General features: G+C 38.6%; 1 protein-coding gene, 1 long non-coding RNA gene and 1 pseudogene across 5 annotated transcripts; 1 reads left to right on the top strand and 2 right to left on the bottom strand.

The window, feature by feature from the left end:
* Positions 1-7,587: 7,587 nt before the first annotated feature.
* Positions 7,588-8,236, bottom strand: LOC118905286 (annotated as a pseudogene).
* Positions 8,237-12,693: 4,457 nt separating this feature from the next.
* SERAC1 (serine active site containing 1) lies at positions 12,694-93,369 on the bottom strand. 4 transcript variants are annotated; one of them, XM_036871948.1, is made up of 17 exons: positions 93,257-93,369; positions 56,373-56,471; positions 53,815-53,851; positions 51,095-51,231; positions 48,630-48,719; positions 47,257-47,388; positions 45,398-45,519; positions 44,265-44,393; positions 34,282-34,395; positions 32,284-32,446; positions 23,225-23,375; positions 21,774-21,915; positions 20,648-20,742; positions 19,312-19,409; positions 17,935-18,117; positions 16,629-16,772; positions 12,694-14,930 (listed from the first exon to the last, which is right to left on the bottom strand). In XM_036871948.1, exons 2-17 carry the CDS (start codon positions 56,461-56,463, stop codon positions 14,794-14,796), a joined length of 1,965 nt encoding a protein of 654 aa, XP_036727843.1. In that variant the 5' UTR covers positions 56,464-56,471; positions 93,257-93,369; the 3' UTR covers positions 12,694-14,793. The 4 variants fall into 4 exon arrangements, with proteins under 4 accessions (XP_036727843.1, XP_036727842.1, XP_036727845.1 ...); XM_036871947.1 differs by having other exon boundaries at positions 12,880-14,930; positions 56,373-56,464; positions 93,257-93,362; XM_036871950.1 differs by having other exon boundaries at positions 12,880-14,930; positions 56,377-56,471; positions 93,257-93,360.
* Positions 93,370-93,453: 84 nt separating this feature from the next.
* Positions 93,454-115,258, top strand: LOC118905516. Its single transcript, XR_005022242.1, has 3 exons — positions 93,454-93,521; positions 94,374-94,446; positions 112,780-115,258. It is a non-coding gene; the product is annotated as an uncharacterized LOC118905516 (long non-coding RNA).
* The last annotated feature ends 5,793 nt before the right edge of the window (positions 115,259-121,051 follow it).

Here is a 121,051-nt window from a genome sequence, read left to right as displayed (position 1 = left end):
GCTGCTAGCAGGGACCACAGCCATAACATATATAATAACTTTATGCTATAATGTTGAGAGATGCTGGGATTCATTTTCTATAGGGTCTTATAGCAAACTTAGACTGCTGGGGTGGCTTGAGTACATTACTTCATAGAAGACTGGAGAAAGGAGTAAACAATCTTCCAGTTCTGTCTAGGTTTGTTCTTAGCTAATTAATAGACAAAATTCAGGTCATAAATGTTCTCTGATGCCTTTCAGGAATAAGAATATACTGACAATCTCCACATCGTAAAGATGCCGAGTCCTTCCTGACCAGTAAGGACTATACTGAATTCATTTAATCTGAGTGCCTGGGACTTGGATGGGGAAGAAGGAAACGGCTGGTTACAGTACCTTCCTTTCCCAAGGTCGTGGATTGAAACTCATTCTCATACAAGGCAAACTGTTTGCAGTTATATAATCAGCTCTATCTCCATGAGGTAGGAGAGTACAAATGAGAGAGTGATTAATTGTGAACAGAGGGCCAGGGGAGATTTGAGAGAAGAGGATTAAGAATATGACATGTAGCAAAGTGGATTTATGTACATGGACAGAATGAGCCGATGGGAAAGAATTTCAGGGCACCTTAAATGACAGTTTAGGATTTTATTTTTAGGATTTTTATCTGTTTATGTAGATAATAGAAGTAGTAGGTGGCAAAAATACCTAAATAAATCTGAGTGTTAGCATGCTTAAGACTACAGGCTTTGCCTGGGCTAACAGCAGTATTTCAGAGCACCTGGAACATCATTTATAAATGGTGTGAGGTAGGGGCTCCAACATCCTCCTCAATGATAGTTATACTATACCATTTATTAAATAACAAACCATTGCTCTCTCTTTCTTAATTGGGTTTCTCAAGGTGTTACCCAGGTTTTTTTTGACATTTTCAAATAACAACATTGGTATTTGTATATCCTTTCAATTGTTTATTTTTATTTTGTTATGTCGGTTTTTAAAACATTTTTCATTAACTTCAACTTATCTTTAATTTGCATCCTTTTCTACTTTTTGTTTAGTTTTGTTAGTTTCCTAATTTCTTAGTTAAAGCTAGCACTGGGTTTCATTATTTTTAGTCTTGCTTAACAATAAAGACATTTAAAGTTATATATTTTCCCCTGATTGTAACTTTAACTGCACCCTACACATATTAGCATGAAATAGTCTCATTTCCATTAATCTCTAGACTGTAATTTGCTTTTTCTCTTTGATTCAAGGGAGACTGTGCAATTTTCCAATAGTTAAGAGTTTGTTTGGCATTTTTAAATTGTTTCCTCCTAATTTTATTGGATTATGACCTGAGAATATGGCCTAGATAAACATCTACTTTTTAAAATTTATTGAGGTTTGCTCCATGGTCAAGTGCAGGATTGAGTTTTCTAGTGATTTCATCAATACAAAATAAAAATGTTTTTTAGTTGTAGGGTAAAAAAGTGTGTGGTGTGTGACATACAATGTGTTCGTTCCACTGTCCCCCAGTGGAACAGGTCTTTCTGGAAGGCACTTCTGTCAGGGGATGGGTGTAGGCTCTAGTTCTAACTCTAATACAGTGGCCTCCCATTGTTCTTAATGAGAATCCTTAGATTTTGTTGAATAAAAGGCTTCTCAATTTGTTGTAAGTCTTTTCATCAATCTCTAGACATTTTAATGATTGCCTTTGCTACCTTTGACTAGTTTAATAGATCTCTTTCTCTGGGGGAGAGGTTTCCTTAGCTGCTCACACTGCCATTACAGAGTCTGCTTCCTGGGCTCTCTGTTCTTGTGCCACTGGTCTACCTGTCAATCTCTGTGTCAATATCATGTTGTATTATTTCTTTGATATCTGGTAAAACAAGCCCTTCTATTCTTGATCCTTAGCATTTTCATATAAAAATTTTGGAATCAATTCATCAAGTCCTATTTAAAAACTAAAACCTATTGGAATTTTTTACTGGGACTTCATGAAATAGAATGGACACCTTTACAGTATTGACCCTTCAATCTAAGAACATGGTATATTTCTCCGCTTAAGTATTAATGTTTCTCAAAGTTTTTAACTTATAAAATTTTTCAAACATACATGAAATCAGAGTGAATAGTTTGAGCTCTCATATATCCATCACCAGGATTTAATAGTAATTTAACATTTTGCTATATTTGGTTTATTTTTTTCCTTTGCTGAAATTTTTTTAAAAATTCTGCTATCATATTTGACTCCTAAATACTTATCTCTAAATAACATTTTCTTTTATAACCTTAATACCATGGTTTTATCTAACAGTTAACAATAATTCTTACTTTAAAATTCATTTGCTATTTTTTGCTAGTATACTTAAATATAAAAGCTTTTTGTGTATTGACTGCATCAAACAACCTTGCTTTTATATAAACTGTCATAAAAATCTAACAATTAACTGTATTTCAATATACCATCAATTATGAGATACACATTTACATGCTATTCTTTTTTTAAATTAATTTTTATTGGAGTATAGTTTTTTTACAATGTTGTGTTAGTTTCTGCTGCATAGCAAAGTGAATGAGTTATACATATACATATATCCACTCTTTTTTTGGATTCTTTTCCCACATAGGTCTTAAGAAAGTGCTATGGTCTGAATGTTTGTTTCCTCCCAAAACTCATATGCTGAAAACTTAACTCCTAAAGATGATAGTATTAGGAGGTGGAGCCTTTGGGACATTCTAAGTCATGAGGATAGAACCCTAATGAGTAGGATTAGTGTTCTTATAAAAGAGACCCCATGAGATCCCTCACCCCTTTCACCATGTGAGGACACAGTGAGAAGGTCCCAGCTGTGAAACAGGAAGAGGGCCCTCACCAGAACGTGACAATGCTGCTGTCTTGTTGTTGGACCTCCAGCCTCCAGAACTGTGAGAAATAAATGTTTATTGTTTATAAGCCACCCAATCTGTGGTGTTTTGTTATAGCAGCCTGGACAGACTAAGCCAGAAGGCTTCCAACTTAATTATGACTCATCTATTGTGAGATGTAGCCCACCCACAGAGATGTTAAATGTATTTAATGTGTCTTTAAATTGATAAAATATGGGGTATGTGGATTCTTTGGATTTTCTTTGTAGACAGTTACCTGCAAATAATGAGTTTTGTTTCTTCCTTTCCCATCCTTGTAACTTTTATGTCTTTTTCTCGCCTTACAGAGCTGGCTAGGACATTTAGTACAACATTAAATAAAAACATTGGTAATAGGTGTTCTTGTGTTACTCTTCTTCTCTAAGGGAAAATGTTAATATTTTTGCCAGTAAGTATGATGTTTATTGTTTTTTGTTCTTTAGACACCCTTTATTATATTAAGGAAGTTCTCTTTCTGGATTACTAAATTTATCTTTTTCATGAATGGTGGTTAAATTTTATCAAAGACATTTTCTACGTGTACTGAAATGATTGATTTTTTTTCTCCTTTTGTTTGTTAATATGGCGAATTACACTGATCAGTTCTCCAATGCTAAACAACCTTGCATTCTTGGTATAAATCCAACTTGGAAAGATTATCTTTTAAAATATTGCTGCACTTAGTTTGTCAATATTTTTGTTAGGATTTTTGCAACTATGTTATTAAGTGAGATTGGCCTGTAACTTTCTCTTTTTTGTGCTGACTTTGTATGGTTTAGGTATCAAAGTTACACTAACCTCAAGAGTTGGGCAGTACACTCTTTTCTATTAACTGAAAGAATATGATAACATTGAAATTATTTCCTCCTTAAATTTTTGGTAGTGTTCACCAGGAAAGTAAACTGTGTCTGTAGTTTTTATTTTGAACCTCTTGGTGCCCTCATGCTTCAGATGGTCTCTTATAAACAGCATATAATTGAGTGTTGTTTTCTTATCTAGCCTGGCATATTTATCTTCTAACTAGGGTATTTAGTCCGTTACATTTAATGTAATAATTGCTATATTTGGGCTTAAATTTAACATCCAATCTTACGCTTTCTCTTCTTACTATCTGTTTCTTGTTTCTTTTCCCGTCTTTTCATGGCTTCATTTGAATTTTTATCATTCCTCTTTTTGTCCTCTCCTAATTTGGAAGTCATTATACCCTATTTTTGTTGGTTACATTTTTATTGGTTATTTTAGAAATTACAACATGTATTATTAACATTATACTTTCAGAATTTAATCATTATTTTTACCTTCCTCCTGGATAATGTGATGACTTTGGAAAACTTTAACTCCATTTATACCATCCCAACTGTAGTTACTGTGTACTTTAATTTTACATATTTTAACACCTACTCAAGACATTATTATTGTTTTATACAATCAGTGTTCATTTATTTTATCCAAATAGTTGCCTCTTTTTTCACTCTACATTTCTTGAATCTCAGCACCTCTGGCTAGATCATTCATTTACCTTCTACCTGAAGTACATCCCTTAACATTTCCATTAATGAAGGTCTGCTGGTGGTACAGTTTTAATTTATATAAAATATCTATTTTATCTTAATATTTTAAATGACTTACTATTTTTACTGAATGTATTATTCTAGGGTGGGAGTGGTTTTTGGCAATATTGCAGGTGTCTTCTAGCTTCCATTGACTGATGACTTCTCAACAGTAGCAATCTTAACTGTTATTCCTTTACACTTTTTTTACTCTACTTTTAAGGTTTTCCTCGTGTTGGCTTTTCTGCAGTTTCACTATGCTGTGTATAGATGTGAATTTATTTTTATTTGCTCTGCTTTGAATTAGTTGAACTTTTTGAATATGTGGATTGGTGCCTTTCATCAGTTCTGGAAACTTTTCAACCATTCTCTCTTCAAATATTGCCTCTGGGACATGCTTTTTCTCTTCTCCTTTTGGTACTCAAATGAAACATAGAATTTGTTATCGTCTTACTTGCCAATATCCTTAGTCTTCTGTATTTTCCATCTTTTTTGTCTGGGTGCTGTGTTCTGGATAAATTTTTCTGACCTCTCTTCCAGTTCACTAATTATCTTTGGATGTAGCTAATCTAATTTCAGCCTTCTTTTGAGAAGCTATTTTTGGCACTTTCTAAAATCTAAGTCACTGAATATTTTCTTATTTCTGAAGATATTTCAACCTTGTATTCTTTTTTTTTGTTGTTTTTTTATTTTTATAAATTTATTTATTTATTTATTTATTTTTGGCTGTGTTGGGTCTTCGTTGCTGCGCGCGGGCTTTCTCTAGTTGCAGCGAGCAGGGGCTGTTCTTCGTTGTGGTGCGCAGGCTTCTCATTGCGGTGGCTTCTCTTGTTGCGGAGCACAGGCTCTAGGCGCACGGGCTTCAGTAGCTGTGGCTCACGGACTCTAGAAAACAGGCTCAGTAGTTGTGGCGCACGGGCTTAGTTGCTCTGCGGCATGTGGGATCTTCCCAGACCAGGGCTGGAACCCCTATCCCCTGCATTGGCAGGCGGATTCTTAACCACTGTGCCACCAGGGAAGTCCCTTTTTGTCAGTTTTTAAAGTTAACGTTTGTAACTTTCTGTGACTATGTTGCAATGCACATGCATAGATTTTAAAATAAAACCTGGGTTTAACCTTAACTTTCACTAGCTTTGAGACTTTGGGCCAGTTTTATGAATTTTTTTTTAATGCTTGGTTTTCCTATCTCTAAAATATGGCTAATAAATCTACCTTGTATTCTTATATAAAGCAACACTTGGTGCATAAGTACTCAAAATGTGTTCACTGAATTACAGTTCTATTTTATCACTAGAATGAGGAACCAATTAGGAGGGTATTACAGTCCAGGCCAAATGTGAAAATCTGAACTGGAGTCTGGGCAGTAGAAATGGAAAAGGATTCTGAGACCTTTGGAGTAGAGTGGACAGCATTTGGTAATTAATCATATGTGGGGAGAAGTCAAAACTACTGAAAAAGGTCCTACTTGAATGAAATGTAATGAATTACCTGAAATAGAAACAGGAGAAATGGACTTGAGGGAGAATAAACAGAATAAAATTCTTAGAAGCTTTCACTGTGCTAAATTTTTTTAATTAAAATTTTAAAAATTTAGCTTCATTGAGGTATATAAAACTAAGACATTTAAAGTGTACATTGTGATGATTTGATATACGTATATATTGTGGAAGAATACTTCCCACTAGTTAACTAACACATCAATCACCTCACACATTTTTTCTTTTCTTTAACTTTTTTGATAAGAACATTTAAGTTTTATACTCCACTAATTTCAATTATACAATAGAATATAGTGTTATCAACAATAGCCACCATTTCACCATGTTTTACATTAGATCCTCAGACCTTATTCAACTTTAAAGTTTTGTACCCTTTTATGAACCTCTCCCCATTTCCCATCCCGCCCCTCACCCAGGCCCTGGCAACCACTCTTTCTGTTTCTATGTGTTTGACTTTTTTTTTTTTTCCCCAGATTCCACATATAAGTGATAATATGCAGTATTTGTCATGCTCTGTCTGGCTTATTTCACTTAGCACAATGCTCTCAAGGTCCAACCATGTTGCAAATGGCAGGGTTTCCTTCTTTCTCATGGCTGAATAATATTCCACTGTATGTATATACTACACCTTCTTTATCCCTTCATCCATTGATGGACACTTAGGTTCCATACCTTGGCTATTGTGAATAATGTAGCAGTGAACATGGGAGTGCAGATATCTGTTCAATATCCTGTTTGCATTTCCTTTGGATATATGCCCAGAAGTGGAATTGCTGAATCGTATGGTAGTTCTTTTTTAATTTTTTGAGGAACCTCCATACTGTTTTCCATAGCGGCTGCAACAATTTACATTCCCACCAACAGTGTGCAGGGTTCCCTTTTCTCTACATCCTTACCAACACTTGATATCCTTTGTCTTTTTGATGATTACCATTCTAACAGATGTATTGGGGTATCTCATTGTGGTTTTGATTTGCATTTGCTTGATGATTAGTGATGTTAAGCACTTTTTCATGTACCTGTTGGCCACTGTATATCTTGTTTGGAAAAATATTCAGTTCCTCTGCCCATTTTTAAATCATATTGTTTGATTTTTGCTATTGAGTTGAATGAGTTCTTTATATTTTTAAAATATTAACCCCTTATCAAATATAAGATTTGCAATTATTTTCTCCCATTCTGTAGGTTGCCTTTTCATTTTGTTGATGGTTCCTTTTGCTGTGCAGAAGCTTTTTAGTTTGATGTAGTCCTACTTGCTTATTTTTGTTTTTGTTGCCTTTGTTTTTACGGTCAAATCTAAAAAATCATTGCCAAGACTGGTGTCAAGGGGCTTACCTTTGTTCCCTTCTAGGAGTTTTATGGTTTCCAGTCTTAAGTTCAAGTCTTTAATCCATTTTTAGTTGATTTTTATGTATGGTGTAAGATAGTGGTCTAGTTTTATTCTTTTGCATGTGGCTGTCCCGTTTTCCCAACCATCCTTTTCCCACTGTGTATTCTTGGCTCCTTTGTCATAAATTAATTGACCATATGTGCATGAGTTTGTTTCTGTGCTCTATATTCTGTTCCATTGATCTATTGTCTGTTTTTATGCCAAACCACCGTGTTTTGATTACTATAGCTTTGAAATGTAGTTTGAAATCAGGAAGAGTGATGCCTCCAGCTTTTTCTTTTTCAAAATTGCTATGGCTATTCAGGGTCTTTTGTGGTTCCATACAATTTTTTTCTGATGTCTGATCTTATTTGTTACTCTTAGAACATTGCATTTTTGACTGGACTCAAGACTTAGAGGTCAAAACTCTCAGAGACATCAGCCTCCATCTCTTGGCAATCTGTTCCTGGCGTTTTGCTTTGGCTTCCTTCACTCTCTTGGCCAAAGGCATAGCATATTCTGCAGCCTCTTCCTTATTTTCCTTAGTACACTGTTTCCTCAGAGCAATACACCAATGTGTGTGTTGCACAACATGTGGAGTAACAAGACACTGAATCTTGGGTGCTTTGGTCCCAGGTTTCTCACCTTCTTTGTTTAAGGGCTTTCTCTCAACATATGGGCAAACGCTATCGTCTTTAGAGAGACTGAAAAGTTTCTGGATTCCACCAACTCTTTTGGGCCCCAGGTGACAAGGCACAGTAGTATTAATGAGTCCAGCAATATCCTTCTCCCCATTTGTTGATGATGACCAAATTGAGAACACTCAGATTGACAACTGCAGTGCAACCCTGTACAGATCTGTGCTTTCTTTCTCCAGTCCTCCTTGATCTGTAATAGGGATGCCTCTTACTTAGTAGCAGGCAGACATGGCCATGGGTCAATGTATGACGGGGTTACATCCTGATAAATCCATCGTGAATTAAAAATATTGTAATTTGAAAATGCATTTAAAACACGTAACCTGCTGAAAATCATAGCTTAGCCTAGCCTACCTTATATGTGCTCACAACACCTACATTAGCCTACAGTTGGGCAAAATCATCTAACACAAAGCCTATGTTATAATAAAGTGTTGAATATCTCATGTAATTTATGGAATACTGGAAGTGAAAAACAGAATGATTGTATGGGTACAGAACGGTTTTAAGTGTATCAGTTGTTTACCCTAGTGATCATGTGGCTGATAAGAGAGTATCGTACCATATATTGGTAGCCCAGGAAAAGATCAAATTTTGAAGTACGGTTTCTACTGAACGCACACCACTTTTGCACCATCATAAAATCAAAAAATCATTAAGTTGAACCATTGTAAGTTGGGGACCATCTATATTTACATTTACTAGTGAGATTTATGCTTTCATATGTTTTCCTGTTACTAAATAGTGTCCTTTCATTTCAGCATGAAGAAGTCCCTTTAACATTCCTTGTAAGTCTGGTCTGGTAGTGATGAACTCCTTCAGCTTTTGCTTGTCTGAAAAACTCCATCCCTTCTTCCGCTCTGAAGAACAGTTTTGCCAGGTAGAGTATTCTTGGTTTCTTTCAGCACTTGTAATATATTGTGTCACTCCTCTCTGGCCTGCAAAAGTTCTGCAAAATATCTGCTGGTAGTCTTATGGGGTCCTCTTGTACGTAACAAGTTGTTTTTCTCTTGCTGCTTTTAAGATTCTCTCCTTGTTTTGACCGCTTAATTATAATGTGTCTCAGTGTGGGGCTCTTTTTTTTTTTTTTGGCCCTGCCGTGCGGCTTGTGGGATCTTAGTTCCCTGACCAGGGATCGAACCTGTGCCCCATGCAGTGGCAGCATGGAGTCTTAACCACTAGACTGCCAGGGAATTCCCTGGGGCTTTGTTTTTTTGTTCTTCTAAAAATTTTTATTGGAGTATAGTTGATTTACAATGTTGTGTTAGTTTCCAGTGTACAGCAAAGTTTGTGGGGCTCTTTGAATTCATCTTATTTGGAACCCTTTGGGATTCCTGCTAAGGAAAGATTTTTACCCTTTATTTCTTTGAATAAGCTTTCTGACCCTTTTTTCTCTCTTCTCCTTCTGGAACCTCTATAATGCAAGTATCAAGTCTGCTTGATGGTATCCCATAGGTCCCTTAAGCTGTCTTCACTCTTTTTCATTCTTTTTTTTTTTTTTTTTTGTCCTCTGGATGCATTCCACTGCCCTTTTTTTGTGTTTGCTGATCCTTTCTTCCCCATGATCTGGTCTGCCATTGAACCCCTCTATTACATTTTTTAGTTCAGTATTCTTCAGCTCTGTGATTTCTGATTGATTCTTTCTTATATTTTCTATGTTTTGGCTGAAATTCTCACATTATTCATGCATTACTCTCCTGACCATGGTGAGCATCTTTATGACCATTATTTGGAACTTATTTATCTCCATTTCATTAAGGTCTGTTTTTGGAGTTTCATCTTATTCTTTTGTTTGCAACATATTCCTCTGTTTCTTCATTTTCCTTGACTCTCTGGGTTGTCTTCTGTGCATTAGATAAAATAGCCACCTCTCCCAGTCTTTTTGTTTTGTGGGGGGGGTCTTCATTACATGCAGGCTTTCTCTAGTTGTGGTGAGTGGGGGCTACTCCTCGTTGCAGTGCATGGGCTTCTCATCGCACTGGCTTCTCTTGTTGTGGAGCACGGGCTCTAGGCGTGCAGGCTTCAGTAGTTGCAGCATATGGGCTTCAGTAGTTGCAGCATGTGGGCTCTAGGGCGCATGGGCTTCAGTAGTTGTGGCACACGGGCCCTAGAGCATGTGGGCTTCAGTAGTTGTGGCACGCGGGCTCTAGGGCGCGGGCTCAGTAGTTGCGGCACACAGGCCCAGTAGTTGTGGCACGTGGGCCCTAGAGCACGCAGGCTCTAGGGTGTGTGGGCTCAGTAGTTGTGGCACATGGGCTCAGTAGTTTTGGCTTGCAGGCTCTAGAGCGCAGGCTCAGTAATTGTGGTGCACGGGCTTAGTTGCTCTGCAGTATGTGGGATCTTCCCAGACCAGGGATTGAACCCGTGTCCCCTGCGCTGGCAGGCGGATTCTTAACCACTCTGCCACCTGGGAAGTCCCCAGTCTTGGCAGAGTGGTCTCGTGTAGGAGATGAACCTAGGATTCAGCCCATCAAACTCTTGGTTACCTCTCAAACTCTGTGACTGTCTGAACCGCCTTCTTTGTTTTTAGTGGCTCCCGGGAGTTGAGGTTCTGCTAAGACCTCTCAGTGTTCCAAAGGGAACATTCTCAGTCAGTACCTAGATGCAGGCTGACTGGAAACTGGACCCTCAGGCAGCAGCTTTTCAAGTATACAAATAGACCCTTTCCCGGGAAAGACTGGAAGATGGGTGTTTCTGTCTGCTCCCTCTGTGCTGAGCAATAGGGGGATGGAACTGTTTCTTTGTACAGTCCTGTGGGATCCACAAACACAAGGCTTGCTGGCCATCAGAGGCAAGTAATCAAGAGGTGCACTCCCTGGGTAACAGCCACCAAAAGCCAGGGCACCAGAGATGTGTCGAAGCTCCTTCCAGGAAGACACCAGCAACCTCGAGTGGGCAAGAGGGAGAACGCAGAGACAGAACCACCAGCCTCCCTGGTCTCCAGGGAAGATCACAGTCATCCTCTAGATGTGTGCTAGATTAGAAGCCTGACCCTCAGGCTGCAGCTTTTAAGGTAAGCAAATGGGCATCTTTCAGGAAAAGGCTGGGAGATGGGCATTTCTGTCTGCTGCCCTTGTGCTGAGCCCCGGCGGGAGAGCCACTGTGAGTCCTTGCAAGCCCGCTTAGAACTGTTTCTTTCTGTGCTATGGTCTTGTGGGTGCAAGCCCTGTTGGCTGTCAAAGCTAGGTGTTTTGGGGGGTCCATCCTTCAGGTGGAAGACTTGAAAGTTGGGGCACTGGATGTTGGGCCCAAACCCTTCACTCCTCAGACAGAAGCTGGGAGCTGTGTGTTCCCTTCTGATTGTATCTCACTGTGCCAAGGGTGAGATTTATGGTGACAGTATTGTCTCAGTCTTTCTTATCCATTTCAACATGGGCATTTTCTCGTTCACCCAGTGTGTAAGAGTTGCTCAGCTAGTTTCTGAACTTCTCTCTGAGGGAACTGTTCCGTGTGTAGCTGTAGATTTGGTGTCTGTGGAGCAGGCGAGTTCAGGAGCCTCCTATGTCACCATCCTGGTCCACAACTCGCAAAAATGTTTTCATCTGGTAATCCCAGATGTCAAAATATTCTAAAACCTATCTATCTAGATGTATACATACCCAAAGCTTTTTATGCTCAGAGATTACATTCATATCCAGCACTCTCTAATGATCCTAGGAATCAGTGCGTATCCAGCTTTCATTATAAATTAGCTTTAACAATCCTGAAATAGTTTGGACTAAATTAAAAATCAAAGGTTCTAGTAAGCTTAGTGTTTCCAAACTTTGGAACCAGGTGTTGACTTGCATGACACTGTTTCTAAACTCCAAGGCCAAGCTAAAAGCGGATTAAGAACTGGAATTTTTACAAGAATGGCCTTTTCTAAATTTGGAAACTTCTTGGATATTAAGCTGCCTTTTTATATCTTCTGCTTTATTAAGGCAATTTATAATTATACAATAAATTTCTAATAGATTTTAAGTGATTAGCTTTGGGGAGTGTTCAACATCTAATATAAGGGCAGAATTAGTTGTACTGAGTACATTAAAATGCATTTATTGAACATGTTTAAATTTTTTTCATGGACATAATTTTTATACCAAATGTCAATAAAAGCCAAACCATACATTAACATATTTAATATTACAAAGAGATGAAAATTCAGGAGGGTATGCCTAAAAGTCAAATTTTAGGAATTAGAAATAATTTGAGGGGCACTGTAAATTATGAGCCAAGCTCAAAAGAGATAACGCACGTCACTCTGTGACTGTGCTGTCTTTCTCAACAACAGGAAACCAGTGCTGGCATCCACTACCCTGGGCGCCCCGACCTGAGCAGAGGGCCACGTCCTCCACCATATTATGCCTGTTGCTGTGACCTTGGGTGAATGGTTGAGATGGAGTCAAGAAGGGCATCGTGATGCTCCGTTTGTAGTCTGACTCTCTCTGTGGTGACATTTAAACACTGGAGTAAAGGGGGGACTCGGTGCCCTCAACTTTTAGGATTGACAACGTAATCAGAAAGAAGTAAAGGGCTTATAGATAAGGATAATTAATTTTTCATCTGAATTTTATTTACAGCTTGCTCTCAGTAGTCTGCTAACACCTGTATTCTGTTTATTTCCTTCCTGGATAGATCATTTAAAGAGACTTTTCCCATGAGGGGAAAGGTAATAGGAAGCTTCATTTGAAATTTTTTCCAGAAAGGATATTTAAACAAGGCTGATTGAACTAGGAGAACCATTTTATTGATGGTCTAAGTTTAAAACTATTTCAAATGTATATGTTTTCATACTTTGTGTTCTTAGAGTTTTTCAGGTGATGATTATTTTTAAAACATTATTGACTTAATCTTACAGGACTGATGAAGTGAATCTGTATACATCATATCCATTTCATAAACAGAATGAACAGAAATGGTAAGTGACTTGCCTGAAAAGCTATAGTCATTCAGAAGTACACTGGATCTCTCTCCCAGACCTTATTTTTAAAGCACAGCTATAATGGCTATATTGAGATTTTACGAAGTGGGGTTTCATTTCATTACTCTAAGTTAATGAACAGATGTTCCAGCCATGGTTCATGGAAAACAGAAAAAGAAAACAAACCAAACCTATCTACCCGCCCCCCACACGTGATCCCATTAAGCTAGAGTTTATTGTTGATAGCTAACTAGCATACTCTATGGCTACGTAACAAAACAGGTAGTTAAGTCACTTGTTAGGTTTTTGCATAATTAAACAATTAGATGTTGTTAAGGTTCACTGATGCCCCCAGTTTACCTTCAGATGCTGTACTCGTTTTAGCTTTGACTATCCCATTCTACAAATGTCCATCATTTTCAAAATGGTAGACATTAAGCTTAACATGACCCAGCAATTCCACTCCTAGTATATACCCAAGAGAATGGAAAACATGTCCACACAAAAACTTGTACATGAATGTTAACAGCAGCATTATTCATAACAGCCCCAACATTGAAAGAACCTAAATGTCCCTCAACTGATGAATGGATAAACAAATGTGGTACATCCATACAATGGAATATTATTTGGCCATAAAAAGGAACGAAGTCTTACTACATGTACACGTGCTACACCATGGATGAACCTTCAAAACATTATGCTAAGAGAAAGAAGCCAGACAGACACAGAAGGCCACGTATTGTAATTTTTTAAAAACTTGTCATTTATATGAAATGTCCATAATAGGCAAATCCATAGAGACAGAAAGAAGATCAGTGTTTACCAGGGGCTGGGGGAGAGGAGAGGAGGAGTGATTGCTAATGGGTGTGGGGTTATCTGGAGGGATGATGAAATGTTCCGAAATTAGATAGTGGTGATGGTTGCACAACTCTGTAAACACACTGAAAATCAATGAGCTGTGCATTTAAAAGGGTGAATTTTATGGTATGTGAATTATATCTCAATAATGCTGTTATTTTAAAAAAAAGTCATCAGTATGATTTCCTATTTCTCACATACTGGAGACCAATTAATACCATTTCCTAATGAGCAAGAAATAATGGTATACTTTATTTAGCTATAAAGAATCTGAGAATCTTGATATTAAGTATTGCTAATATATATATAATGGCTTAGAATAGTTTTATTTCACACTCTGATCAATAATGGATTTATTATTCTTATCTGGGAAAAATTAAAAGTTTAGGTAGCTACAGTCTGGAAAGAATTATTATAGGCTAGAAATTTTTTAAAAAGAGAAATATTTGTTCTCAGCAACATGAAAATAAAAACTTACAAGGAAATGACCCATGGATGACAAGGCGTGTAACAAAGCTAACATGTTACACAAAGGTTTACACTGACAAGTTTTAAAAACTTACAGCACATGGAAACCCTGACCCAAAACAGAGTCTTTATGTTCAAGTTCATTCTCCCTCCGTTTTAGGTACCCTCCAACAGGCATTTCTGTGGTAAACTGGTGATGGCTCTCCCTGCAGAAGCCATCACTGCTGCTCCCGGCATGAGCCAGGGACAGTCACAGATGACAGAAGTCACAGATCACATCCTTTAGCCACAGCAGCTTGCTCCCTATCAATCAATCAATCACCAGGGGCAACATTGCAAAACATAAACTGGCACATATGGAAGTTTTTTAAATCGGAAGAATCCAGTCTAGCCCTTCTTTCTTTGATTGCCACTAATGGGTTTGTGTTTTACAGAACAATATTCTGTTGCCTGCAACATACTCCAGGCCACATTAATGCCATAATGACTACATTTGCATGATTGCGTACAGCTTAAAAAGAGAGAACACCACGTTTCTTGCACTGTATTCATGTGTGAAAACAGAAGAAGACAATTGTCAATTTTCCAGGTCTTTGGCTAAAGTGTCACAGATGAATTGTAAGGTACGTTGGTACAAAAAAGCATCCTTTTTCTTTGGCTTACAAATGTTCAAATGGTTAACGTCCACAGGAATTAGATCTCCAATGCCTAGATCTGAAGAAAACAAAAATGTCAATAAAATTTAGGTAAAATATAAGCTGCCCCCTGTCAACAGTGAAAGAGGCCAAATGGGTAGCTGTAAATGTTGATTTGGTTATGATAGAGAACCTCTTTTAAGAGATAAAGGAACTTAAAGTTTGACTGTAACTAAACTGCATTTGACTAATCACGTGAGAATGGAGTCTCAGTAGGTGTAATTATAATTTTATGCTTTTCTCATAAAGTGTGTGTGTGTGCTGCCTACTTCCTAATTCAATAGTGAACAGAGCCTGAGCACTGTCACCTTCAAAACGTTTACACACTGCAGGTTATTACTAAGTTATTCCACACTTCTCTGAACCACTTCTATTTCTAGAGCTAATATTAGAAACTTGATAATGAGCTCCCATGCCCTGATGAAACGAATGGGAACGTCTCACATGGAATCCCTTCTATACCCAACCCTCCATGCTCACTCTACCAGGGAAGGAGATGATGTGGTGCTTGAGAGATCTGGTTGAGTTTTTGATCTTTCAGCCTAACTAAGTCCACCTAGATGGAAGTGACAGGAGGTACTAGTGAGGCCAGCCAGGTGAGGAAGTGCACCTGGTGGTTATGAAGGAAGACAGGCCACCTGGTGACACAGAAGAAGGGGTGGACAGAATTATGACAAGGCTATGTCACTATCAGCAGCTGGTCCACAATACTAATTTTGCTTTAAGCTCCCAAAGTCATCTTTAAAAAAAGAAAACTGGCCACTGTTCTTTGAACTCTTCAGGTTCTTCAACTACCAAACAGCAATTCCTCACCCTATGGCATATTGCTTTAAGGTAAAGTCTCTTCACGTTCCACTATAGGATATCAAGCCTTTTTCATTTTATATAGATAATAAATAATGAAGTAGGACAAAACTTTTGTTATGCAGACAGAAGAGCCATCTGGCAGGCGCTCCAGATACGCACCCTGCCTGGCTGCCAGGAGCGCTCAGTAATGGCAGAGTGCTCCCAGGACAGCACCTGACCCAGCCCCTGAAGTGATCAGAAAAGAGTCTGACAAGCAAACTAAAGAGTTAGCCAGGTGAGGGGAAAGCATTTCAGGGAGTGAAATGTATGGGCTATTTACTGTGCTCAGAGTAACACAGGAGGCTATAAGGAGAACTGAGATTTGGGCCCTGCCCTCAAAGAGCCTACAGTAGACTACAGTGCTCTACAGTAGCAGGTGCTGGTCATGTCCCTCAGTCCCAGGATTAGGAAGAGACTGAACTTGAACACTAGTTTTTTCCTTCAGAATCTTTGTTGCTTGAATATCCCCCATGTATCTTCCAGTTATTTACTAAGCTTCCACACCTGTAGCTGATTCTTTAAGGTTCCTGCAGGCAGCTACCAATCTGTTAAATGAAATGCTCCTTTTAATCTAGCTGATGATAGAAAAGCTCTGTATTCTTACCTTAATGCAGCAGATTTCACTGTTGAGAGCTAACGCAGAGTTAGCCAATTAACCTTTGCTGTCTAATCAGTTAAATAAGAGGAGGGAAGGGGAATGCCAAGGTTAAACGTTTGCAGAGAAGTTTTAATCTATGGCTTAAAAGGATAACAGAATCTAAATCTTCATAGAACTGTCTCCTAAAACTGAGAAACTGGATATAAAGGTTGACGTTTATGATTACCACCAACCAGAAAACTAAGGACAAACAAGTTTCAAAAGAGTGAATACCTGCTGATTCCAGGGGCACCACGTGGAGTTTAATCATGCTACCAATGTAGGTTGGTAGTGTTTCTACAAAACTCAGCACCTGGAAGTTTTTATCTTTTGCAAACTCCAGAAAGTCATCCTGTAGTGTTTTAAGTGCAGGAGAATCTGTAAAATTATAGAGAGCGAGATTGTAACAAGTTCTGTTTATCTAGTTCATAATAAAATGCATCAACCTTCCAAATCTAGAGAGGAAATTAGGGTTCTGATTCAAGACGGTGGCTTGTTTATTTTCTCTTCTTCCTAAGAAGCCATTAAGATGAGAGAAAAGGGCTAAAACCAATCTAGAACTTAGAGGCCAGTGTCAGCGGGAGAGTTTTCTCACACTGCTGGCTGACCAGAAGCAGTACCCAGGGCAGTTTGGCGTGTGGGACGGAGGGGTCCCTGGTGTGCCGGCTGGCACTTCCACATCCACTCTGAAGCACAGCCTCCCATCAACAGAGCCTGTCTATAATCGCAGAGCACCCATCCCCTTCCTGTCCCCCATCCTCAAGTATCAAAGGGCGACCAAGAAGCACCAGGTCTTAGAGGAAAGCCTACCACCTAAGAGAGACAGACCAGGTGAGCAAACAGAAAACCTGGGCACAGAAGACACTTTTTTTTAAAAAACCCTCTAATTAGTATCTTTAGAATGATTTCAAAAGAAAATGGATCACAGAACAAGAAAGAGCTTGTGGAAGATAAAATGTGACTGCAACAAAATCAAATTCAACAAAAGGTTTGAAGATAAAGTCCAATTACTTTCCATAAAGCAGAACAAAGAACATATGAGCAAAAAGCCAATGGTATGCTAAAGCTCAAGCCAGAGGTACCAAAATTCTGATTAACAGGTGTTCCAGAGAAAGAGAAGATGCTTATTAACCCCAAACAAATATAGTGCCTTATAATTAATATGAATATCTTTAAAGCTCGTGTATATTTTAAGTTGATGATTTTCCAAACTTGTGGAAAAGAGCAGTTCTTTGGTAATTTGGAATAACACAATGCAAAACATTATGTAACTTTTAAAATTTTAACTATTTAAGATAGTGTTAAAATTATTGTTATATTTCTTAAGCAGATAATGGCTTAAGAACAAAAAGGGAACGTATCAAAGAAAAATTAACCCCAAACTAAAAAGTTTCCATGATAGTCTAAACACAATTGATGTACAAATAGTAAAATGAGGTAATACAGTCAAGTTAAAACTGTTAGTCAAAACTGTTTTCCTCCTTCTCCTTTATAACTGGTGTTAATACAATGCCAATTCCCTTTTGAAAAAAAGTATTACCCTTGCTGAGTTCTTTGACTTCCAAAGAGGGAAAGAGAAGATAGCGAATATTAACAGAGTATTCAGCCAGGTGGGATCCATGATGAGGGACGCTATAAAAAATTATTCCTCTGGTATTGTTTATAATAGTACTCATTTCTGGCTTCTTAGAGGCTTCCAACAGCATCTTTTTGACAAGAAGACCTAGCCATAGAGAAGAAAAACAATGCATAAGCTATTTTCCTTCCCTTTTTAAAAAAAAAAAAAAAGGCAAACAAGAAATACAGAAAAAGAGATGCTTTCTTTAAAAAAGTTTAAACAGTAATTCTCTGTAGTCCAACAAACAGGGCCTTAAAATATTAACACTTAGTAATGCTCCCAATCCTCTAAAATATATAGCACAAGACTACGAACAGGTGAGACTCTAGACACTCATTTGTAAAGCCGATGTTACAGCACAGCACGCACCCTCCCAGAGAGGAGAGGCAGGCACTGCAGGTTGGGTGTGCGTCAGTGAAGTGCGCACGCAGCACCCAGCCTCCCCACCTCCCCACGGCAGCCCGCTAACGACCACTCCATTAGGACGGCACTAATATTTAAAAAACACATAGTCTCACATATCCAATGGGGAGAAAACAAAGCTGCTGTGGGAAAATGCACCTAGGAAGGCACCTTCTTTTCTGTCCCCCAACCTGGGCTTGGAGCTGATAGGGAAACACAAAGGTAACATGGATGGTAACAGTTGGTCTCTGAGGATACAAAGGGCTACCTCCACGTTTCTCTCAGCAAAAAGCCCAGACTCAAGAGTCAGCAGTCCTGAGCATTTTATCAGATAAACTAGGCCAAGGGCTGCTGAAAGGCCCTCTGCAAGGTGGATGGTGAACATTTAGCACTGGACTGGGAGTGGGTTGGGAGAAGCAGGGGTTGTGGCTTAGCAAGCAAGCCCTGGGACCAAAGAGGGGACACCTGTGATCACACCGCCACTTCTGCAGGCTTGGGCGAGGGGTAAGCAGGCATGCAGGGAGCTGGGGCTGTGGGCACAGGAGCAGTGACGGACTCTGCGGTGGTTGGAGAAACAGGAAGAAATGGGGGGCCCTGGGGACCAGCCAGGAATGCTGAGAGATATTTATAAGTTGGGCTTACATACGCCATGGACAGCTTCTGATATTTACTCGTTATCATGCTTAGGGCTTAATGAAAGCATTAAGTTGTCAAACTCATTTTCTTTTTATATGGTTTTTTACTAGTTGTCTCCTCCTAGAAAAACAAATAGCATGGAAGGAGCCATAGCCAAAAACATTAATTTAGGGGGGAAAAGGGCTACCATTAAATAAAACAGAGAGCTCGCATGGCTGACAACCTCACAATGCTTGCTTGGCAACAATGAAACTTACTTACCTCCCATGCTGTGTGATACCCAAATCACTGGCCTATCCCCAACACCAGCAGCTCTGAGCTTCCTCAGAAGTTCGTTGCTCCTGAATGCGATGGACTTTCTGAACAAAATGAAAACAGCGGGTATGACAGGAGGCTATTGATTCCCCCTGCCCCAATTTTGCTATCCACTTTTTAAGGCAAGATCTTTTGTTGATTGGACCAATTCTACATGCTACATTCTGGAGTCAGGAATACCTCTATTCTCTCCCGTTGATTCCTGCAATTGCTCATTCCCCATTCCTAACTTAGTCACACTGGCATAGGTGGGAATATTTACGAAACAAGCATTGTTTAGGCATCTAATACGTATCGGGCAATTTTCACGGGTCAAACTTGGGCCTTACCCCATTGCCCCCACCACTTAGGGTGTGCGTCCCTCCTCATTAGGTGGCCTGACAAGACAAGGATCAGCGGAGACCATGCTGTCCTTGGCGAGTTCACCTGTGGAGTCAGCTGTCATTGCTGTTTAGTACTACTTGTATTTATGTTACAAACACTAAGCTTTCATCATTTTGGTTTGTTACTTAGAAACAGCACAAAGCTATTAGAATCAGACTTCAAATAAGTAATTTTCAAACTAAAAGGGAACTTTAAAGCTGTCTGGTCTGGTAGTTTTAAACTGTGTATCTGGAGAATCCTTTCTCTGAAATAAAGGTTTATGAGAGCTCCTCTGGGTGAAATGGGGAAGGAGCCCTGGGGTCTTGCCCGCTGACCCTCAGCACCATTCCTCTGGCACCTAGGTGGGGTCATTCATATATAACACTCAGTTTGATAACACAGATCAGACCAACTCCCTCCATTCGTAGACCAGACTTCCCAGACCAGTTTAATGACCTAAGATGGCTAGTGAGTCAAAGGCAGAATTGGCTACAGTCTAGGTCCTGAAGCCCAGAAATCGAGCGCTCTCTCCTGTATGTACAATTGGCACATACGATGTACAAGTGACATAAGGAGGCTACATTGCTCAGCGTCTCTCTTGGCTTCCTTTAGGTGGTATGCTTGTGAACACAAAAGCCAAAAGCCTCATGTTTACTTCCAGGAATTAAGGAAACTTTGCTCTCGAATCCATGGTCCTTACTATGAGAATAGTTTTATAAGTGAACCATGTTAGGAGCCCAACATTGACACTATATCTAAGCCTTATACAGTTTCATTATTTATAGCTAACTTCCTCTAGAAGGAAGAGAAAAAAGGTTAGGTTAGTTTTCCATAAGAAAATCCTGTCTGTGGCCTCAAAGATAAAACCCCCCTCCAACCCAGAGGCCCATTTGTGGCCTGGACCTTCCCCCTCTGTTACCTTTCCACAGGGCACCTTGCTCTCCAGTCGCTAAGGCTGGTGTCATACTCCACAGATATAATTCGGAGAGCGGGACAGTCTCTTGCTAACCACGACTACGTAAAATAAAAGGTACAAAAGGGAAGATATGAATTTCCACTGTTCCACTTATTTCCTAGCAATTGAAATTCGTAACTAAAGGACTCTTGTAATACTGACAACTAGTAAAAGACCACATTGGAGTAAAGTGTAAAGGTGACTAGAAAAATAACTCCAGCATTTTATCTTTTTATATCTCTGCTCATAAGGTGATACTGCATAAGGTCTAGGCAGGTTTCAAGAGAATATTCTCAATTTTAATCTGCCATAGCCAAAAGCAAGGCCTGTTTTTGGAGTCTAGATCAAACTGGCTTTTTGAAAGCGTTTAACAGGAAGCCGTGACCTCAGGAGAGACAGAAGAGTGTGGCGGAGGCTGGAGATGTGACCTGAGGACTCAGGTGCTAATTACAGTCACAGTTCTGTCTCTGTGGACCCGAGGTTTATCGTCGTCTCCGTATTTCAGTGTCACCAGAGAAAGAGCGCCAGCCACTCTCTGCTGACCAGCCCTTGTGCAGGCGGACAAGCAGCGGTGGGGCAAAGCCCCAGGAACTACTGATACATATTCACAGCGTCAGTGTTCACTGAGCTTCAGATAGATTTCATTCAATAAATTAATGCCAAAGTTTAGGCTCTTTAGAAGAAATAATGTCAAAGACATCCAAAGCAGAATTACTTCTTCAAAGTCTATTTTTATAATTATCAAAATCACAGAACTAGCCAGCTGTTATTAATATATTATTTATTGAATTATATATATATAGTTTTTGAATTATATTTTCATGGAGGTGAACTATTACTGGCCCTTGCCCTTTGCCCGTTTTTTACTTAACAGAATACTCTTTTAGAGTCATAGAATGTACCCTATATTATACAACACAGAGTGATAAGCCCAGTTGTTCATGTAACATATTATAAGTGTCCCTAAGGAAAAGAAAAACTGCATGGAAAAAAAATCCCGGTAAAAAGAGAAAAGTAAGCATGTCACCATGAGGACTCTAAAGGCCAGGGACCCAGCAGTGTGTCGGGACAGGGGTGGCCGCCTCCTTACCTTGGGCCAACATGTTGTATACTTGCTTTCATCCTCCGAAACCTTTTCGGTTAAATTCTCATCACTGTCCTGCTGGCGCCACGTTTTGAACGCTGCTCCCATAAGGCCGTGAATAAACAGGACATCTGCTTTAATGGGCTGACTAACAGGGGAGAGGGTTTTTAAAAGAAGCAGAAAAAATGCATTATTACTTTGATAAGAATCTACACAGCACTCTCTTTGGATGGTGCTTATTTTAGCAGGTTTATATGACATAAAATAAACTTAATTAAGGCAAGCTTTATAAGCACAAGTGTGCTGAGGAGCCCTAAAGGAGTTCTGCAAAGACATACATGCAGTGTGCTCACTGCTCTCTCTGTAAGGATGGAAACACAGCTAGGCAGGCAGACCAACCAGAATCAACTGTAATGCGCTTAATGACCAATGAAGTGACAGACGTCATAGATCACCCTCCAAAGAGTTCCATGAAAATACTACACAAATCAATAGAAGTATTTAAGAAATTAAATCATATGCTAGTGTAGTTTTGAACTCAGTATGTATGAAAAAGATTGTTTTTATCAAGGAAAATGATGTTTATCAGAAACAGAGCAAATGAGATTTTAAAGTAACATATTCTTTCTTTGTATATGACGTTTAAAAAATTTGCAATAGTATATTATTTGTAAGCTATTTATAATACACAGCCAATTATGTAACACATATAAAATACATTACCATATTATTTTATTTACAAATTAGAATTAACCAGGAAATCTATTTTTCAAGTTAAAAAAAAGTTCTTGCTATTTTCTGAGGTATTAAAGTGCCTGACAAAAATCTAAGAAATGTGTAATTTTTTCATTGTGGTCCTTTCTATATTTATTGTCTTAGCAATGATACAACTGGAAATAGTGACCAGAAATAACCTTAAGAAAACAAACAAAAAAAGAAATAACCTTAAGAAGGAGTATGAGTCAAATTTATTACAACTTATTCCTTCCAATACATGCTTTTATAATCTCGCCTAACCTTTCTCTAGTCCCTTGAGTTCTAGGCCCAGGCTGATTTGGTTGCCTGAATATAATAATGTCCTAGCTCCTTCTCATCTAGATCAACCTCTACAACCCTAATCAGTTAATAACTTAGATTTATATGAAAAATGTAATGAAACAAAGAAGAAATATGCATTACAGAGTTTATGTGAGACACGTTATAAAAGGTGAATGCAGCCTTCCTGAAGGTAAGCCGCTGGTATAAAATAACCCTGGTAATTTAGCTAGTTCCACACTTTCATGACAGCTTGCAATTCTTCTGAGGTTATTAGGGGCAAACTGTTTCAGTAAATTAGGTATTTGACTTATTTGTAAGGTATTTAACTTATCTAAATTATGCAGAAAGAAGTTAGAATATTAAGCCCTCGAAGCATTACGTCCCCACAGGGACAAAGCGGCTCTACCCTGCCTTCTTACCTTGTGCGGTACTGGGGGTGCAGCACGTACACGCCGTCCTGGTACTTATCTTGCACAGTCTCTCGGTCTAGATTAGCCAGGGTTCTGGCGGCATGTGAGGCCTCCATAATGTCGTGGGACTTTATTGCTTCTACCAGTATGGAAACCCAGCCTGGAGAAAAGAACATATTCCCTAAACACCAGCACTAATCCGTCTCAGACTGTTGAGAGGTTTCAGGCTGAAAATGATGGGAGGAAGGCAAACCTCAGCATCTGTCTACGAGAAAAAGCCCGACCACCACAATTACATTCTTCCCTAAGGCCCTCTGGGTCCCACAACACTGCCATGATGTCCCCAGCCAGGTACTCCTTAGGGATCTCAACGAAGGTTAAGAGCCATTTTCTTTATTTAGAAAATCTAACAAAAGTTGTAATTACTAGGGATGAGGCCACAAATGGTAAGAAAATGTCATATTTTGCTTTAGCAAAAATTATTAAACTCAGTGAGTTAACACTAGTTATTTCATTCTGATTGGCAGTCATATTAGCAGCCCTTAATACACATGATTAAGTTGTTTCTTAATAACTAGTTTGACAGACAAAAATCTTATAAAACCTGAGGTTCAGGAAGGAAAAACTTTTTTAAATTGAAGTATAGTTGATTTACAATGTTGTGTTAATTTCTGCGGTACAGCAAAATGACTCAGTTATACCTACATATACATTCTTTTTAATATTCTTTTCCATTATGGTTTATCTCAGGATATTGGGTATAATTCCCTGTGCTATACAGTAGGACCTTGTTGTTTATCCATTCTATATGTAACAGTTTGGAAAAACTATTTCTTAAAGGGGGACAAAGAAATACTTTGTGCAGTACAATTTCATTTATTTTTTACGTTTTTGTTGTTTAAAACAATGTATTGCTTTATGAACATAAATATGTAGGCAAAGTTTATGCGTGCGCGTGCGTGCACACACACACACAAACCCACAAAGATCTACAAAGAGGCACCAAACTATTAAATAGTCACTGCCTCTTAGGAGGGAGTTGGGGTTGGGGAGGGCTCTGTATAAAGGTGGGTTTGATTTTTTGCTGTATCTGTGTTCTCCGAAGTATTTACAATGAGAGTCTATTCATGTATTATTTAATTTAAAATAAAACAAAATATGGGCTTTGAGGTCAGAGAGACTTGGGCTCAAATTTCTGTCCCTTGCTTACTTGCTATGGAAACTCAGTCAAGTTACGTGGCTCATTTGACCTGAAGGAAGGCTCTAATAAGTTAATCTACATAAAAACTGCCATTTCCAAGCGCAGCAGGTGCTCAATAGAGAGCAGCTTGTCCTCGTGTCATCCTCCCACTTTCTGTGGCAAAAGTGTTGAGAATCACTGTGATGATAGGAGGCCATTATTTAATAATCCAAAAGAAATTTCAGACCCAATAATTCTTTAACAATATTCTAATTTGTAATATTAGAAAATCCCTCTTAAAAATCTGTTATAGAATGCTTTATAATAATTAATGTTTTAAAATTCTACCTATAGAGATATACAAGTATGTTATTGGTATGTACAAAAATATGGCTTTATTTTTAATGGAGTCACAAGAAAGGAAACAGAAGAGAAAGCATGGCACAAGCCATTTCTACAGTATTTTTTAGTTGGCAAAGTATTTTTACAATGCCTGAGATGCTTCACCTAATGCTCCTTGGAAAACTTGTGTCTTTCTTAAATATTTACTGTTTTTTAATTACATAACTTCTGAATACATTTTAATTGTAAAAATAAACGAACAAAAATAGCATTTAATAATGAACATCCCACTTTAGCACTCCCATCATTTCCCAATTCCCACTTATATCCTCAGAAGTAATCAAAGTTAAAAGTCTGGTGGACACCCTTCCAAACCTTTTTAAAAGTTCAGTTACATACCTATAATTTATACATATACACTATAGCTCCATATGCTTTTTTTTTTTTTTTTTTTGCCTAAATGGAATTATATTATTCCTACTGGCCTGTGACTTGATTTTATACTTCAGCCATGTACACAGACCAGTTACCAATAATGAAATTGAATCAGTAATAAAAAAAAACTCCCAACAAACAAAAGTCCAGGACCAGATGGCTTCACAAGTGAATTCTACCAAACATTCAGAGAAGCATTAACACCTATCCTGCTCAATCTGTTCCAAAAAATTGCAGAGGAAGGAACGCTTCTGAACTCACGCAAAAAGGCCAGCATCACCCTGATACCAAAACCAGACAAAGATATCACAAAAAAATAAAATTACAGACCAATATCACTGATGAACATAGAAGCAAAAATTCTCAACAAAATATTAGTAAGCTGAATTTGATGATACATTAAAAGGATCATACACCATGTATCAAGTGTGATTTATCCCAGAGATGCAAAGATGGTTCAGTATCTTCAAATCTATCAGTGTGATACACCACATTAACAAACTGAAGAATGAAAACAAGATGATCATCCCAAAAGATGGAGCAAAAGCTTTTGACAGAATCAACATCCAGGGGACTTCCCTGGTGGTGCAGTGGTTAAGGATCCACCTGCCAGTGCAGGGGACATGGGTTCGATCCCTGGTCCAGGAAGATCCCACATGCTGCAGAGCAACTAAGCCCATGTGCCACAACTATGGAGCCTGTGCTCTAGAGCCCACAAGCCACAACTACAGAAGCCCACATGCCTAGAGTCTGTGCTCCGCAACAAGAGAAGCACCACAATGAGAAGCCCATGTGCAACAAGACCCAACGCAGCCAAAAATAAATAAAATAAATAAATTATTTAAAAAAATAAAAATAATTCAACATCCATTTATGATAAAAACTCCAAAAAATGGGTATAGAGGGAACATACCTCAACATAATAAAGGCCATATATGACAAGTCCACATCTAACATACTCAATGGTGAAAAGCTGAAAGCATTTCCTCTAAGATTAGGAACAAGACAAGGATTCCTACTCTCTCCACTTTTATTCAACATAGTTTTGGAAGTCCTAGTCACACCAATCAGATAAGAAAAAGAAATAAAAGGAATTCATATTGGAAAGGAAGAAATAAAACTGTCACTGTTTGCAGATGACTTGATACTTTATACATAAAAAAATCCTAAGGTGCCACCAAAAAAACTACAAGAGTTCAACAATGAATTCAATAAAGCTGCAGGATATGAAATTAATATACAAAAATCTGTTGCATTCTATACACTAACAATGAACTGTCAGAGAAATTAAGGATTTACCACTTACCACTTACCATTTACCACTGCATCAAAAAGTATAAAATACCTAGAAATAAACCTACCTAAGGAGGTAAAATACCTGTACTTGGAAAACTATATATAAGACACTGATGAAAGAAACTGAAGATGACACACACAGATGGAAAGCTACACCGTGTTCAGGGACTGGAAGAATTCATATTGTTTAAATGACCATACTACCCAAGGCAATCTACACATTCAATCCAATCCCTATCAAAATACCAATGGCATTTTTCACAGAACTAGATCAAATAATTTAAAAATTTGTATTGAAACACAGAAGACCCTGCATAGCCAAAACAATCTTGAGAAACATAAACAGAGCTGGAGGAGCCATGCTCCCTGACTTCAGACTCTACTACAAAGCTACATTAATCAAAACAGTATGGTACTGGCACAAAAAGAGACATACAGATCAATGGAACAGAATAGAGAGCCCAGAAATAAACCCACACAATTATGGTCAATTAATCTATGACAAAGGAGGCAAGAATATTCAATGGAGAAAAGACAGTCTCTTCAATAAGTGGTGCTGGGAAACTGGACAGCTACATGTAAAAGGATGAAATTAGAACATTTTCTTACACCATATACAAAAATAAACTCAAAATGGATTAAAGACCTAAATGTAAGACTTGAAACCATAAGACCTCTAGAAGAAAACACAGGTGGAATACTCTTTGACATAAATCATAGCAATATTTTTTTTGGACCTGTCCCCTAAGGCAAAGGAAACAAAAGCAAAAAAAACAAACAGGACCTAATTAAACTTAAAAGCTTTTGCACAGCAAAGGAAACCATCAGCAAAACGAAAAGACAACCTACTGAATGGGAGAAAGTATTTGCAAATGATATGACCCATAAGGGGTTAATATCCAAAATATATAAACAGCTCATACAACTCAACATCAAAAAAAACAAAACAACCTGATTAAAAAATGGGCAGAAGACATACAGATAGCCAACAGGTACATGAAGCAATGCTCAACATTGGGACATGCAAATCAAAACCACAATGAGATTATCACTCCACACCTGTCAGAATGGCTACCATCAAAAAGAACACAGCTAACAAATACTGGCAGGGATGTGGAGAAAAGGGAACGCTTCTAAATTGTTGGTGGGAACGTAAATTGGTGCAGCCACTGTGAAAAACAGTATGGAGGTTCCTCAGAAACTACAAACAGAATTACCATATGACCCCACAATTCCATTCCTGGGTATATATCCAAATAAAACTAAAATACTAATTTGAAAAGATAAATGCACCCCAATGTTCATAGAAGCACTGTTTACAATAGCCAAGATATGGAAGCAACCTAAGTGTCCATCAGTAGATGACTGGGTAAAGAAGATATAGTGTGTGTGTGTGTATATATATATATATATATATATATATATATATATATGTATATATATATACACACACAATGGAGTACTACTCAGCCATAAAAAGAACAAAATTTTGCCATTTGCAACAACATGGATGGACTTGGAGGGTATTATGCTTAGTGAAATTAGACAACAGAAAGACAAACACTGTATGATACAACAGAAAGACAAACACTGTATGATATCACTTATATGTGGCATCTAAAAAATAAACTAGCAAATGTAACAAAAAAGAAAGAGACTTACGGATACAGAGAACAAACTAGCAGTTACCAGTAGAGAGAGGGAAGGGGGGGAGGGGCAAGATAGGGGTAAGGAATTAAGAGGTACAAATTACTATGTACAAAATAAATAAGCTACAAGGATATATTGTACAGTGCAGGGAATAGAGCTGATATTTTACAATAACTATAAAGGAAGTATTATCTTTAAAAATTGTGAATTAGTATGTTGTATATCTGAAACTTATGTAACATTGTACATCAGCTACACCTCAATTAAAAAATACATTTAAAAAAGAAAGGTAAAGCACAAAGAAAATTTTTGGAAAGACATGGACAGAGTCTCAATGACCTGTGGAACAGAATCAAGAGATTTAATATACATAATTGAAGTCCCAAGAGGAAAGAAGAGAGAAAAAGGGACAAAAAAAGAATATCTAAAGATAGACAAGCTGGAAAGTTTCCAAATTTGATCAAAAACATCAACTCACAGATTCAGTCAGCTCAGTAGACCCCAAGCAAGATAAATATAAAAATAGACTAGGCACTTCATAGTCAAACTGCTGACAATCTAAAAAGAAGACAGGAAAAAAGATACATTTCATATAAGAGAAGAAAAGTGGGCATAAGAAGAGACTTCTCATCAGACAACACACACACACACACACACACACACACACACACACACACACAGAGCATGGGGACAGAAACCTGCTCGTGGTGTCTTGGAAACATGCCCCCAAATTGCTGCTTTGTTATCAATAAAAGGTTGATGTTCGGCTTGGGTCAAAGAAAAAGAAGAGAGAGAGAGAGAATGGAATGATATTTTTTAAGTTCTGACAGAAAAAAATAACACACTGTTAACAAAGTACTCTTTATCCATGGAAAATAACCTTTCCCTGGATAATAAAATAAAGGCAAAGTCAAGACATTTTCAGAAAATGAAAGGTGACAGAATTTGTTGCCAGCAGATCCACGTCTTTAGGTTGAAGTGAAATGATATCAGATGCAAATTTAGATAGAAATGAAGGAAGAGCGCTGTATATTATAAACATGTAAATAAAAAGTTTTCTTATATTCTTTAAATATCACTTGACTGTTAAAACAAAAATAACAACAATATATTGTGAGGTCTATAACATGTGTGGTCTATAACATATTATGGTCTATAATTATGACAATACCACAAAGGATGGCAGAGGGTATAAACTGAATTATACTGTTGTGAGACTCTCACGTTATATACAAAATGGTATAATATGAATTTAAGATAGACTACATGTAAAGGAGAAAAAAAGAAACAAAAACCAGAGAGGGGACAAATTTCAAGAGCAAGACAACAGATACAACCAAACAATATCAATAATTACATTAGAGGTAAAGAGACAAAACACTTCAATTAAAAGGGATTATCAAGCTGAACTTTTTAAAAAAGATGCAAGTATGTGCTGTCTTAGAGATGTACTTATTTTTAGTCACAGAAAAATGAAAGCAAAAGAAGGGAAAAAGACAAAAGATATGCAATGCAAACAGCAAGCATAAAAAAAAAGCTAGTGTGGCTATTTTAATACCTGACAAAGCAGACTTGAAGAAAAGGAGTATTACCAGTGATAGAGACAATACTTAATAATACAAAAAGAACAATTCCCCAGGAAGAAAAATCTGATAGAACTAAAGGGAGAAACAAATTCACAATCACAGCTGAAGAATTTAACATGTCTCAGTAATTCATAAAACTAGACAAAACTTGGTAAAGATCTGGAGAAGATTTGAATAATACGATCAACCAACTTGGTTTAACTGTAATGTATAAAACACTTCATCCAACAACTACAGAATATTCCTTCGTTTCAAGTGCACACAGAACATCCACCAAGATAGACCATAAAATGGGCCATCAAATAAGTGTCAAATCTCCAAAAACTAAAATCTTACAGGGTGTGTTCTTTGAATGCATGGAACATTAAACTAGAAATCAAAGACATACGATATCTAGAAAGCCATTAATAGTTGTAAGTTACGCAGCACACTTTTAAGTAACCCATGAGACAAAGAAGAAATCATAAGGGAAATTAGAAGATATTTCAAACTGAATAATGATGAAAATACAATATATCCAAAATTTGAGGGATGCATCTAAAGCAGGTTAGAGGAAATTTACAGCTCTAAATACCTATATTAGAAAATAACTGTAGGGCTTCCCTGGTGGCGCAGTGATTGTCTGCCTGCCAATGCAGGGGACATGGGTTCGAGCCCTGGTCTGGGAAGATCCCACATGCCGCGGAGCAACTGGGCCCGTGAGCCACAACTACTGAGCCTGCGCATCTGGAGCTCCACAACAAGAGAGGCCGCGATAGTGAGAGGCCTGCGCACCACGATGAAGAGTGGCCCCCACTTGCCACAACTAGATAAAGCCCTCACACAGAAACAAAGACCCAACACAGCCATAAATAAATAAATAAATAAATTTAAAAATGGTCCACATCAAAAAAAAAAAAATCTTTAAAGAGGTGATGGGTCTAAACCCCTTCTAAATCCCTTCTCAAATATGAGCTAGCCTTAGTGACTAAATTTTAATCAATAAATTATGGCAAAACCTACTTCCAGTGCTTGATCATAAAGGGCAAAAGAGCTTATACCTGTCTCTCTCTTGGAACATCTGCCCTTGGAACCCAGCCATCAGGCTTTAAGGAAGCCCAAGGCGAGTGTTGAAAGAAGCCAATGCCCCCAGCCCCGGCTGAGCTCCCAGCTGAGAACCAGTACCAATTTGCAAGCCATGTACGCAAGCAATCTTCAAAATGTATCCTCCATCACACAGCTGAGCTGCCCAGCTGATGCTGCATATAGCACATAAAGGCCCTCCCTACTGAATCTTGCCCCACTTTCAGATTCATGAACAAAATACATGACTACTGTTTTAACCAGTGAGTTTTAGGGTGGTCTGTTACACAGCAATAGATTAACTGAAACAAGAAAAAAGGTTAAAATCAAGTGATCGAAGTTTCTACCTTAATAATCTATAAAAAAAGAGGAACATTAAACCAATACAGTAAGTGGTCCTTTATAGAAAAGTCTGCTGATCCCAGAATCAGATTTCAGCAAGTTAAAAACTTCTGCTGATCAAGACACTCTTAAATGTAAATTAAAAAAAAAACAAAAAACAGAGAGCGATACAAGAAAAAAATGTAAATTCATCGTTTCTAATAAATATTGTTGAACATATACATGTATATGTGCACATAGGTATGTATATTTATTTGTGTATATGTGTACATATATTTGTATATATCACCCTGCTTTTTCCACTGAGCCCAGAAGCAAAGACACCCCAGGAGCAATAAGCACATCTAGACAGTACCCAGATCTTGGTCTCTAAAAATCATTCTCTACTAAAAGGAAATAGGATTCTTTGAAGAAATGAGCCTAGAACATCTTGTTAAACTGGAAAGTAAGGAATGCCTCCCAAAATGATGTGGGCATATCAAAGGACACAGGAGCCAGTCTGCCGGGCTCCTACTAACCAAAGCTGAGACAATCTGGCATCAAATTATTAAGTACAGTAATAAGTTGTAAACGATTAAAAAACAGGAAACCATGTGCCCATACTGATAGGGAGGGAGGGAGAGAGAAGGAAAGGAGGGAGGAGAGGGAAGAAAGGAAGGAAAGAGAGAAGGAAGGAGTGAGAGGGAAGAGCTCTTGCTTACAGTAGAATGCCAAATGCTGAAAAGTAAACGAGGAAGGGATGCTGCAGCTGGAAAATCATCACTGTGCAACCATCATGATAAAGACTGGATCAGGCAGGAATTTTCATCTAAAGTACTCCCCACAGGTGGTTTATTAGTTGCAAGGGGGAAAATCAATTATACAGTGGACTTCTTTTTAGTCTTACTATGCCTCTTGGTTAACCAGATCATATAAAAGATAATATAAACAATTAGATGGTCATCATGGCAAAAACTGCTGTCCTGTGACAGTCCACACACTGATTATCTTAGGTGTGGACTATCCACGTCTCAAGCAATTCCTTGCCCTTCTAAAATGACATGCTCTAAGGACCCAAAACTAACCCTAAGCAAAGTCTTAAGCCTACTGAAAAATTAGCGTAGCATGAATGAGGGGTGGAGGTGGGAGAAGAACAAAGGACTGGATCCAAAATACTCAGTATGTAAAGTTGTTACCTGAGCGAACTATAGTAGAATGAAGATGTTCATTCAAAGCCATATTTCCAAGGATACGCATTATATTTCTCTGTACGTTAGGACAGTCCTTGTGAAGTTGGTACAGCTTCTGCAGTAGTTGTAAGCCTCCATTTGCTTCAATTTTATCACAATGTGTGGGAATCTAGCACAATAAATTAATGAAAGCTCACTTTATGTTGCACAAATTCACTAACCAGGTGACACAGCATGCTGGTGGGCAGCCAGGTGGCTCCTGCTCAAGGAAGAGACCCAGAGAGACCCCCCCAAAACTCTCAGCTCAGCTCAAATAAATAAGCAAACCCCTATCTGTGTGGGAAGTGCTTTAAAATCACTGAAAAATTAAGGCCACTAGGACTTGTGACATTTTTATTCTTAAAGTTATTCTGCTTAGTTCTTGGTTGGATGTAACCACAATGTCGTTATTACAGAATTGGTTCAATTTATACTGATACTTTGATTGGCTTGAAACTACCTTAAAAGGTTCTCTACCCTTGAGAAATGTGCCACCTGATAACAGGAAATAATCCCCCTGTGTAAGTGGCAGATTTTGCTTCTGCCTACAAGAACTCCCAGATAGAGATAAGCAACATCTGTGGACCTACACACTACCCCACACAAGCCCACAGCTATGGGGCTCTCCTAAAATTCAAGAGTTGGAATTTTTTTTTAAAGAGGAAGATCAAGTAAAAATTAAAAAGAAAGAAAGAGGGATGTGAATTTTTAATGGAGAAAAGATAAAAGAAAGCCAAAGGAAATATATACATTAAGGTAAGGTGACATAACTGACCAACAAGCCATTACAGTCTGCCAAGGTCACCAGCACAGGCTTGCCTCTCCCCAGAACTTAGTTTTATCACTTATGTGACATCATGTCATGTATATGCAATGATTTTCACTCTCTAAATTTTTATTAAATTTTACCACATTTTATATGCATTTTAAAAGTATGCCTTTTAGACATATATCAAGTGAGATATGTAATATGTTGAGAAGTTTCTGGAAAGGTAACTATTACATTCCATGCACTTGGACATTCTACTGCAGATGCACCTATTGTTTCAGAAATCAGTCATAAGTCACAAAAAATCAAGCTTACTTTCCCACATTCCCTTTTTAGTGTGTTACCACACTAATGACTCTGCTTTGTGCTCGATTCCTAAATTCCACCCGTGGGAACTGAGATGACCAGAAAGCACCATGTTTTTGTGCCATGTCTAATGGTTCCCAATTAAACTGGAGCGTTTAGAACCTCTAGGATGGTGTTTCTCATGATGTGGGATCAACCAACTACATCGGCCTCACCAGGGATGCCTGTTACAAATGCAAACTCCTGGACTCCACCTCACATCTACTAAATTACAATTGCTAGAGGTGAGCAGGAATGTGTATTTTTAACATGCTTCCTGGATGATTTTTATGCACTAATGTTTGAGCACCACAAAGTTTGTTGCTTTTTTCTTTTTAAAATCAAACTATGATCATGTTAGAAAAGTTGTCATAATGCCAAAAAAATTTTTAAATCATTGACATATGTATGCTATGGTTAAAAATCAAGACTACGGTCAAGTAAATACTTTCTCCAAGTATTTACTTTTTTTCTATCTTAACACATCTTTCACAGATATTTTACTGGAAATTAACTCCCTGGTAATATTATTTGTAAAAATTATCTGAGAAAGGTAATGCAAGACAGCATAACACAAAGGTAAATGCCATATTTAGACAACAGGTTGCTTTATGTGCAATCAAGATTAAATCCATTTTTAGAAATACTTAGCAAAAGTGAAATTCATGTATTGGTGCTAAATCATGATTATCAATTCTGACAATTGAGAAAAAAGCAGAACTTTAAAAACAAGCGAAAAGCTTTTTTTTCTTTTATAAAAAATGAGAATTACTTCCCTTGAATGAACCAACATGTATAATTTTTTCAATGTGATCATAAAAAGTAAACCATATTTTGAAAATGTAAATTACCTCAGAATGTTTTACTAAAGCTTCCAAACAGAACATTTCCACTGTAGCAGAAGGAACTTCTCCAAAACTTTCAGCATAAGGAAGTCCATTTCCTCCAAAACACCATAAACCACCCTGAAAGTGAGATAATTAAAATTCTTAGTGAAAAAAGTGTCTAATATTTTCTTTTTGACAAAAAAAAAAATCTCTGTACTATATACAGTATTAGAAAGAACTAATATGTAAGACTCAAAATATTCTGGAAACTTACAGGGAACTTTCATTATGCAAACTGTTGCTAGACTAGAAAACATATGGAATTATTCTTAGAAGAGAGCAATCTTTGAGATTTTCTCAATTCTTTCCTCTGTGTCCTCTTATCTGAAAGTACAGAGACTAACACATAAATCTTTACCCAGTAAGAAAAGCCCAGAGCTGAACAAATAATGTTCTAGTGTCAGATTATGCCAGTTGAGTCTACTTAAAAATCTATCAATCAAAATAAGAGAAAAGGCACTACTGGAAAAATTTAGAATAAAGACAGTGATAACAATGATCAGAGAGCTTTTAATTAAAAAAAAAAAGGGGGGGGGGGGAATTCCCTGGTGGTCCAGTGGTTAGGACTCGGTGCTTTTGCTGCCATGGCTTGGGTTCAGTCCCCGGTCGGGTTCAGTCCCTGGCCGCGCGGTGCGGCCAGAAAAACAAGAGAGAGAGTTTTAATTCTTCTTAAATTGAAATTCAAGTTCACATGGAAGAATAAACAGAAGAGTTAGGAAAATTATGAAACAGAAGAGCAGTGGGGACTAGTCTTAATAGATATTAAAATATATTATAAGAATAAATGGGGAAAAGAAAATTTCAACTGTTACCACAGATCAGTAACATGCAATAATCTCCTACAAATCAGTGAGAAAATACCAACAAGGCTATGGAAAAATGAGCAACAGTCATAAACAGTTCTTAGGAAAAGAAATATAATGCCTCTAAAATAGATAAGAAAGGATATTTCACGTCTATCAGACAGGTGGGGAAATAGACATTCTCATCACGCTGCTGCTGGTAATATGAAACGGGCTACTTCTGTGGAGGACAATTTAGCGACAGCTGTCAAAATTACAAGTGCCCATGCCCTTCAACAATTTATCCTACAGGACACTCACACACTGGCAAAGTGATACAGGTACAAGTTTGTTCATTGCAGCTTTGTTTGTAAGAACAAAAGATTGAAGCTCCCTAATGTCCTTCAATAGGGGGTTGGTTAAATAAAGGATGGTACAATTATACAATGGAATGCTATGTGAGTCTCTTCATATATTGATATACATCAGTCTCTAAGATAAACCCTTAGGTGAGAAAAAGGAGCAGAAGAATGTGTACCATATGCTACCATTTGTGTAAAAAAGTGTGTTAACTACATGTGTATATTGGGGTGGGGAGATACAAGGAAGATTTATTACTGTATCTTCTTTTGAAGGGCTTTGTATTTGAACTAGGGGTCTTAATCGTGTGCACACAGACCACCTGCTGGCAAAAGAGGACAACTACAAGGTAGTGTCTTTCAAAAATGTATATATAAAGCCCAGTGTTTCCTGTAGGAAATACAGTCCATAAGTTTCTGCATTCTGAGTTAATTTATAGGATTCATGGTTCAGTAAACCTAGTAAATGTTCAAAATGTTTGGCCACTCTATAATTCTTATTCATGCTGTCTTCTCTGATGTAATAATCTTTTTTTCTGAGTTTAAACATGCTTGGATCTCAAAGATTCATGCTATTTAAATGGAGGATTGGGGGCTTCCCTGGTGGCGCAGCGGTTAAGAATCCGCCTGCCAATGCAGAGGACATGGGCTCGAGCCCTGGTCCAGGAAGATCCCACATGCCGCGGAGCAACTAAGCCCGTGGGCCACAAGTACTGAGCCTGCGCTCTAGAGCCCACGAGCCACAACTACTGAAACCTGCGCGCCTAGATCCTGTGCTCCTCAATAAAAGAAGCCACCGCACCGCCACGAAGAGTAGACCCTGCTCGCCACAACTAGAGAAAGCCCGCGTGCAGCAACAAAGACCCAATGCAGCAAAAATAAATAAATAAAATTTAAAAATAAACAAATAAAATAAATGGAGGCTTGGGAAGGAGTAACTCATTGACAGTCGTTGCCTCCTGCAGCAGAGACGAGGGTAGAGGGTGCACTGGTGGGCTGCGGGGGGTGGGAATGTTTCTTAAAAACCAACCACCACAACCTGCCCCCCCCAAACCCCTCTCCTCACATCACACCTTCAACTCATCTGACCTCTTTCCAACCTAAATGTTCCAAGGAAGAGAAAAACGATCCAGGATTTTCATTTTTCTTGGTCATTTTAAAAGTGGGATATAAGAGTGCAGTTCCAATTTTATCCTTGTTGGCAAAGCTTTAAGTTATTTATGAACTGGCAAATTGTGTGGCAGTAAGAAGCATAAGCAAAAAGGAATAAATAAAATGTATAAATTCATAGTGTGGTCATACAAAGTATTTTCTAACTCTTAACACAAAAGTAAATATGCATGGGTACTGCTTCTTTATCACTGGATTAAGATATACTGAAAAACAATTTCTTAGGGATCCAAGAAATCCATAGGAAGAGGTGGAGAGAGTGACAATGTTAAAAATAATAATAATGGGTAAGGCATAAAAATTAAAAGGAGACAATAATAATAAAAGCATAAAAGGAAATGTCAACTAATCAAGTTAGTAAAAGAACTTATATCCATATTATATATTAATTATAGGTGTATAACAAAGCTTTTTACGTATCATTTTCTTATTATGATACTCAGAGACACAACATTACTATGAGTTAACGTGGTATTTTTCAAATGCATTTCAACAGGTTTATACCAGCCAAATAATTTAATACATAATAGGTATTTTCTTACCATATAATCTACCTTCCAATTAAACATAACCCTTAGAGCTATCTCTATTTTTTCTTTGTGATACAAAAATGCTCTGATTCACAACAGAAATATGCCAGTTGTTATTTAAGTATATATAAGTTTGTGTACAGCTGGCTCTTTTAGCAATGTCATGATTCATCCATTCATTATTCAATAAATATTTATTGAGAGCATGTTGTGTCTGAGGTACTGTACTTGGTACTGGGGAGATTATAAGAGAAATCAGAAGAAGAAAGAGAAAAACAGAAGAGAAAAACAGAAATAAGCAAGCAAATAAATATATAAAATAATTACAGAATGGGAAAAGTGTTATGAAGGGCAATAAATGCAATAAACATTTGAGATAAAGAGGAAGGAGCTAACAAGCAGAGATCTGAAGGACAAGAAGGAGGCAGCCATGTGACAAGCTGGTGGCAAAGCAGTCCAGGCAGAGGGAACACAAGTAGATACACAATGAGCAAGTTTAAGGAATGGAAAGAAAGGGCCAGTGTGGCTGGAGCACAGTGTGCATGAGGGAGGGAGGGGAGGGGAGGGGAGGGTCAGAAAGGTGGTAAAGAAACAGAGTCAGGCAAGCTGACGCTGAGGCCTGCTAAGAGATGCAACGTCTGAAAATAATTATCTATTCTCCTACAAACACTTAGAAATGAGCTGGGTTTGCTTTGTCTCTGTTACTTACACTTGATGAGCAGATTTACCCATAACCAAAGTCGGAAGGAGGGAAGGTACAGGGAGTTCGCAGATGACAATGATGGGTTCATCCCAACAGAAGGAATCCTTGATCTGCGCAGCTGTACATCATGAGGAACTTGCAGGACCTTGGAAGCCTGTCCTTCCCTCTGAAAGCAAGCTGCATAGTCTCCTGTTTTGTGTAAGCATCTCTGTAGGTTTCCAAATCCTCTGGCATTAAAGAAATCTCCCATCCTTAAACCCCATCTATTGGCATCTTCCTCTCAATCACAACCCATTGCTATACTTATGCAGATGGATGTTAGAAGTGTCTTGATGCAAGGACTTCAGACCTTAATGGCTTAGCTGATTTCAGAGAGACTTTGGGAAATTACAAGGGAAGATGTAATACTAGAAATGCAAGCTTTTAGCTGGATTGTCCTTAGCCAAGACCACAAAAGCTTTATGATGGGAAATCATTTCAATGCACCATACCCACTGTTCTCTTTACTCCAGGCAGTTTGCCACATTAGATCAAAAAGAAATCACAATCTAAAATGTCTAAACTTCTGCATCCCTGGTTGCATCCTTAGGCTCTAGGTCACATTCACCTGAGGTCCTCTAACAGATGTTGAAAATGGAGACAAGCTGACTGATGGGGAGTGTCCAGATGGTAACAAAAACCAAAACAAGACTGAAACCCGGATCCTGACATCAAAGGAGGAGCGATCTTGATAGTAATATCTGGGATAGTAGAAGACCAAGGACCACCCCAGCCTGTCCCCTGGCCTCCCACCAGAACTGCAGTCAACAAATTCCCAGGCAGATCTTGGAGAGCTACCAAGGCTTTAGATGTGGGAGTAGGTGACAGATGTGGGAGAAGGGCTTTCACTCTCACTGACCCAGTTCTCCCAATGAACAGAAAGAATAAAAGGAGGGAAAGCAAATCATTGCCAGGGTTGGTGGGGAGCAGGGAGGACGGGGAATTCTGATACTGCTTCTAGTTGTGGTTGTGGGTCCCTTTGTTTTAATATGTGTGAGAGCTAATCTCTGTGTTTCTTCATAAAAAGTTAAAACCTTAGAGCTCTGCAACTTGTGCAAACTAACTGGGCGTAAATGACGTTCATTCTAAAGCATGAGTTTGTAACCCAGGTCATCCTTAAGGGTCTGGGTAGATAGAATTCAGGGGAGAGAGGATGTAAGCTTGGCTGGGAAAAAATTACATCTTTATTTTCCTAACACTTAACTAAAATTTTTCATTGTATTCAATTATAAACATAGACAATAAACCACAGTAACAGCAGCAGTCTGTGTGACTCTCAACAACAGAAAGCGCAGCTATTTCCCCACCACGTATCACTTGCTACAGCTACCTGAAAAGAACGTTATGCTCATCGTTCCTTTGCACGCCAACTGCACGTTCTCACACTGGTGACCTAAAATCGACACTGCATCTAACTCTCAAAAGGTTCAGGGTGGAAACAGCAAATGTGTGTAAATAGACATATAAAAATATATCTATAGAAAGAGGGAGAGTAAATGGGGAATGATAAAACAAGTGGGATAAAATATGAATCACTGGCAAATCTAGTGAAATGTATTATTGTTGCAACTCTTTAAGTTTGAAATTGAAGTACATATATTATGTTACAAATTTTTTATTTTGATAACAGTATTTCAATATAATTGGTTTCCCATGTAATGCTATGAACTGTATTTTATGCATCTAGAAATGAGTTCATAGACTTTACCAAATCACCAAAGGGATGCACCTTTGGGCGTACAGAGGTTAAGAAGCCCTGCTCTAAACCCGATCATAACTGTAGGCTATCTGCTAAAGCCCAGAGGAGGCTCTTCACGTGAGCAGTTTCGTACAGAAGCAGCTCACCCCACCTGAAGGGAGCCTGGGGATCATCACGGGACAGGTCTGTCATAAACTGACCAGATCACTAAAAACCAGATGCATGCTCCTCCCACTCCTTCATCCCCAACTTACTGGCATATAAAAAAATCCAGAGCCTGACTAAACTGGGGAGGGGGTGGGGAAATAAGAGGAACTACGATGGAGTTGCTTACTGTTCTGATGAGATGGGACCTCAGAACTGAAATTAAATATTTATTTCAATATTAAACTAACTAAAGATGTGCTCCTTCTTTAAACTGCAGGCTGAGGCCATGACTTCTGGGCAGAAAAGAAGTGGCATAGTGTATTCAACCACTCTCCTCTTCACTTAGCAAAAGGTAAGGAAACACTGTAGAAGGTGACAGAACACTATAAAAGGCAGAGGGATGGTAACTGAATAGTAATGAGCAGAACATCTTCTGTGCTGAAAATGAGGAACATCAGGCCAGGTTCCAGGAGCTCTGGCACGGGAGCGAGGAGAGAAGTGAGTGACGGCAGTGGGAGAGGGCAGTGGGTGGGACGCCTTGCAGGAGCAGCTGGCGCTCGTTGTAGGGCAGGAGCATCACGAAAAGCCGGGGACATCTTACTCTCAGAAGACAAAGGTGCTCTCACAGCCACCTTGGGGATGGAATTTAAAAGGATAATGAGGTCAGCCTAAGGAACAGGTTCTGGTGGCCCGGCAGTGGCGCTCTGAGCATCAAGAGGAAAGCAATGACTACGCTTCACTGGAGTGACTCCAAGACGTGGTCGAAAGGAGAAATTATAAAAAGTACACTAGAGAAGTCATATCTACTGATATGTCCCTAATTTCTCATAAAAACAGGTGAGGAAAAGACAAATCATTCTGTTGACTGAAAAAAATGAACAACATGAGATTTGTGAGTTAAGTTTTATTTGGGGCAAAATGAGGACTACAGCCCAGGGAGACAGCGTCTCAGACAGCTCGGAGGAACTGCTCCGAAGAGGTCGGGGGAAAGGTCAGTATTACGTACGATTTTAGAGAAGGGGGGACGTGCTGTCAAGCACACGTTTTGGCCGAGGCTTGCTGCTCGTCACGAGGAGCAGCTGTCACCACTAACGATTTCAGCGCTTCTCTAGATATGAGGAGATGCAAGAACTTGGGCTCATAAGATCTTCTCCTGAAAATGTCTAACTCTCTGAAGGCCTGTCCTGCCAGTTTTTCCCAGAGCACCGAGCACCTCATTCCCGGTCTCCGCCCTGAACTCCTTTCAGGGGGCGTTGATGGTCAGCGGCTGCAGTGACCAGTGACTTCATCCTTGTAGAGCCAGAGGGCGAGCGACAGTTTTTAGTTGGCGATTCACTTGGTAAAAGAATATAAAATACTATGATTTGTTTTACTGATAAAATACTTTCTCCTCAATGAGTTGATTAGTTATTACAGTAACAGTGATTATGATTTGTTTTGATTTCTCTTAGAGATGTAAGAGATATTTTACGAAGACACAAGTCTCGCTGAAATGACACCACAAGAACAGTGGCACTCAGTAACCGCGGTCGGGCGGGCCGGGGTGGGAGTCTGCTTAGCACGCTGCGCCTAGGACGCTGCTCTGAGTCACGCAGCAGCCCTCTGCCATGTGCGGGTAGCTGTCTGCCGGGTAGTCACATCTAGTCAATGGGAGTAAGAGATGTGGGGAGAGAACACCAACACCTCCATCAGAAGGGGCGCCTTTTCCCGTCTGAAGGCAGCCTTATTCCAAAGGAGTGGAGCTTCCCCGTGGAGCACTCTGAGCTCTGAGGACACCGCAGACACCGTGCCCTCCTCACCTAATGCATGGTTTCCTTCAGTTTTCAGACTCCTTGCCACCAAACAAAGTTTACACTCTGTAACTGTGCCTAGTGGCACCTTCCTCTCAATCTTCTCACCACCCCCAGGGGCAGGCACACCAGTAAACAAGGGCCAGTCCATGCCTGGATCACAAAAAGTAAAGGGCTCAGATTTAACATGTAATGGGAAGCCATTTGGAGGGCTTCAAGCAGGAGTATGACTGGATCTAACTTGTGTTTTTAAAAACATCCCTCTGGCTGCTGTGAGGACACATAACTGGAGAGGTAAATTGGAGGCTAGAGGTTGATGTGGTGTCTGTAGCTCACAGAGGTGATGGAGACACGATAAGGAAGCTTTCTGGATCCAGCAAGATGGTGAACTTGGCTTCCAGTTGTGGACAAAGAACGTAGCCTGCCATTACAGAAAACAAACAATGGCGCCCACCATCAAGCCTTCAGCCACGGCAGCACCCCCACCCGCTGTGTGCCTGAGGGGAATTCAGGAGGAGGGAAATGTGAAACATTCTGTGCTCGATACTGGCCCTAGATAGTTAAGGTACATACCTAAGGAATAATTTCAGAGAGCCCAGATTCTTGCATCTTCCCCTACATAAAATCATTAACTTGAGATGTGTGTTCTTTGTGATTAGCAGTCATCTATGATGTTCAACTACGTGGCTTTTTTTTCCAACAAAAACTCAGTATTTCTGGCTCCTCCCTTACCTCTTTGGAGCAGTTCCTCAGAGTTATATGAGACGCTGTTTCCTGGGCTACAGTCCTAAGTAAGGTGCCCCGAATAAAACTTAACTCACAACTTTAGGTTGTGTGTTTTTCTTTAGTTGGCATGGTGAACACCTCCCATGACAAACATGTTTAATAAAATATAACAAAAGCTATTTTAAAACAAAGTCAAGCTCAGGGACTTCCCTGGTGATCCAGTGGTAAAGAATCCACCTTACAATGCAGGGGACGCGGGTTCGATCCCTGGTCAGGGAACTAAGATCCCACATGTTGCGGTGCAACTAAGCCCACGTGCCACAACTACTGAGCTCATGTGCCTCAACTAGAGCCTACATGCCATAACTACAGAGCCCATGCGCCCTGGAGCCTACATGCCACAACTAGAGAAGAGAAAACCCGCACGCCACGACTAGAGAAGAAGCCCACGCACCTCAATGAGAGATCCTGCATGCCTCAACGAAGATCCCGCATGCCGCAACTAAGACCCGATGCAGCCAAAAATAAATAAAACAATAAATAAATCTTTAAAAAAATAAAATAAAATAAAACAAAGTCAAGCTCTAAAGAAAATAAAAATAAATAAAGGGAAACCCTTGGGTGCTAGAATTGAAAACAGAACATTCAGCAGAAGCGATAAACACATAGCTGATGATATAAAATTCCTGCAGGCATCTCAGGATGGGCTTTTAACACTTGTTCAGTGCAGAAGATGTGGTTTTGAGTCTCACATTCTATGGGAGCTAGATTTGAGATCCCTATATAAAGGCAGAACCTTGGAAAGATTGCCTCCTTGTCTATAAGAGAGTCTAGAAAAACTCTGCCCAGCAGCCCATGAAAGCAACAAGAAGCCTGTTTCTGCTTGGGGCTTTGAGTGAGAAATCACAATTCTAGGACTCTGCCATCCATAGATATATCTGAATGTATACTACCTATGTGCTACAGAAATTCCAAACTAAGGAATCAACATAAAAAACTAGTCCCTAACAGTGAACTCCTAGGGTATCCAAAAGAAGCAAACACAAAAACTGCTCTGTAGAGATAAATTTAGAATCTGAGGTGCTTGGGACTCCCATAGAAAACAATCAATCTGGCTGAAGATAAGCTCACAGTAAAAATGATTAACACATGTTAATCTACAATATAACATAAGGGGGAGTCTGTGCCACCACAAACAGGAATTAACCCCCAATAAACTGAAATAATAAAAGACTGTGAAAGAGACTCTAAAATTATTTTTAAGTGAAAGGAAGAAGAGAAAGCAAGATGAAAGAACAGGACACTACGAAGAAATGATGGTGGCCAGGAGTAAGTGGCTACAGTGAAGGTGGTGAGACAAAGGGATTCAAGGTATACTTGAAGGAACAGCTCACAGTAACTGCTGATTAGGTGAACCTGGAAGAAAGGAATCAAGAATTCCTAGGCTTTAGCTTAAGCAACTAGGTGGGTGCTCTGCCCTCTACCGAAATGAAAAAGACTAGAGGAGGAAGAGCTTTGCAGAGGGTGGGTGAGTTTGGCATGTAAAGTTGGGTTGCCTATTACACATCCAAGTAGAGACGTCAAGAAGGAGGTTGAATATTCAAATCTAGAGCTCAGATGAGAACACAGGGCTAGAGATATTGAATTTAGGCATCACCAACATAGAGGTAATATTTTAAAGCCTTGCCAGTTACTATTCATTCTTCAAGATGCAACTTCAGAGTACTTCCTATGAAGCCTTTTTAAAATGGTCTTTTAAACAGAGTGATGGGCTCTTGGAGTAACCTGTATCTCTCTTACACACTCTGTGACTTTGTTTATTTACCTGTCTCCCCATTATCCTAAACACCTAGCCCATTGTGTGACACACAACCAGGAATCAGTATGTTTATTCAGTTCATGGATGAATGCCTATTCTGAAGTTCTAAGTGCGAGCCCCTGGCACAATATCTTGGAAAAGTGGGCACTCAAAAATATTTACTGAATGAATAAATTAGCTAACCTTCTGAGCAGCTAGACTTTGACTGCTTTCACTCAGAGCCAAAGATGTAAAATACTGGATACACTCATCTAGGTCTGTTTGAGGTAAAGAAGCCAGCAACTGTCTGAGCTCTTCTTCAATGGAAGAATCCTGAAATAAAGGAAAAGAAATTCTTCATAATTAAACTCAACAATTGAGTATAACAAAAAGTACCCAAAGAATCAAAGCCAAAACAAAACAGGGGAGGTAAATCAGTGCTTTTAGTCTTGAAAACAGTCACCACCCTGGTAAGTAGAGAATCATTTAATGTTGAATTCTATACTTTAATGTCTGCTAACTCAATCTGAAAGACCTATTGCAAAGCATAGCTCAAGATGTTCACCTCATAGGCTACTTCACATCTTGAGTCAAAATGAATTATTACATTCTTTCTAACTAAAGCTGGCTTCTTAATATGCAGAACTTGTTCCTATCTGATTTTTTTCTAATAACTAATATCTAGAATAATTTGTTTTTCTATTTTTCAAAGACGGATTGCAAGTTTTCAGATTTTCATTTTCTAGAAAAGTCTGAGAAAAGTGCTCAAGGAACATGCTCTAATATCTATATTAGTAGTTAACAGTTAATATCCATGTATATTAGTACATTAATATCTATATGTAGTAGTTCTCCAGAGACTGTTTTGCACCCCAGGAAATATTCAGCAATATCTGAGACATTTTTGGGTGTTACAACACGGGGGTGCTACTGTCATCCAATGAGTAGATGCCAGGGATGCTACTACAGTGTACAGAACAGCTTCCAACAACAAAGAATTATTTGGCCCAAAATGTCAGTAGTGTTGAGGTCGAGAAAAACTGTTCTATAGCAACCTTAGAACAAAGGACCAATTTATGGATGCTGATATGCTAAGAAGCCACCCTCTGGTGTATAGAGACTCCCAACTCCACATAGGGGAAAATAATTTAGGAGAAACAGCACCTCCTGTGGAATCAAGAAATCTTGGAATGGAAACTACAATTGCAGGTTTACACCCTAGTTTACCTGCTTGTGACAAGTAGCCAACAAACTTCTTTTTGAATGGTTACTTTGCACCCAAAGTGAAGATGATATATTAAACATTTTTTACTCACTGGATTATTTTATTTACTTACTTCTTTTAAAGATGGTAAAGGAGGTGGGCGGAGAAAGAAGCGAAGATCACTATCTTTGCTTCGTGCCAGACCAATAAGAGTTCTCAGATCACAGGCTTGAGCAATTATCCTATACTGGTAATCTATTGTAAAAGTATATTGCGAGCACCCAAATTAGCTTATGGTTGTTTCAAAGGTTAAATGACCAACTTAACTTTTAAACTACAAGTTTGTAATTCAAAATTTCCCAAGTTTTTTTTAACTGCAACTGCATTTACAATACCAGTAAGCTAAATATCCAACATTTCCATGACTGATCTCATAATTCTCAACATATATCTAGATATATCACAATCAAACCAACCTTTTTGAAAAAAATAAACCTCAAACGTGAAAACTGATAGGTCAGAACCAATTTAACTTGTCCTTAAAAAAAAAAAATTCCATCATCCAAAAGCTATTTGATCACTACTCAAAAAAGGTGAGCTCCGTTTAAATCTGTCGTCCCCTGGTACCTATATGGTGCTTTGGCATTCCATGAAGCCCATGAATAATCTGAGGTTCCAGACAGTAGTACCTTGTTTTAGCCTTCATGATTTCACCATTCTATTCTTTGTGTATTGCTATAGACTGCATGTTTGTGTCCCTCCCAAATTCATGTGTTGAAACCTAATCCCCAATGTCACGGTATTTGGAGGTAGCACCTTTGTGAGGTGATTAGGTCAAGATGGTGGAGCCCTTATGACTGGGATTAGTGCTCTTATAGAAGAGACCCCAGAGAGCTCCCTCAATCCTCACCAGACACAGAATCTGCCAGCACCCTGATCTTACATTTCCCAACTTCCAGAAAACCATGAGAAATAAATTTCTGTTGTTTATCAGCTACCCGGTCTAAGGTATTTTGTTATAGCATCCCAAATGGACTAAGGACATGTATCAAAAAAAACTGCGGCCACTGAAGGAGACATTTTTTAATAATAGCACTATATAACTTGGGTGAGTTCGTCAGAATCAAGTGGGGAAGTTTTAAAAAATCTACATGCCAGGGCTCCAACTTTGACTTTTCTGATACAGTAGAAGTCTGAAATGGAGTCCTGGAAGGCAGATTTTGAAACAGATTTTTATTCTAAGTCTCCACTCGTTTAAATAAGCTTACTTTTACATTACAAATTATTATAAATTATTATAGCCACCACTCAATCAAACTAATTAACTTGTATGAAGACAGAGACCTTATTCTGAGACTAAATTTTTCTTTGAAAACATTATTCTTTTTTGTTTACCCATTTTTACAAGATGACTCTACTAACAAAGTATACTTTAGTCCCTGTACTCAGAGCAGATCTGATCTCTTGCTCATGTACTTTTACTGCAGAACTTGTGATTTTAAATACAACTAAATATTTAAAATCTTCCTTTAAAAACAAATATACACATGCAAATTAGGCACATTTGACCAAGTATTAGTATTAAAGCCAAATAGACTGTCAAAGTGAATGCAAATATAACTTTGATGCAGCCAGCAATTAAAATATATTTTATTAAATAGGAACCAAAAAAAACACAGACACATTAGGCCGTAACTATCAGAATCAAGAGTTTCTCCAATCAAGTAAAAGTTCATTCTGGTAGAAGGTTATACAAATATATCTACCTCAGTTTTGAGGGTGTTCTTACCAAACACAATATGACTACCAGGCCAGCAGGTTTTACACTTTCTCTATCACTGGAGTTTCTTTTAAGTTTTTTTGAAAATATTTTTTACATATATTAATATTTCCTGAATTATTTTCCTTCCTTAATATCTCCTTCCCTTCTCTTTTACATCAGAAATGAAGAGCTAGCTGACGGTGTGCCATGTGTTCAGATGGTTTCATTACCATGCCAGTGATGGGTCTCTGACATTTCCTGCACAGCCTGCAGTCGTGCTGCTCTGTCATCGGACTTACTCTTCCTCAGGAGCAACCACACAGCACATTCGTGATCTTCTATGTCAATTGTACTAAAGGTGTCTTCGTTAAAAAAAAAAAAAAAAAGACAATGTGAACAGTTAAAACAACATTTTCATCCTCACATTTAAGACAGTAATTTATAAATATTTGAAATCTACAATAGGAAAGTTATATCCATCTCCAGGTGTTGATAATGACTGATAGGTTTGTTCTCAGTTCCGTCATATTATTTTGTTTTATTTGTTACGTATATTATGTATGTGCTTTTGTTTTATATATTATGTTGCTTTCACTATGAGATTTTTTTTTTGGCTCCTCTTCCGTAAAAAACTTTTTATTATGAGAAATATGAAGCATATGGGATAGATTAAAAGAATAATACATTGACATCCACATGCTTACCACAACTAGATTTAATAAATGTTATTATTTTGCCATATTTGCTTAATCTATATGGATGTGTGTGTATTTTTTTTTTTTTTTTGCCACGCTGCACGGCTTGTGGGATCTTAGTTACCCAACCAGAGATCGAACCCGGGCCCTCAGCAGTGAAAGCATGAAGTCCTAACCACTGGACTGCCAGTGAATTCCCCAGGATGTGTGTGTATTTTTTTCTGAACTATGTGAAAGAAAGGTGCAGAAATAATGACATTCCACCCTTTCACAGTTCAACATGCATCTCCTAAGAATAAGCCTGCATTCTCCTATATAATCACAATGCCATTTTAACACCCAAGAATACTAACAAAAATCTTCCAAATCATCTAAAATTCAGTCCAACTCCATATTCAAATTTTTCCAATTGTCCTCAAAATATCTTTAGAGCTGGTTTTTTAAAAAACAGGATCTGATTAAGTCTCTTTAGTATCTTAATTCTAGAAAGTTTTCCCACCTTTTTTTTTTCATGATGCCAACTTTTTAAAGAGATCAGGTCAGCTCTTTTATAGCCAGCTTCACAATGCAGATTTGCCTGATTGTGAAATCTACATTTTTGATGCAATATTCTCATTATGAGAAAGCATGGGAGTGATTTTCTAACAAATTTTGAATTTTGAAATATTCATCAAGAGAGTCTCAATATTTATTTACAACTATCTAACAACAATGCATCCATAAAGATAGAAGGAAGAAAACAGTCCAAGGCATCAAGCCCTTAAATATAGCCCAAGAGAATAATGTTCCTCAATTTTCCATAGCTATAATAAATGTTAGTATAAGAAATGGGAAAAAAATCTCAGGTTGATCATTGAATGACTTTCAGATTACTGATAAGGAGTCTCAGTTAAATATGTGACACTTACCAGCAAATGGACCCTGTAATATCCTGGCTGATGTTGCCAATACTTTTCTTACTGCTTTGTGAAGCTCTTTTCTTGCCTGGTAGGTGATTCCTAAAATGATTACAAATTTAAATAAAACCAAGTAGGTACTCTTAATGCTATGCTCCAATACTTCAAAGAAAAAAATGTATAAACTAAACCCCAATTTCTTCAAAAAGAAAATATAAAACAGCATCTTTCTCTTTTTACTGTCACTATTTAAAGCAACTAAAACCATTATGGGAACACAGATGGGAACACAGAACTCTAGATCCCAAAAAAACCACTGCTTTCCTAGTCAGGGAAAAAGTAAAAACAAAACAAAAGCAAAAACACTAACTAAAACTTACAAAAATCCTCATATACAACATAGGATTAACTACATTCAGGAAAATGTCACTTAAAAATACCACTCTCAAAGTGAAATTCAGAGATACCTTACTAATGAGATTAAGCTCTACTATATAGGTAAATTATATGCTATGAAAATTATCTGTGTAATTGAAATTGTAACACACCATAAAAGCACGCTGAACTACGGAAGGTGAAATAACAATAAACACAAACAGGAGAGAGTGGTGATACACATAGCTGCAGACAGGGGGCAGCAGAGCGTGCCCACTCAGGGAATGTGAAGTGCTCACAGGCATGGTCATTCTGGCTGACACTGTAGAACAGGCAGCGGTAAATCTAGTGTGATGACTCACCAAGCTACCCATATCCTGATGAAAAGATACTCCTCTGCCCTAAAATTTCATGTTCACCAAGCAATCGTCTGACTACTAATTGGGTTTCCATGTGACCAAAATATGGAGAAGGGGAGTGTTCTGACTAGTAAAGACAGGTTTTCCAGCCTTAACGACAGATTTTTTCCCTCTGTAAATAAGTTGGTGTTCATACTTCTGAATCCATCTCATGAGTTTAGTGTGCATGAATAAATGCCTTAGAGCAAAAACACCTCTGAGCTCAGTGACAAAATCATGTTTTTATGCTTGCTAAACTGAGGACCAGCTTCCGAACTGACAGTCCTCATGAAGGTGCGGAGCTCCAAGTTCAGACTAGAAAAGCTGGCTAGTCTTCATCTGACTTAGTTATAGGAGAGCTACAAATCTGGGCTAAAAATGAAAGTCCAAAATTTGATCTTCAGTTCTTTAGGAACTTGGTTCTCATAGGGTTTGGTGATTCGTAGAGTTAGCTGAACCTATTTTATTAATATTGTGCTTTAAATACTCATTTTTTATTTTTTATAGTTTTTTTCTTCCAGTTTTCCTGAAATACAATTGACATACAGCTCTGTATAACTTTAAGGTAAACAGCATAATGATTTGACTTACAAACATCATGAAATGATTACCACAACAAGTTTAGTGAACATCTATCATCTCATATGGATACAAAATCAAAGAAAAAGAAAAAAAATGTTTTCCTTGTAATGAGAACTTCTTAGGATTCACTCTCTTAACAACTTTCATATATAACATACAGCAGTGTTAATTACATTTACATTTACATTTATTAATGTTATACATGACATCCCTGGTACTTATTTACCTTATAACTGCAAGTTTGTACATTTTGACCACCTTCATCCAATTCCCCTTCCCCCACATGCCCCATCTCTGGTAACCACAAACCCGATCTCTGTTTCTATGAGTTTGTTTGTTTTTGAAGTATAATGACCTACAACACTGTGTTAGCTCCTGGTATACAACACAGTGATTCCATATTTCTATACATTTCAAAACGATCACCACGCTCAGTCCAGTTATTATGTTACCACACAAAGGTATTGCATAATTATGGACCACATTCCCCATACTTCATACCCATAACTCATTTATTTTGTAAACAGAAGTCTGTACCTCTTAATCACCCTCACCTATTTCTCTCCTCCCCTCACCCCCACCCCTCTGGCAACCACCTGTTTGTTCTCTGTAGAAACGATTCTGTTTCTGTTTTGTTTATTCATGTTTATTCATGTTTTATTTTTAGATTTCACACATAAGTGAAATAATACAGCATTTGTCTTTCTCTGACTTATTTCACTTAGCATAATATCCTCTGGGTTTTCACTTAGCATAATATCCTCTGGCTGCAAATGGCAAGGTTTCATTCCTTTTTATGGCTGAGTAATATTCCATTGTATATATGTACCACATCCTCTTTATCCATTCATCTACTGATGGGCACTTAGGTTGCTTTCATATCTTAACTACTGTAAATAATGCTGCAGTGAATAGAGGGGTGCATAATCTTTTAGAATTTTCTTTGGATAAATACGCAGGAGTGGCATTACTGGTTCTATTGTAGTTCTATTTTTAATTTTTTAAGGAATCTCAATACTGTTTTCCATAGTGTTTGTACCAATTTACATTCCTACTCATTTTTAAATTCAATAAGTAGCTTCCATTTTTCACGAAAATGGGATTACTTTACCATAAACTTACCGTGATTTTCTCTTTTATCTAAAGAAACTGTGTGCACATATATATATGACTTCATTTTTTCTCTTTCTACCACTTGAGTATCTAATGTCAAAGACTTCTTCAAGGCCAGAACTTCATATGTAATAAATAAAGAACCTCTTAAAAAGAAACAAAAAATTCATCATAAATATATGATCTAAATATAACACAGGAGCCACTCTTTTTTATTAAGCTTTTTGTAGAACTTTTTCTTTCTTTTTTATTGGGAAATATAACGTATATACAGTAATGTGCATATAACATACATTATACATATATACGTATAAATGTATACACACATTTCAGCTTACAAATAATAATATATAGCTGCAATACCATACCCAGGCAAAAAAACCCAAAATATTAACAGTACCCAGAAGCCCACAGTGCATCCCTCTCTGATTCTAACCCACTCTCTCATCTCTATAGCTAACTATTATTCTGGGTCTTATTATAGTAATATCCTTGCTGTTCTTTATAGTTCACCACCTAAACATGAACCTTTAAACAACGGGGCTTAGTTTTGTCTGTCTGTGAACTTCACAGGAATGGAATCACACTGTATGTATTCTTTAGTTCACCTTCTGTTTGTGAGATGCATCCATGTTGTTACATGTATCTGGAGTTCATGCATTTATATTTTCATATGGTATGTGATTCATCCATTGTATAGCTATACTACAACTTATTTATCCGTTCTACCACAGATGGGCAATTTAGGGAATTTCTATCGATAGTCTGAGTCTATTACAAATAATACTGTTACACATTGTATACATCTACACTGTATGCATGTGTATATGTTCCTCTAGGATACATATCTAGAAGTAAAATTACAGACTTTCTGAAAGTATATATATTGTTCAACTTTACTAGGTAATGCAAAACTGGTTTTTTTTTAAAGATTAGCCAATTTGTACTCCTTATTACCAGCATATGAAAATTTCTCCTCTCCTAAGAGTTATACCTAAAATCAAATATTAAAAGTGAAATACAGGGGATGCAGTGGTGTCGCAGTGGTTAAGAATCTGTCTGCCAATGCAGGGGACATGGGTTCGAACCCTGGTCTGGGAAAATCCCACATACTGCGGGGCAAGTAAGCCCGTGTGCCACAACTACTGAGCCTGTGCTCTAGAGCCCACGAGCCACAGCTACTGAAGGCCGTGTGCCTAGAGCCCGTGCTCCACAACAGGAGAAGTCATCGCAATAAGAAGCCCCACGCACGGCAAGGAAGAGTAGCCCCCGTTCGCCGCAACTAGAGAAAGCCTGTGCGCAGCAAAGAAGACCCAACGCAGCCAAAAATAAATATATAAATTTATTTTTTTTAAAAAGTGAAATACAGGGAATTCCTGTATTACTGCAGTGTAATTCCGTGCAGTGGTTAAGACCCCGCACTTTCACTGCCAAGGGCCTGGGTTCAACCCTGTTTGGGGAATTAAAATCCTGTTAGCTGCATGATGCAGCCAAAAAAAAAAAAAAAAAAGAAAACTGGAAATAAAAAAAGTGAAATACAATGTTGTGTATCCTAAAATGAAGGATTTTTCCCCTAATCAGATTGACCTACACTAAATCCAGACACAAAGGCTGCACTCTGTCTGGATTCACAACTTAGAAACAACAGTTTTATGAAGTCTTTTTCTGAGCTTCCCACGCTAAAGCAAAAGCAAGTAAGACAGAAAGGCCAGACACTGGCCAGTACCAGAAGAATAGAGAGAAAGCTCTCAAGAATCATCACCTCTCCTGGGGAATCTATCTGAGCAGCCAAAAAGAACAAATCTATTCAGTATTTTTATCATGCTTTCCATGAAAAACAAAATTCTTTACCAGAAATTGTGATTAATTTTCACTATATTCCTGAATATAACTGTGATATAAACAAAGAAATTGCATTATAGAAAATAATATACATTTATCTTTTGCCTGGAATGAGTCAAAGGAAAAAATCATCTAAATATGTTTTGTCTTACAATGTCATGGAGAAATGTACGTATTTGGATAAAATGCCAAATATATCTCCTTTATCATTTTAGCATCTAAGAGTTGATTTTATATTTATACTAATGAGAAAGAATATTATTAACAAAAACACTAGAACAGTATTAGACATAAACTTTACATATATATCCCCCGCCACCCCCCCCCCAAAAAAAAGGAAAGAAAAGAGAATGAAAAATAACGATTTTGGGGAAGATAGTCACTCCATTCACTAAGCAGGTGCCTCTGAAACAGCCTGAGACGAGAGTGTTAATCTATTGGTTTTCTCAGTCAACCTCAACTTCCTTTCATAAGAGCTTTATGGTGACCTAAAGGGTGTTCAAAAGTAATTCTGACTATAGTTGATTTTTACCTTCTTCACCCTCTTTATAACCTAACACAAGATGTGATTTTAGGTGTGTGAAAGCTAATTAGTGAGTGCCTGCTCTGTACATGCCAAGTGCTTCCCTCAGAGAAACAGTGCCAGGTGGGTAGAATCCCCATCGTACACCTCGATCCAAGAGAAAACACTCCTCAGGAGTTAGAGTAACTGGATCAAGACAACACTGAAGTGGTAGAACCAGTGATTAACCAGTGATGAATCCACATGTTTACAGATTCCAAAATCTATACCCTTTCACTGCCCCATGCTACCTGTAAATCACTTCCACTGAGATTTCAAACAGTAGTATCATAAAGCCAGTTAATATTTCACAGTTGACACTTACCCTAAAATAAGTGATCCAGTAAACTTTATTATATTTCCTTCAAAAAGAAAGGGAAAAAAAAAGTCAATGTGATGAATATCAATTGGAAAAATTGATATTTTTCCATTAATATAATCATTTACTATCAACACATGGCTTCCTATTCCCAGATACAAAAAATGAACCAATAAGCACTGAGTCCAAAATATAATCTATATTTCATACTAATTCTCCCCTTCCTCCACCTCTTCTTACTCTGCCATCCTCCGCACTAAATCAGTAAGAAACTCTCGTTTTGCTGCACTACTGATACTGCCAGGCCTAAAGTGCTTTCACTGAATGCAATGTCCAGGGAGCTAACTGTCCTGAATTTTTTTAGTTCACAACCAGTTAATTTTAAATAAAGGAATGGGAAGAATTTTCCATATCACTACCTAAGACTATATTAAGGGATTATGTTTGTGAAGTGGGACACAAAATGATTCTTCCCAAAGAAATTATGTTATAATTGGTGGTTAAGTGCCATATATAGGTAGTCCCATTTAAAACATAGGTTAGGGACTTCCCTGGTGGTCCAGTGGTTAAGACTTCTCCTTCCAATGCAGGGGGTGTGGGTTTGATCCCTGTTCGGGGAGTTAAGATCCCACATGCCTCGCAGCCAAAAAATCAAAACATAAAACAGAAGCAATACTATAACAAATTCAATAAAGACTTTAAAAATGGTCCACATCAAAAAAATCTTTAAAAAAAATATAGGTTACATCCTACAAGTTTATTTATAAATTTTTTGTTTGGAACTTGGAAAACATTTTTTTTAATATTAAAAAAAAAATGTGCTAGTGGCAGACACAGCTAGCTGCCTATTCAATACAACATAAGCCCCTTAATTCTTACTAACACAACCTGATTACTATCTAAAGATACTCAAATTTCTTTACTACCTAAAGATATTCAAAGATACCTGATTACTACCTAAAGACTCCTCTGCAGCTAGGGCTGGCTGTGCAACACAGCCATAGCCAATATATATATACACATATATATATAGATGTAATACATCTATATAAACATATAGATATAGATGGAAGTCTATAGGGAGAGATCCCTCCCCAAATAAAAAGACAAAGCCTCATAACATGGCTTTTGGTCTTTCTGCCTTCTTGATGTCCTGGGATTCAGCAACAACTTGTGACCATGAGGACAATAAGATAATAGAGCAGGAAGACGAGAGAATTGCTAAACTGTGGTTCCTGCCCTAAACTGTCTCCATCTTGACTTCCTGTTATGTAAGAAAAATGAAAACCTTACTAATTTAAGCCATTATAGTCTAGTTTCTGTTATATGTACTGAACACAATGTTAACTAATATATTACCCATGATGGTGAGGGACTGCAGGCAGCCCATGAATATCTATGTAACCTATAATTTGTTGGATGTATAGAGGTAGGTAGCCCTTTGTTCAGACCTTCAACTTATGCTGCCAAGAACACATTTCTCCTCCCTACTGAGGGATAAGGAACTTTCCTCCATCAACTTCCCTATGCATCAGCCAAGGGAGATGGAAATTCCTCCCAAACTCTAGGACCCAGTGGTTCCATAACAGGAAAGAGGACAGTTCCAGAAAATCTGCAGGGGTTAGATCGAAAGTTGTGACACACAGAGCTTCTTGACTGTGCAACCCCTCTGGGACCTTTTTCATCCCAAGATGGCTTCCTGGACTTCCCTGGGAGCAGCCAGTTTATTCCCTCTTATACTGCTGCCATCTGTTTCTTCTTACTAGGATGTTTCTTTTTCACTAAGCCCTGGAAACAGAATACAGACTCACAGTCTTTTCTCGTACCCCAAAGTGTATTTACTACTCTTGAGTGTGTTTTGCTAGAAATGATGAGAGAAGAAAAGCTCCCTTCTCTGTCCCACTCCTCTTTTTATTTTTAAAATACAAAATCACAGAATTTTCTAGATGAAAAGGGTCTATCCTAAAAACTGATCTTTCTTAACGATCAAAAGGAAGCTCCATGAGGACAGAGACTTCATCTTATTCAATATTGTATCCTCAGGGCCTAGTAATAGTACCTGGCACATAGTAGAATGAATGAAAGATGGCCTAGGCCAATATTCTCATTTTACAAATAAAGATTAGTAATAAGTAATGTAAATAAAGATTTACAAATAAAGACAGTAGATTAGTGCTAGATCCTAAGTTCCTGTAGGGCAAGCAAAACATCTTCCTGGTTCACCACTGAATTCGCAGAACCTAATACATGTGCCTGGCACCATGTTTTACAGAAGCTTAATGAAGCTTAATAAATGGCTGCTGAATAAGAATGCAGTGACACTTGAGTTTAAAAGAATGAGTATGAATCTGACCGGAAACATAGGGCAGGGAGAAGATTCCCAAGAAAAAGGAGTATGCATGGCTCTGAGCGTACAAATTTGGGGTGAACCTTTAGTACAGAAAAGACAAACAACTTTGAGATTTATCATGGATTAAATAAGTTTTTGTGGACAACCCTGGAAACTTAACCACAATTCTATCACTGTTTCTACAAGAAGATATTGTTGTTTAAACTGTACTCACTGACATCTCTCCAGTGTGTGGTGCTTTTTGGCGGAGGAGTTGAGGTTCCCATTCTTCTGCAACAGATGATGCAATAAGCAGCCAGGGACATTCTGTGTGCTTAGAACAATTATAACACATTTAATTTAGCATGTAATTAAAAACATTTCTCTTAACTATAAGAACATGTCATAATCACAGTAGACTGCCCACAGAGTTAGATTTTTCAAGACCTGGAAAAAAAGTTTTCAATTAAAGAAAAAAATTTCTCCCTTAAAATTTTAAAGCAGACTTATTAGAATAGTATTTTGCTAGTACCTCGATGATTATTCTTCAAACTGTGTCCAACTGTGAACAATGATTAGTAGGAAAAAGGAAAAGAGATTATTAATCAGAATATCAATATAGGAATCAAAAAAATTTTAATGCCTTCTAAAAATATATATATGCATATAGATAGATATATTTATCTTTAGTGACTGAAGTCCCTACAGAAATGAAAAGCAGCTCTGAATGGAAGATATACTTAGGACCCATAGAAGTGTTTAGCTTTTCTCCAACGCCTTCAAGATGGTACCCAACATTGTTTAAAATCTTTGAAATTTAATCGTTACTTGTTGGCATCCTGTCAAAGGAGATGTTGCCCAACTATTTAATCACTATCCTTTTGCTCAACTATTTCATCAACTGAGTAAAGATGGTCTAAATATGATGCGATGGTTTCTAGAACAACTCAGTATTCTAGAATCGTAGATTGTCTTTGGATGAGACGTTTCTTTCTTCTTTTTTCTTTTGCAATAAGAGAAAAGAAAGAAGATGCCTTGAGGAACTCATGTGAGAAATGGTCTTTGGTTTAATACATTAAAAACTTCTGGCAGCTTTACAGGGATTAAGGGGAAAACTGCTTGGTGTACATGTGTAAGAAAATCTGTTAGCAATAACACAAAATAAAAAGCTTAAACATTTTTTCTTGTAATTCTAGTACCTCAATTGATGACTAAGCAAACTAGTTTAGGCAACAGATAAACTTGTAAAGGTCACTGTTTTAAAGGTCATTGTATCTTATTTTCTCTCTGTTTAAAGGGTTGCTGCTACTTCTCTATGAGATACAGGATAATGGTAAAAATAATACAAAGACAGCAACAAAGTAGATGCTTATAAAACCAAGGCAGAATGCAATGTAAACTAAGAGTTTATGTATAGATTTTCATTTTACTTACTACATGAAAACTTTTGACTAAAACAAAAATGCAGAGCAAAAATCTACTGCTTCCTTCAATCCCGACACCTACTATGAAAGTGGTCAACTATAAAACATTATACGAATACTGTTTACCATTACTTCTCTGGCCTAAAAACCTTCACGGTATTAACTTAAACAAACCACCCGCCAGCAGGTTCCCCTCCCACCAAGTCCTGGATATGAATGAGTACAGTGGAAATACACTTCCTCATCTTATTTCCCTCTAGATTTCCTCAAATGACATCACTGGCTCTTTCAGCTTTTTCCAGAATAAACTAACTCTAACTCTCTTTCAACTCTCTCAGCGTCTTGACTATCTCCAGTTCACTGCTCTCCAGCCTCAACAAACCATCCATCCTTGCTTTCTGGGGGTGAGCATCCGTCCCATGGTTGTACTTCCTTCCCCACCCAGCCTCGACTCTGGGGTGCATCACTTCAACCTCTCTCTCTCTACCTGCTTCCTCAACATACCAGAGCCCTCCTCCTTCTACTATCCTGCAGCCCCAACCTGAAACATGTGTTTTCTCTGTTCTTACACTTGGACAGCCAAAATTGGGGGCAGGGGGACAAAAGGCAAATTGCGAGCCTGCTCTCAGAATGACTTTTGCTGTCCCTAATCAGTTCTCTTCTCATCCCCATGATGACTGCTCTAAACATCCACATACTCTGCCAAGCGTCCTACCCTACCTGCATCCTTTTCAAATGATCTTGTCTCTTATTTCACTCAGAAAATTAAGACTCTGAACTCCCTCAACTTCTGCCCCCATACCTACAAGCAGGGACTGATCCAGGTATTGAAGGAATCAACATTTATTCAAATAGTGGGGGAAGGGGAGGTTCCTTTAAAAAAAAAACCCACAAAACCACAAATATCAAATTAGGTACTAAAATGAAAGTGATTTAGAATGAGGAAAGATATCACAATAAATTACTAGAGTCTTAGAAATTTTGATACCTTTCTTCTGGGATTTCATTAGCTAATTTGTCAGTAATGCTTACATAGAAATACTCCAGGATTACACTCTGGTGTTCCTCCCTCCCTAAGACATTACAACTCCTAGTAACTCCTAGCACTCACAGGGGCCCATGCAAGTAAGGCACCCTCAAGCCTAACCTTTCTAATATCACAGGAAATCTACCCTGGCCGACTTTCATATCTTTATCTGCATCGCCTTTTCCAGATTCCAAATGGATTTTTATCTGCACTGTTCTTTCCTATTTCTGAGGAAAAGGTCTCATCCCTTTCTCGAAGGGAAATGTACCATCTATGTTCTACATATCATTTTTTCCCCTTCCATGTGGACCTTGACTCATTATCTATCTTTCTCTTCTTAATCTTCACACACTCCCTCCTCTCTATCAGCCCTTTCTACTCCTCCCCACTAAATACTGGATGTCCAATTTCTCCCATCAAAACACAAAAACAAACAATTGGAAAAAAAAAAGTAAACACTCGGTCTACCCAAGTGCCCTCCAGCTACTGCCACTTCTCTCACCTCCCTTTCCTAAGATTCTTTCCCCAGTGTGTCTTCCTCCAGCCCTGAAACAGCCCTCCCCAAGGTCACCAGTGACATCTTTGCTGCTAAATCCACTTTTCAGTCACCATCTTACTGTCTTTGTCTAAAGCATTTGACTACTCCCTCCTTGTCTCCTCTAGCTACTATGACACCTGGTTTTCTAGTTTGATTCCCCTATTACTGGCTGTTCCATCCCATTACTCATTCAACAAACAGTTATTCAGTTATTGAGCACCTACCACCTGTCAGGGATGGAAACCTGAGATGTGAATAAAGCAACACAACTCCCTGCTCTTACTGAGTTTACAGTTGTCTCTGCTGCCTCCACCCAGCCCTTAAATATTAGTGTTTCAGTGGGTTCCACCTGTGCTCTTCTTTTTTCCTCATGTTATATTCTCGTGCTAAGTAATTTCAGTGTTTTCATCACAAAGCTTTACCTGTAAGCTTTTGATTCCCAAGTCTCTATAACTAATTCAAGTCTCTCTGCTAAGCACATATATTCAACTGCCTAATGCACATTTGCACCTGGAAGCACCACAAACACCTAAAACCCAGGATGTCTAAAGTCAAATCATCATACTCTAGAAATCAAATATACCAAGACCATTTATTACTAAACCAGTTTCCCCATTGATCAGAAATGACTTTTCCCTACACCAAGGTCTAATCTACCTAGGGTCCATTTCTGGAGAATTTTGTTCCGCTAACACATTTGTCTAACCCTGCATCAATAATATAACGCCTTTCTTAATTCTTATACCTTTAAAATAAGCCTTGATAGGTTCTAGAGTGAGTACCCCTGCCCCCATTCTTTTCAGGATTACCTTAGCTATTGGCGATTTTTTTTTTGGGGCAATCTTTTACATTTTTTGCTTTTTTAAATTTTTAAATTTTATTTTACTTATTTTTTTATACAGCAGGTTCTCATTACTTATCCATTTTATACATATTAGTGTATATATGTCAATCCCAATCTCCCAATTCATCACACCACCACCACCACCACCCCCGCTGCTTTGCCCCTTGGTGTCCATACGTTTGTTCTCTGCAACTGTGTCTCAATTTCTGCCCTGCAAACCGGTTCATCTGTACCATTTTTCTAGGTTCTACATATATGCATTAATGTACGATAGTTGTTTTTCTCTTTCTGACTTACTTCACTCTGTATGACAGTCTCTAGATTCATCCACGACTCTACAAATGACCCAATTTCGTTCCTTTTTATGGTTGAGTACTATTCCACTGTATATATGTACCACATCTTCTTTACCCATTCGTCTGTCGATGGGCATTTAGGTTGCTTCCATGACCTGGTTATTGTAAATAGTGCTGCAATGAACATCAGGGTACATGTGTCTTTTTGAATTATGGTTTTCTCAGGGTATATGCCCAGTAGTGGGATTGCTGGGTCATATGGTAATTCTATTTTTAGTTTTTTAAGGAACCTCCATACTGTTCTCCATAGTGGCTGTATCCATTTACAGTCCCACCAACAGTGCAAGAGGGTTCCCTTTTCTCCACACTGTCTCCAGCATTTATTGTGTGTAGATTTTCTGATGATGGCCATTCTAACTGGTGTGAGGTGATACCTCACTGAAGTTTTGATTTGCATTTCTCTAATAATTACTGATGTTGAGCAGCTTTTCATCTGCTTCTTGGCCATCTGTATGTCTTCTTTGGAGAAAAGTCTATTTACATCTTCTGCCCATTTTCTGATTGGGTTGTTTGTTTTTTTTAATATTGAGCTGCATGAGTTGTTTATATATTTTGGAGATTAATCCTTTGTCCATTGATTCATTTGCAAATATTTTCTCCCATTCTGAGGGTTCTCTTTTCGTCTTGTTTGTAGTTTCCTTTGCTTTGCAAAAGCTTTTAAGTTTCATTAGGTCCCATTTGTTTATTTTTGTTTTTATTTCCATTACTCTAGGAGGTGGATCAAGAAAGATCCACCTGTGATTTATGTCAAAGAGTGTTCTTCCTATGTTTTCCTCTAAGAATTTTATAGTGTCTGGTCTTAACATTTAGGTCTTTAATCCATTTTGAGTGTATTTTTGTGTATGGTGTTAGGGAGAGTTCTAATTTCAATCTTTTACATGTAGCTGTCCAGTTTTCCCAGCACCACTTATTGAAGAGACTGTCTTTTCTCCATTGTATATCCTTGCCTTCTTTGTCATAGATTAGTTGACCATAGGTGTGTGGGTTCACTTCTGGGCTTTCTATCCTGTTCCATTGATCTATATTTCTGTTTTTGTGCCAGTACCATATTGTCTTGATTACTGTAGCTTTGTAGTATAGTCTGAAGTCAGGGAGTCTGATTCCTCCAGCTCCGTTTTTTTCCCTCAAGACTGCTTTGGCTATTCGGGGTCTTTTGTGTCTCCATACAAATTTTAAGATTTTTTGTTCTAGTTCTGGAAAAAATGCCATTGGTAATTTGATAGGGATTGCATTGAATCTCTAGATTGCTGTGGGTAGTATAGTCATTTTCACAGTATTGATTCTTCCAATCCAAGAACATGGAATACCTCTCCATCTGTTTGTATCATCTTTAATTTCTTTCATCAGTGTCTTATAGTTCTCTGCGTACAAGTCTTTTGTCTCTCTAGGTAGGTTTATTCTTTTTGTTGCAATGGTAAATAGAAGTGTTTCCTTAATTTCTCTTTCAGATTTTCCATCATCAGTGTATAGGAATACAAGAGATTTCTGTGCATTAATTTTGTATCCCGCAACTTTACGAAATTCACTGATTAGCTCTAGTAGTTTTCTGGTGGCATCTTTAGGATTCTCTATGTGTAGTATCATGTCATCTGCAAAGAGTGACAGCTTTACTTCTTCTTTTCCAATTTGTATTCCTTTAATTTCTTTTTCTTCTCTGACTGCTGTGGCTAGGACTTCCAAAACTACGTTGAATAATAGTGGTGAGAGTGGACATCCTTGTCTCGTTCCTGATCTGAGAGGAAATGCTTTCAGTTTTTCACCATTGAGAATGATGTTTGCTGTGGGTTTGTCATATATGGCCTTTATTATGTTGAGGTAGGTTCCCTCTATGCCCACTTTCTGGAGAGTTTTTATCATAAATAGGTGTTGAATTTTGTCAAAAGCTTTTTCTGCATCTATTGAGATGATCATATGGTTTTTATTCTTCAATTTGTTAATATGGTGTATCACATTGATTGATTTGCATATACTGAAGAATCCTTGCATCCCTGGGATAAGTCCCACTTGATCATGGTGTCTGATCCTTTTAATGTGTTGTTGGATTCTGTTTGCTAGTATTTTGTTGAGGATTTTTGCATCCATATTCATCAGTGATATTGGTCTGTAATTTTCTGTTTTTGTAGTATCTTTGTCTGTTTTTGGTATCAGGGTGATGGTGGCCTCATAGAATGAGTTTGGGAGTGTTCCTTCCTCTGCAATTTTTGGAAGAGTTTGAGAAGGATGGGTGTTAACTCTTCTCTAAATGTTTGACAGAATTCACCTGTGAAGCCAACTGGTCCTGGACTTTTGTTTGTTGGAAGATTTTTAATCACAGTTTCAATTTCATTACTTGTGATTGGTCTGTTCATATTTTCTATTTCTTCCTGCTTCAGTCTTGGAAGGTTATACCTTTCTAAGAATTTGTCCATTTCTTCCAGTTTGTCCATTTTATTGGCATAGAGTTGCTTGTCGTCGTCTCTTAGGATGCTTTGTATTTCTGTGGTGTCTGTTGTAACTTCTCCTTTTTCATTTCTAATTTATTGATTTGAGTCCTCTCCCTATTTTTTTTGATGAGTCTGGGTAATGGTTTATCAACTTTGCTTATCTTCTCAAAGAACAAGCCTTTAGTTTTATTGATTTTTGGTATTGTTTTCTTTGCTTCTATTTCATTTATTTCTGCTCTGATTTTTATGATTTCTTTCCTTCTGCTAACTTCGGGTTTTGATTGTTCTTTTTTCTCTAGTTCCTTTAGGTGAAAGATTAGATTGTTTATTTGAGATTTTACTTGTTTCTTGAGGTAGGCTTGTATTGCTATAAACTTCCCTCTTACAACTGCTTTTGTTGCATCCCATAGGTTTTGGATCATCGTGTTTTCATTGTCATTTGTCTCTAGGTATTTTTTGATTTCCTTTTTGATTTCTTCAGTGATCTCTTGGTTATTTAGTAACGTATTGTTTAGCCTCCATGTGTTTGTGTTTTTTACATTTTTTTCCCTGTAATTGATTTCTAATCTCATAGCACTGTGGTCAGAAAAGATGCTTGATATGATTTCAATTTTCTTAAATTCAATGAGGCTTGATTTGTGACCCAAGATGTGATCTATCCTGGAGAATGTTCCATGTGCACTTGAGAAGAAAGTGTAATCTGCTGTTTTGGGATGGAATGTCCTATGAATATCAACTAAATCTATCTCGTCTATTATGTCATATAAAGCTTGTGTTTCCCTATTAATTTTCTGTTTGGATGATCTGTCCATTGGTGTAAGTGAGGTGTTAAAGTCCCCCACTATTATTGTGTTACTGTCGATTTCCTCTTTTATAGCTCTTAGCAGTTGCCTTATGAATTGAGGTGCTCCTGTTGGGTGCATATATATTTATAATTGTTGTATCTTCTTCATGGATTGATCCCTTGATCATTATGTAGTGTCCTTCCTTGCCTCTTGTAACATTCTTTACTTTAAAGTCTATTTTATCTGATATGTGTATTGCTACTCCAGCTTTCTTTTGATCTCCATTTGCAAGGAATATCTTTTTCCATCCCCTCACTTTCAGTCTGTATGTGTCCCTAGGTCTGAAGTGGGTCTCTTGTTGACAGCATATATAGGGTCTTGTTTGTGTATCCATTCAGCGAGCCTGTGTCTTTTGGTTGGAGCATTTAATCCACTCACGTTTAAGGTAATTATCGATATGTATGTTCCTATTACCATTTTCTTCATTGTTATGGGTTTGTTTTTGTAGGTCCTTTTCTTCTCTTGTGTTTCCTGCCTAGAGAAGTTCCTTTAGCATTTGTTGTAGAGCTGGTTTGGTGGTGCTGAATTCTCTTAGCTTTTGCTTGTCTGTAAAGCTTTTGATTTCTCCATCAAATCTGAATGATATCCTTGCTGGGTAGAGTAATCTTGGTTGTAGGTTCTTCCCTTTCATCACTTTAAATATGTCATGCCACTCCCTTCTGGTTTGTAGAGTTTCTGCTGAGAAATCAGCTGTTAACCTTATGGGAGTTCCCTTGTACGTTATTTGTTGGTTTTCCCTTGCTGCTTTCAGTAATTTTTCTTTGTCTTTAATTTTTGCCAATTTGATTACTATGTGTCTCGGCGTGTTTCTCTTTGGGTTTATCCTGTATGGGACTCTCTGCGCTTCCTGGACTTGGGTGGCTATTTCCTTTCCCATGTTAGGGAATTTTTCAACTATAATCTCTTCAATTATTTTCTCGGGTCCTTTCTCTCTTCTCCTTCTGCAACCCCTATAATACGAATGTTGTTGCATTTAATGTTGTCCCAGAGGTCTCTTAGGCTGTCTTCATTTCTTTTCATTGTTTTTTCTTTATTCTGTTCCGTGGCAGTGAATTCCACCATTCTGTCTTCCAGGTCACTTATCCATTCTTCTGCCTCAGTTATTCTGCTATTGATTCCATCTAGTGTAGTTTTCATTTCGGTTATTGTATTGTTCATCTCTGTTTGTTTTTTAATTCTTCTAGGTCTCTGTTAAACATTTCTTGCATCTTCTCAATATTTCCCTTCATTCTTTTTCCGAGGTCCTGGATCATCTTCACTATCATTATTCTGAATTCTTTTCCTGGAAGGTTGCCTATCTCCACTTCATTTAGTTGTTTTTCTGGGGTTTCATCTTGTTCCTTCATCTGGTACATAGCCCTCTGCCTTTTCATCTTGTCTATCTTTCTGTGAATGTGTTTTTTGTTCCACAGGCTGCAGGATTGTAGTTCTTCTTGCTTCTGCTGTTTGCCCTCGCTACTGGGTTTTTTATTGGATCTGAATTGAATTTACAGATTAATTTGGGGGGAACTGGTATCATGTGGAGTGCTTCCATTCATGAAAAGTGTATCTTCAATTCTTCTTTTAGATCTTTTGTAATTTTCTCCACAAAGGTCATGCATGGTTTGTCTTTGTTTCTTCCTTTCATGGAAAATTTCAAATGTATACAAATAGAGACAGAATAATAAACTCAGCCCCATCACTCAGCTTCAAAAATTATCAACACATGGTCAATCTTGTTTCATCTATACCTGCTCTATCCAATAGAACTTCTGCATAATAGACATTTCCTATATCTGCACCACTAGTGTGAAAATATGCTAATGTGACTGAGGAACTGAAATTTCAGTCTTTTAAATTTTAATTAATTTTAATTTAAATACCCACATGGCTAGTGGCTATGGTACTGAACAGTGAAATCTATACTGTAACCCACATGCACTTTCCACCACCATAACGCTCAATTATTTTGAAGTAAATCCATAATGTCATGTAATATATAACCTGTAAATACTGTAGAATGTTACTGATAGTTAAAAAAAAATTAACCATCATTATGTCCCCCTTGAAACAAATTCCTTAGTATCATCAAATATCCAACGAATGTTTCAATTATTTCATAAACTTTTGTTTCGCACTATTGGTCTGTTAGAATTAGGATCTAAACAAGGTCCACATATTGCATTTGGTTGCTAATGTGCCTCTTTTTTAGAGTCACTTATTTTTACTTTTATTTTTATTTTATTTATTTATTTATTTGTTTGTTTATGGCTGCATTGGGTCTTCGTTGCTGTGTGCGGGCTTTCTCTAGTTGCGGCGAGTGGGTTCTACTCTTCCTTGTGGTGCGTGGGCTTCTCACTGTGGTGGCTTCTCTTGTTGCGGAGTACGGACTCTAGGTGCGTGGGCTCAGTAGTTGTGGCTCATGGCTCCAGAACGCAGGCTCAGTAGCTGTGGTGCACGGGTTTAGTTGCTCTGCAGCATGCGGGATCTTGCCGGACCAGGGTTCGAACCCGTGTCCCCTGCATTAGCAGGCAGATTCTTAACCACTGTGCTACCAGGGAAGTCCCAGAGTCACTTATTTTTAAAATTACTAGTTTAGATTTTTTTTCTTGAATTAGTCTTGATAATATCTATTTTTCAAGAAAATGGGCATTTAAGTTTTCAAAATCATTAGCATAAAGCTGTTCATGCTATTCCTATGATCTTTCTATCCCAAAATTGCCTATCTTTTTTGTTCCTAGCATTATTTGTGCCTCTTCTTTTTTAATTTTGAGCAGTCTTCTAAAAGCTTATTAATAGAAAAAAATCATTTATTAATTTTTATCATCTACTGCTTTTGCTGAGCATCTCTATTTTATTTTGTTTTGTTTTCTATTTCTGCTCTTCACTATTTTCTTCTTTCTTTCTTTGGATTCACTCTGTCCTTTTTGCAACTTCTTCAGTAATACTTAACATATTATGAGCATTTCCTGCTGTTTCATAAATGCATTTAAGAGCATAAATTCCACTCTAAGTTTTGCTTTACTTCAATTTCACAAGTCCTGATATTTCCACTGTGATTTTCTCTAATCCATGGATTAGTTTGTTTTTAGTCTCTAAACATACAAAATTTCTAAAGATTATCTTTTTATTGTGCTATATGACATAGATTCTTTGGAATTATGGAGACTTGCTTTGTTACATAGTTGCAATCAGTATTTATAAACGTATCACATAAACTTACTCTTCGTTATGGGCAAAATTTAGTATATCCATTATATGAAGCTTGTTAACTGTGTTGTTAAAAAGGGATTCAACCCTACCCATTTGGAACCTGGAATGCGGCCGGTTAATAACCAAGTAAAGGTTTTGATTCCTGAAAGCTTAATGGAAGAAGTGCTTAGCTCTTTCCATCAGAACAACCACTATGGGAGGGATGCCACCCTATAATGGATACAAGATTTTATTCAAGGACCTATTATGTCCAGGACTGTTCAAAGGGTTATACAGAAGTACTCGACTTGTGTTAAAAATAACACCAGAAATAGGCCTCCTCCCCCTCATATGGAATTCAGGAGGAGGGGGTGGTGAGGGGGGCAGCCCAGGGAAAGACTGGCAGGTAGATTTCATGGTTATGCCCAAGACTAAAGGAAACTTTCGTTATCTACTGGTAATGGTAGACACTTTGACAGGCCGAGTGAAAGCACTCCTGTGTCAGAGAGAAAGGGCTTCTGGGGGAGTGAAGTCCTTACTTAAAGAAATAATTCCCAGGATTGGACTCCCCAGCTCAATTCAGAGTGACAACAGATGAGCTTTTGTTGCCAGTAGTACACAAGGGGTTTCAGAGCAACCTGGAATAAAATGCAATTTACATGCATCCTGGAGATCCCAGTCAACTGGGAAAATGGAGAAGAGGAATTATACTTTGAAAGGACTATAGACAAAATCTGTCAAAAAACTGATTTAACATGGGACAAAATATTGTCATTTGCACTGTTTAGAATCAGGGTGGCCCCTAGAAGCAGACTCCAATTGAGTCCTTATGAGATATTGTACGAGAGACCATTCCTCTATTCTGAGTTGCTAGGCAGACAAATTTCTTTTTTTTTTAAATGGTGAGTCTTTTTTTTTTTTTAATAGTTTTAAATTTATTTATTTATTATTTATTTATTTTTGGCTGTGTTGGGTCTTCGTTTCTGTGCGAGGGCTTTCTCTAGTTGCGGCGAGCGGGGGCCAGTCTTCATCGCGGTGCGCAAGCCTCTCACTATTGCGGCCTCTCTTGTTGCGGAGCACAGGCTCCAGATGCGCAGGCTCAGTAGTTGTGGCTCCCAGGCCTAGTTGCTCTGCGGCATGTGCGATCTTCCCAGACCAGGGCTCGAACCCGTGTCCCCTGCATTGGCAGGCAGATTCTCAACCACTGCGCCACCAGGGAAGCCCCAAATTTCCGATCAGAAGTAAAAGAATTAGATACTATAAGGTTATGTACAAACACTGGAATTAGTTTTGAATGCTATTCATAGATTTGCCAATAACAGGATTAAGTACCCTACAGATTTCCCCCTCTATCAGATAAAACCTGGGGAACAGGGAGCTTTGAAAAACCTGGAAAGAAGTACTCCCAGAAAACCAACCACAACCCCAGTGGATAGGGCCTTATCAGGTTTTGCTAGTAACTAACTCTTCTGTTAAACTTGAAGATGTTAAGCTTTGGATCCATTCCCAAGTGAAGGGGTGATCCCTCTTGCCCATCACCACAATAAAGGAGAAAACTGCTGCTGAAAGCCATTAACAGATCTTAAAGTCCTCTTTAGAAGAAACAGTAAGAAACAAAGGGGATGGCTCCTTACATTAAGGTAAGGACTGTAATTTTTCTGTTGCTGGAGGAAAGTCATATTATCTGTGTACCAAAACCCTGCCTTTGTTTGATCCTGGAGGCTAGCTGTGACTCCTTCTCAAGATAAAGTTACTTTACTCTTTCACTATAATTACACTACTCTGGAACTGAAGTACCCATTTCTTTCACACTCTCATTTAGACCTAGAAAATAATGGTAAAAATGCCAAGTACCACCTCTGGGAACAGGCCTATGTAAACACCCAGCAAAGCTTTTTGAGCATGCTGATCCAACTGGAAGCCAAAGTGGCATGTAAGCAATGGCCCACTATACTGGGGTGCAGAAAGCCAGAAAGCCAAGCTTTGGGAAACCTATGGCCCCACCCTGGGCTATGGGATATTTTGAGCAGTAACTGTGAGTTACACCACTGCACCTTGACGGCCTCAGGTCCCTGGATTAATAAAAAGGGGCTATATCAGGTAGTACAACTGGTAGGCAAAGGGGGCAGGAACATTTTCCAGAGACAGAACATACTGCCTATGGGAAGCCACTGGGCCCTGGTGAATAAAGAAGCTGTGCCCCACATTTGGACGCCAGTCTCCATGTTGAGCTGCACTTTGAAAAGCAACATTTGGTTCTGCCCTCAAACCCAGTGGGACTCAGAGACCACTCTGACTTGGCCTACAAGAAAGACCCCCATACAAGATAACATATGGTATATGGGAAAAGGAAAGTTCTGCTGAGAAAGAGTCAGTAATGAGACAGTCGTTATATCTGATGGGTATTGGAACAATAACGCCTTCAGTATGAATGACACAGGAATTTGGTGCAATTATGGTACAGTCAGGAAACTGTAATGTAAAAAAATAAATGTATGATAACACTGAGGTAGATGACTATATGTACTGGAACTGAAACTAACCCCTCGAGCCCCCACTCTACTGTGTAAGTTGAGGACAGCTGGCCTGAGGACAGATTGGAGGAAAAATCTGAACTAGTCCAGCAGGTCTTGCAAAAGAGTGCTAAAGAATTCCACTGAGTACAGATAATGGTAGACAAGGGAGGAAAGAGAATAGTGCAACTAACAAGAGACTATGCAAACATTGTTCAGGAATCATCAGTTGGTTTTCTTCTTTCCCAGTCCGTGGGAAATTTTTATTAAAGAGAAGGCTGCTCTCTTTCTGACAGTCATTCTCTCATTTTTCTTACAGAAGTGTTATTGTAAGAGAAGGATATAGCAAGCTAAGAAAAAGAAATTTTAATGTTAAGCCCTGGGGCATCACCTGGTCACCTCACCACCTACCAAACAGAAAATTGTGCACAAGCTGATCACATTCCCCAGGGCCACCTCCTTCACCTTGCCTTTAAAACCCCTTCCCTGGACTTCCCTCATAGCGCAGTGGTTAAGAATCTGCCTGCCAATGCAGGGGACACGGGTTCGAGCCCTGGTGCAGGAAGATCCCACATGCCATGGAGCAACTAAGCCTGTGCACCACAACTACTGGGCCCACGTGCCACAACTACTGAAGCCCACACGCCTAGAACCTGCACTCCACAATAAGAGAAGCCACTGCAATGAGAAGTCCACACATTACAATGAAGAGTAGCCCCCGCTCGCCGCAACTAGAGAAAGCCCATGCTCAGCAACAAAGACCCAACACAGCCAAAAATTAATTAATTAATTAATTAATTTAAAAAAAAAAAAAACCAAAAAACCTTCCCTGAAAGCCAGCACAGAGTTAGGGTCTTCTGACCATTAGTCGCCTGTACTACTTTCTTGGTACCTTGCAATAAATGTTGTACTTTCCTTCACCACAACCTGGGTCAGCAGACTAGGTTTGCTGTATGTGAGGCAAGTGGACCCAAGTTTGGTACAGTAACACACACTTAAACAGCACATACAAAGTCTCACGCCCTCTGGTACCCAGGGCAGAAGCAGTAATTTGAAGGGAGCCTGGGTAAGACCTACCTGCTGATCTTGGAGAATCTCCCACAGAGGCAGGAGAAATATAATATAATATAATAACCAGAAAATATAAACCAGCTTTACAAAAAATGTTAAAGTGACTTCTCTAAGCGACAAAGAAAATGCCACAACTAGAAACATTAAAAGTACAAAAGGAAAAAGCTCCTTGGTACAGACAAATATACAGTAAAGGTAGCAGATCATCCACACACAAAGCTATAGGAAGGTTAAAAAACAAAAGTAGTAAAATCATCTATATCCACAATAAGCAGTTAAGGGATACACAAAACAATTGGATGTAAAATATGATGTCAAAAACAGTAATCATAGGCACAGGGGCCTATGATTAAGCCCTGGGGCCTCAGCTGGTCACCTCACCACCTACCAAACAGAAAATTGTGCACAAGCTGATCACATTCCCCAGGGCCCCCTCCCTCACCTTGCCTTTAAAACCCCTTCCCTGAACTTCCCTGGTGGCGCAGTGGTTAAGAATCTGCCTGCCAATGCAGGGGACACGGGTTCGAGCCCTGCGCTTAATCATAGGCACATCTCTTGAAATGAAGAGATCAGCAACTTGAAACAATCACACATTATATATAGATTGTTATACATAAACCACATGATAACAACAAACCAAAAATCTGTGATACACACACAAAAAAAGAGAAAGGAATCCAAGCAACACACTAAAGACAGTCATCAAATAACAAGAAGAGAATAAGAAAGGAACAAAAAACAACTACAAAAAACAAGCTAAAAACAATTACCAAAACGGCAATAAAGACATACGTATCAATAATTACTTGAAATGTAAATGAACTAAGTGGTCCAATCAAAAGACACAGAGTGGATGAGTGGATTCAAAAACAAGACCTGTATATATGTTGCCTACAGGAGACACATGGCATATCTAAAGACATGCAAAGACTGAAAGTGAGGGGATAGAAAAAGGTATTCCATGCAAATGGAAAGAAAAGAAAGCCAGGGTAACAATATTTATATGAAACAAAATAGACTTTAAAACAAAGACTGTTACAGGAGACAAAGAAGGACATTACATAATGAATAAGGGAATCAATCCAAGAACATTTAACAATTATAAATATATATGCACCCAACATAGGAGCACTTACATACATAAAGCAAATATTAACAGACATAAAGGGAGAAATCAACAGTAACACAATAATAGTAGGGGACTTCAACATCCTACTTCCATCAATAAAGAGATCATCCAGACAGAAAATCAATAAGGAAATACTGGCCTTAAATGACACATTACACTAGATGGACTATATATACATATATAAAACATTCCATCCAAAAGCAGAAGAATGCACATTCTTTTCAAGTATACATGGAACATTCACCAGGATAGATCACATGCCAGGCCAGAAAACAAGCTTCAGTGAATTTTTAAAAAGATCAAGCATCTTTTCTGACCACAACTCTATGAGACTAGAAATCAACTACAAGGGACTTCCCTGGTGGTGCAGTGGTTAAGAATATGCCTGCCAATGCAGGGAACACGGGTTTAAGCCCTGGTCCGGGAACATCCCACATGCCACAGAGTAACTAAGCCCGTGCGCCACAACTACCGAGCCTGCACTCTAGAGTCCACACAAGCTACAACTACTGAAGCCCGCGCGCCTAGAGCCCATGCTCCACAACAAGAGAAGCCACTGGAATCAGAAGCCCGTTCACCTCAACGAAGAGCAGCCCCTGCTCGCCACAATTAGAAAAAGCCCACGCACCTCAATGAAAAGTAGCCCCCGCTCGCCACAGCTAGAAAAATCCCGTATGCAGCAACAAAGACCCAACACAGCCAAAAATAAATAACTAAATAAATTTATTAAAAGAAAAAACAATCAACTACAAGAAAAAAAACTGCATAAAACCTCCACAAATGTGTGGAGGCTAAACAGTATGCTACTAAACAACCAATGGATCACTGAAGGAATCAAAGAGGAAACCAGAAAAATACCTGGAGACCAATGAAAACAAAAATCCAATGATCCAAAATCCATGAGATGCAGAAAAAGCAATCCTAAGAGGGAAGTTTATAGCAATAAAAGATTACCACAGGAAACAAGAAAGAAATCAAATAAACAACCTAACCCTACACTTAAAGGAACTAGAAAAAGAAGAACAAACAAAACCCAAAATTAGTAGAAGGAAAGAAATCATAAAGATCACAGCAGATTTAAAATGAAATACAGACTAAGAAAACAATAGAAAAAGTCAATGAAACTAAGAGCTGGTTCTTAGAAAAGCTAAACAAAATCAGTAAACCTTCAGCTTGACTCATCAAGAAAAAAAGAGGGTCCAACTCAATAAAAACAGAAGTCAGATGCTACAACTGACACTGCAGAAATACAAAGGATCATAAGAGACTACTATGAACAACTATATGTCAATAAAGTGGACAACCTAGAAGAAACAGACAAATTCCTAGTAATGTACAATCTCCCAAGATTGAACCAGGAAGAAATAGAAAATATGGACAGACCAATTATCAGTAATGAAACTGAATCAGTAATTTAAAAAAAAAACTCTTAATGAACTAAAGTCCAGGACCAGATAGCTTCACAGGTGAATTCTACCAAACATTTAGAGAAGAGTTAACACCTACTCTTTCAAACTACTGCAAAAAACTGCAGAGGAAGGAATGTTTCCCAACTCATGCTACAAGGCCAGCATCACCCTAATACCAAAACCAAACAAAGATATCACAAAACAATAATGTTACAGACCAGTATCACCAATGAACATAGATGCAAAAATTCTCAACAAAATATTAGGAAACCGAATCCAACAGTACATTAAAAGGATCATACACCATGATCAAGTGGCATTTATCCCAGGGAGGCAAGGATTTTTCAATACCCACAAATCAATCAATGTGATACATCACATTAACAAACTGAAAAATAAAAACGATATGATCATCTCAATAGATGCAGAAAAAGCTTCTGACAAAATTCAACATCTATTTATGATTAAAAAAAAAAAACTCTCCAGAAAGTGGGTATAGAGGGAACATACCTCAACATAATAAAGGCCATATATGACAAGTCCATATCTAACATCACACCAATGGTGAAAAGCTGAAAGCATTTCCTCTAAGACCAGGAACAAGACAAGGATGCCTGCTCTCTCCACTTTTATTCAACATAGTTTTGGAAGTCCTAGCCACAGAAAACAGATAAGAAAAATAAATAAAGGGAACCGAAACTAAAGGGAAGAAGTAAAACTGTCACTGTTTACAGATAACATGACACTTCAGACATATAAATTCCTAAGATGCCTACTAGAGCTCATTAATGAATTCAATAAAGCTGCAGGATACAAACCTAATATACAGAAATCTGTTGCATTTCTATCCACTAACAATGAACTGTCAGAAAGAGATATTAAGGAAACAATCCCATTCACAATAGCATCAAAAAGAATTTAAAACCTAGGAATAAACCTAGGAGGTAAAAGACCTGTACTCGGAAAACTACAAGACACTAATGAAAGAAACATAAGATGACACAAACAGATGGAAAGATATACCATATTCATGGATTGGAAAAATTAATATTGTTAAAATGACCATACCACCCAAGGCAATCTACAAATTCAATCAAATCCCTATCAAAATCCCAATGGCATTTTTCACAGAACTAGATCAAATAATTTAAAAATTGTATGGAAACAAAAGACCCCAAATAGCCAAAACAATCTTGAGAAAGAAAAACAGAGATGGAGGAATCACATCCCTGACTTCAGACTATACTACAAAGCTACAGTAATCAAAGCAGTATGGTACTGGCACAAAAGAGACATATAGATCAACGGAACAGAATAGAGAGCCCAGAAATAAACCCACACACTTATGGTCAATTAATCTATGGCAAAAGAGGCAAGAATATATACAATGGGGAAAAGACAGTCTCTTCAATAATTGGCATTGGGAAAACTGGACAACTACATGTAAAAGAATGAAATTAGAACATTTTCTAACATCATATACAAAATAAACCCAAAATGGATTAAAGACCTAAATGGAAGACTTGAAACCATAAAACCCGTAGAAGAAAACACTGACGGAATACTCTTTGACATAAATTGTAGCAATATTTTTTTTTAATCTGTCCCCTAAGGCAAAGGAAACAAAAGCAAAAACAAACAATTGGGACCTGATTAAATATAAAAGCTTTCACACAGCAAAGGAAAACATCAACAAAATGAAAAGACAACCTACCGAATGGAAGAAAATATTTGCAAATAATATGACCTATAGGGGGTTAATATCCAAAATATATACACAGCTCATACAGCTCAACATTTTAAAACACCCAATTAAAGAATGCAGAAGACATGAATAGATGTTTCTTCCATAGGAGATACACAGATGGCCAACAGGCATGTAAAAAAATTCTCAACATCGCTAATTATGAGACAAATGTAAATAAAAACCACAATGAGATGGCACCTCACACCTGTCAGAATGGCTATCATAAAAAAAAACACAAACAATAAGTGCTGGCAAGGAAGTAGAGAAAAGGGAATCCTCATACACTGTTGATGAGAATGTAGATTGGTGCAGCTACTGTCGAAACAGTCAGGAGGTTGCTCAAAAACTAAAATAGGGGCTTCCCTGGTGGTGCAGTGGTTAAGACTCTGTGCTCCCAATACAGAGGGGCCAGGTTCGATCCCTGGTCAGGGGACTAGATCCCACATGCACGCCACAACTAAGAAGCCCACCTGCCACAACTAAGGAGCACACAGGCCGCACCTAAGGAGCCGGTAAGCAGCAACTAAGGAGCCTGCCTGCTGCAACTAAGACCTGGGGCAATCAAATAAATAAATATTTTTTTAAAAACCTAAAAACAGAACTAGCATACGATCCATCAATTACACTCCTGGGTATATATCCAAATAAAACTAAAATGCTAATTCAAAAAGATACATGCACCCCAATGTTCACAGCAGCATTGTTTACAATAGCCAAGATATGGAAGCAACCTAAGTGTCCATCAACAGATGAATGGATAAAGAAGATGTGGTATATATATATAATGGAATAATATTCAGCCTTAAGAAAGAATGAAATTTTGCCATTTGCAACAAAATGGATGGACCTGGAGGGTATTACGCTTAGTGAAATAAATCAGACACAAAAAGACAAATACTGCATGTTATCACTTGTATGTAGAATCTAAAAAATAAAACAAACTAGTGAATATAACAAAAAAGAGACTTACAGATATAGAGAATAAACCAGTGGTTACCAGTGGGTAGAGGGAATATGGAGAGACAAGATAGGGGTAGGGAATTAAGAGGTACAAACTACCACATATAAAATAAATAAGCTACAAGTATATACAGTGCAGCACAGGGATTATAGCCAATATTTTATAACTATAAGTGCAGTATCCTCTATAAAATTTTGAATCATTGAGACTGGTACAAGTTGGCAGAGTAGAAGGACGTGTGCCCACTCCCTCTTGCGAGAGCACCGAATCACAACTAACCGCTGAACAATCATGGACAGGAAGACACTGGAACGCAACAAAAAAGATACCGCACATCCACAGACAAAGGAGAAGCCACAGTGAGATGGTAGGAGGGGTGCAACCACAATAAAATCAAATCCCAAAACTGCTGGGTGGGTGACTCAAAAACTGGAGAACACTTATACCACAGAAGTCCACCCACTGAAATGAAGGTTCTGAGCCCCATGTCAGGCTTCCCAACCTGGGGGTCTGGCAACAGGAGGAGGAATTCCTAGAGAATCAGACTTTGAAGGCTAGCGGGATTTGACTGCAGGACTTCAACAGGACTGGGGAAACAGACTCCACTCTTGGAGGGCACACACAAAGTAGTGCGTGCATTGGGACCCAGGGGGAAGGAGCAGTGACCCCATAAGAGACTGAACCAGACCTACCTGCTAGTGCTGGAGGGTCTCCTGCAGAGGCAGGGGGTGGCTGTGGCTCACTGTGGGGACAAGGAAACTAGCAGCAGAAGTTCTGGGAAGTTGTCCTTGGCATGAGCCCTCCCAAAGTCTGCCATTAACCACATCAAAGAGCTGGGTAGGCTCCAGTGCTGGGTCGCCTCAGGCCAAACAACAAACAGGGAGGGAACCCAGCCCCACCCATCAGCCGACAAGCAGATTAAAGTTTTACTGAGCTCTGCCCACCAGAGCAACAACCAGCTCTAACCACCACCAGTCGCTCCCATCAGGAAACTGGCACAAGCCTCTTAGATAGCCTCATCCAACAGATGGCAAACAGCAGAAGCAGGAAGAACTACAATTCTGCAGCCTCTGGAAGGAAAACCACATTGACAGAAAGATAGACAAAATGAAAAGGCAAAGGACTTTATACCAAATGAAGGAACAAGATAAAACCCCAGAAAAACAACTAGATGAAGTAGAGATAAGCAACCTTCCAGAAAAAGAATTCAGAATAATGATACTGTAGATGATCCAGGACCTCGGAAAAAGAATGGAGGCAAAGATCAAGAAGATGCAAAAAATGTTTAACAAAGACCTAGAAGAATTAAAGAAAAAACACCTAGAAGAATTTAAGAACAGAGATGAACAATACAGTAATTGAAATGAAAAATACACTAGAAGAAATCAATAGCAGAATAACTGAGGCAAAAGAACGGATAAGTGACTGGGAAGACAGAATGGTGGAATTCACTGCCATGGAAAAGAATAAAGAAAAAAGAATGAAAAGAAATGAAGACAGCCTAAGAGACCTCTGGGACAACATTAAACGCAACAACATTCTCATTACAGGGGTCCCAGAAGGAGGAGAGAGAGAAAAAGGACCCAAGAAAATATTTGAAGAGATTATAGTTGAAAACTTCCCTTACATGGGAAAGGAAATAGCCACCCAAGTCCAGGAAGCGCAGAGAGTCCCAGGCAGGATAAACCCAAGGAGAAACATGCCAAGACACATAGTAATCAAACTGGCAAAAATTAAAAACAAAGCAAAATTATTGAAAGCAACAAGCAAAAAACGACAAATAACATACAAAGGAACTCCCATAAGGTTAACAGCTGATTTCTCAGCAGAAACTCTACAAGCCAGAAGGGAGTGGCATGATATATTTAAAGTGATGAAAGGGAAGAACCTACAACCAAGATTACTCTACCCAACAAGGAACTCATTCAGATTCAATGGAGAAATCAAAAGCTTTACAGACAAGCAAAAGCTAAGAGAATTCAGCACCACCAAACCAGCTCTACAACAAATGCTAAAGGAACTTCTCTAAGTGGGAAGCACAAGAGAAGAAAACGACCTACAAAAACAAATCCATAACAATTAAGAAAATGGTAATAGAAATATACGTATCGATAACTGCCTTAAACGTGAATGGATTAAATGCTCCAACCAAAAGACACAGTCTCACTGAATGGATACAAAAACAAGACCCATATATATGCAGTCTACAAGAGATCCACTTCAGACCCAGGGACACATACAGACTAAAAGTGAGGGGATGGAAAAAGATATTCCATGCAAATGGAAACCAAAAGAAAGCTGGAGTAGCAATATCAGATAAAATAAACCTTAAAATAAAGAATGTTACAAGAGACAAGAAAGGACACTACAAAACGATCAAGGGATCAATCTAAGAAGAAGATATAACAATTATAAATACTTATGCACCCAACATAGGAGCACCTCAATACATAAGGCAACTGCTAACACCTATGAAAGAGGAAATTGACAGTAACCCGATAACAGTGGGGGACTTTAACACCTCACTTACACCAATGCGCAGACCATCCAAACACAAGCTTTAAATGACACAACAGACGAGATAGATTTAATTGATATTTATAGGACATTCCATCCAAAAACAGCAGATTACACTTTCTTCTCAAATGCCCACGGAACATTCTCCAGGATAGATCACATCTTGGGTCACGAATCAAGCCTCAGTAAATTTAAGAAAATTGAAATCATATCAAGCATCTTTTCTGACCACAGCGCTATGAGATTAGAAATCAATTTCATGGGAAAAAACGTAAAAAACACAAACACATGGAGGCTAAACAATACGTTACTAAATAACCAAGAGATCACTGAAGAAATCAAAGAGGAAATCAAAAAATACCTACAGACAAATTACAATGAAAACACGACAATCCAAAACCTATGGGATGCAGCAAAAGCAGTTCTAAGAGGGAAGTTTATAGCAATACAAGCCTACCTCAAGAAACAAGTAAAATCTCAAATAAACAATCTAGCCTTACACCTAAAGGAACTAGAGAAAGAAGAACAAACAAAACCCAAAGTTAGCAGAAGGAAAGAAATCATAAAGATCAGAGCAGAAATAAATGAAATAGAAACAAAGAAAAGAATCGCAAAGATCAATAAAACTAAAAGCTGGTTCTTTGAGGAGATAAACAAAATTGACAAACCATTACCCAGAATCATCAAGAAAAAGAGGGAGAGGACTCAAATCAATAAAATTAGAAATAAAAAAGAAGAAGTTACAACAGACACCACAGAAATACAAAGCATCCTAAGAGATGACAACAAGCAACTCTATGCCAATAAAATGGACAAACTGGAAGAAATGGACAAATTCTTAGAAAGGTATAACCTTCCAAGACTGAAGCAGGAAGAAACAGAAAATATGAACAGACCAAACACAAGTAATGAAATTGAAACTGTGATTTAAAATCTTCCAACAAACAAAAGTCCAGGACCAGATGGCTTCACAGGTGAATTCTGTCAAACATTTAGAGAAGAGTTAACACCCATCCTTCTCAAACTCTTCCAAAAAATTGCAGAGGAAGGAATACTCCCAAACTCATTCTATGAGGCCACCATCACCCTGATACCAAAACCAGACAAAGATACTACAAAAACAGAAAATTACAGACCAATATCACTGATGAATATGGACGCAAAAAAGCTCAACAAAATACTAGCAAACAGAATCCAACAACACATTAAAAGGATTAGACACCATGATCAAGTGGGATTTATCCCAGGGATGCAAGGATTCTTCAATATACGCAAATCAATCAATGTGATACACCATATTAACAAATTGAAGAATAAAAACCATATGATCACCTCAATAGATGCAGAAAAAGCTTTTGACAAAATTCAACATCCATTAATGACAAAAACTCTCCAGAAAGTGGGCACAGAGGGAACCTACCTCAACATAATAAAGGCCATCTACAACAAACCCACAGCAAACATCATTCTCAGTGGTGAAAAACCAACCACTTCCTCTAAGGTCAGGAACAAGACAAGGATGTCCACTCTCACCACTATTATTCAACATAGTTTTGGCAGTCCTAGCCACGGCAATCAAAGAAGGAAAAGAAATTAAAGGAATACAAATTGGAAAAGAAGAATTAAAACTGTCACTGTTTGTAGATGACATGATACTACACATAGAGTATCCTAAAGATGCCACCAGAAATCTACTAGAGCTGAATTTCAATCAATGAATTTGGTAAAGCAGCAGGATACAAAATTAATGCACAGAAATCTCCTGCATTCCTACACACTAATGATGAAAAATCTGAAAGAGAAATTAAGGAAACACTCTCATTTACCATTGCAACAAAAAGAATAAAATACCTAGGAAGAAAAAAGACTTGTATGCAGAGAACTATAAGACACTGATGAAAGAAATTAAAGAGGATACAAACAGATGGAGAAATATTCCATGTTCTTGGATTGGAAGAATCAATACTGTGAAAATGACTATCCTACCCAAAGCAATCTACAGATTCAATGCAATCCCTATCATATTACCAATGGCATTTTTTACAGAACTAGAACAAAAAAATCTTAAAATTTGTATGGAGACACAAAAGACCCCAAATAGCCAAAGCGGTCTTGAGGGAAAAAAATGGAGCTGGAGGAATTAGACTCCCTGACTTCAGACTATACTACAAAGCTACAGTAATCGAGACAATATGGTACTGGCACAAAAACAGAAATATAGGTCAATGGAACAGGATACAAAGCCCAGAGATAAACCCACGCACTTATGGTAAAGTAATCTACGACAAAGGAGGCAAGGATATACAATGGAGAAAAGACAGTCTCTTCAATAAGTGGTGCTGGGAAAATTGGACAGCTACATGTAGAAGAATGAAATTAGAACACTCCCTAACACCATACACAAAAATACACTCAAAATGGATTAGAGACCTAAATGTAACACCGGAGACTATAAAACTCTTAGAGGAAAACATAGGAAGAACACTCTTTGACATAAATCACAGCAAGATCTTTCTTGATGCACCTCCTAGAGTAATGGAAATAAAAACAAAAATAAACAAATGGGACCTAATGAAACTTAAAAGCTTTGCAAAGCAAAGGAAACTACAAACAAGACAAAAAGACATCCCTCAGAATGGGAGAAAATATTTGCAAATGAATCAACAGACAAAGGATTAATCTCCAAAATATGTAAACAGTTCATGCCGCTCAATATTAGAAAAACAAAGAACCCAATCAAAAAATGGACAGAAAACCTAAATAGACACTTGTCCAAAGAAGACATACAGATGGCCAAGAAGCACATGAAAAGCTGCTCAACATCACTAATTATTAGAGAAATGCAAATCAAAACTACAATGAGGTATCACCTCACACCAGTTAGAATGGCCATCATCAGAAAATCCACACACAATAAATGCTGGAGAGGGTGTGGAGAAAAGGGAACCCTCTTGCACTGTTGGTGGGACTGTAAATGGATACAGCCACTATGGAGAACAGTATGGACGTTCCTTAAAAAACTAAAAATAGAATTACCATATGACCCAGCAATCCCACTACTGGGCATGTACCCAGAGAAAAGCATAGTTCAAAATGACACATGCAGCCTAATGTTCACTGCAGCACTATTTACAATAGCCAGGTCATGGAAGCAACCTAAATGGAAGCAACCTAAATGCCCATCGACAGACGAATGGGTAAAGAAGATGTGGTACATATATACAATAGAATAGTACTCAGCCATAAAAAGGAACGAAATTGGGTCATTTGTAGAGACATGGATGAATCTAGAGACTGTCATACAGAGTGAAGTAAGTCAGAAAGAGAAAAACAAATACCGTATATTAACGCATATATGTGGAACCTAGAAAAATGGTACAGATGAACCGGTTTGCAGGGCAGAAACAGAGACACAGATGTAGAGAACAAACATATGGACACCAAGGGGGGAAAGTGGTGGGGTTATGGTGGTGGTGTGATGAATTGGGAGATTGGGATTGACATATATAAACTAATATGTATAAAATGGATAACTAATAAGAACCTGCTGTATACAAAAATAAATAAAATAAAATTCAAAAAATTTTTTGAATCATGTTGTACACCTAAAACAAATATAGTATTCTAAATCAACTGTACCTCAAAAAAAATAAATTAATTAAATGTTTTACATTTCACTCTGTCCTAAAATATAGTTAGCTGGGTTTAGAATTCTAAATTAACAGTAGGTTTCCTTAAGCATGTTCATGCTACTTCTAGTGACATTTCATCTGATACTTATTGATGCTCATAAGAAATCTGTTGTAAGTCTACTTTTTGTTTCTTTGCAGGCAAAGTATAAAGAGGTTTATAATATTCTTTGTAGAACCACACTGCCTAGTTTCAAGTCCAGTTCCACCAACAACCTATATTAGTTGTGTCTTTTATGATGCTCTGACATCTCGGGGCCTTGAGGACCCAGGAGGTGACTGCCCCTTCCAGGGTTAGCTAAGTCTGAGAAACTGCAAAGAATTTTCCTTCTGAGCACACCTTTCACATGCAAACCAACCAATCCTTAGTCTCTACTCTGCAACGCCTCCTTTATTTATCATACACCATGCCAATATTCCCCTCACCCTGAATCAACCCAGGGCCAGGTATCAGACAACTAGGGACCTCCCCTACAGGCCAGAGGCTGCCAAAATTATTCAATCTATCCAACCCTAAACTTGTTCAGCTTGCCTATCCTGTCTTATCCATTCCTTCCCATGAAAATCACAACAAAGGCTCTGGCCCATGGTTTCCCTCTCACTCCTTCTACACCGAGGAACCCTAATGTTTCCCCATGTGGCTGTGCATGGCATGGCACATCCCCTCTTCTTGGAAACAACACTAAACTCTTCTTTCAAGGCAGCTGTCTTTGTGTCTGTCACCTTACCATCCATGATTAAAAAGAAATCCTGAGTACACTTTAAAACACAACTAGACATATGATTATGGGCTAACCTCTCTGTGTCTCACTTTCCTCATCTACAAAATGGCAGTAGTAATAGGACTACTTTAAAGGGTTACTATAAATATTATATGAGTTGATACATGTAAAGCACACAGAATAGTGCGTATTCCAAGTTAAGTGCTCAATAAATATTACTTATCATTATCATGATTATTTTATTTCATCCGCCAGTTTTAAGATCTTTTGTTTCTGATGTTCTTAAATGTCCCTATTTTATGTCTGTGTATGGGATTGTTTTTATACATACTGCTCAGGATTTGGTGTGCTCCATTCTATTTTTTCCTTCTGCTACTCCTATTAGATGTATGTTAGACTTTCTTACTCTATACCCCAAATATCAGCTTCTTCCATATTTTCTACCTTTTTCTGTCCCTGACATGCATTATGGATTGTTTCCTCAAATCTATCTTCCAATTCATCCTTTATTTAGCTGTATTTAGCTTGCCATTCAATCTATCTACTATTTCAATAACTTTCTTTTACTTCTAAAACTTCTATTTGGCTTACTTTCACACTTGCCTGCTCTTTTTACACACTATTCTGTTTCTGTCCTAAATTATGACAGATTGTAAAAATGGCCACAAGTTATTCCTTTTCCTATGTGAATGTTCCTTGCTAGTGCCTTCCCATACTATGGACTAGTCTTACCCCTGACTTTGGCCATAAGACAACAGAAACGTGATGCAGGCAGAGACTTGAGAAGCACTTGCACACTGAGGCTTCTGTCTTTGCTGCTCTTGGGAACTGTGTGACCACACCATGAAAAGATGCCCAGCTTACTCTGCTGAATGAAAAGAGAAATGCTGCTGAATATCCCCATTTGCCCAAACACCAGTACAAACTGACAGCCAGCACCAACTGACAGGCATATGAGGTAATCTCTAGCTAACCAGCCCCTAGCTGACCCTACAAAACCCATATTCAACCCTTAGACTTATAAGCAATAATAAAATGGTTGTTTTAGTAACTGAGCTTTGGAATAGTTTACAGTGCAGCAAAAAGCTAACTGATACATGTGGTTTCTAAACCTTCCTTTACACTTTAAACATACTTATTTTAAAGTTTCTCTGTTGGAACCACTATTTCTAATAATTAGGGCTGGCTATCCTTCACGGTGGTTTGTCTATATGCTTTGTAATCTTTGATTGAAAGCTCATCTTCAGTGGGTATATTTTCTGTGGGAGTCCTATGTGCTCTGGGCCAACTGTGCACACAGCAGTTTTAAACTTTCTTGGTCAAAGTATGACAGGTATTACAAATTTCTGGATTTCTCAACCTGGGTTCCCAGCACTATGAGGACAGTATGAATTCAAACCCCACAACCATAAGTGGTTTTAATCAGAGTTCCAATTTCCACTGTTTAATGCTCTTGGTAAAAGAAAGTTTTCATGCTGTTTCTATAGTCTAATGGAAAAAAATTTGCTAGTCCCTATTTCCTTGAAAGTGTACACCTTCAAGACAATCACCTTTAAGCTAGGCTGACTTTAACTCTGTTGCACATAAGGTCCAAGTAATTAAGGTCTCTTATCAGTTTCTGATAATCCTATAACTTGCTTCAAGCATTCCCTCAGTGCTACAACTTTTCCTGAGTTTCCTCTTCTCTTCCTTCTCACAATTCCAAGTTCTTTCACTGCATCCTAACTAAAAGTTTCATGTGTATGGAAGGAGCAGAGGATGCTGCCTGGAAGTAAAAGTAACTTCTTAAATCTGAGCACATTATTCCCCTGCTTCAAATCTTTCAATAATTCCCCATTGCCCACATCAGTGTTTCTTAATATACTGACCTCTAGAAAATCAGTGGCCCTAAGTTGTCTATCAAGAGTGCTACAGGTTTGCCTCTCAGTTTCAGAGGAAAAAGTGATAAATTTTTTTTTTATGGCTGCATTGGGTCTTCGCTGCTGTGCATGGGCTTTCTCTAGTTGCGGCGAGCGGGGGTTACTCTTTGTTGCAGTGTGCAGGTTCCTTATTGTGGTGGCTTCTCTTGTTGTGGAGCACGGGCTCTAGGCACACAGGCTTCAGTAGTTGCAGCACATGGGCTCAGCAGTTGCGGCACGCAGGCCCTAGAGCACGTGGGCTTTAGTAGTTGTGGCACATGGGCTCAGTAGTTGTGGCACACAGGCTCAGTAGTTGTGGCTCGCAGGCTCTAGAGTGCAGGCTCAGTAGTTGTGGCGCCTGGGCCTAGTTGCTCCGTGGCATGTGGGATCTTGCTGGACCAGGGATTGAACCCATGTCCCCTGCACTGGCAGGCAGATTCTCAACCACTGTGCCACCAGGGAAGTCCCTGATAAAAAAATTTTGTTCATAGACTTTTTTTTTCTATTTTTAAGGTGTTTTAGACATAGTAATATTAACCCTTTAAATGTACAGCTCTAAGGTTTTGATAAATGCCATCAAATCAAAATTTAAAAGTCTTATCAACCCAAACAATTCTGTCCCCTTTTGTAGTCAAATCTCTTCCACACCTAGTTCTGGAAACCACTGATCTGTTTTCTGTCACTATAGTTTTGCCTTTGCAAGGATGTCATATAAACGAAATCATACAGTATGTAGCCTATGAGTCTGGTTTCCTTCACTTAGCAAAAGGCAACTGAGAATCATCCGTGTTGTTGTATTAGTAATTCATTTTTTTTTATTGCTTAGTACCATTCCATTGTATGGATATACTAGTTTGTTTATACATTCCCCAGCTGAAGGATATTTGGCTTGTTTTCAGTTTCTGGTGATTATGAACAAAGTAGCTATAAACACTTGCATACAGATTTTTTTGTGTTAACATAAGTTTTCACTTGGGTAAAAACTTAGATGTGAGTCATAAGGTAAATGTATTTTAACTTTATAAGAAACTGCCAAACTTTTCCAAAATGGATATACCATTTTGTATTACCACCAGTCAATTATTAGAGATCCAGTTGTACTGCATCTTCATTCACACTTGACAGGGTCAGTCACTTTAATTTTATGCATTCTAATAGGTGTGTAGTAATATCTCATTACGGTTTTAACTTGCATTTCTTTTTTTTTTTTTTTGATGTGGACCATTTTTAAAGTCTTTACTGAATTTGTTACAATACTGTTATTTTATGTTTTTGGTTTTTCGGCCACGAGGCATGTGGGATCTTAGCTCCCCAACCAGGGACTGAACTTGTACCTCCTGCATCAGAAGGCAAAGTCCTAACCACTGGACCGCCAGGGACGTCCCACTTTCATTTTTTTAATGACCAGTGATGTTGAGCATCTTTTCATGGGTTTATCTGCCATCTCTATTTATTCTTTGGTGAAGAGTCTGTAAAAAAATGTTTGCCCTTTTTTTTTGGCTGCACCACGTGGAACGCGGGATCTTAGTTCCCCGACCAGGGATCAAACCCATGCCCTCTGCAGTGGAAGTGCAGAGTCTTAACCACTGGACCGCCAGGGAAGTCCCTGCCCATTTTTAATAAGGTTGTTTGTTTCCTTATCACTGAGTTTGGGGAGTACTTTATATATATTCTGGATAAAAGGTCTTTGTTAGACATATGATTTGTAAATATGTTCTTCCAGCCTACAGCTTGTCTTTTCATTCTCTTAAATGTGTTTGCAAAGAGCAAAAGTTCTCAATTTTGATGAAGTCAAATTAATCAACTTTTAACTTTATGGATCATGATTTTGGTGTGTCATAAAAGAAATCTTTCCTTAATCCAAGGTCACCAAGTTATTCTCCCATACTTTTCTCTAGGAAATTAACAGTTTTAGGTTTTACATTTAGGTTTATGATCCATTCTGAGTGGATTTTTGTATAGAGTGAAAGTTATAGATTAGGGTTCTTTTTTTTGCATATGCATATGCAATTGTTCTAGAATCATTTGTTGAAAGGACTGCTGTTTCCCCATTTAATTGCATTTGCATCTTTGCCAAAAATCAATTGACTGACCGTGTGTATACATGTCTATTTCTGCACTGTTTCACTGATCTATACGTTGACTCAACCTTTTTTCCAATGCCACATTCATCCTGATTACTGTATATTTACAGCAGACTTGAAATCAGGTACTGTGTATCTTTGAACTTTGTTTTTTTCAAAATTGTTTTTGCTACTCCAGTTTGCCCTTCCATATAAATTTAAGAATCAGCTTGTCTATTTCTACAAAAAAATTCTTCTGAAATTTCAATTGAGTCTTCCAATCCATTAATATGGATTATCTATTTGTTCAATCACCTATTATGTTTTTCACATGTTTGGTAATTTCCAGCATACAAATATTGCATATACTTTTTAAAGAGTTATACCAAAGTATTTTATGATTTTTAGTAAAATTATAAATAATTATTTGGTTTTTTTAAATTTCAATTTCCAGTTTTTCACTACTAGTATATAAAAACCACTGAGTTTTGTGTATTTCCTTGTATCCTGTGACCTTGCTAAGCTCACTTATTAATTTTGGGACCTTTATTTGTAGATTGTTTTGGATTTTTCTACATAGACAGTTATGTTGCCTGTGAATAGAGACAGTTCAATTTCTTCCTTTCCAATCGATATGCCTTCTATTTCTTTACCTTGCTTTACTTCACAGGCTAGAACCTACAGTACAATGCTGAATAAAAGTAGTGAGAGCAAATATCCTTGTATTGTTCCTGATCTTAGGAGAAAAGTATTCAGTCTTTCACCATTAAGGATGATGTTAGCTGTAGACTCTTTGTAGCTGTCCTTTTTCTCTTTGAGGACATTCCCTTCTATTCCATTCTATTCTGAATTTTGTCAGAAGCATTTTGTGCATTAATTAAGGTGAACATATGATGTTTCTGTAGTCTGTTAATATAATACATTTCCTCAATTAATATTCCCAGAATAAACCTCACTAAGTCACGATACAATATCCTTTTTAAATATTGTTTTGGATCTGCTAGTTGTTTTTTTTTTAAATTTTTGGCTACATTGGGTCTTCATTGCTGTGCACAGACTTCCTCTAGTTGCGGTGAGCAGGGGCTACTCTTCATGTGGTACGCTGTCTTCTCATTGTGGTGGCTTCTCTTGCTGTGGAGCATGGGCTCTAGGCACGCAGGCTTCATTAGTTGTGGCTTGCGGGCTCCAGAGCGCAGGCTCAGTAGCTGGGGAGCACAGGCTTAGTTGCTCCACGGCATGTGGGATCTTCCTGGACCAGGTCTCAAACCCATGTCCCCTGCATTGGCAGGCAGATTCTTAACCACTGAGCCACCAGGGAAGCCCCTGCTAGTATTCTGTTAATGTTTTTTGTGTCTATGTTCACGAGATACTAATCTCTAGTTTTCTTGTGATGTCTTTGGTTTTCACATCAAGGTATTGCTGGTCTCATAAAATAAGTAGGCAAGTGTTCCATCTTCTTTTATGTTCTGGAAGAGTTTATGTAGAACTGTATTCTTTCTTCCTTAAAAAGTTTTAAGTAGGATTCCCACATTATCTTTTTAAGGTCTTAGGGTCTAAAGTGACATGCTCTCTTTCATTCCTGAGTTTTGAGGATTTGTGTCTCTTTTTTTTTTTTCTCACCATTTTCTTTTTTTTTTTTTTATTGGGGTATAGTTGTTTTACAATTCTGTGTTAGTTTCTACTGTACAGCGAAGTGGAGTTCCCTGTGCTATACAGCAGGTTCTTATTAGTCATCTATTTTATACATATTAGTGTATATATATCAATCCCAGTATCTCCCAATTCATCCCACCACCTCCCCCACCCCTCTGCTTTCACCCCCTTGGTGTCCATACATTTGTTCTCTACATCCGTGTCTCTTTTTCTTTTTCAGCCAGTCTAGCTAGAGATTTCTCAATTTCATTGATATTTTCAAAGACACAGGTTTTAGTTTCATTGAGTTACTCTCCTGTTTTTCCATTATCAATTTCATTGCTTTGTGCTCTTAATAGTCTCTGCCTTGTGCTTATTTTGATTTGAAATAGCTCTTTTTTCTCAAGCTTCTTAAAATTGAAGCTTAGATCACTAATCTAAAATCTCCTCTTTGCTAATGTAAATATTTAATGCTAAAAATTTCCCTCTAAGCATTGATTTGACTGCATCCTTCACATTTTGATATGCTGTTTTTTTTCTTTCATTCAATTAAAAATATTTTCTAATTGCACTGTGACTTCCTCTTTGACCCATGGGATATTTAGAAGTATCTTACTTAATGTCCAAATATTTGGGAATTTCCAGGTATCTTTATTATTGATTTTTAGTTTAATTCCATTGTGGTTGGAGAACAGGCTTTGTATATTTTCAATTCTTTTAAATCGTGGCTTGCTTTATGACACAGAATATGGTCTCTCTTGATGAATATTCCATACTCACTTGAAAAGAATGTATATTCTGTTGTTGCTGGGTAGAGGGACCTACAAATGACTATTAGGTCAAGCTAGTTGATGGTGCTTTTCAGGTGTTTTCTTCCTTACTGATTTTATGTCAAGTCATTTTGTTGATTACTAACAGAGGAGTGTTGAAGGCAGGGGCCAGTCAATCACGAAAGTCCTTTTTAGCTAAATTAAGGAGTATGAAGCTTACCCTGAGTTATGGAAGCTGACGGGAGATTAACTTTAAGAAATAGAACAATGAGATTAAAAAATTTTCTTTAGAAAACTTGACAAGGTTGAAAATAGGTTGGAGAAGAGCTAAAGTAGAGATGCGGAGAACCAATAGGGAGGCTTTTAACAATAATCAAGGAGAAACATGTACTTGAATTAAGGCAGTAGCTCTGAGAACAATCAAGAAAAAACAGAGTTAAGGAGATAATAAGAGAAAAGAATCTGAAAAACAACTGGGTGAGAGATGGAGAGGAATGGGTAAAAGGGAAGAGGCAATTATGATTCTCAGTTTCTGGTTTGGATTACTGAGTATATAAGGGATAACATTTACCAAAATAGAAAAATACAAGAAGAGAAATGGATTTGAGGGAAAGGATGAATTCCCAATTTCAACATGCTGAGATGAAAGTTCTTGTAAAATATTCATGAAAGATGTCCATTAAGCTATGTGGGCTCGGCAGAGAGGTCTACACTATAGATATAGATTTATGTCATCAGCACATATTATTAATTGAAACCATAGTTTTGGATGAAGTTATTGAAGATCAGCATATAAACCAGTGTTTCTCTAAATGTCACCCTAAAATTATCTGCAGATTATTAAAATGCAGATTCCTAGACACCATTTTAGATTAAATTTATCTAAGTCTCATAGGCTGAAACCAAGGTGTTAGCTGGGCTGTGTCACTTATTGAAAGCTCTGAGGGAGACTGCACTTCCAGGCTCATTCAGGCTGCTGGCAGAATTCAGTTCTATGCAGCTGCAGGACTGAGGTCCTTGTTTCCTTGCTAGTTGTTGTCTGAGTGCCACCCTTCACTCTCAGAGCCCTCCCTCTAGTCTTTGCAGGTAGCCCCTTACATCTGAGAACCAACAACAGCTTATCCTTCTCACATTGCCACATCTCTGACTCTTCTGTTTTCCTCTTCCACTTTTAAGGGTCTGTGTGATTACATTAGGCTCTCCCAGAACATCTAAAATAATCTCCCTACCCTACAATCCTGTAACCTGAATTCCATCTGCAAAGTCCCCTTTTCCTTGTAATGTACCATATTCACAGGTTCCAGGGATTTGGGCATGGACATCTTTGGGGTGCCAGTATTCTGCCTACCACAAGCAGTCTGATACAAGTCCTTTTGTAGACATATATTTTCATTTCTCTTGGGTAAATATCTAGGAGTGGAATTGCTGGGTCATAGTGCAGATATATGTTTAACTCTATAAAACACTGGGCACACAGCTGAATAAAGACTACATCACCTATCTTTCCTTCTTGTTAGTGTGTCACTGACTAAGAACTGGTTAATGGGTTTTAAGTGGATGTGTCATAAGCAACACCTGAGAAGCGTCCTTAAAGAGAAAAGTATGTGCCTTTCATCAAGCTTCCCCCTTGCTATGAGCAGGTGGCATTTGGAATTAAAGCAGTCATCTCAACCATGAGGTAGCATGCTAAGGATGGCAGAACAGCAAGACAGAGGAGTCTGAATCCCTGATGATCACAGAGCTGCTGCCATACCATCTGTGGCCTGCCTACCTATAGAATCATATGCATATTTAAGCCATTATTATATTTTCTATGTAATGCAGCCAAATCCAATTCTAACACATCACGGTTTTAAATATCTATATGCGAGTGATCCCAAAGTTGTACCTCCAGCCACAATCTTTCCAGACTCATCTATCCAGCAGCTACTGGAACATTTCCACTTGGATGTAAAACAGGCCTTTCAAACTTAACTGTCCAAAACAGAATTCTTTATTTTTTCTCCCCAAACTCTTCCTCCTCTCATTCTCCTCATCAGCACCAAACAAATAGTAAATGGTTTTTTATAAATGGTGAATGCTCTACCTCAGAGCTCAAGCAAAAAACACATATGTTGTCCTTGATTCTTTGCTTTCGCCTCACCTCGTATCCAAACCATGCACAATTCTTGTTCTCTGCCATCAAAATATATCCCAAATCCAGCCATTTTTTTCCATCTTCACTGTTACTACTCTAGTGCAAGTCACCATCATCTCTCATTTGCAATAGCATCCTCAATGGTGTTTTTGTAGCTTAAAAAATCCTTCCCAGAGAGATGAAAAAGTTCTGGAGATAGGTAGTAGTAATGGTTGCATGATAACATGAATATCACTGAACTGTACACCTAAAAGTGGTTAAATTGGTAAATTTTATGTTACATGTATTTAACCCAAATAAAACAAACAAAAAAGAAATCTTTCCATGAGACAAGATAGCCTCCTATATTTCCTATATTTTTTTCTAAATATTTTTCATGTGTGTCTTTCACACTTAGGTCTTCAATCCATTTGGAAATTACTATTGTGAATGGTGTGAAGTAGGAATCTAATTTTGTCTTCAATCTATATGGATATCACATATCTCAGCATCATTTATTGAATACTCTGTGCTTTTGTAATACCAAAGCTTACCAAAGCTAACCTTATACTCAGCTTCCATATGTATGCGGACATGTTTCTAAGCTCTCTATTCTGTTCCATGAGTCTACTTTCCTGTCCCTAAACCAATACCAGTAATTAAGACAGTAGTCTCAATTATCACGGCTTTACATTGTTTTGATATCTGGGAGGAAGAGACTTTATTTTTCTTCAAAATTGAGTTAGCAATTCTGGGTGCTTTGTCTTTTCATATACATGTTACGTTCAGCATGTCAATTTCCATGAAAAACCATACAGCAATTTTAATTGGAATTGCAATGAATCTGTAGAATTGGAGAAAACTGACATCTTTATGATACTGAGTCTTCCTATCCACCAATATGGTATATCTCTCCATTTACCTGGGTCTTCTTTTATGTGTTTCAGTAGAGCATTATAATTTTCTCCTTAAAGGACTATGAAGCTTTAGTCTGATCTATTTCCAGATACCTTCAGTTTTTAATATAGTTATGAATAGTTATCTTTTTTATTATTAAAATTCCTAGTTAGTTTTTGCTGGTGTGTAGAAGTTACTGTTTTACTCAGAAATCTGCTTGAACTGAAGGCCATTTCTGATGACCTCCTAACCAAAGAAGCCCTCCCCTCCCAGTCATTCTTTATAACTTCACATCAGTTAACCTTCTTGTTAACTGATTTTTAGTGTCCCTCTCCCCCACTATAATTAGTTGCTTGTTCACGATTGTATCCCCAGTGTCTAGAATAGGGTCTGTGTAACACGTAATTGTGCAAAATGTCTGCTGAATAAATAAATGAGGTCTTAAACCTGGATGATTTGGAAAATACAGGAAGAAAAGCAGATTTTGAAGTGAGGGTGGAGTGAGAACTAGTTCAGTTTGAGAGGCGAAGTTTAGAGTTCTCACAGGTCGTTAATGTGCAGGCATCAGGCCAGCACCTGGAGCACAAGAATGGAGGTTTGATGTGATGGAAGTGATGAGACCGTCAAGGAGGAGAATGCATTCAAGAAGGAAAAAAAAGAAAATATACTTGGGAAGAACTACACCTGGGTCAGATTAAAGAGAGAGGGAGCGAGCATGCACAACAATATGGAAACCAACCGGACGGGAAAGATTTGAAACACTGAAAGAGGGAAATAAATCGAAGAGCTAGGTTCGTAAATCACATGAACACACAATTAGAGAAGTACAATTTCATTTAAGGAACAGAAAGCAAGAACCTCATTTCTCCACTGGTAAAACCAATTGGAGAACGACACAGCTCTATTAGACCACAGATCCGAATTTGGGGAAGAGAGTAATTTTATTTTACTCTGGGTCTTTCACTTTAATATGACAATTCCCGGTCTTGGAGGACCTATCAGCATTCAATCTATTCAACCTCTCGGGTCACAGCTAGACACTACCGTCTGAAAGGTTCGGATTTAAACGAGGAGACTGTTTCCTCCTCATTTTCATCGTCTTGCCGTGACCACCGCGCCCGGGCTAAAGGTACCGGCAGGTGCTCTTTGGGCCTTGGATTGTAACTAGAGAAGGGTGGCAACCGGGAAAGAAGAGTCGGGCTGCCGAGGCTGCGAGAGAGGCCCTCACCTCACGCCCAGCGGCGGGTCAGCGCGTCAGTCAGGGGCCGCGCCCCGTCGCAGCCCTCCCCACTCCCCGCCGTGCCGGGCTTCGCCAGGGCCCCCGCCCGCCCCCACGAGCCCAGCCTTCCCTTCCTACCTGCCGGCACGCGGACTCAGCCAGCCCCCAGTTCGGCAGGGAGACCACCACTCTCCGCCGCTCCCAGCCCGCGCGCGCCCCCGACCAGCGGCTGGGTGCACGTGACCCCGCCCTCATTGCACGCCGCCCCGCCCCCTCAGCCCAGGCTGCGCCCCGCCTCCCGCCGGCGCGCTCCACCCACGAGACCGTCGCTGTCGCGATGACGTAACCGGCGCAAGTGCAGTCTGTCGGCGACGCTGAAACGCTGCTGGATCTGTGGGTGGAGGTTCGTGGCGTCGGCTCTTGGCGCAAGAGGGGAGAGTGGGGTACCTGTAAGGTCGAGGGGTCTCGAAGAAAAAGAGGAGGAGGGGGAAAGTCCCAGAAGCCTGTCTTTCAGGTGCGGGGGTATAGGGCGGTGTTCCGCCCCCTTTCTGGGCCCTTTCTGACGAGGCCGGGCGGCTGCCCCGCGGGAATTGAACGGTGGATTTCCTTCGGGGAGGCATTGCCCGGTACCCAAGTGTAGAAGTTTAAGAAGGGTTGACTTGGCGTGCGCTGAGTGGGTTCTTTTCCTTCAAGCGCACATCATTGGGGAACATATTTTATTTGGCAGAGGAACACAAGATCGGGAGGCATGGATTGTACTTTTTTTTTTTTTTTTTTTGCCGGGAGCTGCGGCTTAATCTCTTCGCTCCATTTCATATGTAAAACTAGGTGGTCGGACTCACCATGTAATTTTTAAGTCCCCTTTCAGAGCTACCATCCTGTGATTCCTGTCTCCAAGGATATTACCTTTTATCATACTCCTGATTAGGAAAAGAAATCTTTTGATTAGTGGACATGTTTTAAACCTGGATTGGGGACACTGCTGTGGAGTTAGGGCCCATGCTTTCATTAGGATTGACAGCAGGCAGAATTTGTTTGCAAGTGAGATTTATGCATTGTTAATATTCCAATAGACTCATTTTAATTTTGCTAAAAGATCAGAATACCTGTATGTTTTCCTAATGTTAGCTTTATGTCTTTCATAGACTTATATGTTTAGTCTTGCCATTTAATTTTTTGCCTCTTTTCAGAAGTAAACCACCAAAGGATATTGAAGTTGATGCTTTTGTATTTTGTCACCTTATCCTTTTATTAGCATTTTTAAGGTCATCTGCACCTTCTGACTGGGAAAAGATGGTCAACGTCTTGAAAGGAGTGCTTATAGAATGGTTAGTAGTTTTGATACTTAACAAATTTTAAATCTGCACATTGAATCTTGATTTGTATGTGAATCCCTTCCAAAGTCCATTTTTTTCTTTTGTTCTTAAGATTTGAATGATTCAAGTCTTTCAGCTTTCTCAACTGCATTTTTCTTACTTAATAACAAGTGGGACAGATGGTTTTTTTTTTTTTGATTTTTAGAATTTTATTTATTTTTTTATACAGCAGGTTCTTATTAGTTATCCATTTTATACATAATAGTGTATATATGTCAATCCCAATCTCACAGTTTCCCAGTTCATCAAGTGGGACAGATTTTGTTGCTAAGTTTCTTCCTGGTGCCAGATTTCAGTGTTTCTGTTGAATTGATGTAACTGGCATTATTTCCAACAAGTTTTGGTCAGCGGCAGCATGTTTGTTACATTAACCCTCTTTAGGGGAACAGTGTTTGTATTCTCAAATCGTCAGGGATTGACTAGAATTTTAGGGTCTGCCTAAGTCACACAAACTTTGGTCTGTAAAAAAGAGAAAACAAGAGAGCGAGTTGAAGGTTTCTTAAGCTAGGCACACATTCCAAAGGAGAAACTAGAAACTATGGGCAGAGTTGAGCTCCTCAAAGCTAATGTAGGGCTTAATTATGCCTAGTCTGAAAATCTGAACTGTTGGACCAGTCTTGCTCAGTCTCCACTTGTTTGTTTGCCCCACCAAACAATTCTGTCTCATTTGGGAATCCTGCCCCGTGGACACTCCCATTGTCTGAAATTACTGCTGTCTACATTTCTCTGCCTCTAATGTGAGCCATTATGTGGATGACCGTACTGTTTCTGTGATGGCAAGGCTGGGGGAGGAGCAAGACCAAACCCTAGGAATCTCTGGCATTTAGAGCGGCACTGTCCAGTAGAAATGTAATGTGAGCCACATACGTAGTCTTAAATTTTCTAGTAGCCACACTAAAAAGTAAAATGAAACAGGTGAAATTAATTTCTTAACTCTATACCCAAAGTATTTCACCAGGTACTAAAATACACATTGGAATTTGAAGCTCTAGTATGAAAAAAGACAGTACAATAAATTGTATTGTCAGTGAAGCCAGTGAAGTAGGAGGGAAACTAAGGGAATGGTTGATGAAAGCGAGTGGGCTGTGTCAAGTGCTGATGAGAGGTGGGGTAAGATGAAGGCACACTGGAGGTCATCGGTTTTTTATGAGAGCTTTGTAATGGAGAGGTGGGATAGACGCCAGATTGGAGTACTTTGTAAAGGGAAAGCGGGGCAAGGAAGTAGAGACCATGTGGAGGAGTTTTGTTGTGATAATGAGCAAAGGAATAAAGAAATGGGTCGGTAGCTGAAGAAGGATATGTTAAGGGACTCTGGTTTTTGTTATTTTCATTGTTTTAAAGTGAGAGACTAGAAGGTATGTTGATAAAAATAAACCGCTAGAGAGGAGAGAGGTGTTCACTTGGGAAAGCCAAGAGACGGATTGAGATCCCAGAAGTTCTAAGCATGCTGTGCCGTTGTCTTTTGGAAAACACTTCTAAGCTAATGTTTGTATTTTATTTTTCTTATTACTTTGTCATAGTTAATGGAAACATTTTCCTGGTTGGTCTTTTGTTTTTTAATTTTATTTATTTATTTATTTATTTTTGGCCGAGTTGGGTCTTCGTTGCTGCGCGTGGGCTTTCTCTAGCTGAGGCGAGCGGGGTCTACTCTTCGTTGCGGTGCACGGGCTTCTCATTGCGGTGGCTTCTCGTTGTGGAGCACAGGCTCTAGGTGCGCGTGCTTCAGTAGTTGTGGCTCGCGGGCTCTAGCGCGCAGGCTCACTAGTTGTGGCGCACAGGCTTAGCTGCTCCGCGGCATGTGGGATCTTCCCGGACCAGGGCTCAAACCCGTGTCCCCTGCATTGGCAGGCGGATTCTTAACCATTGCCCCACCAGGGAAGCCCCCGGTTGGTCCTTTAACGTTATTTTTAACACAGAGGATACACACACACAGTGTCGGCTCTCGGTTTTTTCCCTTTTGTTTCTTCTGATTTTTCTAAAGTTAATCTTCATTCTGGATTTGATCAATATTCACCTCTGTCCTAGGATTTTCATATTTTTATTTTCATTGATATTTTGAGTTTCATTCATCTAGAATTTATTGAGAGGAGGGGCATATTATGAGGTGAAGATCTAAATTAGCTGCCTTTTTTTTTTTTTTTCAAATAGCTGCATAATTGTCCAACACCATTTATTTCCTTCCCTAATGATGTGTGATGACTCCTTTATCACAGAGTTTCACTCCCCTTGCTACTCTTCCTAATCCCATCCCACATCCATTTTTTTCTTTGTTATTGTTACCTATTCGAGAATATCCTTGGAATAATTTAGTCTAGTCCCAAAATAATCCTTTTGGAATGATGGTTGGGATTGTATTACACCTATATTTTATTTTTTTTTAATAATGCTAGGCTGCATTTTAAAGAGCAGAACTTTGGGAAACTCAGAATTTCAGTGGTAGACTGTCAGTTTAGCCATAAGAACAAAGAGTACAGATTTGTAAGAGGAACTGAGGTTTAGTTTTCTTTCCTGATCCGGCAAGCTCTCCGCTAGTTTGCTTGTTACCAGCCTCTGAATTCTGCCTGGGTGCTGATCACCTTGCTTTTCCATGTGTTCTCTAGACTAGCAGCAATAGCGTCATCTGGAGCTTGTTAGAAATGAAAATTTTCAGACCTCACCCCATATCTACTAAATTGTGCATAAATTGTGCATACAGAATTGTGCATAAAAAAGGATCTTGACACAGTGCATTTTAAGTTTGAGAAGCACTTAATCAGCTTAAGTTTGATAATCAGTTCCCCTATGGAGAATGGTTTTGCAGCAAGACTACAGTGTACTTTAATTTTATTTTGCAGATGGATAGTATCCTTGCAAAACTAATTTTTCCCTTCAAAGTGAAGTCTAAAGTGTAGCCTGCACAATTTTTCTAAAGGATAACTGTCTTCCCAAAGATACAGATCTTCCAAGAAGACTCCAGGCCTAAGCAATAATGGATTCATAAAGGGCATGGCCAGGGCCTGTGGATCCTCCTTCATGTGTAGGTGCACATGTTGGGATGATGGTAACTAAAGTCCTTCAGTTTCCCTCATGTCTGTATTTGATTCCAAAGAGAAGATTGTTAATAATACAGTATCAGTATAAGTCAGTTTCTTATCTCATAATATCCATAGATTATATGAAGCATTTAGGTGTATTGGAATACAGATCTATGTTAAAAAAGCAAATAAGCCAGAGTATAATGTTGGCCATTTAGGCCCAACTATCAGTGAATTGAAAAATCAAAGTACTTGGATATAGTAAGGTTCTCTCCTCCCAAGGCTTATCAAATACCACAATCTAAAGTTTTTTGTATTTTTATGTCAAAATGAGATTGGTGAAAACTTCCTCTTTGTTGGGATCCACCACTATCGACTACCAGCCTCACACCAAGAGTTTTCCCGAATCTAGCCAACCATAGCAGTTACCGAAGCAAGCAGCATATGCTCAACAAATGTCTGTGTCCAATTCCAGGTGCTAGAGCAGACCTGTGGTGTGATATTTATCACAGTTGGTTTGGCAAGTGCTTCAGCAAGGAAGATTTGTTGTACAGCTGCAAATTCCAGCCAGTTTACAGCACAACAGCAAAGAATCTGGAGAAATAGGTATTATTAGACCAGTCTTGCCCTTATGGGTTTGGCTTCCAAACCTCTATTGTATATGAAAAGCAAATAAGAACTAAGGCAAAACCAGTCTAACTGCTGTCCTGTTCTTTCACAGCATTTGTATATCTTTTGTGAGCCTTTGCTTCTTATTCTTTGCAGGGCTGCATTCACTGAATGCAGAATGTTTCTTGGGCACCCAGAACAGTGCCTGAGATACATATAGAGGTGCTTAGTAAATATTTGTTTACTGAAAGAATTTTGTTAATAAAATTGAACCAAGGAGTGTAATCTCACCCTAAATTCCAGGTTATTAGTGTTCCTTTAGAGCTCTACTACCACAGTGAGAATCAGAGTGGATAAGAATAGGTTCTTGATAAATTGAATTCAAGTTTCAGTGCAGAAAAGGTTCATACACTAGGCCTCCTTTTTGGCAAGTTACATCAGAGTAGCTTTTAGTTTTTATGTTTTAAATTTTTATTGTATATAACATAGTTGATTTGCAACGTTGTATTAGTTTCAGGGGTACAGGAAAGTGATTTAGTTATACATGTATCTATTCTTTTTCAGATTCTTTTCCCATATAGGTTATTACAGAGTACTGAGTAGAGTTCCCTGTCCTATACAGTAGGTCCTTGTTGATTATCTATTCAGTATTTTGTATATAGTAGTGTGTATATGTTAATCCCAGCCTTCTAATTTATCCTCCCCGCCCCCCCCACCAGGGTAGCTTTTAAATGAGGTGACTGTTACCTTCCAGTCCGTAGCTTTTTTTTTTTTTTTTTAAATTAATTAATTATTTTTGGCTGTGTTGGGTCTTCGTTCTGTGTGAGGGCTTTCTCCAGTTGCGGCGAGCGGGGGCCGCTATTCATCGCGGTGCACGGGACTCTCACTGTTGCGGCCTCTCATTGCAGAGCACGGCTCCAGACACGCAGGCTCAGTAGTTGTGGCGCACGGGCCTAGTTGCTCTGCGGCATGTGGGATCTTCCCAGACCAGGGCTCGAACCCGTGTCCCGTGCATCGGCAGGCAGACTCTCAACCACTGCGCCACCAGGGAAGCCCCAGTCTGTAGCTTTTAAAAAGCAGGCTCTCACCAAGCTGCTGACATGGATGATGGAAGTGCAGTCTTAAGAAGCAACTGCTCTAGAAAGTAATTTGTGATAGGTCTTTTGAGCTTTTATATGCTTTAACACAATAATTCCATTTCTAGATGTTTATCTTAAGGAAGTGATCCGAGCTGCAGATAAAATTGTAGGTAGTTGATTATTCTAATTAAACAAAGTGTTATGACATTTTTATAATCAAGCAATATAAAATATTGAACTATTAAAATATTAAAATATTTGAAATATTTGAAAATATTTTACGTGATATGAACAAAGGCATTTTCACATTCAGTAACAATTTTCTAAAACATTCCACTCTCAGGACATAACAGTATTTATGGAGAAATATTTGTTAAATTTTTTAAGTAATTGTATCTGTTAACTAATTACTATCAGGAAGGACAGCTTACTGTTGACTAAGCCAAGATTATCATTCTGATTGGATAGACAGTATTGACAACTTTATCCAACTGACCGATTAATTTTATGGTCTCTTTTATAGCTAACTGCATCATTCTAGTAGGCCTCTCATGGTGTAATACTTTTTTTAACAGTCACATTTTATAGGAGCTATACTAAGGTTTTTTTTTTTTAATAGATCTTTATTGGAGTATAATTGCTTCACAATACCATGTTAGTTTCTGTTGCACAACAAAGTGAATCAGCCATATGCATACACATGTCCCCATATCCCCTCCCTCTTGAGCCTCCCTCCCACCCTCCCTATCCCACCCCTCTAGGTCATCGCAAAGCACCGAGCTGATCTCCCTGTGCTATGCTGCTACTTCCCAACAGCCAACTATTTTACATTCGGTAGTGTACATATGTTGATGCTACTCTCACTTCGCCCCAGCTTCACCCTCCCACCCCATGTCCTCAAGTCCATTCTCTATATCTGCCTCTTTATTCCTGCCCTGCAACTAGGTTCATCAGTACCATTTTTTTTTTTTTTTTTTTAGATTCCATATATCTGCGTTAGCATACGGTATTTGTTTTTCTCTTTCTGACTTACTTCACTCTGTATGACAGATTCCAGGTCCATCCACCTCACTACAAATAACTCAATTTCTTTTCTTTTTATGGCTGAGTAATATTCCATTGTATATATGTGCCACATCTTTATCCATTCATCTGTCAGTGGACATTTAGGTTGGTTCCAGGTCCTGGCTATTGTAAATAGTGCTGCAGTGAACATTGTGGTTCATGTCTCTTTTTGAATTATAGTTTTCTCAGGGTATATGCCCAGTAGTGGGGTTGCTGGGTCATATGGTAGTTCTATTTTTAGTTTTTTACCAACAGTGCAGGAGGGTTCCCTTTTCACCACACCCTTTCCAGCATTTATTGTTTCTAGATTTTTTGATAATGGCCAATCTGACCAGCATGAGGTGATACCTCATTGTAGTTTTGATTTGCATTTCTCTAATAATTAGTGACATTGAGCATCTTGTGCCTCTTGGCCATCTGCATGTCTTCCTTGGTGAAATGTCTATTTAGGTCTTCTGCCCATTTTTTAACTGGATTGTTTGTTTTTTTGTTATTGAGCTCCATGAGCTGTTTGTATATTTTGGAGATTAATCCTTTGTCTGTTGTTGCATTTACAAGTATTTTCTCCTGTTCTGAGGGTTGTCTTTTTGTCTTGTTTATGGTTTCCTTTGCTGTGCAAAAGCTTTTAAGTTTAATTAAGTCCCATTTGTTTATTTTTGTTTTTATTCTGTTACTCTAGGAGGTGGGTCAAAAAAGATCTTGCTGTGGTTTATGTCAAAGAGTGTTTCTCATGTTTTCCTCTAAAAGTTTTATGGTGTCTGGTCTTACGTTTAAGTCTTTAATCCATTTAGAGTTTATTTTTGTGTATGGTGTTAGGGAGTGTTCTGATTTCATTCTTCTACATGTAGCTGTCCAGTTTTCCCAGCACCACTTATTGAAGAGGCTGTCTTTTCTCCATTGTATGTTCCTGCCTCCCTTGTCGTAAATTAGGTGCCCATATGTGCGTGGGTTTATCTCTGGACATTCTTTCCTGTACTATTGATCTATATTTCTGTTTTTGTGCCAGTACCATACTGTCTTGATTACTGTAGCTTTGTGGTACAGTTTGAAGTCAGGGAGGCTGATTCCTCCAACTCCGTTTTTCTTTCTCAAGAGTGCTTTGGCTATTCGGGGTCATTTGTGTTTCCATACGAATTGTAAGATTTTTTGTTCTAATTCTGTGAAGAATGCCATTGATAGTTTGATAGGGATTGCATCGAATCTGAAGATTGCTTTGGGTAGGATAGTCATTTTCACAATATTGATTCTTGCAATCCAAGAACATGGTATATTTCTCCATCTGTTTATGTCATCTTTGATTTCTTTCATCAGTGTTTTATAGTTTCCTGAGTACAAGTCTTTCACCTCCTTAGGCAGGTTTATTCCTAGGTATTTTATTCTTTTTGTTGCAATGGTTAATGGGAGTGTTTCCTTAATTTCTCTTAATGATTTTTCGTTGTTGGTGTATAAGAATGCCAGAGATTTCTGTGCATTGATTTTGTATCCTGCAACCTTACCAAATTCATTGATTAGTTCTAGTAGTTTTCTGGTGGCATCTTTAGGATTTTCTATGTATAGTATCATGTCATTGGCAAATAGTGACAGTTTTACTTCTTCTTTTCCAATTTGTATTCCTTTCATTTCTTTTTCTTCTCTGATTGCTGTGGCTAGGACTTCCAAAACTATGTTGAATAAGAGTGGCGAGAGTGGACATCCTTCTCTTGTTCCTGATCCTAGTGGAAATGCTCTCAGTTTTTCACCATTGAGTATGATGCTTGCTGTGGGTTTGTCATATATGACCTTTATTATGTTGAGGTAGGTTTCCTCTATGCCCATTTTCTGGAGTTTTTATCATAAATGGGTGTTGAATTTTGTCAGAAGCTTTTCCTGCATCTATTGAGATGATCATATAGTTTTTATTCCTTAATTTGTTAATGTGGTGCATCACATTGATTGATTTGTGTCTAATTTGGTATCAGGGTGACGTTGGCTTCGTAGAATGAATTTGGGAGTGTTTCTCTCTCTGCAATTTTTTGGAAGAGTTTGAGAAGGATCGATGTTAGCATTTCTCTAAATGTTTGGTAGAATTCGCCTGTGAAGACATCTGGTCCTGGACTTTTGTTTGTTGTAAGATTTTTAATTACGGTTTCAATTTCATTACTTGTGATAGGTCTGTTTATATTTTCTAATTCTTCCTGGTTCAGTCTTGGAAAATTGTACCTTTCCAAGAATTTGTCCATTTGTTTGTGGTTGTCCATTTATTGGCATATAGTTTTTTGTAGTAGCCTCTTACAATCCTTTGTATTTCTGCAGTGTCAGTTGTGATTTCTCCTTTTTCATTTCTAATTTTATTGATTTGCGTCCTCTCCCTTTTTTTCTTGATGAGTCTGGCTAAGGGTTTATCAATTTTGTTTATCTTCTCAAAGAACCAGCTTTTAGTTTTTTCAGTCTTTGCTATTGTTTTCTTCGTTTCCATTTCATTTATTTCTGCTCTGATCTTTATGATTTCTTTCCTTCTACTTTCTTTGGGTTTTATTTGTTCTTCTTTCTCTAGTTGTTTTAAGTGTAGGGTTAGATTGTTTATTTGAGATTTTTTCTTGTTTCTTAAGGTGAGATTGAATTGCTGTAAACTTCCCTCTTAGAACTGCTTTGGCTGCGTCCCGTAGGTTTTGGGTCATCGTGTTTTCGTTGTCATTTGTTTCTATGTATTTTTTATTTCTTCTTTGATTTCTTCAATGATCTCTTAGTTATTTAGTAGTGTTTAGCCTCCATGTATTTGTGTTTTTTACTTTTTTTTTTTTCCTGTAACTGATTTCCAATCTCATGGCGTTGTGGTCAGAAAAGATGCGTGATGCGATTTCAATTTTCTTAAATTTTCCGAGGCTTGATTTGTGACCCAAGATGTGATCTATCCTGGAGAATGTTCCGTGTGCACTTGAGAAGAAAGTGTACTCTGGCACTTTTGGGTGGAATGTTCTTTAAATATCAGTGTAGATCTATCTGGTCTATTGTGTCATTTAAAGCTTGTGTTTCCTTTTTTATTTTCTGTTTGGATGATCTGTCCATTGGTGTAAGTGAGGTGTTAAAGTCCCCTACTATTATTGTGTTACTGTTGATTTCTCCTTTCATGGCCTTATGTATTGAGGTGCTCCTATGTTGGGTGCATAAACATTTATAATTGTTATATCTTCTTCTTGGATTGATCCTTTGATCATTATGTAGTCTCTCTCCTTATCTCTTGTAACAGTCTTTATTTTAAAGTCTATTTTATCTGATACGAGTATTGGTACTCCAGCGTTCTTTTGATTTCCGTTTTCATGGAATATCTTTTTCTATCCTTCACTTTCAGTCTGTATATGTCCCTAGGTCTGAAGTGCGTCTCTTGTAGACAGCATATGTATGAGTCTTGTTTCTGTATCCATTCAGCCAGTCTGTGTCTTTTGGTTGGGGCATGTAATCTGTTTACATTCAAGTTATTATCGATATATATGTTTCTATTACCATTTTTTAATTGTTTTGTTTGTTTTTGTGGGTCTTTTTCTTCTCTTGTGTTTCCCACTTAGAGAAGTTTCTTTAGCATTTATTGTAAAGCTGGTTTGGTGGTGCTGAATTCTCTTAGCTTTGGTTTGTCTGAAGAGCTTTTGATTTCTCTGTTGAATCTGAATGAGATCATTGCTGGGTAGAGTAATCTTGGTTGTAGGTTTTTCTCTTTCATCACTTTAAGTATATCCTGCCACTCCCTTCTGGCCTGCAGAATTTCCACTGAAAAATCAGCTGATAACCTTATAAGGATTCCTTTGTATGTAATTTTTTGTTTTTCCCTTGCTGCTTTTAATATTTTTTCTTTGAATGTAATTTTTGTTAGTTTGATTAGTATGTGTCTTGGTGTGTTTTTCCTAGGGTTTATACTGTATGGGACTCTCTGTGCCTCCTGGACTTGGGTGATTATTTCCTTTCCCATGTTAGGGAAGTTTTCCACTATAATCTCTTCAAATATTTTCTCAGACCCTTTCTTTTTCTCTTATTCTCTGGGACCCCTATAATTCAAATGTTGTTGAGTTTAGTGTTGTCCCAGAGGTCTCTGAGATTGTCTTTAATTCTTTTCATTCTTTTTTCTTTATTCTTCTCCTGGGCAGTTATTTCTACCACTTTGTCTTTCAGCTCACTTGTTCGTTCTTTTGCCTCCGTTATTCTGTTATTGGTTCCTTCTAGTGTATTTTTCATTTCAGTTTTTGTGTTGTTCATCTCTGTTTATTTGTTCTTTAGTTCTTCTAGATCTTTGTTAAACATTTCTTGTATTTTCTCAATCTATGCCTCCATTCTATTTCCAAGATTCTGGATCATCTGTACTGTCATTTCTCTGAATTCTTTTTCAGGTAGATTGCCTATTTCCTCTTCATTTATTTGGTCCTGTAGGTTTTTACCTTGTTTCTTCATCTGTGACATATTTTTTTGCTGTCTCATTTTTTTTTTTTTTTAATGAGTGGGATTGTTTTCCTGTTTCACTGGTCGTTTGGCCTGAGGCGTCCAACAATGGAGTTTGTAGGCTGTTGGGTAGAGCTGGGTCTTGGTGCTGAGATGAGGACTTCATCTGATGAATATTCATGAGACCTCACTCCAATGAATATTCCCTGGGGTCTGAGTTTCTCTGTTAGTCGAGTGGTTCGGACTCGGCGCTCCCACCACAGGAGCTTCCGCCTGACCCTAGGCTCACAAATCAAGATCCCGCAAACCACGTGGGTGGCCAAAAAAAAAAAGATCGAGAACAATAACAAAGTGAAAAATAAAATTAGACTAGGAAACTAACAGATATGTTAGAAAGGAGGTAAAAATAAAAACATAGAGAATCAACAACCGGAAGGTACATCAGTACCACAATAGTAAAAAAGAGGAGGAGGGAAAAGAAATAAAAAGGGAGTCGGGGGGAAGGCCTTGGATGTGGAGAGCGGGGCCTGAGCAAGGGCGAGGTTTGGGTGGTGGGCGGGGCAAATGCTCAGGACCCACAGGGCTGGAAAAGGCTCTGGGGGCTGTGGGGAGTGGGGCTTAGGCTCAAGGAACAGAAGGGCCCCAGGCATGCCCCCCACCCCTGGTCTCAGAGGGCAGGGGACCTCACCTGGGAGCTCAGCAGGCTCCCCGGGCCTGAGTGGGCGGGGCAAATGCCCTCCGCTCCTCTTGCACTCCTCCTGCAGGGCCCCTCCCGCCTGCCTCTCCTGATCTCCCCGGCCTCCCTCCTATGCCCCCAAGCACCCACGAAGCCTGGAGGGGGCTTTGGATCGCAGGGGACCAGCCTGGGAGTTCAGCAGGCTCCCTGGCCCCAGTGGGCAGGGCAGTCGCCCACCGCTCCTCTCCCACTCCTCCTGGATGGCCCCTTCTGCCTGCCACTCCTGATCTCCCAGGCCTCCCTCCTGTGCCCCCAGGACCCACGTGGCCTGGGTGGGGCTTTGGGCGGGGCGGGGGGGGGAAGCGGCTTGGGAGCTCAGCAGGCTCCCCGGCCTGAGTGGGCCAGGCGATCGCCCTCCGCTCCTCTCCTGCTTTTCCTGGAGAGCCCCTCCCGCCTGCCTCTCCGGATCTCCCCAGCCTCAGGGGCCCCGATCTTGTCTGGCCTCCACTTCTCCTCCCCCCTCGGTCCCCCTACGTTCTACTGGTTCATTGTGGGGTTCCTCCTGTCTCCTTGGGGGTCAGAGTCCCCCACCAGTGGCCGGCAGGTGTCCTAGTTCTATACTGAGGTTCTTTAGGAGGGGGTTGATAATACCTGCCCTTTACACTTCCAGGGCAAAGACATTTTTTCCTGCTCACTAGCCCTGATCCCAGGACTTTAACCAAGTATGTATATGGGCACTTGGTTTTGGGTTTTATCCTGCCAGCAGGTTCTCCCAGAGGCACTCCCATGTAGAATAGTCCTATATTCAGGCAAGATATTCCAGGCCCTCAACATATACTAGCAAAGTGTCCCTTAAACTTTGAGTGTCTTTTTGAATCATTACAGATTACATTTCAAATACATGCTTGAGAATTCATTCTCAAATTGACTGCTTTCCATCTCCTTTCAAAAAGTTTAATTGAAGCAATTGATATTAGAAGCAGTTATTTCAGTGTGTCACTGATCATTTTCTAAGTTCTCATCTCATTTGTGTTAGCAGTGTTTCCTCAGGTATAGGGAGTACAGTTGGTGTACAAGATGATTTGGAGTAGCACAAATTTTGCAGGGATAGAACACAAATACTTTTTCTATGACCATCTTAATTTATCTGAGAAAAAAATAAAACTAACATCAAGATGACTGGTGATTTTGTACCAGATGAAGTTAAGGTGAAAAGTTAGTTGATTTAAAGGCAATTTAAAGAAAAAATTTGAGTAATACGTAGTGCAGATGTTACAAGAGATGGCTAAAATGACAAGGGTAGTATGCAAATGGCAAAAATTTTGAAAACACTGACCTGTTGGTTAAAAGCACAGATGTGAGTCCCCTGGCACTTCTTGGTTTCAGTTGTTCAGCTTTTACTTAATTGAAAGTATGTAAATTTATTTTATTTAGAGACTTTCTGGAGATAAAAGTCTTCATAACCACTTAACCCTTGCTATCTCTAATACCTCCTAGTAGCAGCCAATTACTAGAGTAAATTGGTGTCATCTCCGAACACACTGCGCTCAAATGGTAACAAGATAATGTATCACATTTGGACAGCAGATTTTATAATGTCCTTGTTTTTTGTCATTATTGTTCCATTTAAACCCAAAATTTATATTAAAGGTTAACAAAAAAACTATCATTTGTCCTGTCACCTAAAGTATATCTTTCTAAGCAACCTCTCTGAGTGTGTGATTTTTGTAGAAATTATTGAAATTCTTGTGGGGTCTAAGACAGTTCAGCACAATAAAGGTCGTGAGGGTAAAGTGGGCACCACACGAGAGACAAAGGCAAGTCCCTCCTTGCAGGGAAGGGAGGAAGCAGCCCGGTTGTAGAGCACTAAATCAGAGGGGTTTTTTCTGTCCGCCACACCTGTCTACTCTTAAATTGCTCTACTTTAATTCTCCACCCCTGTCCCACCCACCCCCATTTTATTTGTATAGACATGGAACAATATAGGGAAACAACTGAGGTTTCAAAAAGAAACCTTTGAGAGCAAGAACCTGTTCAAAAGAACCTGTTTGAGCAGGAAAACGATAGTTTTAAAGAAGCTGAAGCTTTGTTTCCCTGTCACATGGGCCTCCCCGTTTTCAGTTCTGTAACATCTGAAAGAACCCCGTTCAGCCTGCTTCACTACCCCCAGATTCTTTCTAGAATTGCTCTTTAAACTCTTTTTATGTTTCACAGCCTGCCTATTAATGACTAATAAAATTGTTTACCTCAGTGAAATTTCTCAATGTACAGGGTGTTGTTGCTTTACAAAAATTTCTTACTTAAATTTTTATTCTGTGTAATTGCCAAAATTAGGGAGTTACTGCAAATGTAAATTTTAACATCCTCAGTATCTGCTTAAATCTGTGACCATCACATTATCTTTCTTGGTTGTATTTTTGTTTGGTCTTGTTTGTTTTTTAATTTTGGCTGCACCGGGTCTTAGTTGCGGTATGCATGCGGGATCTAGTTCCCTGACCAGGGATCGAACCCGGGCCCCCTGCAAGGGGAGCACAGAGTCTTACCCACTGGACCACCAGGGAAGTCCCATATTATCTTGCTTTGTAAAAGACCCCTATTGTCTCTCCCATCCTTCACTGGCAGTTGTTGCCTTTCATGTCATTATCAGCCTTTAGACTCTCATTCCCAGGCCCTGTATTCCTACTTTTCTTGTTTTCAGTCACCCAAAAAGCTACAGACTTCCAGGTCATCCCTCATTCCTTTGACACTCATTACCTTATGGCTCTATCCATCAACTTTAAATTTTTTTTTTTTAATTTTTATTTATTCTTGGCTGCATTGTGTCTTCGTTACTGCACGTGGACTTTCTCTAGTTGCTGTGAGTGGGGGCTACTCTTCGTTGCAGTGTGCGGGCTTCTCCTTGCAGTGGCTTCTCTTGTTGTGGAACCCAGGCTCTAGGCATGTGGGCTTCAGTAGTTGCAACACACGGGCTCAGTAGTTGTGGATCACAGGCTCTAGAGCGCAGGCTCAGTAGTTGTGGCACACAGGCTTACTTGCTCCATGGCATGTGGGATCCTCCCAGACCAGGGCTTGAACCCGTGTCGCCTGCATTGGCAGGTGGATTCTTTTTTTTTTTTTTTTTTTTTAAGTATTTATTTATTTATTTATTTTTGGCTGCGTTGAGTCTTAGTTGCGGCACGTGGGCTCCACAGTTCATGGGCTCTCTAGTTGCAGCACCTGGGCTTAGTTGCCCCGTGGCATGTGGGATCTTAGTTCCCCGACCAGGGATTGAACCCCTGTTCCCTGCTTTGGAAGGTGGATTCTTAACCACTGGACCACCAGGGCAGTCCCTCCATCGACTGTTAAATTCACCCCTACCCCATCATGTCCCGCTTTGCCCTTAGAACCTAGTAAGATAGCAGCAGAATCCCCTATATCCTCAGCCTCTTCTCAGAACTTTCCCTCTATCTTCCCCCAATACCCCTTTTTTTGTTGTTGTTATAATAAAAACCTAGCTTTCCCCTGAGACTGCTGTGTTGACTTCTCTCTAATACCTCTTGTACCATTGGGCCAAGAAATGGGATGGGTATCTCCCTTGTTCCTCATTGCCACTTCCAGAAATCCTCCCTCCCTCTTCCACAGAAACCCCCCAGTTCTGAATCTGACAAGACCACCCACTAATCCTCCTCTTTGTAACCATCTACAAACACCCAAGTCTTTCCTTGAAAGTTATTCTTTGAAGGCTACTTGTCCCTCTTTAAGAGTTCTCCACAAATTCTTAACGATTTCGTATGTATAGTCCTTTCAGTACCCTGGCCTCTCAGTTTCCCGACCTCTTCTTCCAATGAGCTTTTCTCTGTCCTGTCATAGTCATTCATTCACATTGTCACACCTACCCGCGTCCCTACCAATACTGCCATCTCTTCAAAATCTCCGTTTTAGGCATCTAACTCTGACCACCACCTCCTCTCTCCAGTTCACTCCCTCTAATACCCTAGCTCTATAATTCCTTCGATTCTCCCAGACCTGCAGTCTGTTGATTCTCCCAGCGTTTCCATCCTGACTCATCCCAGCATCCTCACTTTCCTCCGTACCCAGTCTGTCAGTGTACTCGTTCTCTTAAAGACACTCAGCTCCCTTGCCCCTCTCAGTCACACCAGCCAGGTCGGGTTCAATCCAGCTCTCTACCTATTCTGAACCTTTACCTCCACAACTCTAATGGCTGGAGAAAAACATACAAACATACTGATTGGTCTCACTTTAAATTCATGACTATTAAATTCATGTGAGCCTTAATGCTAGCCTGCAAACCAGCTAAATTTCCTAGTCCATTTATTGTCCCACTTTCCTAATAAAGCTGTTAGATTTCATCAAGTTAAGATTTCATCAGTTTTAAAACTTAGCAATATTTTATGTACCTATAAGAAAAATCACTGCCGGTTGTACTGTAACATGCCATTAAATGTAAGACCCATCCCAATTTTGGAGATGTTAAGATGTGGGGGGAATGTGCTTCTTAGAATGGGTGGAATATGGTATTCCACACCTTCATCTTCTCTTAGCTCAGAAAACGTCCCTGTCCTCACTTCAGCTGATTTCTTTGTTCCTCGTTTCACTGAGAAAACGGAAGCAACCAGAAGAGAACGACCTCAAGTCTTTATCACATGGACCTGGGCCCATATACTCTTCCCTCCCTCACACTTACTGTGGGTGACTTGTCTATTCTCTTGTCTCAAGCCAGCCTCCCTCCTTGGGAACCGGATCCCAGCCTCCCTGGCCTATTTAAAGATACCTTTTCAGCAGTTTTCCTCTTTTTCTCCCACTTTATCCACTTTTCTTTCTGTACTGGATCATTCCCAGCAGAACTACAAACATGCTGTAACACTGCCCCTCCCCAGGTGGGCGGCCGTGTGGGGCAGGAACTCTTGCTTCCACATCCCTCTCCAGCTCCCACTTGATTTTCCTGCTCTTTGTAGCAGGATTTCCCAGAAGGTGTGTATGTATTCACTTTCTCCAATTTCACTCCTCTCAGTCTGAAAACCACTCCAGTCAGGCCCTGTCCTCTGTAGTCATGGTCCTGAAGCTGCTCTTGGGAAGGTCCAGTAACTTTCTGAACCCAGTAGTCAGCTCTCAGTCCTTCTCTTGCTATTCCTCTTAACATTTGGCCCAGCTGATCTCTTCCTCTTCCTGGAAATCCTTCATTTACTTAGCTTCCAGTACTCTTCACGTTTTCTTCCGACCTCAGTGGTCATTTTATAGTCTGCTTTGCTGGTTCATCCTTTTCTTCCTAACCTTTTGATGTTGGGGTATCCAGGGCTTGGTGCTTGGACTCTCCTCTGTAGCTCTGCTCACTCCTTTGTCATGGCTTTAAATGCCATCTATACATTGATGACTGACTTACTCCTCATTCTGGACTTCACTGCTGAAGTCCAGAATTGTATATCCAGCTTCCTGCTCAACTTCTTCACCTGGGTGGCATCTCAGATGTAACTTGCCTAAAACCAGACTCTCGACCTTAACTACACACCTGTTCTTCTGTGTTCCTCCTCATCTCAGTGAAAGACAACTCCATCCCTTCATTTGCTCAGACCAGAAATCTTGGCATCTCCTTAATTCCTCTCAAAGCTCAAGTCCAGTCTCAGCAAGTTATGTGGGCTTTACATTTGGTGTATATCTAGAGTTCAGCCACTGCTCAACTTCCCTGTTACCACCTAGGTCCAAATCATTATGTCCTGTCAAGATTACTGCAGTCACCTTCTAATTGGTCTCCCTGTTTCCACCGTTGCCTCCACCACCCACCAGCCTCTTCTCAACCCAGCAGCCAGTATGATCCTTACGTTTAAAATTAAAGTCATTTTGTAAGTTAAATCAAGATGGAGTTCTAACCCATATCCCACTGCTCTCCCCTCCACTTTCCCCTCTCCAGCTCTGTGACCTTGCCGTTCACTCTGCGTAGGATGGTCTACCCCACGTCACTTCATGGTTTGCTCACTACCTCCTTCTGATGTGTATTCAGACATCACCTGCTCAGTAAGGCCTCCCCTGAGTCCCCTGCTTAAACTTGCAAGATCATATCACTGTCGTCACTGCCATTTCTCATTCGCTTCCTTTGTTTTTGTGTGTGTTTGTCATAGTGTTACCACTAGAATGTAAGTTTTCTTCACTGCTGAATCCCCCAGACCAGAATAGCACCAGGCACATGATGGGTACTCAATTTATTGAATGAGTGAATAAAACTTAGAAGAGCAAGTTTACCACTTCTGAACAAATCAATTTCCCACATTAGTATGGTCATTCTAATACTGCAACTATAGAATTTAACTGAATTTTGCCAAACTTAAGTGGATCAATAGAACCTAACTTTTCTGAACCTAAGATAATAAACATACTAGAAACTAAATTTAAAATGTGTCATTTCTGACATGGGCAGACCTACTTATTTATTCACATTATTTTACAGCATAGTAAATTGTTAATAAAATTATTTTAAAGGTAAGCTGTTGAAAGTAATTAAGACAATCATTTTTTCAGGAAGGCTTGACTTTATTCATAGTTAATATATACCGTGAACCGTACTCATTTAGCTATTGAATTAAATACTTTGTTAGCTTCACTTGTACCTATGTTTGTACTTGAAAGAAGTAAAATGTATATGGTTTTCAGTAAATTACACTGACCTCTTTTGAATTAAAATGTTATCTTTGTAATTGATGTTGACATCCCTCAAGAAACCAAAAGATTGTGTAAGATTATGTTTTCTCTAAGAATTAAAAATATCTGTATGCAACTTGACATTTTTATATTCATCTTTTGCTGAACACAGTATTGTATATTATATTAGATCTAAAGTGTGCCTTTGTTGTAATTCAGGTTTTTATTAAAAAAAGACTCATTTCTATAAATCTAGGAAATTTTATCTCTTTCCTTTATGGCTGTCCTATTTATTCCAAACTAAAAACCACAAATAAATAGAATTGAATTTAGATCTCTTTTTGAACTCACTGTTCTCAAAGAGATTTGGTTAGAATTTCCTTTAAAGATTCTGAATGATAGTTCAGACTTAAGAGGTTCAGAATTTTAAGGAAGGGAAAAAAAGTTGAATATTTACTGCAAGCCAAACACTATCGTTGGCATTTTTTAAATCAGTTAACAGGGCTGTGCTTCGAGTCCCTATTAATTACAAAGCTGTGAACATTGCTTTACTTTTTCACTTGTTGGTGACAAATTATTCTTTTAAAATCTCATCACTGGCCTCTTTCTTCTAAACTTGCACTAACAGTTCTAAAATGAAGCTGTGTCTGTTAATCGTCAACACTTGAGGCAGAGAAGGAGTGAGGAATTGGTTAACAGTTTAGAACTTTTAAACTTATCCTAAAACTCTCCATGCTCAATTCTAATTGTTCAGGTCTCTGGTAACTTGACAGTAAGGTGTCTCATCATCATGTGTTTATCTCAACAGTGACCCTGCCATGAAGCAATTTCTGCTGTACTTGGATGAGTCAAATGCCCTAGGGAAGAAGTTCATCATTCAAGACATTGATGACACTCACATCTTCGTAATAGCAGAGTTGGTTAATGTCCTCCAGGAGCGAGTAGGTGAATTAATGGACCAAAATGCCTTTTCTCTTACCCAGAAGTGAAAATATTAGATAATGATCACTTAGGAATTAAAAGTAACAAATGTGAGAGACTCACCATTCGATGTCTTGTGTGACCGATTAGATTTACAGAATTGCTCGGAAGCATGCGACAGGGAAGACTGTGAAATCATTTGTTCATAAGAAAGCCCCTGAACTGACTTTCTTGTTCTGTTTTTTTCATTGTGTGTACCCTAGAATTTAAAAAAAAAAAAGCTTTAACAGTTGGCTGTAATTTGGCTTTTATTAACCTTTATTAAAATATAAATGTAATTGGTTTTCCTACCTCTTAATGCCAATTTAATACATTAAGAATATAATGGAATATGCTTTTAAATCATCAGTCTAACCTAAATACCACCTAGATATTTATCTTTGCTTATTTGTATTAGTAATTGGGGGTTTGGTAGTGTAGGTATGGTTTGTTTTGTTTCCACTAGAAACTTCACAGACAGACTGTTTAGATAAATATGCCAAGGTGGGAACTTTAGTAATATTTATACCTTACAAATAGTATCTGCATGCCAGCCAGCTCTGTTGGTAAAGAAGATGTGGGAGAGAATCCTGTAACATTAATGTAAACTGCAGTTTACATTTCCCTAAAAATACAGTGTTTTAAAAGCACAGAGGGTTAGAAACAACCAAATGGGAAAGGTATGTGCTGCTTTGCAGCTTTCCTCTTTCCTTGTTCAGACTTTGTTGGTCACATTTTCCCATCAAGGCAAGTGCCCTTTCATTAAGAAGTCAGTTTTCCTTGGACCTTATTCCCTATGAGAATCCCTGTGTAAATTTGTCTAAAAAAGAAAGGTAGGAACAGATAGAAGCAAAGTCAGTCTTGGGGGAGTCTAGTTCTATGGTTGATCGAGGCAGAAACAATAACACTGATGGGGGCTTTGCTTCCCTTCCTGAAGATAGTGGTACTAGGATGGGTTCTGATGGTGGGAATTTTCCAAGAGAAAAGATAACTTTCATGATGTTAGGTGGAGTCGTATCCAACCCACTTTACCTGCCTCCTTATGGTGTGTTTATTCAGAGCATCTGTGTACCATAGCCACTTACTTACACATGCGTTCCCTAAAGCTGGGAATTTCCATAGGTATATTTGTCATGGTTTCCACCCATGTAACTCAAACTACCCAATTTTGATTTTCACATAACAATGCAAACAATTTTGATGAGTTATTGGTACATCTGGTACTAAAACTTGCTGAATACAGTACATTTCTTTAGGATTTCCAGCTGTACTGAAATGTTACTGACTCTTGTATTTCAGGCATGTCTAAATCTATTTCTAACATGCCTTAGGCGTTTGTCACCTAATACCTTTTAACATGAAACTTAGAGAAAATTTTTCTTACAATCTCAGAGTTTAAAAGGTACTGGAAAGACTATTGGACAGTGAGTACAAAGAGTGTTAAGTGAAGGAAAATCTTTATTTCATTGGCCCTCATTGTTTAAAAGTTGAGTTAGGGCAAATGTTCGGTATCTTTCTCTGGAAGTACATTAGAAGGATGGGACAGTGTGGTGCTGGGAGCCGCACTTGGAGCCACTGAGTTAGCTCGTCCAACTATGAGAGAAGCTAGGAGAGAACAGGAAATAGCCAAGTGACATTTTCTCCAGGCTCTGCTGCTTGGAATCTGGTTGACATTATTCGATTTAGCATACTTTAGATGTCTAGAACAAGATATGTTGGCTGCTGGGTACTGGAGAAATTTACTACTGTCTTTTTATTTTTAACAAAGTCCTTAATACTGTGAAAAGGTAGTATTAACTTAAATTTTCCTAACTGCATAAAAGAGTCATTTTAATTTATGAGAGATAGTTGACCAGTCACAAATATCCATGTACTAAAATTGTGATATTTAGAATTATACTAACTTCTTGAGAAAGGTTTTTTTTTTAATACCGTATAAGGTCAAAACTTCCGTATTCTTTGAACCCCAATTTCCTTGTGAAATTTAGTGTGATTATTTTAAAATTCCAGGCATCCTAAGTATGCATAAGAGTTAATGTAAAAATGTTTATTGAGACATCAGTTTTGATGAACACTAACTAAACACTATTGTTAATAAGCAACAAAGGCTACTCTCTTTTATTTCTGATAATCACTATAGGTGGTAGTCAAAATTATTAATGATTATATTGCTCTTAACATTATGTATAATAGAGGTGATTTGACATAATTGTACTTCTTTTCTGGAAATATGGTAAATAATGTGCTTACTCTATTTTGTAGTTACACATTAAACCTCACTTAGCTCTAAAGAAACTAAATAAAACCTTTGATATAATGCCTTCTGATTTAACTAGTATGCTGGAATCATTCGATCTCTTAACCATCTTAACAGATAGGAAAAGGGTATGTTTTAAACATGAAGAAATAGTGCAGCTTGCAAATACAGTCAATAAATATTCTCAAGTGTGCATAGCTCTGCTTCATTTGTAGCAGAGATCACACTGAAAGATCTGTTGGTAAGATTATTGATAAGCTTTTGAAAAACACTGTTCTCACTACAGAAAAGTGATTAAGAGCCTGACTGAGTCCAGACTGCCTGGGTCCAAATGTCAGCTCCCTGCTTGCTAGCTCTGGGGTCTTGTACACGTCATTGAGTTGTTCTGTGCCTCTGAGCCTTCATCTGTGAAAACAGGAATAGTTATCCTCAAACATTGTGTGGATGATTGTAAGTTAAAATATGTAAAGCAGATGGTTCTGAAATTTAGTTACCTTGAACCTAGAAGAGCACAATGAAAAAGGGGGAAGAAAGACCTTTCAGGACACACACACACACACACACACACACACACACACATACACACACATACACACACACACACACACACACACACACACACACACGTTTGGTTTGTTTTGCATGATCACAGTCCCGCGAGAACAGGCAGCTGGGGGAGGAGGGGAATTCCTTGTGAAAGAACATTAGGTAGATAGTTTAACAGGGACCCCCTACCTGCACTGATCTCAGAACTGTCCCTGAGCAACATTGCCAGGAAATACCTGAACGCTTAGCTTTTCTGAGACCATTCCTCTCTCCATCCTTAAACGATGATTAGTCTTAGATAGAATTCCTGGGTCACAATCCATTTCTCTTAAAACTGAGCCATTTTTCTCATCATCCTCAGGCATTTACTGAGTCCAGTTTGGATTTTATTCTTTTGAATAACTTTTTCCACTTGGTTTGCAGGAGTTTCTTTGAACTCATCTCTTTTGTACCCAATGTTCTTTTTCTAGCTGGGTTTCATTCTTAACCAATCCCTCCCTCCATCCTTTTTGTTTGTTTGTTTGTTTTTGTTTTGTTCCTCTAGTGTTTATTATTTCTTTGAAATTTTAAAAGTTAACCAAGGTGTATATCCCGTGTTAATTTTGCCTGGAATATGTGTGTCTCCCTGAGCTCTCAAAATTCAGGTGGTTTGTTTATTTACTTTGTGGAGGATTCTGTTTAAGTTTTTAAATGAACAGATTTTCTGTTACAACTTTCATACCTCTATTCTGTTTGTTTTCTTTAGAAACACCTATTCATTAATTGATTCTCCATGATTAATACTTTTTATGTTGTTTTCTCATCATTTTCATTACGTTTAGTCTCTGTTCCAGGAATGCTTTTCAAATTTGTCACTAAACTTGATTTTACTTTAATGAAAACCTAAACTCGATTTTACTTTATGGAAAACCTATTTCCTACTGCTTCCAACTTAGAGTTTATCTTGGCTGCTGCATTTTTAGTTACATTATACTTTTTAAACTATTCCCTGTCATAGCCTGTTTAATGAAGATAAGGTCCACTGGTATCTTTATTTTTAACTGAAGTTACCTTTTTTATGAGCAATACACATTCATTGCAGGTAGACTGGAAAAGGGAAGCAAAAGAAGAAAAATATAACTCGTCCACAATCCCACCATTCACGAATAACCACAATTAAAATTTTAATGGCAATCTTCAGATCTTTTTCTGAGAGTATAAAAAATGGTCTCCACTCTCCCATCCTAGTGAGATCGCACTGCTTTTACACTTGCTTTTTCACTTAATCTTTTTTTCTTAACATCTTTATTGGAGTATAATTGCTTGACAATGGTGTGTTAGTTTCTGCTTTATAATAAAGTGAATCAGCTATACATATACATATATCCCCATATCTCCTCCCTCTTGCGTCTCCCTCCCACCCTCCCTATCCCACCCCTCCAGGTGGTCACAGAGCACCGAGCTGATCTCCCTGTGCTATGCGGCTGCTTCCCACTAGCTATTTTACAGTTGGTAGTGTGTATATGTCCATACCACTCTCTCACTTCGTCCCAGCTTACCCTTCCTCCTCCCCATGTCCTCAAGTCTATTCTCCACGTCTGCATCTTTATTCCTGTCCTGCCCCTAGGTTCTTCAGAACCTTTTTTTTTTTTTTCAGATTACTTATATATGTGTTAGCATACGGTATTTGTTTTTCTCTTTCTGACTTACTTCACTCTGTATGACAGACTCTAGGTCCATCCGCCTCACTACAAATAACTCAATTTCATTTCTTTTTATGGCTGAGTAATATTCCATTGTATATATATGTGCCACATCTTCTTTATCCATTCATCTGTCGATGGACACTTAGGTTGTTTCCGTGTCCTGGCTATTGTGAATAGCTGCAGTGAACATTGTGGTACATGACTCTTTTTGAATTATGGTTTTCTCAGGGTATATGCCCAGTAGTGGGATTGCTGGGTCTATGTTAGTTCTATTTTTTAGTTTTTTAAGGAACCTCCATACTGTTCTCCATAGTGGCTGTATCAATTTACATTCCCACCAACAGTGCTAGAGGGTTCCCTTTTCTCCACACCCTCTCCAGCATTTATTGTTTGTAGATATTTTGATGATGGCCATTCTGACTGCTGTGAGATGATATCTCTTTGTAGTTTTGATTTGCATTTCTCTAATGATCAGTGATGTTGAGCATTCTTTCATGTGTTTGTCGGCAATCTGTACATCTTCTTGGGAGAAATGTCTATTTAGATCTTCTGCCCATTTTTGGATTGGGTTGTTTGTTTTTTTGATATTGAGCTGCATGAGCTGCTTGTAAATTTTGGAGATTAATCCTTTGTCAGTTGCTTCGTTTGCAAATATTTTCTCCCATTCTGAGGGTTGTCTTTTCGTCTTGTTTATGGTTTCCTTTGCTATGCAAAAGCTTTTAAGTTTCATTAGGTCCCATTTGTTTATTTTTGTTTTTATTTCCATTTTTCTAGGAGGTGGGTCAAAAAGGATCTTGCTGTGATTTATGTCATAGAGTGTTCTGCCTATGTTTTCATCTAAGTTTAATAGTGTCTGGCCTTACATTTAGGTCTTTAATCCATTTTGAGTGTATTTTTGTGTATGGTGTTAGGGAGTGTTCTAATTTCATTCTTTTACATGTAGCTGTCCAGTTTTCCCAGCACCACTTATTGAACAGACTGTCTTTTCTCCGTTGTATATTCTTATCTCCTTTATCAAAAATAAGGTGACCATATGTGCATAGGTTTATCTCTGGGCTTTCTATCCTGTTCCATTGATCTATATTTCTGTTTTTGTGCCAATACGATACTGTCTTGATTACTGTAGCTTTGTAGTATAGTCTGAAGTCTAGGAGCCTGATTCCTCCAGCTCCGTTTTTCTTTCTCAAGAATGCTTTCGCTATTCGGGGTCTTTTATGTTTCCATACAAATTGTGAAATTGTTTGTTCTAGTTCTGTGAAAAATGCCATTGGTAGTTTGATAGGGATTGCACTGATTCTGTAGATTGCTTTGGGTAGTACGGTCATTTTCACAATGTTGATTCTTCCAATCCAAGAACGTATATCTTTCGATCTGTTTGTATCATCTTTAATTTCTTTCATCAGTGTCTTATAGTTTTCTGCATACAGGTCTTTTGTCTCCTTAGGTAGGTTTATTCCTAAGTATTTTATTTTTTTTTTTGCAGTGGTAAATGGGAGTGTTTCCTTAATTTCTCTTTCAGATTTTTCATCATTAGTGTACAGGAATGCAAGAGATTTCTGTGCATTAATTTTGTATCCTGCTGCTTTACCAAATTCATTGATTAGCTCTAGTAGTTTTCTGGTAACATCTTTAGGATTCTCTATATATAGTATCATGTCATCTGCAAACAGTGACAGCTTTACTTCTTCTTTTCCGATTTGATTCCTTTTATTTCTTTTTCTTCTCTGATTGCTGTGGCTAAAACTTTCAAAACTATGTTGAATAATAGTGGTGAGAATGGACATCCTTGTCTTGTTCCTGATCTTAGAGGAAATGCTTTCAGTTTTTCACCTTTGCGAAAGATGTTGGCTGTGCGTTTGTCATATATGGCCTTTATTATGTTGAGGTAAGTTCCCTCTGTGCCTGCTTTCTGGAGAGTGTTTATCATAAATGGGTGTTGAATTTTGTCGAAAGCTTTTTCTGCATCTATTGAGATGATCATATGGTTTTTCTCCTTCACTTTGTTAATATCGTTTATCACATTGATTGATTTGCATATATTGAAGAATCCTTGCATTTCTGGGATAAACCCCACTTGATCATGGTGTATGATCCTTTTAATGTGCTGTTGGATTCTGTTTGCTAGTATTTTGTTGAGGATTTTTGCATCTATGTTCATCAGTGATATTGGCCTGTAGTTTTCTTTCTTTGTGACATCTTTGTCTGGTTTTGGTATCAGGGTGATGGTGGCCTTGTAGAATGAGTTTGCTAGTGTTCCTCCCTCTGCTATATTTTGGAAGAGTTTGAGAAGGAGAGGTGTTAGCTCTTCTCTAAATGTTGGATAGAATTCGCCTGTGAAGCCATCTGGTCCTGGGCTTTTGTTTGCTGGAAGATTTTTAATCACAGTCTCCATTTCAGTGCTTGTGATTCATCTGTTTATATTTTCTGTTTCTTCCTGGTTCAGTCTCAGAAGGTTGTGCTTTTCTAAGAATTTGTCCATTTCTTCCAGGTTGTCCATTTTATTGGCATATAGTTGCTTGTAGTAATCTCTCATGATCCTTTGTATTTCTGCAGTGTCAGTTGTTACTTCTCTTTTTTCATTTCTAATTCTGTTGATTTGAGTCTGCTTCCTTTTTTTCTTGATGAGTCTGGCTAATGGTTTATCAATTTTGTTTATCTTCTCAAAGAACCAGCTTTTAGTTTTATTGATCTTTGCTATTGTTTCCTTCTTTTCTTTTTCATTTATTTCTTTTTTTTTTAATTTTTAAATTTAATTAATTAATTAATTTATTTATTTATTTTTTGGCTGTGTTGGGTCTTCGTTTCTGTGCGAGGGCTTTCTCTAGTTGTGGCAAGTGGGGGCCACTCTTCATCGCGGTGCGCTGGCCTCTCTTGTTGCGGAGCACAGGCTGCAGACATGCAGGCTCAGTAGTTGTGGCTCACGGGCCTAGTTGCTCCGTGGCATGTGGGATCTTCCCAGACCAGGGCTCAAACCCGTATCCCCTGCATTAGCAGGCAGATTCTCAACCACTGCGCCACCAGGGAAGCCCCATTTATTTCTGATCTGCTCTTTATGATTTCTTTCCTTCTGCTGACTTTGGGGGCTTTTTGTTCTTCTTTCTCTAATTGCTTTAGGTATAAGGTTAGGTTGTTTATTTGAGATGTTTCTTGTTTCTTGAGGTAGGATTGTATTGCTATAAACTTCCCTCTTAGAACTGCTTTTGCTGAATCCCATAGGTTTCGGGTCATTGCGTTTTCATTGTCATTTGTTTCTAGGTATTTTTTGATTTCCTCTTTGTTTTCTTCAGTGATCTCTTGGTTATTTAGTAGTGTATTGTTTAGCCTCCATATGTTTGTATTTTTTACAGTTTTTTTTTTTCCTGTAATTGATATCTAGTCTCATAGGGTTGTGGTCAGAAATGATACTTGATACGATTTCAGTTTTCTTAAATTTACCAAGGCTTGATTTGTGACCCAGGATATGCTCTATCCTGGAGAATATTCTATGAGCGCTTGAGAAGAGAGTGTATTTTGTTGTTTTTGGATGGAATGTCCTATAAATATCAATTAAGTCCATCTTGTTTAATGTATCATTTAAAGCTTGTGTTTCCTTATTTATTTTCATTTTGGATGATCTGTCCATTGGTGAAAGT

This window comes from Balaenoptera musculus, chromosome 12 (assembly GCF_009873245.2).
Source record: "Balaenoptera musculus isolate JJ_BM4_2016_0621 chromosome 12, mBalMus1.pri.v3, whole genome shotgun sequence".
Classification (NCBI taxonomy): Eukaryota; Metazoa; Chordata; class Mammalia; order Artiodactyla; family Balaenopteridae; genus Balaenoptera; species Balaenoptera musculus.
This window is presented reverse-complemented; position numbering and strand designations above follow the sequence as displayed.

What these genes read in the sequence shown, in the direction of transcription:
- SERAC1 (XM_036871948.1), bottom strand. Translation starts at nt 56,463, where the DNA reads ATGTCCCTGGCTGCTTATTGCATCATCTGTTGCAGAAGAATGGGAACC. An exon ending in CTTTACCATCTTTAAAAGAA is followed by an intron (nt 44,394 to 45,397) that starts GTAAGTAAATAA and finishes CCTTTATTTCAG; the next exon opens with GATTCTTCCATTGAAGAAGA. An exon ending in TTCTACTATAGTTCGCTCAG is followed by an intron (nt 23,376 to 32,283) that starts GTAACAACTTTA and finishes TCTTTTCTCCAG; the next exon opens with GCTGGGTTTCCATACTGGTA.